Source organism: Toxorhynchites rutilus, chromosome 2 (assembly GCF_029784135.1).
Source record: "Toxorhynchites rutilus septentrionalis strain SRP chromosome 2, ASM2978413v1, whole genome shotgun sequence".
Classification (NCBI taxonomy): domain Eukaryota; kingdom Metazoa; phylum Arthropoda; class Insecta; order Diptera; family Culicidae; genus Toxorhynchites; species Toxorhynchites rutilus.
Genome location: NC_073745.1, coordinates 121998930 through 122117455, shown reverse-complemented (window position 1 = coordinate 122117455; position 118526 = coordinate 121998930). Strand labels below are relative to the sequence as shown.

Here is a 118526-nt window from a genome sequence, read left to right as displayed (position 1 = left end):
TTACTTTTATTCTTAGTAATCAACAGACACTTCTGCCTCTGGTATTTTTAGTGTTCAACTAGCAATAATCACACCTCTGCTAGTCTCGGGGTCATTCACTCGCTTTTTTCGAACTTTTCCAAGAAGAAAATCCACAAGTATATAGAATGAATTCAACAACGAGGGACTTTTAATGTCTCTAGAAGACATTAGTTAATTTGCACTAGAACATTTGAATGATTGTGACATTGTATTTTTTAAATTTGGACCCACATTATACAATAGATTAAGTTAGATCTTCCAAACGACCACTTCACAAAACAAATGTTTTCCGGTTACACACCGTTTCAATAATCAGTTTTATGGATATGGTTTGAGCTACAACCAAAACCTCAAAGCTGAAACAATCAAATTGAGTTATCACAGTTTAATGAAATGCGCTATATAACAATGTCAATTAATATAAATATTGAATAAGCTATCAAACTTTGTCCAAATGTAAGCTATGAATTTTTGTTTTTTCGATAAGACTGTGAAGACATTTGAAGACATTTTTTCGTACCATGTGAAGACATTTGAAGACATTTTTACGTACCATGTGAAAACATTTGAAATAATCACCTGGCATACCTGCTGCCCACCGCTCCATCCGCGCAGGGATATGACTAAAACGTCAAATCCCTCATATTGCCAGTGTACCCAATATTGCTGCGGTTCACTGACATTTTGGTTCTGTCAATTACTGTTGTTTACAACTCGGTCCGGTTATATAGTCGAATAGTGGCTAACTTTAAACTCCATATTAAACTTTAAACTCCATATTGAACACCTCCATGTGAAACCGAAATATGAAAATCGCTCATGCAGTCAGAAATAAAACAGCGCATTTTTCTTTATTTTTATTATCTCCGTGATTTCAACGATCTCAATCCTCGTAAATGATATGTTGGTAAACAAATGACGCCATATTGATTTTGATTTTGGGTAGCGTATATTCAATTGATGTCTAACCCTTGCATCCGCGTTGACGGCATTGAGCTTCGTATCAGGGAATAGTAACTTCAAGCAAAAAATGGGGACCGATTCGAGATTGCTTTTATGTAAACCACGCTTTCTTATTTGAAAAATAGTGTATCTCTTGAGTGGTAACGATTTGGAAGATTTCAGGAAGCTTGAAATAAAGACGACTAGTCTTGAGGAGCGAAACTAGTGAAGTGAACATTTAAACAAAATAACAAACTAGGTTGCTAGGGGTCTAAGGTTGGTAGTCGGTACAAATAAACATAGGGTTACTTATACTGGATGACTACACTTCAACACCCCCTCTCAAACAGTTAATCCTAGGTTTGACCGTAGAGCCTTGAAACGGGTAGACTCCAACGGCTTGGTAAATATATCCGCTATCTGATCTTCGGTCTTGATAGGTTCGATTTTCAGGGATCCAGACGCCACGTGATCACGGAGGAAGTGATGCTTGACGTCGATATGCTTGGTGCGCTTCATCTCCAAATTCTTCGCCATGCAGATGCAGCCCCTGTTATCTACGTAGATGGTAACCGGTGCGCTAGCTTCTTGCAGATCCTCCAGAACTCCGTTCAGCCAAATCGCTTCAGTTGCCGCCAGACTCAGAGCTACATATTCTGCCTCGCTGGATGATGTTGCTACTGTCTGCTGCTTCTTGCTACACCAGGAGACGGGACATCCGAACACCTTGAACAGGTAACCGCTGACAAATTTCCTATCGGTGACATCGGAGGCCCAATCCGCATCCGCGTACCCGACCAATGGTACGCTCGATTCCACTCGCCGGAATAGTAGCGTCATACCTCTGGTTCCTTGAATGTACCGAACCACGTGCTTCAGTGCTTGCCAGTGTTGAGTCGTAGGGTTTTGCTGGAAACGACCCAGATATCCAACCGGAAAACATACGTCAGGTCGAACACACAGCATGAGATACATCAGGGATCCCAAAAGCTCGCGATATGGTTCGTCAGTGCGTTGGCCTGTCGGTTCCAGTGAGAGGCCTTTCTCCATCGGAACTCTGACCGGATTGCAGTCATCCATCCCGAAGAGTTTCATCAGCCGATTGATGCCTGCGTTCTGCGACAGCTTCATTACACCAGCCTCATTGTTGTAGTCGATTTTTATGCCTAAGAATTGGCGCAGGTCACCACAATCGGACATCTCGAACAGCTTGGCCAGATCACGCTTCAATTGCGCAATCGTTGATAGATTCCGGCCCACCATCAGAAGGTCATCCACGTATAGAATCACGATCAGCTCATCATTGGGAACCAGCTTCGTGTAGAGGCAATAGTCGTGCTTGGACCGAATGAAGCCCATCTTCAGCAGCTCTTCGTTGAAACGCTCGTTCCAACATCTCGGGGATTGCTTTAGACCATACAACGACTTGACCAATCGACAAGCTTGACCAGGCTTCGCTTGAACTCCATCCGGAACAGCCACGTAGATGGTTTCCTTCAAACTTCCATGCAGGAAAGCAGTCCGTACATCCATTTGATGAAATTCATACTTATGATGGACTCCGACGGCCAGCACAGCTCGGATTGTGGCCAGCCTTGCCACCGGTGCGTAGGTTTCCTCAAAATCTTGTCCCGGCTTTTGGAGATAGCCCTTCGCCACTAAACGTGCTTTGTAGCGAACGGGCCTACTATTGTCGTCCTCCTTCAGTCTGAAGACCCATTTCGATTTGAGGGGTTTCACGTCAGCCGGGCACGTCGTTAACTGCCACACGTTGTCCCTCTTCAGAGAGCCTAGTTCGCTTTTGACCGCACGTAACCAATCTTTGCTGTCATCTCGTCCAGCTATCTCATCATAGCTTTGTGGAGTACATATGGAAAGTAGACCGCCAGAAGTTGCTCCGTAACCGGTAAAGTAATCAAATAACTTACCAGGGAGCGTGCGCTCCCGTTCGCTGCGCCTCACTTGCATTTGTCCGTCGGACTCGCAGTGTTCTGGTTGCGAAGGGAGCACTGGTGGTGTCGGATCGTCAGGCTCGTCTGGTTGAGCTTCGTCGTCGGATTGCGGATCTTCTTCTTCTTGGGATTCGTCACCTGGTTCTGCCACGTCAGCTTGTACATCTTCAGCTTCCCCCTCTTGTTCAAGCGGGAATACGACGACCAGGGGAGCTTGTGATGATTCATCTGGTTCTGCACCATAAGGAAAACGTGTTTCGTCAAACTTGACATCTCGGGCTACGATGATCTTCCGATGCTTTCTGTCCCAGAGCCTGTAGCCATTAGGGGCATACCCCATCATGACTACCTCCACGCTTTTCGGATCGAGCTTCTTTCTTGTCTGGCTTGGAATCCACGCAAATGCCTTGCATCCGAATATGGGAACCTTCTCTACACTTGGCTTCGTACCGAACCACAGTTCAGCTGGCATCTTTTCACAATGGAGGCTTGCCGTAGGACTTCGGTTCAGCAGGTACACTCCGGTGTAGGCGGCTTCAGACCACAAATTCTTTGGGACCTGTGAATCGAAGAGCATAGCACGTACCTTCTCGATGAGCGTCCTGTTGAAACGTTCTGCTGGGGAGTATAAGCGACCGTTGGCTCCACTTGAATGCCTTTGGATCTGTACCACGCCTTCTGTTCGTTGGGGCAGTACTCCCTTCCTTGATCTACGGTCAGTCTGGAAATCGCCTTGCCTGTCGCCGCTGTAGCGAACTCACGGAATTTATCGAAAACTTGGGACTTCTTCTTCATCAGGTAGATAACCACGAAGTGCGTGTGGTCGTCGATAAAGGAAACAAAATATCGCGACCCGTCCCACGCCGGTGCATCAATAGGATCACAGACATCCGAGTGGATTCGTTCCAACACCCGGGTTGCTCGCTGTCTAGTTCCGCTGAAAGGTTCGCGGCACTGCTTACCTTGTACACAGGGATCACAGAACTCAATGGCCTTTGGTTTCACGTTGATGCCATTCACCATGTTGTGCACCAAGTCGACGATGCCACAATCCGCTCGCCTCTGCATCGCACATGTTTGCTGCCGGTGGATCTACGTTGATCTCCAGCTCGTACAGACTGCCCTTCAAATGGGCCGTGGCAATCACTTGGTTCTCCTTCCGTAACACTGCTTGACGACCATCAAACAGCACCGAAATTCCAGCAATTGCCAGTCGTTTAACGGACATCAGGTTATCCCGTAGGTCGGGGATATACAGCACCTCGTTGATATTTACCCGAACACCTTTGTTGCTGCAGCCATCGATCACGCCCTTCGTTCTCGCCACGTGTTTCGCCGTCCTTGGCAACTTAAATAACGATCGGCTCAGCCAGTCTTGAAGACGACGAAAATTCCCTGGCATCATTAATCAAATGGTCGCTTGATCCAGAGTCCAACTTGAAGGTGACCTTTTCGCTCTGCCGCCGGCCAGATATTTCACGGTTGACCATAAAGCCCACAGAACCGCTTCCTGAAGCTACGGTGGCCTCACCGTTGTTCCTCTGGCGGCAATCTTTCTGCATGTGTCCCTTCCGGCCGCATTTGTGGCACTTGCCTTTGAACGTTTTTGGTTTAACTTTACCTTTTTCGCCGATTAACGCCGTTGACTTCTCCACCACATCATTGTGCCGGTCACGCTGCTTCACCTCCTCTGCCAGGAGCCGCTGCTTGACGGTATCGAATTTCAAATCTTCGTCGCCTAGGTTTTCGAGCGCCGTGATTAACGGATCAAAAACTTCCGGAAGAGTCCCAAACAGCGTCACGATCAAATCCGCTTCAGCTAACTCTCCGCCTGCCTGTTTGAGCTGCCGAATCAGGTCTTCGAAAACCACCAGATGACCACGCATGGAATCGCCTTCCTTCATCCTCAACCGTCCAATCTGCTTCCGAACCAGGTTCTGCGTCACCAGAGACTTCTTAGCAAAGGAATTTTCGAGAGCTTGCCACATTTTTTTCGCAGAAGTTTTATCTCGAACGATTTTCAGGCAGTCATCGCCAAGGAAACCGATCAACAGTGACTTCGCTTTTCTGTCCGTCTCGTCAAATTTCGTCTTCACCGCGGCCTCCGCAGTGTCCGCTTGGGGATCATCTGTCAACGTCTTGACCACTCCTTGCGCGTCCAGGAACATCCGTACCCGGAAACTCCAGTTGTGAAATCTAGGACCTCCGCTGAACTGGGGTATTCCTTGCACCGAATCCTTGCTTAAAGTACCCATAACCTCTTGAGTGGTAACGATTTGTAAGATTTCAGGAAGCTTGAAATAAAGGAGACTAGTCTTGAGGGGTGAAACTAGTGAAGTGAACATTTAAACAAAATAACAAACTAGGTTGCTAGGGGTCTAAGGTTGGTAGTCGGTACAAATAAACATAGGGTTACTTAGACTGGATGACTACACTTCAACAGTATCCCATCAGGCACGCCTTGCGTTTTAAAGCATCTAGGATTTGATGCGTGGCCAAGCACTTGTAATGGTAATTTGTGGCTACCACTTGCATTGCTGCAAGGTGTAATTTTCAGTCGCTCCTTCAACGACTTGCGTCCGGGTGCAGTTTTTTCGCTAGAACTAACCAATGACTTTGTAGGCAAGGCCTTTACAACTAATGCCGTTTCATCAGCGTTATAGATATCATCAGCACTATAGTTGTTTGATGTTATAATCTCCGTCAATTTATTCTTAAACGGTTCAACCGCAGCAATATCCGCGTCAAGTTTCTCTCCCGAGACAGTTAACGTTCTGATCCCGTTTCTAGCTTTGAAGCTACGTAACCAACCAAAACTTGCTCTAAATCGTCAATCGGGCGTCGTGCACGATGCTTCGTGGAAAAGCTTGCATTTTTCGGGTTAGAAATTCTATTGTCATAGATCGTTTTTCTGGCTTACACTGGTAAAGGGGAACTGTCTAGGTGTGGTGGGATGAGCATTGGGCATTGCCAGCTCCCAAGAAAAGCCACAAAAACCCGGAAACAGCTTCTCTAAGCAAATGGACGCCGCTATAAGCGTCTTCGCCCAGTCCTGGTGGTACTCGGGACGATGGTCCTCCTGCGAGATAGTGGGGTTGGTCGCAGGCCTTGCAAGCCGCACCACTAAAACACCAAGCAACGAACGATACACAAGAAAAATTGTGAATCAGGCCATGTTGTAAAGACGTTAAGCCAAAATAAATAAAATAAAGACTATGTTCTTATCTTTGATGGTGAGGACATTATACTTTCGTCTCTTGTATTTCACTGGACGGTCATTTTGATCGGGCTTGCTTTTGGCTTCGCTGACGGTGATTTGTTCTAAAGCAATAAAACAGCTCGAATGAATGTTGGCCGGTAGTAGATCTTCTAAATGTTCATCTAAATATTCTCCTTGCATGCATCCTTCACCAATGTCTACGAAAGTTGAGTCCATTTTGCTGTTTTTTTCTGGTTCTAACTTGTTTTTCACATTCTGTTTTTCGTTTGTGCTGTGTTTGTTGATATTCGCGTTGACGGCACTGAGCTTTGTTTCACGATTTCGGAAGCGTCAAAGATAGTAAATAATTTTCAGGCGGAATGAACACGTATTCAAAATTAAAATTATGAATAAAAGTTAACTTATCCGTATCGAATTAGTATTCTATTTAAATGAAATACACTTTTTTTACAGGTGGTGAAAATATCTCATACGAAAATTGTGTTTGAAGACAATTTCATATTATATTAGGCTGTCAAAAAAGTCCTGCGGTATTTCTGCGAGGTGTCGTTGTAAGCGCGTAGTTCTAGTTGTATTCATTGTATCGAGTCATACTACAGCTTGTTGGAAAGGTATTTTTGCGCGCTACAATATAGTCCTTGACAGTGTTTTGTTTGGTTAAGTCGTTCGTGAGTTATAGTGTCGCAAATATGGAGCAAAATAAAAAGAAAATCCGACATATTTTACAGTACTACTATGACAAAGGCAAAAATGCATCTCAAGCTGCCAATAAAATTTGTGCAGTTTATGGACCCGATACAGTTTCCATTTCCACCGCACAACGATGGTTTCAACGTTTTCGTTCTGGTGTAGAGGTCGTCGAAGATGCGCCACGCTCCGGAAGGCCTGTTGTCGAAAATTGCGACAAAATCGCTGAATTAGGCGAGAAAGACCGGCATAGTAGCAGCCGTAGCATCGGCCAAGAGCTGGGGATAAGTCATCAAACCGTTATTAACCATTTGAAGAAGCTTGGATTCACAAAGAAGCTCGATGTATGGGTGCAACACACGTTGACGCAAAAAAAAACATCTTTGACCGTATCGACGCATGTGAATCGCTGCTGAATCGCAACAAAATCGACCCGTTTCTGAAACGGTGACTGGCGATGAAAAGTGGATCACTTACGACAACGTGAAGCGCAAACGGTCTGCTGTGTGTTTGGTGGGATTGTCAAGGAATAATCTATTATGAGCTGCTTCCCTATGGCCAAACGCTCAATTCGGACCTGTACTACCAACAACTGGACCGCTTGAAGGTAGCACTCATGAAGAAGAGGCCATCTTTGATAAACAGAGGCCGCATTGTCTTCCATCAGGACAACGCCAGGCCACACACTTCTTTGGTGACGCGCCAGAAGCTCCGGGAGCTCGGATGGGAGGTTATTTTGCATCCGCCGTATAGTCCGGACCTTGCACCAAGTGACTACCATCTGTTTTTGTCCATGGCGAACGAGATAGGTAGTCAGAAGTTAGCCACAAAAGAGGCCTGTGAAAATTGACTATCCGAGTTTTTTGCCAATAAGGAAGCGAGCTTCTATAACAGGGGTATTATGAAGTTGGCATCTCGTTGGGAACAAGTCCTGCAAACAAAACGGCGCATATTTGACTTAAAACAGATGATTGTAACTAATTTTATGAACAAATGAAAATTCAAAAAAAATACCGCAGGACTTTTTTGACAGCCTAATATATAATGAAAGGTTTCAGTCAAAATATCAGAAATGTATAGACAAACGGTTAAATAAGAGTCAAAAATACGTGTTTCGAGTAATTAAATAACATGATGTAGAAATTTTCATTCAAATTTTAACATTTTAAAACTGCATTCGTGCCTTCTAATCTAATAGAGATTACACTATCGAGTTGTGTCCCAAATTGAAAGTCGCCACCAGACGCCGACACTAACCACTGTCAGTGCGGATTCATCTGTGTCCAATTAGATGTAAACATGTCCAATTAGACGTGTCGCATTACAGGTATGTCCAATTAAAAAAATGTCGCATTAAATGTAAATTACTGTATCTAGTTCAGAACCCGAATTGAAAGTCGCCCCCAGACGTCGACACTGACCACTGTCAGCTCGAATGTCCAATTACAGGTCACAATCTCCTCTAATGCGACACTGAGTGGAGCTTCGACATGTCACATTAAATGTAAATTACTGTACAACTGTAGCCATGTACAGCGGTATGTCGTATTCAGGTTTTCAATTCAATTTTAAACACGACTACTCGATCCAACAATAATCCAGAGACTGACTCTAATTTCCATGAGCTCATTATTAGAGGGATATTAGCATCTTGCTTTTTGCTTCATTCTCAGCTCTCCATATTCTGTACATAAGGGAATGAGATCGGTTTTTATTTCCGATTTCCTCTCTCTGCAATGTTCTCATGTTAAGAAGCATTATGCAAGTTCCTTTCTCTCATTGCTATCCATAGAGTTCTATATCCATGATTCCTTAAACTCAGGTTCGTCAAGTATCTTATCAAAGCTACAGAACAGACGAATCACTAATTATTTATACTCCTAGAAATTTCTGAACCGATAAACTTAGCTAGTATTTTTTATTCATATCGCATTTCCCACACGGTAAAACAGGGGTGGCATTGCGCATTTCGGAACGAGTAAAGTGCGATTCACATACAACATCCACGTCACGTTCACGTCCCGTCACGTTCCGTTACGTCAGTTATTCTACCATGCAATTCTTATGAAAACATTAACATACACCGGCAACGTAATGACCCGTCAGCATACGTTCAACGAAAACAACCAGCAGGATTTGTAGAAAAGAATAATTGACGGAGACGGACGGCTCGTTGGGCTTTTGTCTGGACTTTGTGTCTCGGTTTTTGTTCTGATTTTGGCAGCAGTTTCATATTTCTCAGTCAAAATCAATTCACGACTAGCTGAGAAAAACAGTCTATATATTATTATTGTTAACGAAAGGGTCGGAGCTACAGGTTTTAGGCATTTAAATAATATAGTTCAATGATTTTCATTGATTTTTTCTCAATTTAGATCTGATTCTAGGCATGCTGATTTGAAAGAGGGAATTGCAATTTGAAATTGTTGTAGATGACGACACCATGAATAGCATTGAATAAATCATTCGTTTGACATTTGACGTGACGGTGCTGGTGCAAGCATTGACTGCATGTGTGAATTGGTGGAGACGTTGACGGAACGTAGACGTTCTTTTCCGTAACGTTCTATGTGAATCACACATAACTCGTTTCGAGAAAATTCGAACTCAAATCGAATTGATTTTAATATTATGTATCTTTTTCAAGTTAATATTTTCAGTGTACTAGATTTAGAGCAAGATTTGTCTCGTAGAGAAATGTAAATTTTTTGGGTTCGTAGATAAAAAATAAAAAGCTAAGTCAAAGTAGTCGAAACGAACAAAAATCACTCGTTTCGAAATGCGCAATGTCAACCCAGGTCGGTACAGGTACAGCGATTGTACTGAGTTTATTGAATGGTTCTAACCAAGATGGTGGAGTTAACAGGTGGCTCGTAATTTACACTATTTAGAAAAGACGTATGAGGAATGGCAAGACGAAAAGTTTGGATTTGTTTATGTTATTACTTACGTTGGTATGGTTACATTTGATTTCGTCGAAGGTATTTGAAGCAGTATAATAAATAAACAGTTGTCGTTGAAAATAGTAACCTAGTAACCTTTATGCATATGCTTCCGCCAGCTGGCTCGGCTAATGTGATTCAGGGAGTGCTTTGATCGTGGTACCGCCACTGGCGCATAATTTGCAGCTTTGTTTTTTGTGCTGGTTCATAACGACAATCAACCGTGCCGGCGAAACTGTAGTCAATGTTTAGTGTTGTTTGGATACCATCTATGTAAATAAGTTCAAACTTACGGGATACGTCCGAACGGCAATTCTGACATTACGTTTTACCTTACACTTCACTTTCCTTGGTTCTAACGCTGTACATGGTGACAGACATACAATTTTCGATGTACAACACTAGTACAGTCATCTGTCATAAGTATTAAAAACAGTCGCATTTCAAACGGCCGTAAAAATAGTCGCGTTTGTCGATGACAGATAAATGTGTCAAGGATGACAAATCTTTGCTTATTATTTTGTGAATATTCGTCTCAAGATATTTTTTGTAAGATGATTTTGATTTTAATGACTTTTTGTCTGTTTGTCTGTTCACGTTTCGAGAACACCTAAATGGTCTGATATGAACCAAGGCGCCTAGAAGTATATCCCAAGACGGGTCTATGGTACTAGGTGGGGCCGTTTCGTCACTAAGTTGGTTAGGGGAGCGGTATATGAAAACAGTACGGAGGAAAGCAGTAGGGGAATTATTTGCTTGAAGCGTGAAAGAGACAGACTGATCACGAGCGAGCTTGGGCACAGGCGTATTGTGTTTTATTTACAAACAAAACACAGTAGACTTCAAAGATGGCTGAAGAGTTGTTTTAGAATGTTGGCCCACCTTAGGATATACTTCTAGGCGCCTTGATCTGAACCTTGGGTCAGTAATAATAATCGCGTAATTGACGAATTTACGTTGGATTTACAACCAGATGGCGCAGTGAGTAAAATGAGGATGTTTTGTTTTTTGGTATGAAATTCGTTCAAATTTTCTAGAAAAATCAGAATTTATCTTCAAATTTCCCGGTTTCATGTATTCTTTCCACGCTGAAAAGGATAGAAAATTATCATTTTACAATGTACATTACGAGGAATGGCTTGTTATAAGTATTGTAACTTTAATTTTTTTCAACTAAGTAAACGATGAATAGGGCGTTTTGCGCTAAAAATACTGCAAATTCTTCTCGTATCGGCCCCTACATAATCAATGATATCAGCCAGTTTGATGTGATATCGATTTCATCGCAGTTATCCATAGTATCAATAACCGGTATGCATCATCAAACATAAAATTTTCGAAGATTATCTATGACTTTGGTCAAATCGCGTGTTGAAACCATCGTAAATATACAAAACTCCAACTTTCTTACCATATACTGACGACATTCAATGGCTGAAATGAATCTAAATTGAAATAAAATGAATAATCACCACCGAATCTTGCTTTTCAGTGCGTAAAATAAATATACACCCTCACTTTTGTGGTTCTAAACTCTAATGTAGATGTCGCATGAGCTGATTCAGCTTTGCGTAAATTCGTCAATTTGCGTAAATTCGTCAATTGGCGATTTTTCATATTATTTCAATTTAGATTCATTTCAACCATTAAATGTCGTCAGTATATGGTAAAAAGGTTAGGGCTTTGTATATTTACGATGGCTTCAACACGCGATTGGACTAAAGTCATTGATAATCTTCGAAAATTTTAAGTTTGATGATGCATACAGGTTATTAATACTGTGGGTAATGGGGATGAAATCGATATCATATTAAGTTGAATGATATCATTGATAATGTGAGGGCCGATTCGAGAAGGATTTGTAGTATTTTTAGCACAACAAATGCTACTCATCATTTACCTAGTTGAAAAAAATTAAAGTTATAATGATTATACCAAGCCATTTTTCAAAATATATATACCACATTGTAAAATGGTGATTTTATAACCTATTTAGAGTAAAACGAATATGTGAAACCGGGAATTTTGAAGATAAATTCTGATTTTTCTAGAAAATTTGAACGAGTTTCATACCAAAAAAACAAAACTTCCTCATTTTACTCGCTGCGCCATCTGGTTGTAAATCCAACGTAAATTCGTCAATTGTTTTTGGTGATTTTGATAAGAGCTTTACTCTATCACCTCCCCGCTCAAAATTTTTCTCCCGAAGCGACATCTGCTTGTCAGCAACGGTACTAAGAATTGCGTGAAACATAAACTTTCACCTCATAACATCATCTACTATACTGGTTGCATATCTGTTGGCGTTCTTGTTCCCGCATTAAGCTTCGTGATGGAATCTATCTGCGTTCAGTGCTCTGAGCCGGTAAAAACATTGAAATTCATGAAATGTCAAGGTTTTTGCGAAAAAGTTGCTCATTTGGACTGCGTTAAATTTTCTCGAGCGAACATGGATTTCATTAACAATCAACCCAATTTGTTTTGGTTTTGTAACTGTGATACTTCGAATAAATAACGCCGTTTTATTATTTAATTAAATGTATTTTTATTCAACACTCCAGAACAACATCCGATCTCTAATGAAATTCCAACTAATAATGACATCTCGGTACAGGCCCGCATCTAGGAACACTGAAGATAGTAGCATATGAATGTCAGGCCCACACTAAGGTACCACATCTCCCCTTTTATATAAATGTATATTACGGTACGTAATCTGCAAATCTAGAAGGCTTCTTCGTAGCACGTTGCTGTCGTTTTTTAGGAAGTGAATTAGACTCATCATTTTGATTCAACCCGATGTTAAACCCATTGAATTCACCATCTGAATTGGAAGATTCTGGCAAAAACTCGGGTGATGGATTATTGTGATTCTCGTTGACTTCCTCAGATGTTGGATTCGTTTCCGTTAATCCTTCCGCATTCTCAGACACCTTTTTCAGATGAGATATATTGCGATCGTACGACTTGCCAGTTGCTGGATCTTCAATGGTAACACGCGGTCCAGAGCGATGCATCACAACGTACTCCTTTGGATTGAACGTCGTTGATAACTTATTACCAGGCAAAAGGTTCTGCATAAGCACAGTATCGCCTGTTGCGAGTGAATATTTTCTAGCATGGCGCCGCATGTCTTCTGATTGTTTTCCTATATCCTTCAAAACCAGATCCCTGTCACGAGCTTCACTGCTGATGGGCATTGTCTCGATGTCATCCAGTGTGGGTATTTTGGATCTAATGGTTCTACCATATAGCAGTTCCGTCGGAGTTTTTCCCGTGATCGAATGCGGCGTGGTGTAATACATCAGCAAATATTCACGGAGATCCCGCCGCCAATCCCTGCTTAGAGCATGGCTGATCTGAAGGCGTTTCAATAGGGAGCGATTTTGACGCTCAACCAATCCATTTTCTTGTGGCCAATATGGAGTTGAGTGTCTGAGGGTAATTCCTTTAATTTTGGTGTACTCATCTAATTCAGTTCCAACAAATTGCTTCGCGTTATCTAAAGTGATTGTTTGTGGATAACCGAGTCGACTAAATATTCGGTCAAGTCTTTCGACGGTTTCTTTCGCAGTTATTTTGGCCATCGTCTCCACCTCCTTGTAACGGCTGTAGTAATCGATAATCACAAGTAAATAGGTTCCACAAGGTAATGGGCCGAGAAAATCTACGGCTACCTCAATCCATGGCTTTGAAGGCATCTCACGACGGCTCATTGGTTCTGGTTTATTAGGCAAACTCACCAGTCTGCATCCGTCACATGCTTTAACCTGTTTCTCTGCATCCCGGTCCATTCCAGGCCACCAAACACGGTCACGCAGGCGTCGTTTCATCACTGATTCACCTGGGTGGCCCTCATGAGCCAAATCTAGCATGCGTTGTCTTAAACAATCTGGTACAACTAATTTATTTCCTCTGACTACTAGATCTCCGATGAATCCTAATTCGTTCTTGAAAGGAGTGAAAGGCTTAACTAGCTGTATATCCCAGTTTCCGGTATGTAGGCATTGCTTAACGGCTCCCAAAGTAGCGTCAGCGCTAGACCTCTCCTCAAGCAACTGAACATCGATCGCCGCTGATTCCAGAACTGCTAGCACCATAAACTTGCTTTCAGCGTCAAACTCTTTTGGCGGTTGTTCCTCAACCAATCTTGAAAATGGATCCGCCACATTATTGATGCCTTTACGATATTTAACTACAAATGAAAACGACTGGAGCCTAAGCACCCATCGTTCAATCCGCGAGCATGGCCTGGACGTCGGTTTGAAAATTGCTTCTAATGGTTTGTGATCGGTTTCCAATTCAAACTTTCGCCCCAAAAGATATACGGAAAAACGCTCCACGGCCCAGACCAGCGCGAGAGCTTCTTTTTCGGTCTGACAATAACGTTTCTCTGTCGATGTGAGACTTTTACTGGCGTAGGCAATTGGTCGTGGATCATCATCGGTGGGTCCTTTGAACTGTAAAAGAACAGCTCCGAGCGCCACCGGTGAAGCATCAGCGATAACCCTGGTCCGCAAAGTGTTGTCGAAGAATCGCAAGTGTTGCACATTGCCTATCAGCTCCTTAAGCTTTTCGAAAGATGTTTGTTGTTTTTCACCCCAAATAAATTTGACTCCAGAATGAGTCAGTTCACGGAGTGGAGCAGTTATTGTCGCCAAATTCGGTAGGAACCGACCAATGTATGTCACCAACCCCAGGAAACTCCGAACTTCTTCCGAGGTGCTGGGAGCACGAAATTTTTGAAGACATTCAACCTTACTGTTCGAAGGGCAGATTCCGTCAGGAGATATAACATGTCCTAAGAATTCTAATTCCGAAACTTTGAACACGCATTTACCCTGATTTAACAGCATTCCATATTTGTTCAGCGTTGACAACACTGCGTCGAGTACTCTATCGTGTTCCTGTTCTGTGCTAGCAAATATCAGAATGTCGTCTATAAAATTAACCACATTTTTGCTAAAAGGACTCAGAATTTGTTCAAGGATTCTTTGAAATAGCTCTGGTGCACAAGCTATACCGTACATCAGACGCTTATATCGAAAAAGTCCCATGTGGGTTATAAAAGTTGTTATGTAACGACTTCCGTTTTCAAGCTCCACTTGATGAAACGCTTCTTTCACATCAAGCCGGCTAAACCACTTTGCAGATGTGAATCTTGGTAGGAAATCTTCGATTGTTGGCATTATGTGTCGTTCCCGCACAATGGCCATATTTGCTCTGCGCATGTCAACGCATAATCGAAGATCCCCGTTATCTTTAACCACTGTTACCAATGGAGATACCCACGGACTGCTACCTTCAACGCGCTCTATGATATCACTAGCCAACAGCGAATTCAATTTATCTTCAATTTTCGTCATGAGGGCGATGGGAGGCCGCCTTGGTGGTTGGCATACTGGTTGTACAAATTCATCGATCGGTACTTTAACCTGGATACCCTTAATTTTGGGAAATGGCTGAACTCCCGTGGTTTTTATTGCGTTAACTCCATGAGTACTCGGTAAACCGATAAAAAGGACGCCTAAGTCAGTGGCAGTGACTCGGCCTAATAAGCACTGTTGACCACCTTTGGCTACATAAAATGTAGCTATGGTTTCATGGATCTTGCCAATGTCATTTATGGATACAGTTGCGTCGAATTTTCCCAAAAGTGTCAACGGCTTCGCATTTTCACCATATGGTAGAAATACCTCGTCACAGTTCTTTGTTTGGTTCCATATCTTTGCCCCATTCGCTTTGATGTAGTTCCAAGATTGTTCATCCACTATGTTTTTCTTGCACCCAGAGTCCACGAGCACCTGCAGTACTACTCCACCCAGCTTGATTCTAATTAGCTCGCCTCCATCGCTGATACTAAACAGAAAGTTTTTACTTTCATTGTCATCTGATGTTCCTATCTCGTTCACTTGGTGTGACTTGAATCGTTTACCTTGCCATTTTGACTCTTGCTTTGGAAACTGTTTATGCTTCAGTGCAGGTAGAGATCGGCATTGCGCGGCAAAATGTCCGATTCGCTTACATTTTATACATTCCTTCAATCTTGCCGGGCAAGCAGAGTCATTTGCGAAGTGGCCGCTTCGACCGCATCGTGTGCATCCTTTATTCGTCATGTGTTTAACCTTATTCACGTTGGATAACGGTATGCAATCGGTATCACTAGAAAAACTTGTTCCTGGAAGACTAAACGATTTCGCTTGCTGTTTCACTGATTCATACGAGCTGACAATTTTGGTAACGTCGTCCAGTTTCAAAACATCTTTTTGCAGCAGCTGTTCCTTGAGATCGCTCGGAGCGTATAGAATCACCTTGTCAACCACGCTGATAGCCCGACTCTCTTCAGCATTACTACCAAAGTTACACTTCGCAGCTTGGTCTTGACATCGAAGCATAAACTTCCCTAGTGTTTCCTCTGTTTCTGGTTTCAGTGTCCAAAACATGTTTCGTTCAAAAGTTTCATGCTGTTTCGGCGAAAAATACTCGTCTAGCTTGTTTATTGCCACTGCGAATGGATCGATTGATTTCTCGGGGTCTTCCTGTACATCTGCTCCAGGAATAGAAGTAAAGATTTCTTGCAATTCTGGTCCAGCTTTGGCCAAAAAGATGTTCTTAATCCGTGTGCGATCAGTTTCTCCTGTCGCCGCGATTATGTAGTCAATATTTCTTTTATACTTGACCCATTCGTTCCGGACTAAATTTTGGGGAAACGATTTCAACTTAAATTGGGGAATATCCCACTTCTCCATCATCAACAGTTTTGTCCTAAAATAAATATAGTCCATGAAATTATACATTCAGATTCTGAGTGTATTTTACATACCAGCACAGTTAAACTTGCTTAAATTTTCCCTTTGGAAGTTACAGATGACCTTTGTCTTTCTTTATAGACTTTCCGTCTATACATGCTCTAAAGTGACGTGTCCGCCTCTGCGGTTTTGTTTTTTTTTTTTTTGTTCGCCTCTGCGGTTTTGTTTTTTTTTTTTGTTCGCCTCTGCGGTTTTGTTTTTTTTTTTTTTTTTTGTTCGCCTCTGCGGTTTTGTTTTTTTTTTTTTGTCCGCCTCTGCGGTTTCTGTTTTTTTTCGTCCGCCTCTGCGGTTTTATTTTTTTTTTTGTCCGCCTCTGCGGTTTCCTCAACCTGCCTTTGCAGATTTCAGCATCCGCCTTTGCGGTTTATTTGTCCGCTTCTGCGGTTTTCTCAATCTGCCTTTGCAGACTTCACCGTCTGCCTCTGCGGGATTTCCTCGCTATTCAAACTATCGCGATGGTAACGATGCGTCAATAGCAAATTTTCTCTTTTTTTTTTTTTATGCTGCTACACAAAGGAAAAAAAAAAAAATCTTTTGTCACATAACCTTACTCATTTCCTTCTTTCTGAGTTATTGTAGAACCCGAAGAAAGTCATAATAGTACGAATATTTATTACCTGTTGTTACTCCTCGTCGCCACTGTGATACTTCGAATAAATAACGCCGTTTTATTATTTAATTAAATGTATTTTTATTCAACACTCCAGAACAACATCCGATCTCTAATGAAATTCCAACTAATAATGACATCTCGGTACAGGCCCGCATCTAGGAACACTGAAGATAGTAGCATATGAATGTCAGGCCCACACTAAGGTACCACAGTAACAATTGCACCACAATCATGAAATCAAAACATGTTCGTGATGCGTTCGCCACTTTGAATGATGCATTTCTCAAATTGAGCGAAACACATCGTACTGCTCTAGAAGGAATCCAATCAGAGTTGGTGAAGAACCGAGAGCAAGTGGAACTATTAACAACAAAAGTTTCCACTGCTCCTACAACTCCCAAGCCGTGGCCGAGCCTGAAAAGACCAGCTATGAACAGATCCGTTGGTACTGCGGAGCTTGAATCTCCACAGCTGCCCAAAATGTCGTGCTGTAGGAGAAAAACAACAACAACCATCCCTGTTGTCCCTCCAGAGCCCGAAAACTGCTGGGTTTACATATCCCGAATAGATCCGAAAACCACTGAAGACGACATACTCTCGCTAGTTACCGAATGTATTCCATGTAACGAGCCCATCATTGTTAGAAAGCTGGTGAAAAAAGACGCTGATCTGAATTCTATGCGTTTCATCTCGTTTAAAATTGGTATCGACGAAAAATATCGGGAAGTGGCTCTATGCGCTGACACGTGGCCTGATGGAGTGTACATTCGCGAGTTTGTTGACCATCAAGATCTGAGCATTTCGGGGTTCTTCAAAACGCCCCGTCTGAGGTAGCAACCCTCGGGTAGACTCCTGCAGTTCAAGTCATTCCGGTCCTGTGGTCGGATGCTGGGGGAGAGTCTCCCAATCTGACAATTCAGGCAAGTATGCGTATTGTCATCACTCGTACCTGCCTCACTCCGTTCGAACTTTCAGTCAACTAACATTGACCGATCAGCTTGATGATGAGCTTCGACCACTGGGACGCATGAATAACAGCATCATGGAATTAGGGGCTTCCCGTCCAACTCAGTTGAGCCCTGCAGCCTGTGTCAGAATAGCCGTCCCGGTCCTGTTGTTGAGTCTGGGGAAGGGGTCTTCCAACGTGCCATCCTAGGCGAGTATACTTCAATTGGGAACCATTCACGACCTGATCTGCTTTTGGTTTCTAGCGGGGGTGACAACATGACTACAAATGGTATATGGCTGTACGTACGCGGTCTGAGGACGTACGCGGTCTGAGGACGAAAATTGACGATCTCTTTGTTGCAGTAAGCGATTGTAATTACGACGTCATCATGTTGACCGAAACTGGACTTGACGACAGTATCAACTCCCTGCAGCTATTTGGTGCTGAGTTCAACGTTTTTCGCTGCGACCGTAGCCCTTCTAACAGTTCTAAGCGCAGATTCGGAGGAGTTCTCATCGCAGTAGCTCGTCGTTTCACTGCTGTAGCGGTTCAAACGAGAAATGGAGGTTGCTTAGAACAGATTTGTGTCTCTACTACCATACGTGGGAAAAGAATGTCACTTTGCGTAATATACATTCCTTCCGACCGCAGTCGTGACGTGGGGGCTTATGATTCCCATTTAGCTTGTGTGCGCGAGTTGTGTGACCGTGCGTCTTCTGATGACACAATCCTAATATGTGGTGACTACAATCATATTGCGTGGGAACTGCATGCCGATTCTGTTGTTGACCTGAACCCCTCGTTGACTACTGCTGCGAGTGCTGCTCTATTAGATGGAGTCACCTTTCTCGATCTCCAGCAACGCAACTTCATTCACAATGTTTGTGGCCGCACATTGGATCTGGTTTTCTGCGCACCCGACATTAACATAGCTATTAGCGAATCCGTATCGCCACTGTTACCGGTGGATCTGCACCATCCACCATTAGAACTGTCGTTATCAGCCACAGGTGGAGTAGTGTCGGCTGCTGAGGATCGTAACGAAGCCGAAAAACCGTTGAATTACTCTAAAATTGATTTCGCTGCATTCAATGAGTTTCTGTGTAGCTACGATTGGAGTGTCCTTGGTCAGGACGTTAACAACATGGCGACGCGCTTTTGCGAAATTGTCTGTAGCTGGCTAGTAACAAATACTCCACGAAAAAAACCTCAGATGTCTCCAACATGGAGTACTCCACTCCTACGCGTTCTAAGGCGCGACAAAAATTCCTGCCAACGCAGGTTGCGTCGTCGACGAACTTTTGAAACAAAACACAACTTTCAACTCGCTAGCAATGCATACCGCAGCCTTAACGCAACTCTCTACAAATCATACGTACTTCGTGTCCAGACGAACTTGCGCAGGAATCCAAGAAGTTTCTGGAAGTTTGTAAACTCCAAGCGGAAAACTGCAGATATCCCGTCTAAGGTGTTCTTGGGAGATCGAGAGTTGTCCTCTGTTCCTGAAACGTGTGATTTGTTCTCAAAACACTTTGCTTCAGTGTTTGTAGCCGATGCAGCCACCCCATCCGAAGCCGAATGTGCTGCAGCTAATGTTCCGGAGGCTTTAATAGACTTGCGGTCATTCACTGTTACTCCACAGATGATTGAGAGAAGCGTAAAAAAGTTGAAACGGTCAACAGTTCCTGGCCCAGATGGCATTCCAGCAATAGTTTTCTGTCGCTGTGCATCAGCTTTGGCTTTGCCACTCTCCCGTATCTACACAGCTTCGCTGGATCGAGGAATCTTCCCAGATGTGTGGAAGCACTCCTATATGTTTCCCGTCTTCAAAAAAGGAGATAAGTGCAACGTGATCAACTATCGCGGGATAACCAGCCTTTCTGCCGCATCTAAGCTATTTGAGATGATCGTGAACGATGTTGTCTTCTTCGAAGTGAAGAGCTATATCTCACCAATACAACATGGTTTTATGCCAGGACGCTCGGTTAGCACAAATCTTTTAGAGTTCTCATCGTTTTGTGTCAACCGCCTTGAAGAACGAGCTCAAGTTGAGGCTATTTATACCGACATAAAAGCCGCTTTCGACCGAATTGACCACCGCATCCTGTTGAGTAAACTATCTCGTCTTGGTGCTTCTGAAGGATTCATCTACTGGCTGAGGTCATACCTTTCTGGAAGGACGCTCCGTGTTAAGCTCCAGTCTCACACTTCATATCCGTTTGCTGTTTGTTCGGGAGTTCCACAAGGCAGCAAGCTAGGGCCACTGCTGTTTGCGATATTTTACAACGACTTGTCGCTTATTCTCGCATCCAGCGGTGTATCGATCTACGCAGACGATTTGAAGATCTATCTGGCTATCAAAACTCTCGAGGATTGCCTTCGGTTGCAGAGCTTGCTTGACCAGTTCGTATGCTGGTGCCGGCTGAACAAACTTACCATCAGCATTACTAAGTGTGTGATCATGAGTTTTTATCGAAAAAGACAGCCAATTATATTTGAGTACATGATTGATGATATCATCTTGGAGAGAGTAAGTCAGGTCAACGACTTGGGTGTAGCGCTCGACTCTAAACTCACCTTCGACGCACACCGCTCTGCGCTGATCACTAAAGCTAATCGTCAGCTTGGGTTCATTTCAAGAATATCTAGGGACTTCACCGATCCTTACTGCCTGAAGTCACTCTACTGTTCTCTTGTAAGGCCAATTCTTGAAACCGCATCGGTAGTTTGGAACCCTTACAAACACATGTGGAGCTTCAGAATTGAACGAATTCAGAAACGCTTCATCCGTAGAGCGCTCAGTCATCCACCTTGGCGTGATCCACGGAGTCTGCCGCCATATATAGCTAGATGTCGATTACTGAATCTGGATACGCTTGAACGTCGTAGGCGTATTCAACAAGCCACTTTCGTTGCCAAACTAATTTGTGGTGAATTAGATGCACCTAACTAGCTAGAGATAGAGCCGAATCCTACGATCCTCGTATTTGCTGCAACTGTTCCCGCATCGTTCAACGTTTGGTCAGCATGAACCGATAACGGGAATGATAAGGACATTTTCATTAGTAGAACTTTTTTTTTGATTTCGGAGAACCATCACAACGCTTCAGAAACAGGATCGAGAATTCTAATGTGCTTAATGTCATGTATTAATGTGTTTTTAACTAGTTATAAGTATTTTATTTCATTAAGACGATGTTGTCAGATGAATTTAAATTCAAACAAATAAACAAATAAACAATGCTACATTGAAAGAATGCGAATGACTTCTGTTTAGGAAAATGTCATCAAAGACTAAAAACGTGTATACAACTTGCCAGAATCTAGAGCCTGGGAAATAAAACATCTCGTTATATATTCATATCTCAGATTTATTTTGAAATTTCAAGGTAGCGTTTTTTGTTTTATTATTTTTAAATAACAATTAAATATTGATTTTTTTGCCTTTAATATCAATTGATTTTTTCCTCTGTTCTCGGGAATAGCTTTCTTTACACTTTTATTTGTTCTTAACGGTATATAAAACAAAGTTTTATTATGGATGTAAATATATATTTTTTTTCCGTACAATTACTTCATTTTCTGCCGAAGGAAATTGCAAATAGTGAAAATTGGATGTACTATAAGCATCGGTTTCCACCAAAAAGGCGTTTGAATAACTAGAATACTAGCCACGTTGCTTTTTAACCAACCCATCAAACAGAAGGCGGTTTGAATAAGTTTTTTTTTGTTAACGCTGGCCGATATTAGTTAAGCCTTTGTACCTGGCTGTTTCCCCACCGGAAAAAAATATCATCAACTGAACTGTCCGTGGTTGTTTTCGCTATGATAATGGCAACGGAAATGCTCTAGCTCATCCTATTTTCCATTCCAAGTGCACTTTCATTATTTTACGATGCTTTGCTCTGCTCTGTGTTCCATTACTAGTAGCTTAAGAGTTTATCCTGATAATCATCATTTACATTAATGTGTATGTCGTGTGTGTATGCGTTCATAATTTTCTTTTGCGCAGAAGTAAAACAAAAATTAATAATAGTTGTAATATATATTTATTTTTGTTGTTTACTCACAAGCTGGCAGTTCAAAAAATATACTTGATTGATATTATATACTTCATATAAAACAAGGTTGCTTCTAGACAGCTTTCTGATATATCAAATCTTCAATTGTTTTCTTTATCTGCTCGATTTTTATTTTAAAAATAATAAAATAAATATTACCGTGAGGTTTAAAATAAACAAAAAAAAAGATTATTTTCATTTTTAGAAATAACAATTGTGATTTTCTTTTGTCGAAACAATGAATTGTTTCTGTTTATATAATATTGCAATTACATTTTCATAGCGTTGTTCTGAATCTTGACATATATACGGCCGATATTTGAACATCAACATGATTCCATGATACCGCGCTCTACAATATCGTCCAGCTGCTGCTCTCTATTTCAAATTGCGACCTTTTTAATCTGTTCGCTAGAAGACGAATAGCTATCATCTATTTTCTTTATTCATAGCCTTAGAACCTAGAAAAAAATAAAAGTTGAAAGCCGATAGGAGTTTCGTAGCTTTTAATTACTTTCGCTTAGATTAAAAATAAAATAAAATAGGATGGTATTAATTTAGTCCTCTGCAAACCCAATTAAACCCCTCAGAGGTGGTCGATTCTGTTCTAATTATGATGGGTTCCCACACTAATCGCCTCGAAGCATCAGTAAATTTCAATCTTTGTGCTGTATTACAACTATTCTGGAAAGCGCACACTAACTTTTACGATGAAGTCGGGCAAGCATCATGAAAGTAAAGGGAAATCATTTAAAAAAGAGTGTGATGCGACATCGTACACAACTGGCTCCATCAAGCCGTCGAGAATTGGTCCAACTTCAGCATAAACCAGTAACTGGGTACAGGATCTTCGCCTTTCACACATCTGTTCATCTATAATCTATGGAGGCGGCGGCCTGCTATTTGATCTGATTTTTTTATTTTCTTAAACTTTGTGTCTCGAAAATAAAGAAATTAAACATTTTGTGTCGCAATTTCATCAGCTTTGTAAGCCTGTCACAGGAGACGACATTGACCATTGTGTTTCGATTCGCATTTCTACTAGCGGCAACCGCACATTTACTCTTACAATTTCTTTTCTCGCGAAACGAAATCGAAGACTGGTTAGTTTGAAGAGTTTTCGCCGGTTGTCTCTCTCGTGTTACAGATAAAATAAATAAATACTTTATTATAGTTACGGTTTTTCTATACACTTATTATTAAAATTATTTTTTTTTTCGTCAGGTTCTTACAATAGTAAAAGTTTTTATTTCGTTCCGAATCAGCTTTCTAGCGGAGCGTTACTTTTTTGTGTGTGTGTAATCTTACTTTGACATCTTTTGTATTATAAGTGATTTTTTTTTACTATTTTTGTTCTCTCTTTTCGATCTCATTGCTGCAAAACTGTTTTCAATGTGACAAATCCCTATCACGAAATGGATGACATTCAATGAAAAATCTCGAAAACGATTCACATTGTCCTACACATTTGAATTTGTCATCCTCATCTGTCTATGTTCATCACGTGCAATTGCTATTTGCCCCGCATCAAGCTGAGAGACGACTTCTTCGTACCGATTTGTTGTGGATTGCGATAAACATTAGTAAACGCTTATATAAACCATAGTATATGGTATGCTTTTTTCCATTTTGCAGCAGCAATTGCATTTTTCTCTAGTTGTAAAGAGTACGTACATAAAAATTACTAACTAATTAAAACAGAAGAAGGTTGTCCAATTGGGTTTAGTACAGATTCTTGTTGATTTTTCTCATTCTTATTTGCTTGGGATGTGTCTCGATATCGGATCATGTATGTTTTTGTAAAGATTTTAACTGTAAATGAAATTGAAAGAAATGAAAAGAGAAAAATAGATAAAACATATAGATTAGACAATTTAGCCATTTCATTATACTGAACTAGTAATACTTTTGAGGTGTTGTTTTTTTACGCGTTGTTTGCTCAACACAAATGTACTATTATTGTTTTGGGGTGAGAAAGGACAAATAGATACTTTTCGAACTGTTATTCACACTTGCTGGCAACATGTAATGAATACAATACAGTACAGAAAGAGTTCGCCTCATGACCCAGCATAAAACCATTTCGAAAAAAATCCAGTTACGCAGGGATTTTTTTTCAAATTATCAATGATTGTTAAGCAACAATCACTCGCCGATTTTCATAGTTATATCTCAGGAAAATCGGACTATCAGCTCCAAGCACATGAAAACTCAAGACACGGTATGGCAAGTCTCGCAAGATTCTTGTGAGTACTCGAAACGCTCACATCCTTCAAACAGGTAGAACCGAACGTGAAAGCGATCGCTACTCAGAACACGATATCAAAACTGCCTTCGATAATCTAAACAATCAGGACGACCAAGAGAAGAAGTTCAGACCGGTAGCTGGAAGGTTCAGAACGCATCCACGAACCAATAGAAATGGCTATAGGGAACACTTTTTCCTAACATAACCTGGAGAACACCACATGAAATGGAAACACAGATCGTCTTTTTATGAGATGGTCGGCACTTCTCAGACATCATCGACGTCAGCGTCTCGTGTTTCGCGTCTCATCAGTTGCGGACCGCTCACGAGATTTCTCGTGTTTCGCGTTCCGTCTGTTACGGATGCATCACGAAATAACCCATGTTTACTACACTTGATAGTTAAATACTTGATCTGCCAAGAATCTAACTCGTCTTATAACACCCTTTCGATATTGGTACACAGCACCGTATTTTATTCAACGTAGCCTTAATTAGTCTGACCAGCTTTACGGGGAAGCCGTTTTTCCCATGATTCTGCATTGGTCTTTTAGTGTTATTAAACCATATGCGGCTTTGAAGTCGATGGATAAATGGTGCGTAAGGACTCTGTTCTCACGTTCTCGTACCATTCAGGATCATGATTACACGTTAGTTCCCTCGATCCAGCTTGTCACTATTTTCATATATGAGGCAGATTACTCCATCCTTCCACTCCTCCGGTAGCTGTTCTTCTGTGTCCCAGATCCTGACTATCAACAGATGTAGTCTTCATCAACGTCGTCTTGATCTCCTGTCTGTGTGCTGTTCAGATTTTCATCGTGGTACTGCCTTCCCCTTTCGATCACCTCGTGTTCGTTCGGCAAGATCACCGATTGTTTTTGTTTCTTGAAGAATTTTCGCGATAGATATTTCACCAATGTTTAGTTCGCTTTACAATGCAACACTGTTCAGCGATTTTGAAATCCGTATCACCTAAATGAAATCAACAGAATTGAAGCCGTGCAGAAGCGGTTCATTCGGTTCGCTTTACGACGTTTACCATCGAATAACCCTCATCAACAGCCAAGTTATGAAAGCCGATGCCAACAAATACAAATCTCATCCGCGCCTTAATGACGTGTTACGACTTGATGACTTGAAAAGAATACTCAGAAATATAATCTGATATGCAGTCGCAACTCTCATAGCCATAAGCCTGTTCGTTCTGTTCATCAGCATATTTTTTAGCGCTGTCGTCCAGGCTGGACCTTAATACCGAAGTATCGAAGTTCATACACTGGTCAAAAGGCGTCTGCAACTGCTGTTTGGTCCTGCACTGTTGGGCATTATTCTAGCGAGGGCTGCGATGGACTTGCCACCCTGCAAGCATAGTTCACGTTTCTCTTCAAGTTGACTCGGTCATCGAATTCAACACCTAGATACTTCAACTCTCATTTGGGGTCTATAACATGAAATCATATTTGTATCTTTGCTGACTACAACCTTCTGTAGTTTTTTCTTTAGCACCATTTCGGTATTGCAGTTTTGTGGTGTGTGCTATGTAAAGCCCTTTATAAGTCCTTTACGGCCATGAAACATGAACGATGCTCGAAGAGCATTCGCAAGTATTTGCTGTTTTGGAAGGTCGAATACCCAAACTAGGCCGAGTCGAGTGTTGACAGCAATCGGTCGATTGGTTCGTGAGTTACAGCATTGAGAGTGAAGCAACTTTTGTTTTTGTGAAAAAAATGGAAAAATCGCAAATCAATGAAAACGATGGCAAAATTGCATGAATTGGACTTCGAACTGCTTCCGCATTTACCGTATTCTCCAGATCTGGCCCCAGCGACTATTTTCTGTTCGCAGACCTGAAAAGAATGCTCCCTGCCAAGAAATTTAAGACCGATAATCCGACAGTATTTAGTATATTTAGTATTACTTTAGATAATCAGAGCTTGAGATGACTGATTGATTAAATAACCTATTACAGAGACTTTAAACTATAAACCGCATTTGCCTCTAAACTTGCAAAGGCCTTTCGGAAAATGGTCTATGAATGATATCATGAGATCGTTCTTTTAGTAAACGAACAATTGTGAGTTCAAAACTGTAGTATTTCAACTGAATTTGAGAACAAACGTAATTTAGGAGCAACGCAACGCAAGCTTTGCATACCTTACTGGCTATGAAGAGGAAGCTCGAGTAGGAATGTTCATATTTTGAAATATATTCCACTTAGGATAGTACATTTGTGCTGCGCCAAATATTATAACCTTAGAAACTAAAACTGATCAAATTACCAATATGTCAATATGTCAGTGCAATCTAACAGAACTGAAACCATGCAATGCCTAACATACTAAGAAATGTTGTGCTGCAACAAATCATTGCGATTGTGTGAAACATAACAAATAAACAAACTCTAGCGCACCTACTATAAAAAGCGAGTGCTCTGAAATAATAACTAAAATACTATAGTAGCAAAACTATAAACAAGCCAACAAAATACAGCAAATTAAAATATTATCATACCGATAATCGGCCCGACGAATGTGAAGATATCGATTCATAACATGATGAAATATTTTAACGGAATGAGATAGAGATAAATTCTGAAAACTTGATTCTAAGTGACAATATAGGATAGAATGTGAAATGCTCTCATAATGTGCACCATCATACCATTCAATACCATAAATAAAATAACAAAACAAATTTATCATTCTTTCACTTAGCAAAAGCTGCAATAAAGCAATAAAACTGAAATGATTGTGTGTATAGGATTCCAACTGAACACAAGTGACGAAATGTTGCTGATCTCTTGCATACAAACTGGTGATAGATAGCAGTGAAATAAACATCGGTAGTATTTCATTCGCAACCGCAATCGTGTAGACATGATCTAATGCGTGAAAAAAATGTGTCGACGTGTGTGTGTATGTGTGAATGAACGTGTGAGGAAGAAGTAGTAAAATCCAATTTACTTTTTCTTCAGTGTAAAGAATGATCGTCTCTTTTGTTCATCTTTCTGTGATGATGCTGGCAGGGTTAGCGAACGGCCTTCACCGCTGGCTTCAAGCTCGCACTGAGCCTTCAAAGCAGTTACCCATTGGTTCATCTCGGCATCATCGTGACACTGCAGCAGAAACTCTCCGCCATTCGATAATCTGAAAGTGAAACGATTCAATCAGTAACAATACCTGGGTAAAAAAGGTCACTCTCTTCGCTCACTTTATTCTGAACACATGCTTCTTCTTGGTATAATCAGTGGCGATTTCGATTTGAGCTCCCTTCAGCTCTAGTGGTGGCTCACCACGGAACGTCTGCTCTGGGACAGCCTTTGTTGATTTTTGATCCTTGTAGAACGTCAACCGTCCGTTACGTGCAACGCTGTACACCTGGAAAACAACAATTGAATTAGGTCTCGACGATTATTTCGTCAGCTTAACGCTATTCTACAGCTTACCTTATCCCACGATCGGTTTGATGCCTTCTTGGTAGTGGATTCCCATTCGTGCTTTCGCGTTAGAATACCTTCTTGTGCACCTTCATCAACTCCTCCCGGGCTTGGACGATCTGTTATTGATAGAATAACAAAGCATTAGAGAAAACAAGAAAAAGTGCGTGTATCCTATGTTATAACTGTTATTGGACCTTCCAACGGACTACACGAGAGGTATGAACAATCTGACCACGTCGTCATGGGGAACAACAATGTAGGTAATACTGATTCTGTTTGATTCAACTTCTGGTGACTACAATTGGATTGTACGTCATGAATGTTATTAATGGTGCTTCTGTAGAATAGACTTCACAGTTTACAGTTTCAAAACATATAAAACACGCAGCTTTTTTAAATGTCTGAGTTAGTGTTGATATCTTGGATTCTCCGGAGTTTGGAGTTTGTCGAGTTGACAAACGGAATGGTAACTCAATGCAAAACAGATGTCACTGAGAGCTGAACGGTTGGTCGTGTATCATTCATTCATTATTTTCACAGTTTGGAAACTCTCCAGCAGTAAATGGTGGTAGATTTCGACATATCGAGGACGCCATTCAAAGAACGCGATTTCGATGCCGTTCGCGGAGATTCGGAGACGCTGCATTACTCGCTAACAGGGTTGCCAATAATGTCTTCCAAAAAACTGGAAGATTGTTCCCAAAAAAAACTGGATCCAACCATTTTATTTTAAGAAGATTGGCCTTGTTTTATATAAAATAAATTTTTACCCATTCCAATGCTTGAGAAATATAATTTCCTTCGAAGCTTCGAATATATGAATACTATGTAGTTCATAGAATGGTGAAATGAACCATTAATTAATTGTATCATTCGAACAGATCAAAATGACGATTCCCACCACTCGAACACTACTGTGAAACAATATCTTTGTTCTAAAACCTTTAGAAAATACGGTTTTATTTGGGTAAAACTTGAAAAATCTCCTATCTATTGCTTCGAAATCGTAAAATCGCTGATAAAAAATCGTTGCAAAACTGCAACAACTGTCCCACAATCTTATTCTCATACTAAAATGAGCATACTCAATACCAAGACAGCATTGCTGAGGTATTACTTTGGTATAGAATTTATTAAATTTTAGTATTTAAATACTATTTATATTCAAATTTTTCCTTTCAAAACCAAGTTTTGTATCAAAATCAAAATGCGGTATCTTTAAATATTACCTTCAGCTCGAGAAAGTATTTTAGGAAAAGAAAATGCAGGGTCTTTCAGATTGAACGCTCACGCTAAAAATAGAATAGACCCTAACAAAAAATGTTTTTCGCTCCGTCGATGGTAACACTCCACTTCGGGACGATAATATTCGGCTACTCGATCAGCCTGATCGAATGATACGAATGAACACTAAAAAGTGTCAAGATGTAGAATTTACAAGAACGTGTATTTTTAGTGAAATCGTATAACTCGAGCAACCAAAGTCTTAATGAAACTATGTCCTCACAAATCAAAAATGTCCTAAAATAAGCTTTATTTTCGTTTTTTGAATATAAAATTCGGTTCACTGTTGTAGAAGAAATTTTATGCATATATTATCTCGTTTTATTAAGAGCTATGCGTCGAATAGAAAAGTTGAGATCATGTTCACAATGCTATTTTTTCTTCTTCTTCTTTGTTTTTAAGAGGCTTTAAACTTTGCAGTTCATTCGCCTCTAACACTGCTATTTAGAACTAAAAATTGTTTGAGTGACAATGAGAACTTAATATCTCATTGATGTAAACGGAAGCAAAGTTACTTGAGTTTTCTATTCGTATCAATTAGGATTAATGGAGCACATTGACTCTATGATCTCCTGAGCTTTAGAATGATCTGGAGGACCTATAATATCTGATGTCTCAAAGCCAACATAACACGCGGGCTCTATGAACCTTTTTGGGTAAGATTTCTTGCTATGAAGATTGCACCTCCGGTGGATGAAATGGTAGATCAATTGGTACGAACATCAGAATGTTTTGGAAGACCTAGAACATCTGACATAAATCTGCTATAAATATTTTTATATTATATTTAAACTGTTCATCTTTTCTTACTAAAGCACATCAATGTGAGCTTCAAAAGTTTTTTTTTGTTTCCAAACTTGAAAAAGTCACTCGCCGGGTAGAAATTTGAGTCGAATGAGGAGGTCATCACCGCCACGGAGGCCTACTTTGCAGACTTCGAGAAAACGTATTTTTCAGATGGATTAAAGAAGTTGGAGCATCGCTGAGTCAAGTGTATCGAACTGAAAGGAGACTATGATAAATCGCCACTTTTCTAATATTTGTTTTTTTTTTTGTAGACTAAGTACTTATCGGACTGGCCTCGGATGTTCAGAAATACACAAACCTAAGGTAGCAGGATCGGACTTTGAAGATTTTGAACAGCATCTGAAGAAGCGAAATATGTGTACATCGGCGTTGAAGTTGTACAAACAGAAGTTACAGAAATGGGCGAGAACAGAAAAATATTTTTTTAGACCATCTGCGGATTCGTCAAACGTTGAAACAACAATATAAACAATAAAAACATATCCGATCATTTTACAATCAACTTTTCCTAACTCGATATCCAAGGGGACCATCGAGTTAGGGAGGTATGGAGATACAGAACATTTTTTTCGTAATTTTTTTATGTCATCAATTGTAAATATATTATGTTAGGGCAAGTGTCTCAATTATGGTATAAATTTGTATTTTTTTTATTCATCCCCTTGAAGTCAGAAAACACCTTTCTCACATGATTTTTTTTTCCAGAATCTCTCAGGAGGTGATAGCCGGTTAAATGTGACGAAAAAATCCTTCTACGCATACGTTCGAATTTCAACGATGAAAGAGTTATAGAACTTTTTTTTTGTTTCGGACTCTGTTGCCTCAAACTGGCTCTATATTCCGATTCTGTTGCTTTCATTTGAAAGATGTGAAAATTTAGTATAGAATATAGTAGTGGAACAACTAAATTAGTGGATTTGAATAACATTTAATTTAAATATTAATTTTACCCCAAAAAATCATACTAAACTTAATTGTTTCTATCAATCAAGTTAAAGTTCTCTATCCACTCTACAATTTGTTCTTTGACATCCAACTTCTATCTCTCTCAATTTTGCTGCAATATCGATATAAACAAATCCCGGTGAAAATTCAAGCAAAATCTTTAAAAATCGCGATTTTTTACCCACTGTACTTACAAAAGTCACTTAAATTTTACTTTAGCGTTGAAAGGTTACATTTTTTCTTGAGATAAGTCATATTTGAATTATAAAAAAAATCTTTTTTTTTCGAACTGTATATAATCGATTCCACAATTGTATATAATCGAATCATACAAAATCGAGTCTGTATATAATCGAGTCCAACCGGTATAAGGAACTAGGTTAACAAAGAAAATATTGATTAAGTATGCTATTCAAACTAAATTGTAACGATCACGTAGGGACTGTTCAATCACAAAGAAATGCTCAAATAGTTTCACAAGTTCATTTTCAGTTAATTTCAATATTTCGGACATATTCTTTAGGTTTGATTTAACGTTCAAATGTGTAATTCCGACACAATCATCTGAACCTTCCTGAATATTCTCCAACTCGATAGGACTTCTATTTTCAGCGTTTTCCTCAGCTTTTTCAACACTTTCCAGTATATCGGTATCTGGTATCAGATCACAGCAAATCACGTTTTGGTCCTTTTCGCACTATTCGTTAAAGGACGTTAAGCAATCGAACGGTACTGTACTGTCGACATCAGCAAGCTCACGACTTATTAATCATTGAAGGAAAATTCGGCTTTTCTGAAGCCGAAGAATAGAACCTGAGAGAGATAAATTATTCTCTCCGGCTTGATAAGTAAAAAAAATCCATTGACCGCTCCAGCTTTTCGACTCCGACCAACCTTATATGGTTTTGGTCTAGATTCAATTTTCCCTTCCAATTCTTTTTTTTTTCCTTTAGTTTGAATAGTGTTGTGCAATACTGAAATCTTTTACAACTTCAGACCCCTACCGTCAATACTTTTCGACTTGCTCGATGATGCTCAAACGTTGCCCAATCGTTCGCTTGATTTATTCCATTAGTACCATTATTCCACATCTCCTAACTTTTTCAATCTATCTTTGGCAACGCATCTTGTTTAGTATTGCCTTAATGAAATGGCACCTCTAGATATCGTTCGTACAACGCAAACCAAACAGCACCAAACAAGCGTCCGAAAGAGCAAGCACAGAGAGCCATACACTGGTGCAGTGACAAAAAATGAAACATCACAAGAATTACCGTTTATGAGAAAACCTTCCTCGAATGGTCGGTCAAAGTCGTCAACAAAGTTAAGAGTTAGAAGTTGAATATGGTCGCGAAACGAAAACAACACGGAGCCGTACACTGATGCCTTGAAGCAACTAAATATACGCGTAAGCAGACGCACAGCCGTTTAGTTCTTAGTTTTAGTTTAGTTCCGGAGACTCCCTGTGTTAGAGGCGAATGAACTGCAAAGTTTTAAGCCTCTCTAATACAAAAAAGGAAGGAAGGAGACTCCCTGACAATTTGCCTCAGCGGAGATCCACTGATTATTCCTTAGCGACAGCGTAACAGTTGCGCAAGGGTGGCGTTTAGGTCGCAAATATTCACTTTTAAATCATAAGGTATTTTTTTCAATAGGGTTTTTGACAGATCACGCGTGAGTTCTGGTAAACTGTCATCTTGGTTTTGTTCAGTATTGTTTGCCATTTCATCATGGAAAGACTTACACCACAACAACGTCTACAAATTGTTCAGTTGTATTATCAAAATCAGCGTTCTGCGAAAAAAGTTTCTCGTGCGCTCAGACCGCATTATGGTCGACGTAATCAACCTACCGAAGCCACTATTCGGCATACCATAAACAAAATTGAATCGGTATATTCATTATTGGATAATACTCGACCGAATAGAAGTATTGAAAACATAGCGGCAGTAGCAGAGAGTGTTCGTGAAAACCGCGATGGATCGATTCGGCACCGCTCTCAGCAACTTGGCATGTCGTATGGAGCAACTTGGTCCATTTTACGGAAGGATCTTCAATTGAAAGCATACAAAATACAGCTCGTACAAGAATTGAAGCGAAATGACCTTCCTGCACGTCACCATTTTGCTGATTTGGGCTCTTAAAAAGATCGAAAAAGATCCGCTGTTTTTGACCAAAATTTTGTTCAGCGATGAGGCGCATTTCTGGCTCAACGATTACGTCAATAAGCAAAATTGTCGCATTTGCGATGAAGAGCAACCAGAACATGTTCAAGAACTATCGTTACACCAAGAGAAAACAATGGTTTTTGGGCTGCTGGAATCATCGGTCCATATTTTTTCAAAAATGACGATGGACGAAACGTAATTGTGAATGGTACCGCACCATGATATCGGATTTTTTGCTACCTGAAATTGAAGCTAATGATCTCGGCGACATTTGATTTCAACAAGACGAGGCCACTTGCCACACAACTCGTGAAACAATGAATTTATTAAGACGTCATTTCGGAGAGCAGCTGATTTCACGTTTAGGACCGGTGAGTTGGCCACCAAGATCGTGTGATATCACACCTCTGGAGTTTTTTCTTTGGGGATTTGTTAAGTCCAAAGTCTACGCTGATAAACCAGCTACGATTGAAGCTCTGGAAACCAACCTTACGCGCTATACCGGTCGAAAACTCGTTCAAGAGTGATTGAAAATGGAACTTTCAGAATGTATCACCTGAAGCGTGGTTGCGGCCAACATTTGAATGGAATTATTTTCAAAAAATAAATGATAAAGAATGTCCTATTAAATCATAAATTAAGATTTCGAACTCCATTTACATTTTTGTGTTTTTTTAACAATTAAACTAAATACCTTATGATTGATCTCGCTTTAGTTATCCCACCTTGTGACATGATCCTTTTCGCTAAACAATTTAAAAAAAACGCATAAAAAAGTTTCCTTAAGTAAATAACCCAAATCCTAATGATTTCATTCGTGATCAACGTTCGATTTTGTTTTGTTTTCCTTCTGTACGTTGAGACATGTTTCCTTTGCCAAAAAAGTTTTACTGTATTTAAAAAATATTCGAAAATTTTAAACTTGAAGCCTGTCAAACACAAACGGTATTCCAATAACGAATAACGAATAATAAATGTCATAAAATTTGGAATAAGAATCTCCGAAAGATGGTTCAAATCGATTCCGATTATTGTTTCTGAAATAGTATACGTTTTTCGGTAATCCTACGAACGTCTTGAACATACCTCTCGTAAGCCCGACGGAAGGATTCTAGAATCTAGCAAATAAAAAGCATTCAAAATAGTTCATTTTTAAGTACACTATTTTTTATCTAAAAATCATGGCTTTTTAGGAATGGGTGTTTATCTACTTTCGCCGCTAGAAGGGAACATCTCCGGAAGGGTGGTCTACGATATCCATCGATGAGAGTTAAATTGATACGACTAACATGATACTTCTAAAACAAACAAAACAACTCATGCAAAATGAATGCTTCTATGCGGTCTAAAGCTGGTCATTTATCGGACACATGTATATAGCGGAGATGAGCGTAGTAATTTGCGGTTCTGATTGAAATGATACACTTGATACCTCCTTCGTCATCCGATACTTCAGCCTTAGAACTTCCCCGCTTCCAGCGGAAACTCCGGAATGGACTCTTGGAGCGAGATCGTCGACTGACTTTCGATGCCGAAGCGCTGGCGGAACTTGCTGAGCGTTCTTTTGGTGTCGCCGAGTGTCTTCGGGGTGTACTACTGATGATGGTGGTGGTATCGATGACTGCTACTTGTCGTTGGTTAAATTATCGTTTTGATGGAGTGATGATTTGAAGGGCACAGGCAAACAATATCAACATAGGTCACATAGGCGCAAACACGTAAAAACAAAAATAATGTAATCTTAGTATTTTGTGATACTCATCCGAACTGTTTTCCAACACCGCTGAATTGATTTCGTAAAGCAGACGCGATTAGCTTTTTTCCTCTCGATGAAATCCCAATTATGTGTGATACAGGAAAGAAATGAAACACAACTACTGATACTTACTAGATGGATAGTATTTAGGCAGTGCACCAGTTCTTAAGCTCGTTGTCTTTGGGGCGTGCTCAAGCGAAGCACTTTTCCCTGCTTGTCCAAATGATTTTGGTCTTACATGCACTGTTTACATTTCAATTTCCAACACAACCAAGTTATTAAAAGAATAAAAAGAAAACAAACGTGAGCATGCACTGATATTGAACAAACCGTAAACTTAAACAAATCCAGTGTTAGTTAAAAGCAATTGAGATGCAAGAGTTGCTAGCTTACCTGGTAAAATACCTTAGGATTACTCAAGAAAATATACCAATGACAGGTCCCCATTTAAAGCCCTGTGAAACCAACAGGCTATTTTATCCCAAACAGAGAGCGGAAAGTAGACAAACACCATTTCATAGGGAAAGTATAGCTATTTGGTTCGAAAATAGGTAAACGATGCACTTTTGATAAGAAAAGACAAACTCGCAAGCTATGGAAATTATAACGAAACAATCATTTGGGAGTGATACATTTCGAAAAAGTAAGGAATAACCAAGCGTTCCTAACATGTCCTAGTATTTGTTGTTAGTAAGGTCGATAAGTACCTGGCTGGGAAATAGGTCTTTCTTTTTCTACAGGTGAAGTTGCTCTCATAGTGACTGATTACAGTTATGATAAGATTTTTGTTATTGTTTGACCAATTGCAATTTTGATTATTGTTGTGATGAATAGGGCAGCGTGTATAAGAAAGGTTAGAGACAAAGTGGTTATATAAAATTATGAAAATATATGGTTACTATTCGATGTAGTTTTGAGGTAAAGCGAGGGTATAGCTCATGAGATTACTGATATACCGAAAATATACAAACAATGATGTTTGTGTCTCTGGATTGAGAAATACTTGTGTACATAGATTTATGAACAAAACATGATATAGCGGCAATGTGATTAGCGTATATTGGGACTCTGACATATAATATATATATATGCTAATGATAGGAGTAGTGATACGAGTTTATGCACAATACAAACAGTTGGTTTCTTTCGAAATTACCTGTTTCCTGTTCCCTGGTGGAATGTGGCGATCCTGGAGCATCAGCTGCATCACGTGCGGCAGCTTCCGCTTGTCTTGCTGCTTCTGCATCGGCTTCCGCTGCTGCCTTCGCTTCGGCTTCGGCCTGTAGGCGTTGACGTTCTGCCTCTTCCGCTGCTTCCTGGCGACGTTTCATTTCTTTGAGCTCAAACTGTAGATAAAATGAAGAAGAGTATCTTTCTCAGTGTTGGGAACATCGCTAACCATCGCTACCAACTCAAACACCGCTGAGCTCACTGGTGTCAGTTAAGCTGTCACCAGTAAATGTGTGAAAAGCAATATAAACAAACCAATAACAAGCGCAATTCCGCCATCGTTTCACGTACAGTATTTTTTATGTTATCCGTTCAATAATATAATTTAAGTTGTTTGTAATTTACGTTTGTGTGTGTTTTGTTTGAAGTTTATGTATACGGCCTAGGATTGGCCGATCTTAAGAAAAAGATCGATCTTGATGGATCGATTCTCCAAACGGCGTAGGGTACCAAATTTTTACCAGATTAATCGAAGAATCGATGTTTGAAAAATCGAATGCCTTTTTTCCAAATTATTTACTTGTTCCATATAATTGTTGTCTGTTCTTTAAAAATGCAATAAACATTTCATATTTCTATTCAAACATCAAATACATTTTATTTGGAATCTCAGAATAAAGGTTACATAAAAACTTGAAAGTTCAGAAAAATTGTATTTTCCAGGGCATTCATCTTGTAGCGTCATGGAATTCTTTGGTTAAATAAATTAATTGAAAATTGTCATCTGAAATTCAACAACTGATTTTGGATAACTCCGCTGACAATAAGTGTCCAACCGTGGCATACGTCTGGCATTTAGTCGAAATCGTGGCAGCAGTCCTAGTTCTAAAGAAGAATGCTTCAGCTGGACCTGATGTCACCATCCAATTTCGTCTCAATTTTCACTGTCAGTCAGTTAGTGTCAGTGAATGTGATGGTGTAAATATAACTTGTAGCCAATTGTTTTGTAATGACCAAACTTACAAAACTGCTCCTCTAAATTTACGATCGCTAACTTGATAACCTTGGAAGGGATCCAATGTTTATGAAATTTGTCAGGCGATTTTTGGTAACATCAAAATCAATTTTCGATGAAAACTAAATTACAAAAAATTTCTGCAATCAAAAAGATCGGAAAGATCGAGAGGAAAAGATCGATTTTTAGGATTTTTTGTAGTACAAAGAATCAATCCAAAAAATCGGAAATCGGAGAGGAAAAGATCGATCTTCTAAATATCGATTCAAGATCGCCCAATCCTAATATGGCCACCCAGAAATCGTACTTCTAGCTATCTAGGGACAACCCGACCTCCATCGCCACTTTCAACAAAACCATCATGGAAGCGATCGAAGCCTCCATCACAAGAATGAAAACCATTCCAGAACAAGAACGAAGCGCTGCATTGGTGATCCGAGGACATCAAAGGGGAGATCAGGAAGCGGCTAAACGACTACCACTCGGAGACCCGATGAAGGGAGCTGCCAAGAGCAGGTATTGAGTAAAACGCATCAGGGTATGGCGGATAATCCGGAAGGCGAAACTAGACACTTGGACTGGTTTCCTGGAGTCTATCAACCAGTCCTTTGTGGATCTTTGGCGCAGAGTTGCTGAATGAAAAGAGGAGACCGCACAACCCCATTCTTCAAGTGGACGGTATAACACTCAGCGATCCGGCAGATACTTTGAACACGCTCGGAGAATAATTTGTGGGACTGTTCTCCATCTCCAAGTATGACCACGAGTTAACCCGTCGATAGGAAGTGGATACAACTTCGATCAGCAACTTCGAGGTTTCGGTCAGCCGTTCCAGTAATCCTCTCCGCCGGAACTTCAGCATCGATGAACTTTCTGTTGCCCTACGTTCCGCGGAGGTAAATCAAACAGCCCTGACGGTATCGACTATGAGATGCTGAAACAAATGTCCTGCTTGGACAATCTGCCCTTCTCAACATCTTTAACGACCTGTGGAGTACGTACGAATTTTCCGAGAGTTGGAGACACAGCCTAGAAATACCCAAAGTAGTAACAACGTTAAAGGCTACCATTCAATTTTCTTAACCTCCTGTTCATCCAAGATCCTGGAAAGAATGGCGAACAGACGCCTGGTCACCTTTCTGTTCGAAAACAGGAAATTGAAACAGAAAACAGAAAACAGGAAACAATCGGCAATTCGACTACCTTCCGGGTATAGGCACCAACATCTACTCCACGACTCTCGGAGACGTGAGAGCCGAAGACAACAAGAACCATCAAAACATGGAGTACATGGCGTACAACAGAACATGGATCGCGTGAGTGCTGAAAACTCTGGCAGTTAGGGATGTTGACGATAAACTACTTCACTTCAACAAGAACTTCATCACACATTGAATCTTTGATGTCAAAATTGGTAACATTTGCTCTCGAATTTTGCCACGAGGATTTTGAGAACAGCAGTGCGAACCCCTCGTTTTACTTGCTGCTATTGACAGCTGCAACCGCAGCTTATCTACACAAGTCTAAATGTGCTACTGCAACAGCCATTTTGACTAGACTTTTGTCAGTTGAATTCAAACTACCGACATATACAAATCATTCAAACTTACTTAGCTTCCTTCGCCATTTCGAGGAAGTAAGGAAGAGCTGTGCCACCTGTAAATCTGTTGAAAACAATTTCCAAACCGCGCCGGAGCAACAACAGGAAGATCCGGTTACGAGTGACCAAAGTTATCATTAGCAGCCGCCTCACCTATGGTCTCGACCTGATGTGTTTGACCGGAGACAAGACAAAAATTCTGGCACCGAATTATAACAAAGCTCTACGGAGTGTCTACGGCCTCCTGCCATCAACACCAGCTGCCTCTGTCTACGCTCAAATTGGGGAACCCCCTTTCGTCCAAATCATCGACTCTGTCATCGTATCTAGGACTGCCAATTATTTGTCGAAAACCAGCGGTTGATAGGATAAGCACCTGACCGCCCTTGGCAACGATCCTGTACCTTGTGGTGCATTCCAACCGTCCCCCGGTGGCAAAACAATCCTTGTTTGGAACCATTGGAGGTTCTCAACAGTTCTCGTGGAGAACGGTATCGAGAACAACTTCCGAGCCGAGATGAGCTCGGCCGGTCTACCTACTTTCTTACAGACTGATTTCCAACTAAAAAGTGGCGGACATCTGGAATGTTTTCTCTGCAGAGGTGGCCGGTATTTCGAGACAACCACAACCCCATCCTCCAAGCTCAAGGGTTGTCTACGATTCGGCGAGTGCTATTGATGCCATCGCTGCGGCTACGACCAAACACCCATGGGCACAGGCCGTCAGAAAGTACGTATTGCCCGACGTTGTACTCATGTGGGTTCCTGGACACAGCCAGCGGCCGAAATCGATCAAATGGAAACCGTTTTCCACTCGGGAGGTGCCGCTTGACGACATGAAGTTTTGAATAACCAACTATTTTCGCACCTCTTGGTCTGAAAAGATTAGGGGTTCGATTGCAGAGTTCGAGGACAAAAATGATGCGAGAGCAATGAGTCCTGTTCAAATTGAGTACCGGTCACTGCTCGGTTCCGCACGGTTTCAACGGAGGACCTTTCCGTCTACTATGTGACCACTACCAAATCCACACAATTTCGTGTGTAGTTACCCAAAATATTATAATCTGTGAAAATTCTATGACTTCAACGGGCGTGTACGAGACATTTTAACCTTTTGAGGCACAGAATTTTAGAAAATAAACATACCCATGCTACACAGAAATTTTATATCATTCAAAATTGAAAAAAATGGTGTGTTGTCATGTGATGATAAACCTTTTCAACGCGAACGATTATATTTCCGACATTAGCTAATGGTGTTGCCAACTACTTTAAATAAGAAGGTCCCGAAAAAAAATATGAGCCCGCAGCTATTCTAATATTTCTAGTGAAATATTTCTAGAAAAATGTTCCACCATGCGTTATTACGCCTCAAAAAGGTAGGACATTTTGATACCAATGTACACCGAAGGGTTGAGCGATGATCCAGCTAGAGAAGCGGCGTTTTTCTGTTACTTAAAAGATGCCAAATTGTTCTTCAGGGTCTAATGCGTCAACAATAGACCAGCCACGGGGTATAAGGGGAATAAGAACATTTCGGTATCTTCAACGGTCCGTATTTCACTCCACTGGCCTGGAGCTATGCTCCGAGGACATCTTTATCATCTGGTCCAACAAATAAGCAGCAATCGGAAACCAGTATTAATAATTTTAAAAATGTTTTAATATGTTCTTACTTCGTTGTTATTTAAAGTTCAAATTTATGCAGTCACTAAGTTATTTTTTCCTCTATACTTCATGTAATTTGTTGAACCTTGGGGCAATGTCTACTGCTGTCGCTACCGAGGCGAATTAGCCCAGAAGGCTGAAAGCCTCTTAAATAAAGAATTGAAAAAAAACTCCGAAACCGCGCAAGTAAAACTCAGCTTTTAAGGAAATATTATACAATTAATATGAATAATGAATAATTACCGTTGTCAATCGCTCCAAAGCACTAAAACGTTCTTCCTGTGCAGCAGCCGATTTTTCAAACGCTTCATGTTTCTTGATTAGATTTTCAACTTCATCTATTGTGTGGCCAAGCTCTGTCGACATCAGATATGGTTCTTGTGCAATCAACCAGGCTTCTGCAACTGCGGCATCACGAGCGAACTGATACACCTCAAGAACTAAAATTCCCAAAAAAAAAACAGATTATAATGTCGTTCCATATTTTGGATGCTGAATGACAAATCACTTACTCAACTGCAAATTCTCCCAACGCTCTTCCCATCGGTGCAGCAAAGCATTCCTGCTGTTCGTAAGCTGCAGCAGACGTTCCTTTATGTCGGCGGAAGCGTAATGATTTCTGGACAGCAGCTCTTTTCCAAGTGCCAAACACACCGAGAAATTGTCCTCGCGGGTATCGATTTCCGCCTTCAAGCTTTGATGATTGTTCATAAGCAGCTCAACGCCGGACACATCGCGAGGTTTTTCTGATGTGTTCATCTGCCGGACAACATCTTCCATCCACAACATCAGCGTGCGAACCATGTTGAAGAATTTGAACAGATCCCCGGTGTCTGCCAGTTTGTTCTTGCGCGCGTCACACATCCCCTGAAGGTTGGCCCAAGCAGCCAAGACCTCATGCTCGCGGTTTGTGATTTCACGTGCCTTCTCGCCTGCGTAAGCTGCCTGAAGTTTGGTGGATTCTTCCTGAATTTGTTGTACTTGCGAATGAAGTGTCATAAGATCTTGAATGAAATTCTGATGTTTTCGCTGTAGCGTCGACACGGATCCGGCATCACGTCCCAACTCATCCGAAACACCATGTTGTTTCTCGATGATACGACCGAGGACATCTTTGCAATCGTGGAAGAATTTGTGCAGTTCGCGTGAAGCCGCCAACATAGCTTTCCTGGTTTCGATAAGTTCCAGCAGATCTTGCCAGGACTCATTCAAACCATCCTTCCATTCGGCTATCGTTGCGCTATCCGAATGGCCGGCATGGATAAGGTCATCCGCGATTCCATTTGCCTTAGCAACCCGCTCACTTCCGACAGCGGCAGTATCTTGGGCGAACTCGTTGAACCGTTCCCAAAGCAATGTGATGTGATCGTAGTCCTGGCCAAGTTCATGCGAGCCTGCAACCAACTCACGTTCTGCGATCCATTGCTCAAGATCATCGACTTCACGGTTCAGCATAAACAGTTGCAGAGCCTCATCCAGCCGTGCGCGACGTTCGCCAGCAAGATCCTTCAAACCAGCGTAGAGTTTGTCCAGCTGAGATTGTTTCACCGACACTTGGTCGCTGTAGGCATGCTGTTCGGATGTCAACTGACGAGCAGTCTCTCCCAACTGTCGAATGGTGTCAGCGTAATCCTCCACCGATTGCTCAAGTGTTTCGTGTTTCTTCATCAAATTTTGCGCCGAAATCTCATCCTTTCCACGATCCTCGACCATCATGTACAGTTCCTGTTCGCTCATCCACGATTCAGCTTCAGCGGCGTCGAAGAAGTATTGCTGTACCTTCTCGGACTGATCCAGTTGCTTGTGACGATTGTCGATCGCGTCCTTGAGTTCCTGCCATTTCTGGGTGAGCTGACTGATGAGATCCGCAAACTGGGAGGCATCCTCGTGTCCTTCATCGATCAGTTTCTGTCCGTTGTTGCAAATAGTCATAATTCTTGGCTCGTGATTATCGATTTCGGTGTTCAGCGACTGATGTTTTTTCTTCAACACGTGCACATTGAACAAAGAATTGCCATATTCCTGGGAGTTGGCCAGTGGTATTTTCTCGTCGATCCACAGCTTTTCATCCTCGACATCTCGGCGGAACTGGAACGCTTCCTTCTTTTTCTCGAGCTGACGCTGGCGTTCGACCAGTGGTGCCTTGATCTTCTCGAATCGTGCATTGACCGCTTGTTTCTTCTCCACGATTGGTTCCAGCACATCTTGGGGAGCCGTCTTGGTGAGAACTTCGGTCTGTTTCTCAAGTTCTTCAACTTGGCGAGCCTTGACGGCCATTTGGGTTTGAATAACTTGTTGCTTCTGCATGAGAATGTTCACCGAAGTCAAATCGTTTCCGGTATCGGTATTGATGATTTGTTTCTCCAGATCATCCATCCAAGAATCGATATCATCGGCGCTCTGTTGGACAATGACTTCGCGTTTGGCATCGAACAGAAGAGCTCCCTTCTCTTTGGTGCTTGTTTCAAGCTCATCGAAGTTCTTAGCTAAATCTTGCAGCTTGGGTTCGATGATTTCCTTGAACTCAGGTTTCTCAACCATAAGTTCTTGGGCTGCTTTTTGGGCTTCATGGAGACGCTCCTTGTTGGCGGCAATCTCAGCCTCGAAAGCTTGATGACGGGTCCATTTGCTGTGGACGGTTTTAGCGCTGCGGTATGTGTCATCTTGGGCGGTAATGTACTTCTCCTGTACCCACTCGGTTAGCTCCTCAATATCCTGCAGGAATTCGTGCAGTTTAACCTGGTTCTTCAACTTCTCGTGCAACTCGACCGCCCGGTTACGGTTATCATCCCGGCGGTGAGCGATGCTCTCGGCACGTTTTCCAATTTTATCCGAATCGAAGTGGTGTTTCTCAGACAGCTGTTCGGCAACGGCGACGATCGTATTGATTTTGTCGTCATTAGCTTCCATAGTGGTGAGGAACGCTTCGTGACGTTTCAGCTGGTTCTCTGCCTGTTCTAGGTTAACTGGAGTGTCATCCTTGCTGAGAACATGCTCCTGCTGGCTAAGCAAAACTTCCGCTTGGCGAGCGTCGCGATTGAATAGCTGTTGATCCAAGCTTTGTGACAATAAGACCTGCCGATTCTCCCACATTTGGTGCAGTTCTTCCCATCCATCCTTCAGAGCCTTCAGACGTTCACGCAAGAACATGTACTGCGGATCCTCGGTTTGGGTTGGTTCAGAAGTAAGACCCTCGCCATATACCATCATCTTCGTGTAATCCTCCGTGTAGTTATCGATTTCTTCGCGTATGCTCTGGTGTTGGTTAAGAAGCTTCTCAGCCTCGGGCAACGATGTGGGTGTATCTTCCGACGCAACGTCCGTTTGAGTCTTGGTCAACCACGCCTGGAAATGATCCAAATCGCGCAAGAACCGATGCAGATCTCCAGCCTCTTCCAACTTCGAATCGCGTTCCTTCAACATGTGTGTCAATTGCTCCCAGATAACCTGAATTTGTGCTACTCTCTCGCGGATCAATGCAGCCTCTTCGGGATGCTCTCCTTCAATGGCATCCGCTTCGCTTTCCAATGCCGTCAATTTGGCCTGGATGGCGGCGAGATCACGCTCCATTCCGCTCAAACGGCGCTGCAGGGTCATCACACCCGTCAAGTCCATCTGCAGGCTGTCAGTTTCAGTGAGAATACGTTTCTTGTCCTCAATCCAGGAGATTGTCTCGCGACACTCAATATAGAAGGTTTGGACACCGTGGGCAGACTTGAGATCATCGCGTTTGCTTTCCGCTTGCTCACGCAACTTGGACCAGCTTAGATTCAAATGGTTCTGCTTTTCGATAATTTCCTCCGAATTTGGATGCTCAACGTGCAGCAGCTGTCGGGCAAGTTGATTGACCACAGCAACTCGCGAAGCGTTCGCATTCATTTCCTTGTCGAATCCATCGTAGCGATGCTTCATAATTTCCACGTCCTCGATATCCTTGCCCGGAACCATGGTTTGCAGCATACGTTCCTTCTCGCTGATCCATTGCTCGACGCCATCGCTTTCCGAAATAAGTTTGTACAAACTGAGTGCGTCCAGAAGTCGCTGTTTGCGCAATTTCGCCAGTTCCATGAGTTCCTTGTAGCGGGCATCAATAGCAGCGAGACGCTCCTGAACCTTCTGCTGCTCTGGCTCGTTCAGAATCAAGTTGTTAGCCTGAGTATGCAGTTGATCGAGCGTTTCGGCGTAGTTCTTAAGCTCATCAGCCACGTCTTTGTGTTTCTTCAACAAACTCTGGACGTTTGCTTCATCTCGACCCACATCCTCGGATGAAACCAGTCGCAAAGCGTCCAACATCCAGTTATCGATATCATCCGCATCGGCAAACAGCTGAAAGTATTCAACGGCATTTTCAAGCCGTTTACGACGTGAGACTGTGAGATCCAAAAGATTATTCCACATTGTCAAAATCTCCTTGAGACGTTCGTCAATGCGATCCGCCCCAAAGTGTCCTTGGCGGACCAGCTCATCTCCAACAGTGCTTACAGCCATCAACTGCTGCTCATGCGAATTGATTTCCTTCTCCAAGGCTTTATGCTTGGACAGCAGCAAATTAACCGTGGTCAAATCATGACCAATTTCATCGGTAGATACGATCTGTTCCTTCTCCTTGATCCAATTCTCCTCATCAGCCATATCCCAGTAGAACTGCCACAGCTTACGGCTCTCCTCCAACCGCGAGCGACGCTCAACAGCCAATTTGCACAGTTCGGCGTAAGCGTCTTCCAAGCGCTGGACACGATCAACAATGATGGAAGGATCACACGGCTTATAACCACCTTCCTCATCACCCAAGAATTTCTGCGAGTTCTGAACGACTTGCTTGACCCGCTCGCCAAGCACATTGATATCGGCCTCGACAAGCGAATGCTTCTGCAGCAAATCTTCCACCCCCATCAGATGTTTGCCGTAATCGTCGGTCAACAGCCGCTGCTTTATTTCTTCCATCGAGTCCAAGATGTAGATCATTTCCTGGAAGTTCTGCTGCAACTGAATTGAGAACTCCAGTCGCATTCTTCTAGCGCGCAGCAGCTCCAGCAGGTAGTTCCAAAGTCGCAACACATTTTCTTTGCGAGCTGCAATTCGTTCCATATCGTGGTAACGTTCCACTTCCAGCTCGTTCCAGACTGCCACCACGGCCTGAACACGTTCTTCGTAGGCAAAAATGTCCGTCTCGATAGCCTCATGCTTCTTGGCGGCTGCTTCCACTGCAGCCAGATCGAATCCGAAATTATCGGTACTGACCAGGCGTTGATTTTCCGAAAGCCAAGTCTCTCTCATGGTTGCCTTCCGGTTGAAACGAGCAGCCAGCTGTTCGAGCTTCTCCTGTCGGATCAGCTCCTCCCGGAGCGCCAACTCCCGCTCGTGTTCAGATTTCTCCAAACGCTCCCAGGCTTTGTTGATGTCGGAAATCATTTTTCCCTCCTTGGGTGTGTACGGCTTTTGATTGTTTGCCCTCATTTTAGATTGCAGCGTGAAAAGCAACACCTCCAGATTGCCTTTTTCCACAAATTTGGGTGGTTTTTCCACCGTACGATAGTTGGAAAACTGTGCCAACTGCTGCTGCACACCGACGAGCGAGTTGGCAAACTGCCGATCTCCGAGTTGAACGATCGTAACTTCGATCCATTTCAGGAGTTCGCTCGTCAACGATTCGTACTCGCTGATCATGCGGTCATTATCCATAGCGATACCGACGACCTTTCCGATACGTTTACCTTGCACAGTTTCTTGCTTCAACTTACTGAAGTAGTGATAGTATGTGACAACGTATGTGATTATGGACTTCTCATCCGGGTGTTCGACGAAGACATCCTCCGCGTCCAGAAGCTTGGTCAGACCAAGCTTCTCCTCGGCCACGTTGAATGCATTGTTCAGGTTCTGAATTGGGTTGTTCTTCGTTAGCTTATCGAACTGAACCAGATCCGGTCGATGTTTGTGTATGATTGCATTAAATGCAAGACCATCTCGCCAGGAGGTGGTGAAATTGCGAACGTTCACATTGTGGTAACCGGCAGTTTTCATCTGACACCAAAGTAGCAGCGCATCCTTAGCGGATTTTGTCTCTTTATTGTCGGTTTCCTCAATGGTGATGTCTTGAATCTGAAACGAAATTGGTAGAAGTCAAGCCACTTGTAGAAGATTGATCGTGTCACACAAATCGAATTACCTGGAATCGTAGAATAATGGTCCAGATTAATCCAAGATTTAAACTGGCATTACCGTCCACGATGTCGTGTGAGCCAATGTTCTCGAGGTGGACACGCTGATCCCGTAGAAACTGCAGCGCCTTGTCTACGTTTTCGAGGCAGTGAATACGCATTTTGCCCTTGGTCGGCCGTGGCAGACGCTCCCCGGATAATACTTCCAACAGCTTAATTAGATTTTTGCCATCCCGCATATCAACGTACAGGTCTCCGATTCGACTGTTCACTCGCACCAAGTGCGAGTTGACCCATTTTGTAAACGTCTTTTTCTGAACACTCTCACGCTCCTCTGAGAAAGGTAATGTGTTATATGTTTATAGGAACAAAACCAATTTTGATGTCGATATTTACCCGCTAAAGCTTTGATTCGTGACCGCTCGAAAAGCCGTGAACTGGAGTTGCCCCCATCGTATTCGTATTCGTCGATATATTCCTGGCCAGGGCCCTGGCTGGGATCCCATCGTACTACCGAGATGTCAGTCGTCATGGCTAGAAGCTTACTGTGCTCGAGGGCGAGCTCCTAGCGCGGCTTGAAGAAATATCTGTAAGCACAAAACAAAAAAAGGCGATTGTTAGTCGGGGTAGCCAGTCTGTCATAGTGCATATTCTGCGGCAATAACGAAGCGAGGACTGCGATTGCAGCAACTAGGGACCTGGCTGGCTGCAAATAATTTTGTCGCCACAATGTCTGCCGCGACGACTATGGATTCCCGACGAGCGATAAAGGAGAAGTGAGAGTAGTAGCAACGGCACAATGCCAGTATTTGGTATGAACCGGTGCAGTGGTAGTGGCACTACGAGCCGACCGGTTGTTATAGATTGCGTGAAAAAATTAAATGTAATAACACAGGATACGAAAAAAACGTACCAGTAGAAAATAGCAATGGATCACGTCAGATTATGAGGGAGGGATGTGCTTTGTATGCGCTGCTGCATTCTAGGGTAGCGACTTTTTGTCGCATAACTATTCCGATCGATATGGGCTGCTATATAAAATATACCTATTGTTTTATTTCAAATAATTATCATCATTTGGCACTTTTTAGAAATCCGAATAAGCTACCAAATATAAGCTACAGTGCTGTTTTTGACTAGTTAATATAGATAATTTAAGTTCGCTTTTTGACATAAATCATACCAGAAAAAACTTGTTTATTTTTCAAATTAAAAACATAATCTGTAATACGAACCGAGAATCAATCATTTAGAGGGAAGGGATTGTTTTTTTTTGAATCGCTATGTTCGCAAAAATGTCCTCTGCACTGACGCAAAGTTCGAGCGCTTTTTGTGATGCAGTGCATTTGAAAGCGGTGCAAGGTTTGCTTTACTCTGGTCGGCTAACAACGGCTCGACTGAAGTTAACATCGATAGAGTAAATTATAGGGAATCGTGTCAATAGGGACGTAGGGACTACGGGATTATTTTATTTAATTCACTAGTTCATCACATCGTATAATAATGTAGGACTTCGTTTACCAAGAGGGTATGGGATGCAAAATAAAAATCTAAAAACTGAACATGTAGGAAATAATGAAATATTTCGGACGAACACAACTCGAGCATTTGATACATCGCGAAGATGTTCACACCAATTGATTGGAAATATTTTTACTTATCTATTACAACAAAGAAAATAATTTTTTTTAAACAAGCAATTCAATAATTGTGAAATATCAAGAAGCATCCAAGCGCGCTAAATCCTACATTTTGATTGGTCCAATTTGAGCTCCTTAAATTTCATCGTCTGAAAGGAGCAACTGAAGTAGCAGCGAAGTACAATTTGAATACATCAAATTATTTTATCATTCAAAGTTTAGAGCCTCTTAAAAAACAAAGAAACAAAGGAGGTAAGTCAAACTTAGTCTCAATTTTGCTACTGTATCGAAAGAATGTGCATTTTTTTGCTTCGGAATGCATTCTTATGGCGGGTTTACATTAGGGAGATCTATAGCTATAGATGGATTTATTCACGTGAAAATATGTGTAAACGGGTGAGAATAAATATGATACACTTATTCGAGGTATATATAACTTGAATAAATTCAGCATATGTAAACGCTTGTGAATTTCTCACTGGTGAGAAATCACTAAAGTTGGATGCAGTCCTACTTTAAGTGAATAAATTCACCGAAAATATGAATATATTCATTATAGAAGTTCACGCTAGTGTAAACGGTTGATGCGATTTCTATAAATCTCATCATATTTCTTCACATGAATATATCACTAGTCTAAACCCACCCTTAGGATATGTACAAAGCAAGCGTAGTGTAGAGCTAGACATGACGCACAGAAGCAAAGCAGGAGAGAATAGCTTGAAATATTCATTCTTCAGCCTGCGAGAAGAGATTCTGGAAGATGCCAAAAACCTCATTACAATTCTGACATTTTTTAAACCTTTTTTTTTGTTCTCAAATCCAAGGTTGAGACTCGATGAAAAGATACTTCGCGGCGTTTTCTCATACCGATAGGTGGAGAGAGCTTTTGTATGATTGAATCGCGCTCAAGTATTTTAAATTCTATGCATAGTTAATGGTCAATGGAACAGGGCTGTGGAGTCGGAGAAAAATTTCCCAATTCAGACTCTGATCTTGACTCCGCAAAATTATTACTACCGACTCCGACCCCGACTCAAAGATCTGACTACATAATTTTCAAACAGAGAACAGCCTTCATATGCAGACAACAATTGGTAGCATGGCAAAGATCGTTCGTGCAACATCCAATATGAGTTCAGAAAATGATGGAATCACTTCGTGTACTGTCATCTTGCACGATCGGTAATATCGTGCGAACCGCGAACAAGCATGGATTTCATTTCGAAAGATGTTCAGCGGTAGGTTTTCCTTATAATTCTCTTTTCCGAGATGACGTCGTTTTGCTTCTTCGTTTTTCAGGTAAACATCGAAATGTGTATTCTCTGATGGAAATGTGATAAACAAAATTAGCATCAAAGATTTCAAATTTTTATTTTTCAAAGATTTAATGAAATAAAATTTTGGTTTAAGTGCTAAATATTTTGGTACTATTGGGCCATTCAACTGGAAGTCGGAATCGGAGTCGGAGTCGGTAAAATTTTTCCTAATCCTAATTTCCTGATCTCCTAATACTATGGAATTATTTCCGACTACATAGCCCTGCAATGGAAATAGATTCTATAGATTCTTTGGCAGAAAAAAACGCCTTTGCTTGTGGTGAAGGGTGAAATGCACAAATAAAAACACCTTTTTCAAATGTGTTCAAATGTTTGTATGTATGGAGCAGACCTTTCATTCTCTCAAACTGAACATCAGCTTGGAATTATACAAAAAAAAAAGTCCAAACTGACCGGCTGGGATGTAAGGTTCTTTACAAGACCACGCTACCCACATAACCACTGGTGCTGTTGCACAAATGCATGAGAATATTACACCACATTATAAAAGGAAGTTGGCTCTTTAAAGTACACTTGGGAAGTGTTTTCTAAGAGTAAAAAGAAGAGCATAAACGTTAACTTTTAACCTAGGCGGAGGCGATCTGGCGTAGGGGTAACAACCATACCATTTTTTGGAATTTTTCAGATCTTTTAATGTTATAAATGAGGCTGTCAAAAGATGTGCTAAAAATTAATTTTGAGTGTAGGAACAAGAGATACATTACGTGTATTTGCAATAAGGACACAAATTTCGACATTTGGTCAGCTTGTGTATTGTTCTCGCGAGAACATGAATGAAGACTACGATTGCGAGTTTTGATGAAGTACAGTAGAACCCCGATTAGCCGCGGAATAGTCTGGAAAGATCAGCTATAAGGATAATCAGGATAAGATAAGCTATCAGTATAATTTTTGGAACTGTTTGGTTTTGAGTGTCGCATTCCTGATATTTCGCTTTGGGAAACATTTCTAAATATGCGATTCGCAACGCATGACGTTCGAAAAAGAACTCGATTCGATAAGATTCTATCGATTTACAAAATACGAAAATTTGCTCGGTATGATAATTATTGGTATCCAATTGGCCGTTTGATTCAATTTACATCATAGCCAATATTTCCGATAGATAGTTCTTATACCTCTAGGAAATTGAAAATAAATGTTTTATATGTTTTATATGAACAAATGTTTCATACATGAAATATAAATGAAAAAAAAAATAAATAAAACTGAATGAAGTTGGAAAAAAAAATTCTGGAGTTTTTCATTCAATTATATCTGTTGTTACTTTAAATAAATGCCAATAACGCCTAAACATACACAATAGCAAAACAGCCTGTGACACCGTGCGCGAGTATACGAGTTATGATTTTGCGCGGGAGTACAGGAGGGTCAAAACTTTGTTTTATCGTACTACATTCATTTTGACGTGGGACTACGTCTAACCGGAATATATGGAGGGTAAAAGGGTAAAAATGAAAGATTTCGAATGCTTATAGCTCGAACATTTCGTACTGGATAGGAGAGATGTTTGCATCACTTGATAGGGAATATTTCTACGCATCTATCGCAACTAACAAAATGTTGTTTTTCATTAGATAAACAATTGAATAACTGTAAAATATTAGGCGTTATCTAAACGCCCTAACTGCATCGTTTTGATTGGCCCGATTTACGGTTTCCCTAACACAGCCATCAAAACCAAGCAGCCTTGGGGAAATCGGCATTGCAAATACATGAAAGTAGGGGGACTTTTGTTCACAATTTCAAAAATGTTCCCTTACACAGACTTTAAAACCAAGCAGCGAAATCGGCATTGCAAACACACGAAAGAGCCTAGAGGCGAGTGAACTGAAAAGTTTAAACCCTCTTAAAGCCAAAAAGAAGAAAAAGAACACACGAAAGTAGGGGGAGCTTTTGTTCCCACCGAAATGTGTTCCCTAATAGAGATTTCTAAACCAAGGTGCCTGGAGAAATCGGTATTTCAAATTCATGCAAGTCGGGGGTATTTTTGTTCCGACTGGAATGTGTTTCCCTAACACAGACTTCAAATCCATGAAGCGTGGGGAAATCGGCATTGCGAATTCATACAAATCGGGGGTATTTTTGTTCCGATTGAAATGTGTTTCCCTAACACAGACTTCAAAACCGAGGTTTCTGGGGAAATCGGCTCTGCAAATAAATGCAAACTGCGAGTACTTTTGTCCTCGCTTGCCTTTGTGCAGAGTGGAATATGTCTGTCCTAACATGATCTTCTAAACTTAGGAACCTGGGAAAATCGTGCAGCCACTAGAAGCGAATGAACTTCCCAGTTTCAAGCAAATTCGAGATTCGAGAAGTATGTACACTTTTGGGATGTAAACTTCAGAGGGAAATGTAAAATAAAATAATCGTTTGATAATTTTTTTTTTGTCTTTATTGGAAAGATTTTCAGCCTTAGGCTGGTTCATCAAACGTTTGATAATTCTTCCGTACATATATTTTGTTCTAGTCATCATACCAAACGTAAAAGGTCCGTCATTAAATTTACTTGTAACGAAGAACAATCAATCACAATAAATGAATTGACTTTACACGGCATTTGTTCATTTTTTTCACTCACAGAGCAAATATATTGAACTCAATTGAATTTGGAAACTGTTTCATTCAATCAAGAATTTAATCAATACAAACGAATGATTGCTAAGCTAAGGTAGTTCCACGTGAACCTTGCGGTTATATCATAGATATAACCCACTCATTTTTTTTAAAGACTTTTTAATACATTCAACGTTGGTGGACCGTAGTCCAACATTTGACCAATTAGTCGCCCGTAATGCTGATCATGACGCCTGATCATTGTAAACACATTTCTGACCAAAATCTCAACTTATTGCATCAAACAACCACCGATTTGGCTCACTTCACGATCACTTGATTTGGCTCAGCTTCTAGCCACCCTCTTCGATCGAAACAGAGTCCTATTTCAAAAGCATGTTTGATAATAATTCAACATTCTACTGCACTAATTCGTTATGGAGTATACAAGGTCTGCTCGAAAAGTATCGCGACTTTCGAATTTACGCGGGTTACGTATATTCGATTCTAGATTTTTTGTGGCATTATGTTGGTACTCATGTCTCTCACTTATGCTGACAAGCACGGCTATTTTGAAAGTTCAGCTAATTTTTGACAATTTCATGGGAATGCTTCATGGAATGGAATAGAGTGGACCGCTCTATCTATAAGAGTTGTTCTAAAAGTATCACGATTTTTGTATACCCACGGATTACTTATATTCGATTTCAGTTGTTGACGTGCTCGAGCTTCCGACACGCTTTGCGTCGTTTACATCTTCTCGACCCTTCGAGAGCATTTTTTCGAACCCCGATAAACGTTGTTTCGCTCCTTTGATCCATTTTTGCGATAGGCAATAATCGAAGATAAACCAAAACACGTGTAAGAAAAGCAGTTGTCAAAAATTAACTGAACATTCAAAATACAAAATACATACGTACTTGTCAGCATAATAAGTGAGAGACATGAGTACCAACATAATGCCACAAAAAAAAATCTAGAATCAAATATACGTAACCCGCTTAAATTCGGAAGTCGCGATACTTTTTGAACAGGCCTCGTACGCGCATTATTTTTGAATGAACATGTATGTTGAATGTTAAATAAAAAAAACAAAGCCAACGGCCAAATTTTATTTATTCTGCACGATCAAGATAAATACATTGACCTGATGTGCATTAAAGTTGAGTGGAGCACTCCATCCTTTAACGTCGTATTCCTCTGTTGACGTAATAAATGCTGAGTTCAGCCATTCGGCGAATGAAATTGAGCGCTATATGTATATGACATGTATCAAGATATGTACACATCATCCGCGCATAGGTTGTAAACACTTACCCATACAACTATGTGATTGAGAAGATCTCACATAATGCACGACCAAAAAAAGAGGAAATGACGGCCATCAGTCTCGGTCCAAGGAATTGGTGGGGGGAAACGGTGATGATGGACGATGGCGTGAATTAAGTAAACAAATAAAATGATGGAAAACAGAATAAAAAAAAGACTACGTATAGATGGCTGTGTTAAAACATAGATAGGGAACCATACAACCCCTAACGCAAGAACGAACGATGGAAGACAAATTATTTGGAGTGTATATCAAGTCATGTCCTAAAAATAGATTCAAGATTGACACCTTTTAATGGAGGTCGACTGAAATGAACAAATAAACTCAATAATGTACCACTATTTTATTTTATAAAAAAACACAATTCAGAAAACAGTAAACTGAGTGTCATAGCGAGCGATGTTACTCGTACTCGAAATCATCAAGCTCAAAAAATCAATATCCGTTTCGTTTTAATTTGCTTATTTCAGGGTGAATTTTGGATCACATCAAGTGCATATCTCAATCTATATCCACACCACATGCAGTTTTTCGGAGCAAAACAATTTGAAGTAGACTTTACGACAAGAACACAACATACCCCTTTCGTTATATTTTTATGCAGACTGGCCGCAGCAAAGCAACGGAATGACATCAGATTCACTTATATGGTTTCAATTTGGCAGCAGTTATCACCGACTATCCGGCGTGAAAATATTCCTCAATTTGATACGCATACACAAAAACACTGTGTGTCAGTTTTTGAAATAACAGAAGTATGGTGGTGCATTCTGAACATGGCTTGCCCGGTGTGCGCGACGTTAGTGGGTACGACGACAACTATCGAGAGAGCGCCGCGTTCGGGGTATGGCTGGAGAAGAATAAGAAGATTTCAAAACAACACGCGACTTACGTAATCACACCGCTTGGCGGTCATTTAAAAGCAGACTGGCCACATCATGACATCATCACCCGTGCATGAATAGGTCAAGTCATCAAACTAAGAATTATTGCATAATGCACTATTCTAGGAGCGGAGATCTCGAAGCTCGAATCTACTCAGATGAGTTGTGGAACTATGTTCTTCTACATATTTTGCTTCGGCTGTTTGAAATCATTTTCCATCAGACTGCGATAGGTGAAGTTGAATCAACCAAAAAGCATGACATCATACCCAAAGCAAAGCATATATCAAGTGGAAACGAATGAAAAAAAATTTGATTAACTCAATCTGAATAATGTTGTATGGCGAACTTGTACTCCATCATACTTTTGGAATGATGAACCAGAGTATTCCTTGCTTCTGTATGGCTCCAGTCACGCATTTTCCTATCCGTCTTTCATAGAGTGCTCAGCGATTTCTCTTGATATACCATTAACGAACCTTTGCCAAGTGCGGAAGTGCAGGCAAAATCGTCACACAGTCGGGATAAAACCGTACCTTGAGAAAAACGAATGAAAACTTGTTTCAACAATCTCAAAAAACTAAATTACTATCCATATACTATGTAGACACTTTAAGAGAGTGGAGAGGTAAGATAAGTAATTGAATTACGCATATTTTGGACGTAATAAAGGGTGTGTCACATCAAATTGCATCACGGAAAAAACGCTGTAGAAATTCGCCCAGTAGACCGATCCTTTTGAAAATTTTAGACAGTAAAATAAAAACTATTAAACAACTTTTGGCATTTTCTTTTTATTCATACTTCGAGCCCAAGCCCGTATACTCGCACCTTCCTCTTTACCCCGTCCATAAGGTTCTGTACAACGTCAGGTTGTAGTTTTTTTTTAACAGAAATCCATTTTCTCTTGAAGTCCGCCTCCGATTTGACAACTTTTGAGTTCTTCCGGAAGGCCTGCTTCATAATCGCCCAATATTTCTCTATTGGGCAAAGCTCCGGCGCGTTGGGCGGGTTCATTTCCTTTGGCACGAAGGTGACCCCGTTGGCTTCGTACCACTCCAACACGTCCTTTGAATAGTGGCACGAAGCGAGATCTGGCCAGAAGATGGTCGGGCCCTCGTGCTGCTTCAATAGTGGAAGTAAGCGCTTCTGTAGGCACTCCTTAAGGTAAACCTGCCCGTTTACCGTGCCGGTCATCACGAAGGGGGCGCTCCGCTTTCCGCAAGAGCAGATCGCTTGCCACACCATGTACTTTTTGGCAAACTTGGATAGTTTCTGCTTGCGAATCTCTTCCGGAACGCTGAATTTGTCCTCTGCGGAGAAGAACAACAGGCCCGGCAGCTGACGAAAGTCCGCTTTGACGTAGGTTTCGTCGTCCATTACCAGGCAATGCGGCTTCGTCAGCATTTCGGTGTACAGCTTCCGGGCTCGCGTCTTCCCCACCATGTTTTGCCTTTTGTCGCGGTTAGGAGCCCTCTGAACCTTGTATGTACGCAGGCCCTCCCGCTGCTTGGTCCGCTGGACGAATGAACTTGACAAATTCAGCTTATTCGCGACATCCCGGACCGAACTTCTCGGATCACGTCTAAACTGCTTAACTACGCGCTTGTGATCTTTTTCACTGACGGAGCATCCATTTTTGCAGTTCTTCACCTTCCGGTCGATGGTTAGGTTCTCGAAGTATCGTTTTAGTACTCTGCTGACCGTGGATTGGACGATTCCCAGCATCTTACCGATGTCCCGATGTGACAACTCCGGATTCTCGAAATGAGTGCACAGGATTAGTTCACGACGCTCTTTTTCGTTCGACATTTTTTCCAAATTTACGAAAAATTTACAGTGAAGCATGGCCAACGTGATCTATACACTCTTATCTGATTATAAGCGAAAGCTGAAGATATAATTCCTAAAAATTAAATTTCTACAGCGTTTTTTCCGTGATGTAATTTGATGTGACACACCCTTTATATGCTCTCGTTACTAATGTAGCCTCTGATTTGCGGTTCGGATACCGGCCCACGAATATCAACCAGAAATTCAATTTTTCGTATTGAAAGGATGTTCCACGTTGTTTTTTTTTCTCAATTCAAAAGCCAGACGTTTCTCCAGATCAAGCAGGTGACGGACAAATTTCTGCTCCTGGTCAGAACTAAACATGAGAGTTTTGATCCCAGCGTCGGTAAACTTCCACAGGATTTGTGACCGATGAGCTTTTCGAGTTATCAAATTCTTGACCTGTTGCATCATCCCATCTAAGAAATCTCAAAGACGCCAGATGGGATTCGACCCAGATCTTACAGGGATGTGAGGCTGTTACGTTAACCACAGAGCCAATGACCTCGTCATTTACTTTTTCCTCAGAGTGTCCGTGCGGTCGTTATTCATAACTTCTCCCGGATCACCTTTCAAGCGTTTTTACAAGTAGAATCATGACATTTTCATTTGGTGAAGCCCGAAAAAATTGCGAGAGCGTATATAGAGCGAACTGTGATACACGACTGACCTTCTTTTATTTGTTTTTTATTTATTTGAAAGAAAAAGGCTCACATGGAACGGAGCAGCTCCATACGGAAACAAGACCTTTTTTTCGTATTAACAGATCACTTGCAATCCAACCGAAACAAATTTTTCTAAACTAACTAATCATAACATCAACATACTCAGAGTATACAGTCCAATAGTTAGGATGATAAAACAATATAGAACAGATGCTTAAGGAAATGATTGTAATGAACTATGTCGTAGCATATGTTCAAAATTTTACACATTCTGATCATAAGTTCATTCGCACCATTGTTTGGGACGTTAAATTTCATCTGATATTCAAGTTATCTGTTGTAGAACTGCACCCCGTCGATATATGATCGTAAGCGATTACCGATGAATATTGTTTTCAATAGACCACTCAACTCAAAAAATTACATCGACTTTCATAGTTTGGGAGAGTCACGGGATCTCTCGAGGGTAACCATAGAAGAACAAAACGAACAAATCTCTTCTCTGAATAGACTTAATTTGATTTACTGCACTATTGTAAAACGGCGCCCAAAGTACTGAACAGTATTTCAATGTTGGACGGACTACTTCCAGATCCTTGAAGAAAGTCTCCCGACTCGTTGTTTGACCATGAAGAGCTTGTAAAGCAGGTGAATGATTACAAAAAGTGATAACAGAAAATTTAGAAAGAACAAATACTACATAGGCTGAAAAGTCTCGGGATTTTACAACAGATGGCGCCACTAAAAATGAACAAGATTCATCTGTCATCTGTCACTGTGTGAAGTTTCATGACATTTCGTTAATTTGTTCACAAACTACAGTTGTTTGAGTATCACTACCTGAGAAAATGGAAAAATCGGAATTTCGTATTTTGATCAAACATTGTTTTTTGATGGGAAGAACTCCTGAACAATCAATGCAGTGGTTGACGAAATGTTATTCCACTTCTGCTCCTTCGAAAACAACAGTTTATCGGTGGTTTGGTGAATTTAAAATGGGCCGTACAAGCACCACAGATGCACCTCTCTCTGGAAGGCCAAAAGAACGAGAAATCGTTAAACAAGTGCATCGACTCGTTTCGAACGATCCTAAAATGAAGTTACGCGAGTTAGCTGATGCCGTAGGCATTTCAAAAGAACGAGAGGGATACATTTTGCACGATATTTTGAACATGAAAAAGCTATCCGCGCGATGGGTGCCGCGTTTGCTGACCGTCGACCAAAAACAGCGGCACGTTGATAATTCAACAGCCAGTTTTGCGTTGTTGAAGCGTAATCGAGTTGACTTCTTTCGACATATTGTAACAATGGATGAAACGTAGATCCATCACAACACTCCTGAATCCAATAGGCAGTTAGCAGAATGGTACTGAGGCATATCTCGAAAACTTAGGCGTTTCGTACTACAGAAAGGGAATCGAAATGTTGGAAACTCGCTATACCAAGTTGGAAATAAATACAGTTTTGTCCAAAAAACGATTGTTTTCAACAAAAATCTCTGGGCTTTTCAGTCCATATGGTACAATCATATGTTTTTGGAGGAAAACAGCGTCAGTACGATCGTTGATAACAAAACAGTCCGCATAACACAGCTTCTGACATTAGATTAAAAAGAGATTGGGCCTTATTCCCGTATACACTTCACCATGAACACGAAATGAAATGTATCTGCGATGACAACGGTATGGTGTCGACACCTGGATACGAAATTAATTTTCCACTAAAACTTACCAGTATAATAAAAAATAGTATCTTCAGATACTATTTTTGTAAGAGATTTTTGTAAGAGAACACTTAAACATATCTTGTGTTGTACTTATCGCATCGGGTCGTACTATATGGCTATTTAAAGACGACAATCTTTGCTACAAGTTTCGTTTTGACAGTGTTGTGATTGTCCCTATCAGTCTCAAGTTATAGCGCACAATTTCTACCAAGTAAGAAATTCACCATATTTGACGTTTTTACTACCTGCGAGGTAAAACTGTAACGAAGTCGGCCGAAAAAAATCGTGTAGTTTATGAACCCGATACTGTAACGATTCGCACAGCACAGCGTTGGTTTGATCGATTTCGTTCTGGTGTAGTGGCTGTCGAAGATACACCCCGTACTGGTAGGCCGATCGTCGTGGAAACCGATAAAATCGTTGAAATCATCCAAGCAGACCGGCATGTGAGCACTCGTTCGATTGGCCAGGAACTGGGTATAGGCCATAAAACCGTTTGGAACCATTTGCAGAAGATTGGATTCCAAAAAAAGCTGGATGTATGGATACCACACGAGTTGACGCAAAAAAATCTTTTAGACCGAATCAACGCCTGCGATGCACTGCTGAAACGGAACGAACTCGACCCATTTTTGAAGAAGATGGTGACTGGTGATGAAAAGTGGATCACGTACGACAACCTAAAGCGAAAAAAGTCGTGGTCGAGGCCGGCCCAAACCATCGCCAAGCCCGGATTGACGGCCAGGAAGGCTTTGCTGTGTGTTTGGTGGGATTGGAAGGGAATCATCCACTATGAGCTGCTCAACTATGGCCAGGCTCTCACTTGGTTCTCTACTGTGAAGTTGCCTTCTAAATGGCAACAAGTTTGCGAACAAAACGGCAATTATTCGACTTAAATTTGATAATTCTAAGTATGTTAAATAAAGCGTCAAATTTCGATCAGAAATACGACATTTCTTTTTCCCCAACCCAATATTTGTAAGGGTAAAAAAGAGATAAAAAAGTAGAAGGGTCTGTGCATAGAGACACGAACGGAAGTTAGACTTTGAGCTTTATTCATTTTGGACACCTGCTTTTGAATTGTGTTTTCATAACTTTTCAGAAATCCGTGAATTTGAATAATTCAATACTCCAACTGGAGGCTGTTTGTTTCATCAACCGAACTTTAAACGGGTTGTAAGAACTGTAGTGGCAGAGAAAATCTGAAACCATTAATTTTAAAAATAAAGTTTATTTTCAAAAAAATTATAGGAGGTTGAGTCCAAGATACGACCGCATTGTTGACGTAGAACTACGATGTTATTTTATATAAGTCGCTTGTTTACACATTCGGATATTATTCTATAATGCTTTGGCGCACCTTAACGTCTGCTTCGCCATAACGTTAGTTTAATGCATTGATGAATTCTCTATGGCACCAACAAAGCACTTATGATGACGGAAAACAATGTTATCTGCTTGGAAAGATACTGAATTGTGCCACACAACTTGTACTCTGCTAAAACACCCATCGATGCGAATTCGCTGATGAGTTTGTCAAGAGCGACCGCCTTCACCACCAGCGGGAGGAGCTTGATTTTGGTTGCTGCCTGGGCGTTTACATTTTCGACCGACGCGCCGAAATCGCCTACTTCGCTGTTGTTCGGTGCGGTGTTACATACGCGAAGGCTCGGTGCAGTGCGAGCGCTTTTCACTGCACCAACACCGCGTGCATCATTAGATGACGCTTACCTCGAAATTTTATTGCCCCTGGCAATGCGTTCGTTTTTTGCAGGGCTCGAGCCTGCCTTCCCCTTCTTCTTGCTCATCGCACACTACGCGAAGCGTCCAATTTATGACGCGGAAAGAAGAACACACGATACGAATAACGCGAAAAACGAACAGAAAAATCAAACGACGATTTCCATGTTGGATTACCACTGGTTGGGTCCAATCGAAGCGCAACGAAAGCAAAGTGAACTGGATTGCTCAACAGTCCGATGCCGAATGAAAGTTTGCCTCAGCGAGATCCACTGTTTATACTCTAGACAAGTATTCCCCTTCATTCTTCTACTTATCCTTTGTTCACGGAGACTTTAAATCCTACGATTTCCCCTTCGTTGGTCGTCGATAAGTTGCTCGTTATTGACAGTTCTGTTCGGGAAAGCACACAAATGGACAGAACAAATGTATGGGAAAATGGGAACGCTTATAGTTTTCATGAATTTCAACCCTTTACACACCAGGGAATTGTGATGTATAGAATATCAATCAAATCTTAGGGAACTTCCGATTCGTTTGGTATGTAAATCGCCAAAATCCGTTCGCGGCAGAAATAGTTATTAACGTTAACTTTATTTCATAAAAACGTGACCTGTTTTCTGATTTGGCACCCTTAATGAAAGACGTCAAAATGTTGACTAAATTTCTACTAAAGTCTACGTCACTACGTTGACTAAAGTCTACGTCAAAAATGTTGACTAAATTTCCCGTCTAATGATCTATAGTGATATGCATTTGAAATCTCCTAATAATCGTTATATGCCTCATATACTATTTTGTAGAGTGAACCCTATAAGAGGAGCCGCGGATAAGACGGACAGTGGGGGTATAATGGACAGATGGTTGATTTGTATAGTTGCATTATGAATTTCAAATTTCTGTTGATGGGAAACCCTTCTACATGCTAGTCTATAATAATTAAACCATCTTATGACAATGAATACTGATCAAAAGTGGAATAGAGAAACAAAAACCGAAAATCGAATATGATTCCGCGCGTGTGGATGTAACTTTTGCGGCTTCGATATTAAGCATTTTGAGTGGTTTAATTGCAAAATTGAATTCACTGATGATTATATTTCGGTTTGTGAGTTGACAGAGAAGCGATATTAGGTATGTACGGAAAAGGTAAATTCATTCGTAAGTGGTAAATTTAAATTATTGAAATAATTGCCCTGGGGGGAGGTTGAAATGGACAGTCACATCCATAATCACATCCAATGCATGATGAAAAGTGAATGGGAGAATATTGAACTCTTTTTAATATTGCTTTCTCTTTCTGTTCTATTTCAGTTACTGGACGCACAAACACTGAGAGAGAGTGAAATTATTCCTCTCGCGAGCGATAAACCTCTACACTTCGTATATTATGTACCCGTTCATATTAGAGATGGGCAAAACGGTTCATTTCAGTGAGAGGCTCAGAGCCGTGCGCTCAATGAAAAGAACCGGCTCATTTGAGCGGCTCGACGGCTCTTTTCAAGAACTGGTTTATTCGGATATGTGAAGAATGGAAGGCGTAAAAAATAAGGTTTAAAGCAATAATCAGTGCAGAGAAAAGCAAAAATATTACTTTACTGAAGGTTTTCTCTGATATATTTGTATCACAATGATTTGCTTTATTTTTTTTATTTTTTATAAACATTATCTTTTCAATGTTATCTGATGAAAGTCTACTACATCTTTCACTGCAAACTTGTCTTGCTTTCGGAAAAACTCGCCCACATGGTACTGAAGTCGCCGGAATACATAATATTTTTTAAAAAAAAGATAGAGCCGCGGAGAGATAGATTTCCTTTCATTCCACCAAAACGAAGGGTCGCTTAGTCTCAGCAAATGTGGTTCCGGTGAATGTTTATCTACAATAGATGTTGCAGCAGCTTTTGGATCATGTGAGGATCGAAGATTGCCAACCAATGCATCAAACTCCTCCCATACAGATGACAGCGCTTCATCACCAATGATTTATGGTAGTTTTGTAGGTATGTATTCTATGGATGTCATTTTTAGCATCCTTATCAACGACTGGTGTGCATAGTTGTACTTTCTGTTATCCCCAAAACCTTGCTGCTTGCTTGAAGCGAGGATGTGATGTAGCAGTATTTGTTAGGCTACTAATTCGTCTGACTCAAGATTTGTAGATCGCTTTACCAGCTCCGAAATCAACTCATACAGAGCTTTTTTATAATCACTAGAACTGATTTCACTTGATCCATATAATGTTGATCATGTCGAATTATCCCATATTGAGGGGGTTTTGGAAAAAAATACATATTTCACCATTTTGGGGTGGCGGCCGTTTTGGATTTACATTTTTCATAAATAATTGTGATCTACTAGTCAAGCCCTTTCATTTGACACCCATATTGATGGGGTTTTGACGGAATTAGTTGTCTGCCATTTTGTAACGGCCACCATCTTGGATTTCCATTTTACATAAATAATTGTGTTCTACTAGTTAAGTCCTTTCATTAGATGCCAATATTGAGAGGGGTTTCAAAAAAAATACATGTTGGCGGTCATTTTGGATTTACATTTTTCATAAATAACTGTGATCTACTAGGCAAGCCCATTCAATTGATACCCATATTGATGGGGTTTTGACGAAATTAGTAGTCTGTCATTTTATAACGGCCGCCATCTTGGATTTCCATTTTACATAAATAACTATGTCCTACTAGTCAAGCCCTTTCATTAGATACCCATATTTATGGGGGTTCGAGAAAATATGTAATCCGCCAAAATTTACAAACATACGAACAGTTTAACCCATTTTAGGCCAAGCGTTCGAAAAATCGAACAGCAACTTTGATAATTTTTCATGTCTTTGGACAGGAACCTTATGGTAATGTTTTTGCACCAAAAGATAGCTTAATTTATTAGCTATCACTTATATCGATTTCATACAATTTTGAGTAACTTTTTTGGATAATAAATTCGATTTAAAGCAAGTATGTTTGGAAGGTGTTTTCAATTTCCATTAAAAACCCCAATAAAATACAAAAATATGTGAAGTTTTCTACAGTACTGCTCTGATAAAAGAACATACATTGTGATATAGAGCGAAAATCATTTGATTGAGCCGCATACAGGAAAATAACAGCCGGGGAAATTTAGTGTTCGAAAAATCGAACGTTGGCCATAACGAACATTTTTTTTTCTGCTGAATCAACACCAACACATCTAACATCCGCTGCGCATTTTGATTTGTTTACTTTAGAAGACGGAAGGTTTTTCATTTCTTTTTGCATTTTCAGTTGTGAATGTTTGCAAATATCGATTAATTTAGCAAATATTATCGAAAATCTGTATGATTTTTTGTCCGTAACAACATTAGGTGATGGCGGCCCGTAGAATTTCTTTTGTGGAGGAGCTGGAGTAAATGATCAATACGTGCAACGAGGATCCTTATGAGATTGTTTGGGTGAATATTCTTCCGCCGGACCGAATAATAACCTCCCAACCCTCTATGCCATTGTTTTTTAGCAGTACTCTGGTACTTTGCAGGTTTTGGAAAATGTTCGATTTTTTCGGGAAATGGATAATTGGAGAGACTAGTTTTTAAGCATTGACATTTCTCCACAGTTAACAATAAAAATAACACAGCATATGCTTTCGTTTGAAAGAAAAAGCCTGTCAGTAATAAGTTAAAATTACATTAAATAAGAAATGCCACATCTCACCTTAGGTGGATTAATTTGGATTTATACTTAGAGACCTCCATTCTCCTGTTCTTGTTCTTCCGGGAATCCAAAATTGATGCATTTATGAATAACGTATATTTGCTAATTGAAGTGACTTTTAGTTTGCAGTATGTTTGTACTTGCAAAAAAAAATGCGGGTTTCGGCCAATGTTCGATTTTTCGAACAGTCATTTCCCGGAAAATGGAAGAAGGGAAAAACATAATTCTTGAACATTGGAGTTCCTTTAGCGTTAATAATCGAAAATACAACAATGGCTTTCGTCAAAAAAATAATTTTTACAGCTTGGTCGTTAATGGGTTAATGAAAGCGCTTAGAAAGCAGCATGGGAAACAAATATTTCTTCCGCACTGCCGCAAGCCACGGATCGTCAGAACGAGCGCACAATTCACGGTTCTATATCAATAAGCCGGCTCTTAAAAGAAACACGGTTCTTTTATGAACCGCAATTCTTTTTTGAACCGTGGTTCTCAAATGAACGGCTCTTAAATGAAACGCGGTTCAAATAGAGCCACGGCTCATAAAAGAACCGTGGTTCATTCAAGAGCCGTTCATTTGAGAGCTGCGGCTCATTTTTAAAGAACCGTGGATCGTACGCTCTTTCTGACGTACCGGCTCAAATGAGCGCTCGCCCATCTCTAGTCCATATTCCCCCCACTACATGTCCATTATACCCGCACCGATAAAAATGCTCTACTACACATTAAGGACCGCACGTTTTGTGGCAAACTTGAACGCCTCATTTGTTCGGATTCCACGAATGAGATCGTTTCCTTCGATGTGGATGAGACGAAGGCGAGCCATCGGTAGGCCTTGTTATATTCTTGGCAAACCAAGGATTTATCCTTCAAGTTTAGAAAACACGGGTTATTTCATGATCCATCCGCAACAGACGGCACGCGAAACGCGAGAAATCTCGTGAGCGGTCCGCAATATGTTAATTTCAGTAAAAAAAACATGAAAACACACATTTTTATAAAACATTTGGCCAATTATTTCGAAAACCAGTATATTGAACTGTAAGAAACTGCTTTTAAATTTTTGAAAACATGAGTTTCCAAACATACAATTGATGTTTTCCTTAACATGTCCGTCTTACCCCCATCTCTCCTACATAGAAATAAAAAAAGTAGTCCTACGTCAGAATCCATAAGCTATTATTTAGGTTATGTCGGAATTTGATCCAAACGAACTTTTACTAAATTTCGACGAAACGCGATTCGATAGGAGATTGTTTAAGGCAAAAACGATCCAGAAATTCTCAAATATTTGCTAACAGGTGTGACATCGAAACCAAAACACAACGTTAACTGAACGAGCTGGAAAGAACCTGCCATAACCCGATAGATATGGCGAAACACGGTTGTAAAGCCAAATCCAACGAAATAAGTAAAGTATTCAAGTTGGTTCAATGGATGATATTCGCTGCATAAGACATCATGAGGAGCAGATCGACGATAGATCCATTGCACCGATATAGACAGAAAACGTGGAATCATCCGATTATATCGATATGGTAAATATTGTCATACGCGTAACGGAAGCCTATTCCGGGCATGGATCGAAATATAGAACTGTCTGAGTATATCGATAACAGTAGATAATATTTATATTCCCCTTCCAATACAAATACCAGATATTGGAAACGAGATAAATAAGACTTGAGCGTTCATCGTACATACAATTAAACCCCAATCACACGAAACTTTTAAATTACGTTATTTCCGAACAAATATTGGGAAAATAACCGCTTTACATAACGAACCCTCTTATCTACCCGTATTCGATAGCAGTAAAATAATAGTCGACTTATCAGTTAAAAATAAACACACAACAAGAAAGCCACCGGCGCATAAGAAATGTGTGTATGAATATGTCACACAATACACCGCCATGCTGAGTAAGCGGCGTGCGGCTCAATGTGTTAACAGGTCGAACAAAAAAAAAGACAATGCATAATACTACCGAGTGTCGATATCAGTAAAGACAAATGAAATGACGGCAAAAAGCCGGCGGTGGCCTTATTTGTTTTTCCTCCGCGCTTGCTTGCTCTTTTTTTTTATTTCTAACAGTATTAGTTTCAAACAACGCCCAAAACGACGATGCATTTGTCGTTAATTATTACAACGGAATGGTGGTGTTGGTTTGGCATACTTCTATAAATTTTAATCTTGGTGGTATTATGACAGACGATGAACGCACAGTTATAATCTGGAAATATTAATATAGCTTGGTGTATTAGCTAAGTAAATTCATTGATTTGGGGACAAGGCGAAAGACGATATGGTTAATTAACGCGAAGCTCTGGTCACCTAGCATACGGAATCGCTGTTGATTTTTCAGCAGCGTTCCTAGTGGTCAGATCTTTAATATTAGTTTGATGAAAAAGTGATTTTCAACAATTTTGGCTGGTTCGTCATTTTTACTTCCATTTTTGGAATGAATGTCGGGAATGAGAATTGAACTCGTTATTGAGCGTGAGAGGTACGGATGTTACCACAACGCCAGAAAATTGCCTCAGCTGTTTCGAAATATTTTTCCCTTCTTGCTATAATATTCAAGTGCTTGAATCCCAAATTTCAATGATAGCTTGGATATTTTTGACGTCCAAGGAAAAGTTCTTCGAAAAACTATATAAAACAAATCTTTTTCGTTAGATATTGTAAAATTTTATCATATTAGGCCCGACAAAATAAGCATCAATAAAAAAGAATTTTTTCGTAGAAAACCAGCTTAAAAGTTTTGCTATCGCAGTTTGCCATGGTTGTGACTACAAGCAAAATTTTGGATAAAATATAAGCTTTCAAATGAACACTGTCCGCATTAGCGCAAAATTACGCAAATTGTCGTTTGAATGAGAAAAGCGATAGCCATTTTTTACTCTATTTTTTAATATTGTAATCTTATTTAGGATATTTAATTGAATCGAAACCATATTAGTCCATTGATGAACATTTTCGTATAACAATAATCTGTAGAGGATAAAATATGAATTTGGGCTAAACATCACAAAAAAAAGATGATTAAAAGTTATAAAATGGAAAATGAAATTAAAAAGTCAAAGCCCTTAGAGATAATGATGATAGGCAGTAAAGGTATTGTTTCATTCTCATTATTCCTCACAATGAAAATGCGTCAATTTCTTAACAAACACAACTTCTGCGCAACGCTGCTATGCTTGTAAAGTTGAAATATCGAAGTTTAACATACGTTCGTTGGATACGCTGCTTTGAATGCATGATTCATATTTAATATCGGCTAAGATTCAAGCGCTGGTAAAAATCTGGATTCGAAACAAATGCCATGCCACAAAAAATCAGGTAAGAACAAAACGGTATTTCAACCCAGCAATTCCAATCAATGGAATTTTCACATTCAGGAAAGCTTCAAAACTAGAAAAGATCTCACCATTTACAAACCAAAGCCTAGAGATACTGGCAACAGCAATGATGGCAAAACCGCCCGTAGGTTTTTTGCGGATCCCGAAACAGGTTCCGGAATAACTGGCGTGGATTTAGAATTGATTCAGCGACTTCGACATATCCTTATACAAATGTCATGCTCCGAGCAGATAGATCCAGAAAAAATTAACGATTACTGTATCGACACAGCGAAACGTTAAGTTGATCTGTACGCTTGATACTATATGACTACTGCTGTGCACAGAATTTTACTACAGAATTATTCGAACCGCAATATTACCTGTAGAAAAAATTACCGAAGAGGCTCAAGAAAAGAGTAATAAAATAATAAAGACTGCCCAAGAACATATCACTCGTAAAAATAGTCGAGAAAATACTAATCATAATTAAGTCAATCAACTGCTTATCTCCACGTATCCAACAGTAAACACTTATTTTAAAAAGGAGAAAAGTAATTGTAAAAATCTTCCAAATGAAGTAATTTTTCTATTGAAGAAAACAATTGTCGAATCAGGAAAAGATGATAATGAATCTGATGGCAGTTATGAAGAAGAAGAAAAAGAAGAAGAAGCAGAAGAAGATGATGATTATTTTAAGTTGTAATTTAAAGAAAATCCTTTATATTTATAGCAAAATTTTTTTGATTTGAGCGGTCGTCCGTAAACTACGTTGTCGTTTTTTTCCAATAGGGAGGACGCCAAGTGGGGTTGCTTGTGATCAAAGATCATAAAATTATATTGGGTTGGGGAAAAAGAAATATATTCATATATAATATATTCGTATATTGTCAATATATGGCAACACTTAAACATATCTTGTATTGTACTTATCGCATCGGGTCATACTATACGGCAATTTAAAGACGACAACCTGTGCTAGAAGTGTCGTTTTTACAGTGTTATGATTGTCCTTTTCATTCTCAAGTTATAGCGCGTCAAAGATGGAGGCCACCAAGCAAGAAATTCGCCATATTTACGTATTTACTACCTGCGAGGTAAAACTGCAACGAAGGCGGCCGAAAAAAATCGTGTAGTTTATGAACCCGATACTGTAACGATTCGCACAGCACAGCGTTGGTTTGATCGATTTCGTTCTGGTGTAGTGGCTGCCGAAGATACACCCCGTACTGGTAGGCCAATCGTCGTGGAAACCGATAAAATCGTTGAAATCATCCAAGTAGACCGGCATGTGAGCACTTGTCGATTGGCCAGGAACTGGGTATAGACCATAGAATCATTTGGAACCATTTGGAACCATTTGCAGAAGATTGGATTCCAAAAAAAGCTGGATGTATGGGTGCCACACGAGTTGACGCAAAAAATCTTTTAGACCGAATCAACGCCAGCGATGCACTGCTGAAACGGAACGAACTCGACCCATTTTTGAAGAAGATGGTGACTGGTGATGAAAAGTGGATCACGTACGACAACCTAAAGCGAAAAAAGTCGTGTTCGAAGCCGGCCCAAACCATCGCCTAGCCCGGATTGACGACCAGGAAGGTTTTGCTGTGTATTTGGTAGGATTGGAAGGGAATCATCCACTATGAGCTGCTCAACTATGGCCAGACCCTCAACTCGGTTCTCTACTTTGAGCAGCTTGACCGTTTGAAGCAGGCGATTGACCAGAAGCGGCCTCAATTCTACAATTTGACTCAAATTTTAACGTCTGCGACACTAATAAATGAAGTTTGAATGAACTAATATTTTGCATAGGGTGTAATCGTGTAAATCAATATTTCGCAACAAGTTCCGAGAGAAAAATCGAGATGACTATATATTGGTACCCAAAACCATACGTTTCGTCTCGTATTCCAAAAAAAAATTAAGTCCCTGAGTGTCGATTTTTGACAAAAAAAAATTTCCGAGATGACACTAATTCTCGTCGTTTCATGCAATTTTAAGACATTTGGCATCAACAATTTTTTTCGAAAACCTCGATCGACCGTGTACGGCGTTATCAAATGTTTCCGTAAACGGAAAACTGCCGTTAGAATACATGAAAATATTTGGGATTCACAGTAAAATCGGACGCCGAAGCAGAATCTATTGGTCTGAACACGCGCTCGGTAGTTTTCTAAGTTACAATGAGTAAGTTAGGTTCTAACGAAGTACCAGGAATGAATGCTCATGGACGGTGAAGCTCTTTAACTTTTTTAATGTCAAACCCTAAGCTATAAAGCCATTGACATACGGAGTGTAACTGCTTTCATTGAGGCCTACGACGAACTAACGGATTCAGTGAGAGACATTGATCGAGAATATACAAAACGGAATTTGAACAAAATACAATCGAAACAACACAGCAACGTAATGAATAACAGCAACAGATATCAATAAACCTGCGCGTAATTGTTGCCATCATTGGGGATGTTCGTCACGTCGTTGCGTCACTGCATAGGAAATAAGTGTATAAAGCTTCTCTCATGCTGAACAAAATAGTGAAATAAAATGCGAAGAGTAATCAAGAAACGCCGCGACGGCGAAACCCCGTAAATATTTGAAACGTGTCTGCTGGAAACTGTTGTTTGATTTTAATTCTACGATTAGCTGGTGGTGGTTCGGTAAACTCAAAAATACACTACTGACCGATTTCAAACGTGCGATGATCTTTCCATTGACTGGAAAGCGAACCATGTACAAACATAATGGGTTAATTTACATTCCAATAATGCGGTCTGGCGAACAAACGGGAACGTTTATTGTGGGTGACAGTGAATCGTTTCCGTCTAATAAATAAAATATTCAACAGTAGTGCAAGAACATTGATTGATAACATACACAATGTGTACTGTGTGTTTATACAGGTCTGATCTTTTCCCGAATCACAAATTCCATACTTCTGAATACTGTTGGACATCATTTTGTGTACCAGTCTTATTTTAGGTCATCGAGTAAGAAAAAAAACGCGTTCCGCTTTGCTTCTAACCAATCTCCGCAACATGCTGTCTGTCTGCAGTCCGAAATGTATTCCGGGAAAAGCAAATGGATAGCTATTTTACAATGCGCATGTCTGATACCTTCGTCGCTAATAGAACAATGAACTTGTTAAAAGGTTGTCCCCTTTTTTTGCTCACGCATTTCTGGAATCTTTTTTTTTCATTCCCTTGATAATAAAGCTAAATCATTGCGGAACAGAGAATTTTTGCAATGGTCGTGACTAATTTACCGGTTCGTTACTTTCTGTCTCACTAACCTGCTGTCATGATTTAGTGATAGTGATACCTGTTATACGGCTGAGAAGGGACAAAAAATTCTATCACAAATGGAATTGGTTTCCATATTGTCCACCAATATTCTCGATTCTTAGTGCAAAACGAACCGAGTACGAATCTTGTCTCTATTGAAATGTGAAATGTTGATCATTATTTGGAAAAAAAAAATGTCACCGGGTAACGCTATATAAGGGACCCCTCTGACCGCAACTATCAAACTAACAGAACTACACTGCAGGGTTGCCACATTTGATTCTGTAAAATTTTCTGAAAAATCTGTACATCTGTATTTTTAGCCAAAACATATGTATTAAAAATCTGTATCGGAAAGTTAGAGGAAACAAATGAAAGTAAAGGTTTATTTTCAAGTTGAACTTATTTTTCTTATTTATAGGTTGTTGAAGTCGTTTCAATACAACAAAATAAATCATAGGAATGTTTTTCGCTTCTGAATTGTACGATGGTTTTACATGGTTTTGTTGTACTTTGCCTTCAAATTTTCCTTCAACTTCATCTTTGACGCTCCTCCCTGAGTCGGTATATAGTTCTTCGCTCTCAAAAGTCCATAATTGTGGGAACCAACCGATTTCCGGACTTTGTTATGTTGGCACTGTAGAGCAAAAATATTCGCTCAACACATGTTGATGAATGTCATCAAATGTCTTTCTTTCAGTTCATTTATTTGTAAGGATCAATCGCATAAGCTTTGCGGAGCCGCAAAAAATATCTTACAAACGACCTTAGCAATGGATACAAAAAATTCCCATCACGCGTTTTGACAACCAACAGCTGGGACCAAGTTATATCCGAGTCACTCAATTTTGCCCCATAATATTTGACTTCAGTAGTCTAAATTCGTTATCCGAAACACATAAGGGTTTGGTAGCTTGTCAAAATTTTGAGGGTTTATTAAGGCTGCAACTATGTTTCACCAGTTCAATATAGAAGTCACGACAAATCGATTTGAAGATAAACTTCCTAGCTGCATCCAATCCTTTCTCAGCTTCTTCTGTATCGATACCACCGCAAACATCCTCAGGTTTCTACAGAAAGTCTTCAAAATCTTTCACATCAAGGTCAGCATCAACGAATCGTTGCACGTAGCTCTCCAAACATAAGTTATCCAACATGATCAACAATCTTCAATCTTCTCTCATTATAAAGTTCGTAAAATCGAGAACTTTCTGATTAAAAGGAGCGATTGACATTATTGATGAGCGGCAGAACAAAGTTTAGGAACAGTATAACCGGTTTAGTCGTAGGGTCGTTTAAATGAGTCAATATATGATTGACGAATAGATTACGATCATACATAACTTGAAACGAAAAGAAATAGTTTAAGCTCTTCAAATCACTCAAGATTTCACTTAATAACTGCCTCCAACTAAAGCCATCTCGTTGCGTTGCGTCCAACTTTTTTATAATTCAAGGTATCTATGTATGCACTGTAATAAATTTAATATTTAAAATTGTATTCTGTATTTTTGTTGAAAATCTGTAATTCTGTATATACAGATTCTGTATCTGAAATTTGGCAAAAAATCTGTAAAATACAGAATATTCTGTATATGTGGCAACCCTGGTTCTACGCATAGTTGTCCCATGTTACTTTTTGACAATTTTTACTTTTCTTCATAAAACGATGTTTTATGCCTAGTCTTACGGAAAAACACAAAAAAGTTATAGTTTGTTCCCAGCTTTTGAAAAAACAACATAAAGCTCAATTCTTCCATGTTAATATTCTATTCATAACTATCCCACCATATATTTTTTGTAGATCCATATCAAATAAATCGGTCAAGCATAAGAATTTTATGTCACGCGTTCAGCAGGCCTAATGTACTCATTTCTGGTTTGGAAAAACCCAGTGTATTGCTAAACTGAAATGCTTAAAGCTTCAGGTAGACAAATATGCTAGAAAACTTTGAATGCGTTTTTCTCTGTTGCTGATTCTGGAACAAGGAACAACAATGCGTAGAATGGCAGTACACTCTGTCCAAATTCTAGAAGACCACCCTGATTCTATTTCGTTGCAATACAAATAGTTAGAATTTCAAGAAGATACATTCATACATTGTTGAATGCTTAGTACAAAGTATAATCAACGTCAATTTCGTTCAAAAGAGTTGGTTGTTTATTTATTGTGCCTAAATATGATAATTTCAGCTGTCCAGTTTCTATAAGATGTTAATAATTGGCAACCTTGCCATTTCGGCTAATAATCTGGAAAATTCAGAATTTCTCGATATTTTTTCATGTTTCCGAAATTGTGACCTTGAGCTCTTCAATCGTGGTGTACCATTTTCCTGCGTACAAGGATCCCCCTAAGATTTTCAACAGGATTCAAATCTGGATAGTGAGCCGACCAGTTCAAAACATTAGGTTTTTGGTCCTTAATCCATTGCTTGATTTCCTTGCTGATATAAATAGTAGCATTGTTTTGCTGGAACGTGAATTTTTTGTGACGATATCCACGCAAAAAGGGTAGGAGAGAGGATTCCAGAACAAGTATGTAATCCTTGAATGTTATGAAAGCTGTCTTGAATTTTCCCGTTGCACAGAATCCCGTCCAAACCATGCACGAACCTCCACCAAAATTCCTGGTTGAAAAATACTGTTGCTTCTTCCGTAAATCACGCCAGTACCCGTTGAAACCATTAAGACCATCACAATTGAACTTTTTTTCGTCAGTGAAAATAACCTATGCGTTGAAGAATTTTTTGTTAAGTTATAGTAAAATATATATATATATATATATATATATATATATATATATATATATATATATAAATGGATTTCTGTCTGTCTGATTCTTATGGACTCGGAAACTACTGAACCAATCGACATGAAAATTGGTATGTAGGGGTTTTTGGGACCGGGGAAGGTTTTCGTGATAGTTTGAGAACCTTCCCCCCTCTCAGAGGGGGGCTGCCATACAAATGAAACATAAATTTCTGCATTACTCGAGAATTAATCAAGCAAATGAAACCAAATTAGGCATATGGAAGTTTTGGGTTGCAATAAATTTTCCTATAGTGGTTAGACACTCCACACCCCTTTCTAAAGGGGGGCTGCCATACAAATAAACCCAAATTTCTACATCACTCGAGAATTAATTGAAACGAAATTAATGAAACGAAAAAACTAAATTTATGAAACGAAATTTGGCATGTGGAGGTTTTAGGATGCAATAAATGATTCTATGGTGGTTAGATACTCCTCCCCCTCTCTTAGAGGGATCTGCAATACAAATGAAACACAAATTTCTGCATTACTCGAGAATTGATCATGCAAATGAAACCAAATTAGGCATATGGAGGTTTTGGGGTGCAATAAACGTTTCTATAGTGGTTAGACACTCCACACCACTCTCTAAAGGAGGGGCTGCCATACAAATGAAACACAAATTTCTACGAGGTATGGCTATTAAATAACGAGACTGCGCGCCTGGAGGGCGCCCAAGAGGGGTGGGGGAAAATTTTTTATAGTAAACGGTAAATTCAACGGGTCGATTAGAAGATCAATCAATGATCAGTTCTGCAATTGGACCCATGGACTTGCGCTTAGTAAAAAACGTGAATGTTTGAAGGTATTGATAACAAAAATCGAATTTTGGGCGGGACGAAGTTTGCCGGGTCAGCTAGTTTTAAATAAAACAAAAATATTAATGGCTTCTTCACAGTAAACTATCACAGCAAAACCACATTGAAAATGGTGTCGTTTTTGCATCGCAACGGAAGAGTTACTTGTTCCTTCACATTCACGGATCTTGAAATGAGCTCATGCGACATTTTATGCAATTATGTATAATACGAAAAATGATATTATTGCATTCCTTTTTTATGCAGCAAGTAGTTCATCTCCATTATAATTTGTTTGTTGAGAATGAAAGCTGCAAAAATATACATTATAATCGTAACAAGATTATTTCAATTCAACGTATACTTTTTGAAACATATCATTGTCTCGTATCTAACTCGGGTTCGGAAGTAACATCGTGTCGTATGGTGCAAGCACACAGCATTGATTTTCACTTATGTGTGAAACGCTCCAATCCTACCCGAGGTTCGCTGCTGATGGTAGGAGCAACGCGCAGACACGGAGCCAAGTTTGTTTTATTGCAAAATCAATACGCCGATCCTAGCTTGTATGCTGTACTTGGCAACAGCAGAAAAGTTCCGTCTGTTCCGTCTTACCTAAATTTATATTTTTGTTCCCACTACAAACTTATACGCGAATGGTAGATACTGGTAGCTGCTGTAGGCTCCCCTCGGTAAGAGATGATGGTGATCGCCTATTTTCTCACGTTTGTCGTTACTTCCTGTTCGGAATGGTGTGTTCCATACAGGGCAGACAGAACCATGTCTCTGAAAGGTCAAAGCTCGAATTGTCGATACACATCATCTACATCCACTCTCTTCTTCTACGTCGCACTGACCTACATAGGCGTCTTCATAATGTTTTCTTCGCAAGTATTCACCACTCTGCTGTGTCTTGTGATTGGAGTGTCTTTATCTCTCGGTTTGGAGCCGGAAAATTTCAGTTGGATTTGAAAACATAACGATCGCCATAGCGCAGTCCGAGAAAGCATACTCTCTCGCTCTCCCGTATTTTGCTGCCAAAACTATTTTGGCGTTGGTGTTTGTACCGGCGGAATTCTTCGGGCATCAGTGGAGTATTGATACCTCAATGCCAATGAAAAATGTTTCGAGCGAGCGGATTCAAAACATGAAGAGAAATGAAAAACTGACGTTTTTGGTGTGCGAAAAAAAATAGTACTGGACCCTTTGAAAAAAGTGGTTTCAATTCGAAACACTGTAAAATCGTATGTTTTTGTAAAGATATTTCAAACTGCACTTGATCTTCCGAATCTTTAACCGATATCACATCCTACACTTCAAGCCATCACATCGATTACTGGGCTTTTTTCTTTTTTTTATATATACAGACCATCTATCTTGGCCCCAGGCATTGTCTGCTATCAGACTAACATACCCACCAAACGCACTGGTTTAGTCTTGATAACCTCGGGACTTGATTCATTAGCCTTTATACTCAAATATCACCTGTACTCCACCGTCAACCGTTCTTAATAATCAGGATTTAAAAAACAATCAAAATTGGACTTTGACTTTGTACAGACCTCGTTCGATTTTGGCACGTTGTGTCAACTGTGTCCATCTGGGAATTGAACAATATACGAAGAGGAACGTCGTCTTTGTGCAGTAGTTTCGTTCCAACTATCCAGCCTATATTACCACGTCTTTACACTTTGACCTCCGCACGGTTCTTAAAAAAATATGCGCTTGGCGCCGGCAGCGCTAATTCGGATTACTTGGCTTGTTGCCGCCCGTTCTTGACATTATCGGGAAATTAGAAATTGTTAAGTTTTACTAATCTTATCGTTAGTTTTCATATGTTCTCAACCCTATTCCTCTACTTTCATGAATTTGCGAAGATATACATACGTAAATATTACAAACCTGTCCATACTCCCTCCACTATATGTCCATGCGGATAATCATCGAAAAAATGTTCTACTTTTCGTTCTGTTTTAATTTTAGTAAAAACATTGAAAAGCAGTCGGCCTATTAATTCGAAAAACAGTATATTGAAATGCAAGAAACGGCATTTAAGTTTGGAAAAACATGAGTTTCGAAAGATATAATTAAAGCTCTTCTCAATATGTCCGTTTTCCCCACCTACCTATAAAAACATAAAACTCACACACGCCAAGTGAGTTATTGATACCTGAACAAAACCCCAACAACTGTCGCCGGTTACTGAAAATACTATGCACACGAACCACTGTGGTGTCACCGGCAGTCAGGCGCTAGTTTTCGTGCGTAACCACTGTGGTGTCGCCGGGCGCCAAATTGTTAAGATTGATTTTTTTAATCCGTTGCCTCAAATCAGACTAATAGTTTGTCTCGGTACCTTGTTTTGGTAATTTGAATGATCTGTTGGTCCATGGGCTGTTGTAAAGGGATCACATTTGGCAGTAGAAACTTTACTTTAGAAGAATTTTATTTATGATTCATCTTCTTAAAGTCAGAAAACACCTTTCTCACATGAAAAAATAAACTTATCCATAATCTTTCAGGAAATATATATTTGACTATCATATTTGACGAAAAAACTCCTTCTACGCATATGTTCGAATGTCAACAATGACAGAGTTATAGAACTTTTTTGTTTGTTTCGGACTCTGTTGCCTCAAACTGGCTCTTCATTCAAAAATACACTACGTAAGACGATTCTGTTTCTATTTTAAAGATGAGAAAAATTAGTACAAAATTTAATGGAACATCTAAATTAGTGGATTGAAATAACATTTTGGAAGTAAAAATGAAAACGTAAATTTTTAATGTGTTATTACTAGTTTTCTCCCAAAAATCAATAAAATCACGGCTCTCTAACCGCCCTACAATTTGTTCTCTGACACCCAAGTTCCATCTTTCTTAATTTCGCTGCAATATCGACATAAACAATTCCTAGTGAAAATTTAAGCCAAATCTTCAAAAATCACGATTTTTACCCCACTGTATTTATAATCAGGGCTCTGCATAGTCATAGTCAACTGAGGATAGTCAGCTGACTATCTGACTGACTATATCCGTATTCAGTTAGTAATGACTTTTGGCTTCTTCACGCAGTTTCTCCGCCAAAACGACTAAACAGTCAGTAAGGCATTTAGTCGCTAGCTCCCTCTACCGACTCGATTATATCATTTCATTCTTCCCAGTCAAAATGTCCTCATTGCATTTTACTTCCCCCAAAACGAATTCGTTCCTCTTTTTCTCTCTCTCATGTGTACGTGTGCATGCATCGATGTTTGTGTTCAACGTGGTTTGACATACGCTACAGGTCAGCTAGATTCTTTAGTATCGTACACGAAACTACTTACACGTATAAAATAGCGTGCAGTGTATGTGCGCTATTTTGCACGCTATTTACTAATACTAACGCGAGGACCTTTATATCATACTTGATAAATGTCTAACTTCGTTGGTTTGAGTTCACGATAAACCATCCATTGATGGGGTAACTTCTTTTTTGCATCAAAAATCATGTTTCGTTTCTCTTTATATGAACGTAAAAATAAGATTGCGTACGCGGGTATAACTTTCGTTCCTAGGGGAGTAGAAATGTGAATTGAAGTCAGTTGAATGAAGAGGCAGATTTGTATTCATTGGTCGAGTCAGTTAAAATAACCACTGACTGGACTAGTTCACCAGTCATCCTCGCTAGTCAATTCATTTTCTAGTCAAGTCAATTTTTCTTTGTGGGTGACTGCCGAAGCAGTTCTAGTCGAAGCGAAGCTACTGAGAGTAGAGTCGGTCTTCATTTTTCACCTTCGAATATTTCAGGCCCTGCTTATAATAGCCACCTCAATTTCAGCTTAAGGTTGAAAGGTTACATTTTTCCTTGAAATGTGACATACTGTTTTCAGATATAAAATTTTTAATATTAAATCCAATTTTTTAGTAAGATTTTTTAACAGTGTATTTTAAATGTTATTTTTCTTAAATAATTCAATGATATTCCAACCAATTTGTCAAAAATCATATTACAACCAGACATCTGGATTTTGAGTTACGATTTTTTTGAAGAACGATCAATGATTTTGAACACGTCCTTCTCAAAGATCAGCCGTAATTATAATAAGTCATATGACAACGAAAATTGCGATTTTAGGTATTTTTTATCATAAGTACTAAGATTCAAAAAAATTGGAGGAAGGCGAGTAAAATGTTGCTGTTTTTTGGTCGATATATATAAAAAAAATTAATTGTATATAATCGAATCACATACACTGCGTTTCACAACTATAGAACCACTCATTTTTTTCGGAGTTTCCAGAGATATGTAAGAAGTCGGTTGAATTGAAGTATACACTCTGTCCAACTTCTATAAGACCAGGGTATGATCTTGCTGCTTTGTGTCATTGTAGTCAAACAATGCTTCAATTTATATTCTAGTGTGTAGGTATTGGTGTCTACCATACACTGCATGATTTTCATGTGTGTGTGCAAGCGCTGAGCGTAAACGAATGTTTTCGTATTTTCAACTGTCCAGTTTAAATTAATATAAAATATGTCGAAACTTATATGAAAAGTGAGTGAAATATTATGATTACAAAATTGGAAAAAAATGTACGCTAATAAAAAATGATTATCTCTCAAATTTATTTTTCTACACCTATTTCCAATGCCACGACACTTTCAAAGTTTCGTCATTCAAACCTCTCACTTTATCAGACGAGCCGATTCGAAACATACCGTTCAGCTGCGGATTACGATCTTAAATTCCACCACAATCTCTCATCTCAACCGGCAACGACGATTACGCGTTCGAATGTTGTTATCGAAACGAAACGTTTACCTAGCACTTATTATAACATGTGCACCGAGCGGCGCGTCTTCGTTGATTATAGTAGATGATGATATAGCAGCGTGTGTGCAAGCAGGTGAACATAGCGAGCAGCAATTGAGTAACGCTATTTCACATTAGTGTATTATGCCGGCAGGTTCACTCGACCCCGACTAGGGCGTGGAGAAAATCGGGCTCTAAACATTTGAGACCAGGGGAAATATGTGTAGATACGAAGATGTGTGATTTAGTTGAAATGCTATGAACAATATTAATCACAATTGAATCCTACTCTTCTTTTATTAGAGGCGAATGAACTGAAAAGTTTAAAGCCTCTTTAATCCAACATCATCATCATCACTCTTCTTGGTTGCGGATATTTGCGAACGCTCGTTGCCATTTAATGAGTCTACGAAAAAAGTTAATTTCAGGATAAGGGTTACAGTTACAGACAACAAATAATCCTCTCTTTCAAAAGCCTCTCAAAACAGGTTCCAAAAAGCATCAGACGTGTCTAAAGAAACTTTCAAGCACATTAAAACCCAGCAATGCACAAAAATACCTCATAACATTAATGGAAATCGTGATTCAGTCACACCTTCCTCACTGCATAAACAAACAAACAAACAAACAAAACAGTCGTTTTGTGCTCACACAGAAAGCGCTCCCCATTCTGTCCTCTGGCATTTTTCTCAGACCGACTGCAGTAGCGGTGAAAATAGGGAAACAAAAGTCGAATGCTCTGATTCGGAAAAGGATTTTCCTCACAGTTTCCACCACTGCACTGCTGATTCTCCCTGACTTTGATGATGGCGGTGATGTGTTGGTTGGTTTATTGCCACGAGTAAAAACTTCACGTTAGACATCGGATGCAAAAAAAAAAGAAACACATCGCCCCTCTTGATGGGGTGCCACAACACCGGCAGCATTCGATGCCGTACTGCAGTACCGTCGTCACGCGCGAACACTCACATTTGTATATACCGAGAGACAGAGAGAGAGAAAGGAAGAAAAATTTACAGTAATTATTTTCCGATTCGCCGTGACCGATTTGAGTAGGAGTATCAGCGAATCACTACTAGAGCTCGCTATGCGACTTGTCGGCGAAATCTATCTAATTATAAACGGTAATAACGCAAATCTTATTATAAGCATCATAATCATCATTTTGGAAGCGATGAAAGTGATAAAAATGTTATTTGAACACTCAACACGTGTGCAGATGAAGCCACATATGTAATTGTTGAAATATTATTATCAAATTGCGATTATGAATTTGCTCTCATATCGAGAGGTTAATAATAGCGGAGATGCAAAAAACTTGAGAGTCTCAGGCACAAATGATTGAACCGGCTTTACTTTTTCCGGAAAACCCAAAATATCGATGAAGTGTGATTATCGTAATGACAAATAATTTATTAAGTCCAGCTCAACTTCCCAATCGGGATTTATAAAGTTGTCTGACCTTTTGGATCAAATCTTCAAGTGTTTTAATGTTTCCGACTCCATCAGAACCATTGTCATCTCAATGCTTCCAGTATTAAAGACAATTTTGCAACAATTGATGCAAACATGGCCCCTCCTTGCAATGATTATCTCTCTTGATGTCTAATTTAAATAGAGAGGTCGGAGATATCACTGTTTTACAGTGGAATTGTCGTAGTCTTACCCCTAAATTGGATACATTCAAATTTCTAATTCATAAAGTCAATTGTGATGTTTTTGCACTGTCCGAAACCTGGCTCTCTTCTCAAAATGATCTCTCTTTCCACGATTTTAATATAATACGCTTGGACCGCGATGACAGATACGGAGGGGTACTATTGGGGATCAATAAGTGTCACTCTTTTTTTAGAATTGACCTTCCACCTATTGGAGGGATCGAAGCTGTTGCCTGTCATGCAAACATCAGAGGCAAAGACCTTTGTATAGTCAGCTTGTATTGGCCTCCGAGATCTGCGGTTAGCCGCAAGCAACTTTTTGACATGTGCTCACTCCTTTCTGAGCCACGATTGATCTTGGGAGACTTCAACTCTCACGGAACTGCCTGGGGGGAACAGTACGACGACAATCGTTCATCGTTGATATATGACCTTTATAACAGCTTCAATATGACCGTTTTGAACACTGGGGAAACAACACGTGTACCTAAACCTCCTGCTAACCCAAGTGCTCTTGACCTCTCGCTTTGCTCGAATTCACTATCGTTAGATTGCAAGTGGAATGTAATCCAGGATCCCAACGGTAGTGATCACTTGCCAATCGAAATTTCCATCACCATTGGGTCGAATTCTTCTGAATCTATAAACATGGCATATGACCTCACAAGACACATTGACTGGAAAAAATATGCGGACGCGATTGCTCTAGCCATCAATTCCAAAGATGGTTTACCTCCATTGGAGGAGTATAACTTCCTTTCTCGTTTGATCTATGACAGCGCGGTTCGCGCTCAAACGAAACCCATCCCAGGTTCCACTATTCGTCGAAGGCCTCCCAATCCATGGTGGGATAGCCAATGTTCCAAGCTTTATCAGGATAAATCGAATGCATTTAAAGCTTTTCGGAAAAGTGGAACCATTGAGAATTTTCAAACGTATTTATCCCTTGAAAATCAATTTAAAAACTTGATCAAAGGGAAAAAACTCGTGGGAGGTCTGTCACGAGAAACGTCAATAAAAAAATTATGGAAAGTGGCTCGAAACATGAGAAATCGCTCTTCAACGAATGAAAGCGAGGAATATTCACATCGATGGATTTTAAATTTTGCACGGAAGGTTTGTCCCGATTCCGTTCCTGTACAAAAAATTGTTCGAGATATTTCACAAGATAGGTGCGATCTTGATTCCGAGTTTTCGATGGTAGAATTCTCTCTTGCTCTCCTTTCATGTAACAATTCTGCGCCGGGATCGGATAGAATTAAGTTCAACTTGCTGAAAAACCTCCCTGATGTGGCGAAACATCGCTTGTTGAATTTATTCAATCGGTTTATGGAGCATAATATTGTTCCAGATGATTGGAGACAAGTACGAGTTATAGCTATTAAAAAACCCGGAAAGCCCGCGTCCGACTTCAATTCGTACCGCCCAATAGCAATGCTGTCTTGTATACGGAAATTGTTGGAGAAAATGATCTTGTTTCGCCTTGATCGTTGGGTTGAAACGAATGACTTACTCTCAGATACACAATATGGGTTCCGCAGGGGCAAGGGGACGAATGATTGTCTTGCGTTGCTTTCTTCAGAAATTCAAATGGCTTACGCCGGAAAAAAACAAATGGCTTCAGTATTCTTGGACATAAAGGGGGCCTTTGATTCTGTTTCAATAGAGGTTTTGTCAGACAAATTACACTTTCGGGGTCTGCCGCCTCTATTGAATAATATGTTATATAACTTGCTTTGTGAGAAACATTTGAACTTTTCTCACGGAGATTCGGCAGTAAGTCGGTTCTCTTACATGGGCCTCCCCCAGGGCTCATGTTTAAGCCCCCTTTTGTACAACTTCTATGTAAGCGACATCGACAATTGCCTTACACAAAATTGCAGCCTAAGACAACTTGCAGATGATGGAGTGGTGTCTGTCGTAGGATCAAACGAATCCGACCTGCAAGGACCCTTACAAGATACTTTGAACAATTTTTCAACCTGGGCCATTGGGCTAGGGATCGAATTCTCCACGGAGAAAACAGAGATGGTGGTTTTTTCTAGGAAGCATAGACCAGCAAAACCAAAGCTTCAACTTTTGGGTAAACCGATCACTCATGCTATGTCATTCAAGTATCTTGGGGTATGGTTCGACTCCAAATGTACTTGGGGGGCCCATATTAGGTATCTGAGTAAAAAATGTCAACAAAGAATAAACTTTCTCCGTACAATTACCGGCACCTGGTGGGGAGCCCATCCCGAAGATCTTATAATGTTGTATCGAACAACTATTCTCTCAGTGATGGAGTATGGCAGTTTCTGTTTTCAATCAGCTGCCAAAACACACCTCATTAAACTCGAGCGAATTCAGTATCTTTGTCTCCGTATTGCGTTGGGATGTATGCCCTCAACGCATACCATGAGTCTCGAGGTTTTGGCAGGCCTACTCCCACTAAAAGATCGCTTCAATTTAATATCTCTTCGGTTCCTCATCCGGTGTAAGGTCATGAACCCATTGGTGATCGGAAATTTTGAGCAGCTGATCGAGCTAAATTTTCATTCTGGATTCATGAGCTCATATCATGAATTCGTCTCCATGCAGGTTGATCCTTCTTCGTATATTCCCAACCGTGTTTGTTTTCCTGACTACATCAATTCCTCTGTACATTTTGATCTGTCCATGAAGCAGGATATCCATGGAATTCCAGATTATCATCGATCGGGGATCGTTCCTACGATTTTCGAAGCAAAGTATGGGCGTGTCAATTGTGATAATATGTACTTTACTGATGGGTCCTCTATGAATGAGTCCACAGGATTTGGAGTGTTCAACAATTTTTTTAGCACCTCACACAGTCTTCAGTATCCTTGCTCAGTGTATATTGCTGAATTGGCAGCAATACACTGGGCGCTGGACAGCGTCGCCTCACGACCTGTTGAACACTATTACATTGTAACAGATAGTCTTAGCTCTGTTGAAGCTATCCGTTCAGTGAGGCCGGAAAAGCACTCGCCGTACTTCCTTGAGAGAATACGAGAAATTTTGAGTGCTTTATCCAGACGCTGTTATGTCATTACCTTTGTCTGGGTCCCTTCACATTGCTCAATTCCGGGTAATGAGAGGGCTGACTCATTAGCAAAGGTAGGTGCAATTGAAGGCGAAATTTATCAGCGTCAAATCGCCTTCAATGAATTTTATTCTTTAGTTCGTAAAAATACCATCGTTAACTGGCAACGCAAATGGAACGAAGATGAATTGGGCCGGTGGCTCCACTCAATTATCCCTAAGGTTAGCCTCAAACCATGGTTCAAAAGTCTGGACTTGAGTCGGGACTTTATTCGCACCTTCTCCCGACTCATGTCCAATCACTGTTCGTTAAACGCGCTACTCTTTCGTTTTGATCTTGCCGACAGCAATATCTGTGCCTGCGGCCAAGGTTACCACGACGTCGAACACGTTGTTTGGTCGTGCGAGGAGTATCTTGTTGCCAGATCGAATTTAGAAAACTCTCTTCGGGCTAGAGGAAGGCAGCCCAATGTGCCGATGAGAGATGTGTTGGCTGGTTTAGACCTTGATTACATGTCCCAAATATATGTCTTCCTAAAAGTTATCGATCTTCGTGTCTGATTATCCTTATATCCTTATATTCTCCTTTTCCTTTTTCTTCGCGAGAAATCAAATCCCTTCTTATTAACAATAGAATAAGGTGAACTGTAAAAACATTTTAGATATAAGATAGGCTTAAGAATTGAGTGTAATGAATGTGAGTGTGAATGTGAGAGTGAACATTGTCAACATATCCTTTTATCCCTTCCTTTTCCTGAAGAAAATATGTCACCCTTCTAAACTCGAGTAGACCGCGAGTAATCGGTTTTCTACACCATTAACATTAGAATTAAGGAAAAATGTTTATATATACTTGTAACAATACAGTCAGGAGTTTGGCTCCTTTAAACTTATGTAACTGAGCCTGTAAAAATAAACGATTTAATTAAAAAAAAAAAAATAATAATTTATTTGAGTGGACAAACCGTAGTTACCGACATAAAATATCGGAATTGTACAAATTGCAAAATAATACTAGAGGAATTGATTCCTATTGCAAAGTATCGAATTCTTGAACAACTTTGAAATTTCGTTACCGTCCCGAACACCGTCGAACGAATTGAAACAACTGAGCCAGAGTTTTGGTAGAAAAATACGACGACCGATGAAACTCAAATGTCTGGTATCGTCAACAAACAAAATTGTTGCTTCAGGGGTATCGGGAATCCCCACATCATTTACGATGCACTATTTCTCGATTAGTGATTGCTTGGAACGGTTCACCCAAAAACCATTATTTGACCATATTTCTTCAGATTTGGCGATACAGTAAACGGCGCAATCGATATCAGTGAATGTTAGCAAACTTGTATCACCGCAAATGCATGAAGAAGTCTGCCCCCAAAGGATTCTTTGCTACTAAAACTACTAAGACTACGGATAATTCAAAATTAGATTCTCTGTAGTCTCAGTTTATGACTATTTGCACAGCTCTTCCAGATTGGCACGCCATATACAATTACTGGAAGAATGATTTTTGCTATCCCATTTGTTTATTTTAGGCTCATTAGCATTTTAGCTGTAACAGAGCCAAATTTTAATCGTGTGCATGTCACATGTTTATCATATCTCTAATTAGCACATTACACAGTTGCCATTTTTCGGCGTAAGAGTATTCTTTCTGTTCTTCCATTATCCTGTTAGACCACCGAACAGCGGAGACAGTTGATATGATCATTATTGAGTTGTTAATAGAACAGCAGTCCGATGTGTCTTGCGGAGCAGTGCAGTTGTATTGATCGATCTCCATCGCTGATGATTGTTGCGTGGACGTAGTTATTCTGTGACAACACAAAGATGGTCAATGAGGGCCCTGAGTTTTGAACTCATGATCGATCACTTACTAAGCGAACGCGCAATCAATGTGGCTACGAAGACCCCCAGAAGGATGATTTGTTTGTAAACAGCATGCTTATTTTTCAGTGACAGAATCGAGTTGCGATTGATTGAAGGGTACAATTACCTTATCAATGTAGGGCAACACGGGATGAGTTGGACATACGGGGTGATTTGGACCACCCTTTTGTCTCAAAAATTACGACTCAACTTGGATTTTTGATAGTGTCATCTCCTTTTATTGTTGAACCGTATGTACCTAACGTAATACAACATTGGTAAAATTCGACAGGTGGAAGGAAACGGTAGCATGAGCACGGCAAGCACATTGATTGCCAAAAAATGTGAGTTTTCCGATCGTAGTTTTAAGGTTTTTCCCGCCGATTAAACAAACTTTTCGTGTATTGTGCAGTAAAGTTCTGTTCGTCTACAGAAGAGGAACATTTTGATGCAGCGAAACTGTAAGTTTGATAACAATAAATGAAATAAATTGCATTTTAATTTTTGCATATTGTGTGGGGTGACATGGACACGTTTCTGTGGGATGAATTGGTCCTACAGGTTTGAGGCTTTTCTTTGGTCTAATTGATTCCATATGCCGCTGAATTACATGATGGAAAGACAACGTTGGAAGGAGGAGCTTGAAAGAGCAACGCAGGCCATCAAGAGCGAATTTTCTTTGACCAAGCATCGAAGGGTTTGAAAAGATCCATACAGAATTCGAGATGGTCCCAATCCAATTTTTCTGGTCTGGAATCTGGCCAAGACACCTGGTATGGAACCCAGAACACTGTTACTGATTGTAGCATTATCCAAAAATATTTTACATAAACATAAGTATGTTTTTTTCGATGAAACACACAGTGGTTCAAATCACCCCGCATCAAGTTTTAATGTCCAAAAATCATCTCTTTTATTTTATGATATATTTGGTAGTTTGAAGCTTCTTATAATGATTGAACATTGTTGAATGAGAGAAAACAAGGGTAACTCAAAATTCAATGTGACATTTTCTATTTAGGCGATTTGCTTAGGTGGTCCAAAATCCCCCCTTTTCTCCTATTATACATGGTGTTGATTTTGTCAACATGCGTTCAAAAGAGCAGCTTGCTATCCGTGGTGAGGCCAAGGTAAGTGATCTCTTTGTATCACTGCACCGCAGTGGTACTGACTATGACTTAAATTTTATCGGTCAGACTCTAACATATAACAGAATATGAAAGAATATGATTCTTCGTTGCATCGCGGTGTCATCTGCGAACAGCGAGAGGAAGCCATCATCCGAAAGCGGAAAAAGATCTGGTGTGAAGATGTTAAAGAGTATTGGCCCAAGAATACGTCGTTGGGGTACTCTAGCATTCATGTTAAATGATTATGAGTTCTTGCCATTCACAAAGACCCGGGACGTTCTGACTATATGATACCATAATTGACTACAGCGCCAAAGTTTGTTGTGCAAGTAGCAAAGTCAAATTATCGGTTGCTCTCAAATTTTTGATCCAACATTTGAATTTACCCACCAATTTTGAAATTACAAACCTAATATGAATTCACCATCGGAACCGAATCTATGTTTGCTTTTCAATTAATTTACATGTAAACATCAATTGTATAAGACCCATTCCAGCGTGACGTGACATCGTTTTGACTCACTAACAACAGTTTTTTCTCGTTTTCATGTATAAATCACACGATTTCCAAATAGTAAACGATATCAAAGGAAAATTGAGAAAATTTCCTACTTCTTCAGTTGGAGAATATTTTACAGTTGAATTCGCTTGTTGCCAGTCCAATACTTTTGTGACGTGACAACGCCTGTCTTTTTGTGGTTTCCGACTTTTGAACATTAATGTTGCATTTTCAGTTCTGTTACAAAATATACAAATAAACTTTGTTCAATGATTTGTCACCAAAAGATAAACGGTGATTCCTGTATATTCCGTTTTTTTTTATAAAAAAAAACTCGCAAAAACATTGTAAAAATCGGCATTCATTTTGTGACGTGACAAGGCGCTCTGTACGAAAAAACAGTCTCCACGAAGCGTTGTCATGTCACACAATCAATAAGTTGTATTAAATAACAATTTCTCCGTATTGTAGCAAGATATATACTCGATGTTTTTCATTACTCTAAATACTTCTCACTTTCATCTGAGATCTCCCCTTCCACTTCCAAAGGTCCATCCTATAGGGGAATGCGGTGACTTTTTTCTGGCTTTCTTCATTCTAGCGTTTAAGCGCCATTTTGCGTTTTCATTGCTTCAAAAACAGAGAAGAAATATGTTTGACCTGTATGCAAAATGAGTTCAATGTTCTTTCAGATTGTGAAACATTGCGAAACAAGGCAATTGTAATTGCTTATGGTATGTTCATCAAAATAAACAATATAAATTGAATCTACATGTTACCCGCAATACACGGTATGCCGTTATTTGGAATAAAAAAATCGGAGTGATTCTAAACCGACCTCCAATTTTTACATCGTGATTGTTTAACACGTTCACTCTGGCGCTTGCCATCAATGGCTAGCACAACCCTGGTTCATCGAGTGGCGCTCACTACAGGGGGAACGCATTAGATTTTGCTATCAGACGTTTTTGATATACTCTTTGTATGCATCTGTGTGCATGCGCGCGTACCGGGGCGTTTATGTTTGCGTGTTGAAGATGTGTTAAAAAAACTGTTTCGTAGTTCGGGTTTTCCGTGAACTCGACTGGAAAATAGTATTTATTTAGCATTTATCAAATACACAATTTTGGAGCACTTACAAATTAGTTTCTTTACTATTTGATCCAATTAGCTTTTCAGAAATATTGCAGTTATTAGGTTAAATAGCTGTGAACAAAGCTACCAAATAATTCATATTGAATTCATGAATATTCAATCAGCTGTACTTACAAATCAATATATATAATGAAATATAAACTCTAAGAACATAATATTTAATGTTAAATTCACTTTTTATAATTCAAAGAACAATGGAGCTTTTCATTAGCTATTGATTCAGCGTTAGCACATCGTTTCTTTTCATCGGATTATCTCATTTAGGTATATGTCACATGTCAGTTATCGTTAACAATCCACACAGCGCGTCGATTATTTTCGGCGCCGACTTGATGTGGACCCGATTCAAAGGGCCTATCGTTCGCAATCCTTAACAAGATGACTTTAACTTTGACTTGGACGTTGACTTTGATCGTTAACCGTTGACGTTTCCGTGTGCATTTGGATGTGAACTTTCTTTGTCTAACTCCACACGCGTCGCTCTAAGGATAAGTTCTTAACATTCAAATATTATCGACTTCTCGCTTGAATCCTTTCTGCACACTATCAAACTTTATTCTTTTTTTTCTATTCTTTTTCGCGTATATATGCCAACGCTACCATTCGCGATCGATTTCATGCCATTTCCGGTCTTTTAGATCCGTTTTTAACGAACCGGAACTCACCATCCTCGATTTTGAAATGACATCGGAATACGATATTCTACTTCCGCTGGCAATACACCTACAACCAATACCCAAATCGTATGGGGTTTCCATATTTCTTGTCATTCAATACTATTACCAGCAAACCGGAAGTCGAAACAAGAATCAATTTTATATTGTGGAATCTACGTTCATCTATTGTTGACAAAACATAGAAGAAAGTTCGTTTGTATGTTTTCAAAAATTAATGTTCAACAGTCCGAAACAGTAAAAAGTCAGGTGTTGTTTCGCCACAAAAGTATTTGACAGACAACAAGCCAATCTATCTATAATTAATCGTGTGTTTCATACATGAAAACGCCAGAAAAAATTTTTGTATTGAGTCAAAATACTACCACGTCACGCTGGAATGGATCGTATACTTTGCGTGACGTGACAACGACTTCTTGAGACAGTTGATACTGCTTTATTTATGGACCGATCTTCACCAAATTTTGTAGGCTGTTGACCCTCATTGTTTGCTCAGAGAAACCCAAGTATAAAAAGGTTTGAACTTAGGTTCAGCTGATAAACTAAAAAAAAGCTCTATTTTTGTGACGTTACAACGCTTCAAAAACACCTGTTTTTCAAATGCTTGTTTCTTATAAATTACAAAATGAAACTTAGATCTACCCACGGCTCTTCAAACAAGTATTAAATTGCCTATTCAATAGTATATAGACATTGACTTTTGGTTAACCAAGTGCGGAGATATCTCAAAAAACATAAAAATAGTGAAAACCTAAAATATTTTAAATATAACTATGTAGTTGTTTAAACTCGATTCTCTCAAAGGTTGACCCATAAAAATCAATGTCGTTTCAAGGAATTCATGATATAACTAGTGCTTATTCAAATTACGTTTTCAATTTTCTCCTAAAACTAAATTTGAAATTTGATTCTTTGGTGCATAACCTTATGGAATGGGTCATAAGCTTCGCGGAGCCGATGATTCAAAATATGTTTACACCAAATTTCACCTTAATTCAATGTTTAGTAGGATTCCACCGAATAATCGCGGTTCACTCGAGGTTAGACGGTGGTCGCTCGTGTTCTAGAGCTTGCTACTCAAAATACAGTCAAGACTTGTTATTTGGCATACACTCTGTCAAATATATACCAGGAATTTGTGTTTCTAAAGAAAATGCTTTATTTATAATCTAAATTAATATTATTGCCTTCAAAATAGGCCCCTTCAGAAGTAATACACTTTTTTCAATGAACAATCCAGTCATCGAAAGACATTTTATAGCTGTATTCAGGAATTGCCCCCAGTTTACGCAATGAATTCATTTTTATATCTTTATGAGTTTCGAAAATATGAAAAAGTCACACCCATGTCTCGTCGCTAGTAGTTATGAGATGGATGAACGTGGAATCAGAAGATACAGACTAATTGTCATTACATTTTAGGGGCCGTTCACATACCACGTGGACAGAAAAAGCATGATTTTAGACACCCCCTCCCCCTCCGTGGACAAGCGTGGACATTCCTTATACCCCTCCCTCTGTTGTCCACGTGGACATTTCTCCAGTTTTTGGAAGCAACCTATATCCTATACAACCTATATCCTATATTTTTCGCTCAAATCTAATTTTAAGTTTGTTTAAATTTTCTATTACATGTTTTGTTATTAGAAATGATAGCCTTGTTATTAGTAACGATTTGTTTTAAATTCACCGATTTCGATATCAACGCGCTGTTCAAATCGTCTAAATGTTGTAATGGACATATTCCTAGTTTTGGATTGTTCAACACACCCGAAATGTCACTCAACCGAATAAACGTTATTTGTATTAACTGCATTAAACTTTGTGCTTCGTTATTGGGAAGGGATAATGACAATGGATTGTTGGATTGAACACACTTTGAAAATAAGAATTATCAATTAAAATTTACTTCTCCGTATCAAATATCTATTCTATGTAATTTAAAATTATATTAATTCTCAAGTGGTGAAATTTTTTTATGGAAGGTTATGTCTAATCATGATTTTATATTATAATGATCAATTTTAGCGGTAATATAGTAGTTAAGACGGGGTCAGGAGTACGTGTAATTAACCAGGCAATCAAATAACACCAAGTCAAAATTTCCAATCATTTTTTTCAAATTCTAAAATGAACGTAATATGTCTCAGAATCCATTCATATACATTCATGATCGCGGATTGCGAAATATGTTCTCGTTTTACAGAAATCTTAACAGTTGATAATCTGAAGATACATTATCTGATGAGTAAGGCGGGTGGAGTCTTAGAAGTGCCCTTGAAGTGTTCTAGATCGTTGATTTTAATACGTTCAGCTGCGAGCAGTACTTGTTGGAATTAAACGAGACTAGTTGCTTGGTAGAAGCTCATAATGCAGATTTCCTTCCAGTCCTACCAGATCCAAAGAACCTGCTTCGGGGTTTTATTAACTTGTCCAATATTTTTTAACTCAACATTATTGTGAATGATTTGCTCGTCACAATTAGCTACAAATATGTATTTTTGTGCTCCCGTGGCCAAGGCGTCACACATTATTATGCTGGGGGTTCGAGTTCGACTTGCACCGAGGTCACGCGTATTCTAGAGCTTCACACTCCTGAATACATGCAAGGCGTGTTCTTCGGCATAGAAACCTCAACTAAGTACTTTGTACTAATAAAAATGACGCAAGTTATACCTACGTTGAGAAGACTAATGTTCCGCTGGGTGCCATCCAAGTCAAGTCATGCATTTTCGTTGCGTTTATGAAACAAATCGTAGATTGAGATGCGTTCTTTCAAATGTTTTTCGATAAAATAAACCCTTATTCCGGAATCCGGTCGGATTTAAAATAAGCGCAATATTGCGTTCATTCATCTGATCGAGTCAAATCCAAACGGGTTGTACAAATGTTGCAACCTTGTAACCCACTAGAAGCGTATTACAAAAATTACCAGATATCAACAAAGAAAAACATCATTGCAAGCAACAGATCTCCACAGATACGGCCCGGGCACTCATGGAAGAATTTGTTGTTCGTTTCAATTTTCGGAAAACCTTGGTAGCTCTCGGAAAATATATACGAAGCCGTTTTGTCGTCAAGAGCAGAAGCTGAATCGAAACCTGCACATAAGTCGTGATTTTTCATACTACAAAAATTCCAACATTTTTTGTGTCTTTATCCTGACGGAATACATGATCCTCCATTACAGATTGGAATAAATTGATCGATGCCAGTTCATGTGTTTTTTTTTTCAAAATATACATCTCCGGGAGGAAGTCCAGTCATATGAAAAAAATATGGATGTCTGACCGGGCAGGCAACTCAGTCTTTTTATTGTTGAATACAGAGTATTCAGGGTGGGCATATATTTAAAAATATCTCGTAAATATAGAAAAGATCTCATTAAATTTTGACTATAAATGAGGGACTCAGAATGAATAAGGTGTAAGTGATTTGATCGATTTCTCTTCAACAACTTTCTCTTTAGTAAATAACTCAACTGCAAAAATGTTCCAATCTGAGCTTTAGAATTCGAAAGTTGAGGCTCTGACAAATTGTCAAATACAGCTGGGAATGTGCTTGCTGCTAAGTTATGACCATAAGAAAGAGTCGATGTAGAGAAATCGATGATGTCACTTACACCCCTTTCAATATACTTTACGTGTCCACGTGGACATTATCTGAACCCCCCCCCCCCCTCACCATGGACATTTTCGTACCACCCCCCCCCCCCCAAAGTTGTCCACATGGGACATGGACAGCCCCTTAGTGCTATGAAATAGCTGTACAAAATACTCTGTATAGCATATCATTATATCAGATCTATCTAAAGATACAGTATAAACAATGTTACATTATATGGCGTTCAAACTTTGAACCGATTGATGCTACTGCCATTAATAGACTAAAAAACTACCAACACCAGCCAGTGCACTTTGCATCATGAGTTCAGAGCTTAAAATACAGAATTACTCTTTCATTCAATTCGCCGAAACACACATACACAAACGCACACGTTGTGCCGTTTGTGAAGCCAATCGCCGCACGATGATCATCATAACATCTGAGAGAGCGAGTGTGTATTCAAATGTCGCGTTCTTGCATACTGTGTTTATTCATTATTCTTCACCAACAGAGTACATAAATGTCTGGAACCTGATTAGAACTTCCTGCAATTTTGTCTTCTAACAATCGGTGATATTGTCAGTGCTATATGTCAACCGGTCTTGGAGAAAGAAATGCCCCAGATTTGGAGGAAAGACAACCAAAGCTCATTACGCAAGGATTCTTGCGATCAATCAATATCGATCTATGCATTCCCTGCTCCGGGCATATGCTTCGAGCAAACCGCATGTGCCACGAATGTTTGAAAGAGAATTTGAAATGATCCAATTATGTGGAAGTGTGCTCGAGTAACATAAAGAAATTTTGCAAGTTTCTTTTGCTATGCTCCACTTCGAAAACCTAATCTGGTAGCCGACGAACATGACCTAAATCATGCCTTGGTTGCGGCGATCATCGATGGAAAGTTAATTTGGATTCCTTGTAGATTCGATTCTGAAAGTTTTGAAGTCACTGTAAATTATCGTCCGAAAAAGAGTCAAATTAGAATGATAAATTTGAAAATTCAACCGAACTGAAAGAATTACGGAATCTGAAAAGTGCCGGTTGACCGAACGTCTGTTATGGAACGTCATTATGGGGGCAATAAAAGCTCCTGACTTACGCAAACCCGGAATCATTATTAAAAAAAAAAATTCCCAATCGCGATAACGAGATCCACACATAAAAAAAATAGATAGCGCCGAACGTCTCCTCTGCACAGAAACCAAAAAAAAAACTCACGATTCGCTTCCTTGCTCTTGCTGCAGACGACGAGGGACACGGAAAACAAAATCAATGTCAGGAGTTCTCCCCGATAGAGGTGAAAAGCTGCAGTGCCAAAACCACACTTTAACCATGATTCTCCGATACATTTTTCACCACATACACGCTGGGGAAAAATCGCTCACTGCTCAACTAGTGACTGTCCTTGATCAGAAATGTTTGCCAATCGCTGGGATTTAAAAATTGCTAAACAAAACGGAAAAAAAATGCAAACGTGCAAATCAGGAAGTGGCCAAATTTCAAAACGATACCACGATCAATGGCATTTTTCACATTTTCCAGCAATCGAGATGCTAGAATCACTACAAATCATGTACACCACAATATCGAAGAGTATGTGCAAAATCATTCATACTCACTTCAAACCGAATTTCTGCACAGTAAACTCACAAATGTCTGGAAACAGGACTAACAGGACACAATCTATCACCACAAATAAGCGAGAAAAACTTCCGATATCCGAATAATCGGAGGATGAAAAATCTCTTTCCGTTTTCAGCACACTCGACTGGTTCGATAATATAGCGGAGTGACTCGTCGTATCGTCCCGTTCGAAATTCGCCACTTTTCTCGTGCTCCTGTGACCGTGTGACATGGAGGCATACAGTGCTCTACAAACACACACACCGACCTGCGGAGCCGCAAGTGACCGCGAGTTGCGATTGCGCAATCGACGCGTCTCGTGCTCACGGCGGTGATCATGATGCTGCTTTCGATGTTTTTTCTTTGCTGTATTTTTATTTTCCGGCCTCGGCGGTTCTGGTTTGTGTTGTTGTGAACAGCACACACCACGGAGCGTTCTGACGGATGACGGTTTTATGGTGGCAGTATTCTCTCGGTATTTCTCTTTCGTAAACCCGACAAAACACGCGCACGCACACACATATATACACATGTACAAAAGTGGCGGTGATCCAACTCTGGCTCCAGCAGTCTCTTGGCTCGCGAGTTTAGTGTCGGCGAGTAGGATTGTGCTTTGTAGAGATAACGGGTTGATAAGACTATCAATATTCGAATGGTTTGGTAATTTGACGACCGTAGGAAATAACATTTTGTGTTTCAAAGGAAAGAGAATAACACGGTTTAGTTGTTATCAATTTTCTTCGAAAAGCAATAATTATATGAAAAAGGATATACGAAAAAGTAGCTGCAATTTTGCTCGAACCTCAAACCTCTAAGCACCTATAATCTCGTAATTTCTTGATGATTTTACGAGATTTTAGCACCAATCGATTTGAAGACTCCCTAACAAATTGATCGTAATACAGATAATTACGACAAACATCAATAGTTAATGTGTTAATTTCCTGAACATTCGTGTAGTCAACGATAGGTTTCCCCAACACGTCGTTAACTGCGACTGCGACATGTCATGTTCAAAGATATTCAAGAATCAATATGCAAGAAATATCGTTACGCAAATCCTACCTCAATTATACGCTCTTGAACACAACTCTCCATTTTTTTCTTTCCCACTCTCATGGTGCATCATCCTGAATGAGGGTGGCCTGAAAAATCGGCTTTTGCCGATTGGGTCGAAATACCCATTTAAAAAAAAGATCCGTAACTCTTGAACAGCTGAACCGATTTCCGATCTCTCACCGACTTCTAAACTTACTAGACTTCAACTTAAATGTCTATTTTTAGGCAAAAAAATAAATATTTCAGTGTTTGTGATTTCTGAGGTGTTGAGAACTAAAAAGTTCCAGCTGGTTTATATGATTTTTCAAAAGCTAATACTTTTTTACATAACATATTGAACTCCCTAATCGTTTTTTGAGGCAAACAAACAACAGTTTGTTCTGATTTTTTAGCCGATCATGCCGAAATGATCCCAAGGATTTCCACATTTTTAGAGATCTCCAATGTTTCATTGGCTTCAAATCGTTTCAAAACCTCTCTTAAAATTATGAGCAAGAACCAACATTTTCTGGCTTGAGTAGAACTCGAATTTTGATGGAATACAAAATTATGTGTTCTAAAGTGAAATGAATGGAAGTGCGGGTAAGATAGACACACTGTCGCACAGTGGGGCGACTCCATACAAAGACTGACCAAGCAAAAAAGTGCTGGGATGCTGAACAAATATCTGGCATCCATTTTTTTCAGGCTGTTCATAAAGCACGTGATCTCTTTTTTTGATTTTCTGGCACCCTCCCTGTAGTATATTTTACATATTTTTTATTTAATTTTATCATCTTTGAGCACAAGCCACCCCATGAAGCGTCCTCTCTCAGATTCATCATCTTTTCCTGAATCAACAAATGTTTTACAAACAACTCACTCCACTTTGAATTGTGTGGTACCGCTGAAGTTGAAGGTCTTAACGGTATAACGATATTATGAATATGATTTTCTAAATATGGTTTATATCTATTTGAAAAGAGCTGAATGTTTTCAATATATATTGTTTTTAATATGCGCTGAGTGGTAAACTGGTTTGATATTATTTAGAATTCATAAATACCTTAGAATTCATTACTCTGCCCTATCATGCGCTTTTGAATGAGAAATTTTGTGATGTTCAGCAGAAAAATATATATTTATTTTATCCTTTACAGATTACTATGATACGATTATTAAATAAAATCCTAGCTTATTTAATTAAATCCTAGCTAAAATTTCAGCATTAAAGAAAAACATAGTAAAAAATTGATATCACCTTTCTCACTAAAAAGACAATTTGCGCAGTTTTGCGCTACGGCGGACATTGTTCATATGAGAGCTAATGTTTTTACCTAAATTTTGTATGTAGTATGTAATCTGCGGTAACAAAACTTTGAAGCTGGTTTTCTACAAAAAAATCTTTTTTTTCATTATTTTTTATGATCAAATATCTAATGAAAAAGAGTTTTGTATAGTTTTTTGAACAACCTTTCCTTTGACGCCAAAAAAAAACCAAGCTGTTATTGAAGCTGCAGAGCGTTTCAAAGCAATGTACTTCCCCTCGAAAAATTGTCAAAAACGTCAATATGGCAAGCTTTAAAGTCATAAAAAATCAGAATTGATGATATTGCGCTCAAATTCGGGATTTGAGCACTTGAATATTCTAGCAAGAAAGGAAAAATATTACCAAATAGCTGGCGCCATTTTTGTTTTTTTTTTATCTGGTGGCCCGGAATTGCCCAATGTGTGTCGGGGTAAAACCGAAACTTTGAGAAAAACTAATGAAAATTTGTTACAATAGATTCAAACTACTAAGAGGCTATCAATATACAGTGTGGACACTTTAAGAGGAACGAGTTCTGGATACGTAATTGGATTGCAAAAATTTTGAATGCAAAAAAAAAACAAACAAATTCATGTACTTCGACTGCAAAAAAAACTGTTCACTGATGACTTATTGAATCCTATAGCCCTTGCTGCTAATGTAGCATCAGGTTCGCGGAACGAATGGTCCGGACTCCGATTTAGAATCTCAGCCAGCAATTACCTTTTTCCCTTACAGTTTTTTGTATATTCGAGTGGCTTTCACCCTTCTGACTGGTTCGTCTCTTGGACTAACTGCTCTATTTACATTCTGAAGGAAGAACGTCGGGAGTGAGCATTGAACTCGATGTTGGTACCAATGAGATTCTGAACCTGAAGAACTGAACCTATGCGCAACACTGATTATTATTTTTCTTTGTAACTTTGATGAAACAGTCTTACATTTGATGAAACAGACGAATCTTAGAAGATTCGTCGCAAAATATTTTTATATACTCTAATAAGATTTTTCTGCCGGACTCTGTTTCAAGAATTCCTAAATTTTCCTAAGTAGTTGAAATGATTTCCCAATTTATCGTTCAAAGAATTACCTCGGATATACAGGAAAGGCCAGAACTTGTAATTTTTGTTATCTCTTCACATGGTTTCAAAAGCCTAACGCACTAATCCATAAAGCTCATCATTATAATAGAAAATTCTTGTTAGAAAAAAATTGTTGAGGATTCATTGCAGCAAGCTTGATAACCCTATTAAATGGGATATTCATTTTCAATGTGCTCCCGTGGCCGAGTGTTAAACGTCTCACATCATAATGCCGGGAGTTCGGGTTTAATTCCTGTTCTGGCCGGGGGATTTTTCTCTCGACTTGCACTGTGGTCACGCGTATTCTAGAGCTTGCCACTTCAGAATACATTCAATGCGCATTATTCGGTATAGAAATCTGAACTAAGTACTACTAATAAAATTGACGCAAGTAATACCTACGTTGAGAAGGCAAAAGTTCCACTGGAACGTTAGTGCCATCCAAGAAGATTCATTTTCAGATTAAATATTTTCATGAAAAATGTGTTTGTTTCTTCCTGAAATTTAAAACTTTATTTGATTCGTGCTCACATGAGGTTTCGCCCAGCTTCGTGTTTGCATATAAAGCCAAATGTCCGGTCATCCGGCCTCGAGGCTCGCCGAATATTCGGTATATTCGGTAATTACCACCCGTTTCATCACTAGTCCAAACGGACTGTCAAATACGTGAATTTAGATGCCGGCCAGAAATTTCAACGAAGAGAAAGAAATTTCTTCATTATTTCAGCATATAGAAACTCAAGCTTGTTCAAGCTTTAGTCAATTATATATTCCGTTGCCTAAATGATTTGCTAACCCTCACACGTTATCATTATTATATTCATTATTGAATAAACATTCGTTAATGAAAATGATTTTGCAGGGCCCTGATTCCGCCGTCAAGTTGACAACCGATACCCGCACATCAAGCAATCGACCAGATTTTCTTTATCAAACGAAAGGGTTTTAGCCGAAACAAAAGCAGCAATCGGTTGAAATAGAGAAATAGATCTGCAATCACGTGTCTTGCTACAATAAATGTTCCTACCAGATGCAATGATGGTCAAGCGGAAGGTGTTGCTTAGGAATATGACAACCGTCTTCCGTTTGAGTCCATCTGCCGATGGAGAATCCGGAAGTAAACCATTAGGCATTACTACAATCGAGAGAGGTTACCGTGAAAATCCTGCCTCTTCTCAGATTCATACTACGCCATACGGCATCCGGCTACGGATATCCAGCAGCCGGATATTAATGTTTTTACGAATATGAAAATGGAAGAAACTGCATGTGTGCATGGACCGAAAAAATTATTACATTTGAGGGAGAAGGATCAACATATTTTTGCATTGATATAATGAATGATGATAAAATTATCCTTTTATAATGAATATACTTTGATAGAGTATATTTTTCTGATAAGGATTTCATATCACAATAATGATATTTTTGTAAAGTGTGTCCTCAGGGATGATAATCTGAGAGACCGCACTGAAAATATGCTTTATGGCTTGATGGAGCAATACGTTTGACTTCTGATCAGTGTTACCACACGTACAGATTTATCTGGAATGGTACAGATTTTTTCGTTATTTTTGGTACAGATCCTGTCAAAAAGTACCGATTGGTACAGATTGAAATTTATTACATTTGAACAAAACAACATTGAGGTACATGACGACTTTGACGCCGCAGTATAGCTTGGTGCTACTGATCATCCAAGTATTTACAATGCAATGATTGACCAGTTTCATAAGGACGAAATTCCTCACAAGGATCGTCTAGCTTCGCGTCGGACGGTGTGACGTATGTTTTGCCCCAGATCAACAGTTTCAATCGTTTGATCAGGCTGTAAAACCTGAATTCACGAAGCTGAAATAATTTTATTTGATCATTCTCACTAATATCTGCGAGGAATCTTACGTTGTTCCAATTTCCAATGTTTTTAAATATGAAGATCATTTGAAAAGCGACAAGAATTTTGGGTTGGAATAGCAGCAGGAGAAATTATCAGAACAATAGACAGCGAAAGAGATCATTTTAAAGGATATTTGTCGCTGTTTTTTCGCGGAGCTGATCAAACAAATGAGAGAAAGATACGATATTGATTATTCGACACTCAAATCTGCGGCAATGTTAAATCCCAGAAGCTTTTCCAATTTGACCAGCATTAACTTTGTGTTTGAAGTGTTTCCAGGATTCTACCATGGAAATGTACAAAATGTGGAAAATTAATACCGTACCCTAAAGATAAAATTACAGGAAATCACAATTTCAGAAAACGAGCATGTGCAGGGTTGGTGGACAAAAATTGGATGCGTAAAATAAATTGACGGTTCGCTCGCATTTTCGGCGCTTCGATGCCTTGTTTGTAACGTTCTCACTATGCCTCACTCCTCGGCAACTGTAGAGCGATTTTTTTCTGAATATAGTCAGAACAAAAATAAGCTTCGAAATCGGCTCAGTCACCATACGACGAACGCTATTTTGAGATCAAAAGATTTGGTCAAACATCGTGGCGGCAGCTCGAAAATTTTAATAATTGTGATAGTATGCAATCTATATATGGAAAAACTATGTATAAGCATCATCAAACACACGAATGACTTGCAAATGTGAATGTAGTATTTTTAATAAATAAATGAGTATTTTTTCATGCCAATATTTTTTTTTCTCTACAACGAATATTTTTTCGATGGCACAAAAAAAAGTACAGATGACCGGATACCGGATATCCGTGGATGATGGATGAATCAAAATTTCAATTCTTCTTTTATATTTAAAAAACGAAAAATCCGAGACTGTATATAATCGAGTCCGGCCTGTAGTTTTTTTTTAAATTTGTCAAATCTCGTTTTGATGTTTATAAAGCAAACACATTCAGAATTAGAATCAATATTAATTATCGAACGGTGAATTGTTGCAAAATGTTTACAGGCAATTGAAATGGTTTCGACCCACACGATAAGTCTCAATGTTCTGACGGGATTACTTCGCCTATCTCATCGGTAACAAAACCTAATAAATGAAAAACCGATGATGAAATACTAAAATATATAGTTATCTACAGTATTACAATAATAACAGAATACGCACTGTGATGTAGGACAAAAACAGTTCGATTGAACCACCTACAGGAAAAAAAAATCAGTGCCTTCCATAGATTGAGGGAGATCACCTATTTTGTGCTAATTGAAAATATATCACGTTTGGAAAAAATGAACCCTTGTTGATCGACCACAATTTTCACGTAGGATTACGTCTTTCGGGAAACTAAAATATCGATGGCGTCACGAAAGTTGTCCAATTTCGAACGCTTATTGCTCAGTCATTTCTTGATGGGTTGGGTGATTTTGACATCAATCGATTTGGGCACCCCTAACAATCTATCGCAATATAGATGATCATAAAATTATCTACAGGCAATATGATAAAACAGGGTTGGAACAAGAGCTTCTGATTTCCCAAACATTTATGCTAGGCGATAGGCGTTTCCCAAACACGTAATCGACTGCAATTGCGACGACCCGTCGTCGGAAGCGGCGGCCTTTCGCAAACAAACCTGTGTTCCATCGATTGCCCGGTTAGTTTGAAACATAGGAGACGATCCTTTAATTAGGTCTGACCGAGCGTTGGACGGCATACGTTTGCCCGGCTAAGTAATTGCTATCCGTTGTATTTCGGTTCCGGTGACGCTAATACGAAAATACCGAAAAATCTTACAGGATTACATTAGCATCGACCCCAGTCAATTGTTTCATGAATAAGTCTAATGAATAAACACTGTGAAGTAAAAAATGGGAATTATTCAAAATCTAGTAACAGAGAAATTGAACGATAAAAACCATTGTGAATTGTTATTACAAAGACCAAAAAAAGTAATACTCTGCGTCGAGTAAATTCATTAGATCAGATATATTACATATTATGAAAAACCTTTCCTAATTTTCTGAAAAAAGAAAACTGAGTCATTCACACATCTAACACATCATTGTTCAATTACGCCAATTACGCAAATAACTCGTGAAACGGACACAAGAAGCTGCTGCATGGAAGCTTTTTCTCTTACACTTGGTTCAGACAGTGGAGAAAACATTTCGTGAAACAGACGGCCCGAACAAATTATTAAATATTGCCCGTTATACGAAATTCTGTAACTCCTCAATTTTCCGACAATTACTGGTACAGAAATTAAACAACAGAAAATGTATATATGATCACGAACACTAATATGACAGAGAGAGCTAATCAATAAATGATACTCGATGAGTAAATGCATTGCAAAAACGGAGAACGTCTTATTGATCTCATTCATTCCGTAAAAAAATAAATAAAATCATCTTTTCGTTGTGATCTTATGTGAGTAACACATAGCAACAGTGAGAGGTTTTAAACCATATCTAGCAGAAAATGTTAACATAAATAAACAATATTAAACAAATCCATATAAGCCTAAGTATCTTAATATTACATCGAGAATGAATCTATAAATCAAAATATTTATTTTCGTCAATTGCAATATGAAAACATGCAGTTTTTCGCCACATGAAATGCTGAGTCGAACGTTTTGCATTTCTCCTGGTCCATAGTGAAAATAGCATTGAAACAAAAAAAAACAGTTTTGTGTTTGTACTTACGAATTTCCGGACACCACCGTTCTCTCTTATTCGATCGTCTGTTTTTATTTCCCCTTCATTTCGTTCAAAACAAAGTGAGAGATGGAAACCGAAAAAAAGCAGCAGTGCCTCTGTGCCGTAGAAAGTGGTTAATGTTTTATGCTTCTGTATGGGTGAATGTGCGAAGCATAAAACAACATGCATCATACAGCCGAACCGAACTTTCTGGTTGTGTGATGTGTGACTAAGAGCTTTTTCTCTCTTTTGCTCGTATAGTTAAAAATTTTTGGTACTCTCACACCGTCTCGTTTTCTCTCATATGACAAGCGGCGGTGAGGTCAAATTAATAAAAATAAATTCTCTCGTCTATCACAAAAAATATGATTCAAGACACTTCTCAGCGAAAATAATGATTTGAACTTAATTTGAAAATGCAGATAACTGTTATTGCGAGACTTGCTGAAATAACATTTAAAATGTGGGACAAGAAATAAAAATGACGATGGTCGATGATGTCATCGATTCAATTTAAAAAATGCTCCCTATCCTGCTCATTCCCATTATACGGTCCTGCTCTTGCTCCCTTGATGAAATATGCGCAATGGGCGTTGTCGTCGTTTCTGCACCACATATACCTTTTCGACCAAAATCTAATATGCCGATTCTGTTACACCACAGTAGAGGCCAGTGATCAAATTTTCCCTTTTGCCTCTTCACAATATATCCAACAGAAAATTCAAGTCCGAATGAAGGGAAGCGAAAAAAAAGACTACTTTTTCATTGGCTAGGCGCTTAGTGTAGAAAATTACTCACATCCAATCAATTTCTTGTAATAAACTGTATTTTTTGATCGTCTGCGCGATCGCTAACTGTATTTCCGCTTTTGTTGCACCGTCCACTTCAACTTTCGTGACACAAATCTGGCCTGAAAATGCACTTTCTTCAACGATTTTTGCACAATTTTTCACTTGCTAGTTTGAACTTTTTTCTGCTACTCACACTCACACGGCACTATTTCTCCTTTTTTACAGCGCGACGGCGACGACCATCTTCACTCGACTACACTCGCTTTCGGACAGAACTCGCTCGAGCTTCAGCACTGCTCGCGAGGCCAAAATATATCAGCGTTCGATGCGTTCGCTGGTTGAAAAAGAGAGAGTAGGATAGCATATTGTAAACATGACGCAAAATGAATGCGTGCTTCAAAAAAAGCTTCTCATGTATCCATTCACGCTACAAACCCGGCAGCGGCGTTTTCTCACTTTAAACCAGAGTTGAACTAGGTTTATTCCATCCATCAGAATTGGTATAAAGGGATAATTTTGGGAAGTAGTTTTGTTCTTTTTTTCTTTACCTCTCTACCAGCATTTGTGTATTACTTTTGACGTAGGACTACGTCTTATATGAAGGGTGCCAAATCAGAAAACGTTTTTATGAAATAAAGTTAACGTTAACAACTATTTCCGCTGCGAACGGATTCTCACGATTTCCATACCAATCGAATCGGAAATTTTCTAATGGCGGGTTTACATTAGAGAGATCTATAGCTATAGATGGATTTATTCACGTGAAAATAGGTGTAAACGGGTGAGAATAAATATGATACACTTATTCGAGGTATATATAACTTGAATAAATTCAGCATATGTAAACGCTTGTGAATTTCTCACTGGTGAGAAATCACTAAAGTTGGATGCGTAGAACTGCAGTAGGTGAATAAATTCACCGAAAATATGAATATATTCATTATAGAAGTTCACGCTAGTGTAAACGGTTGATGCGATTTCTATAAATCTCATCATATTTCTTCACATGAATATATCACTAGTCTAAACCCACCCTAAGATTTGTTTGATATGCTGCACATTACAATCCCATAGTCTGTATATGGTTTAAATTGGCGAAAATTGGAAGCATCCCCATTTCCCCATACATTTGTTCTGTCCATTTGTGTGCTTTCCCGAACAGAGCTGTCAATAATGGGCAACTTATGCAGCCGCTGCTAGGATAGAAACAACGAAGGGGGATAGCCAAAAGAGAATGTTTGCAAAATAAACTCCACCCTTGCATATTAAGTAAGCTGACGCTAGCGTATAAGTATTGCATCTCCTCTAAGAAAATTCTCAGAATTATTTTGTGTCCGAAACAACAAAAGTGGCTTATTCTGCTCGGTTTGGGTGTTATGTTTCCCCTCGAGCTGTGAACTCTAGCGAATATTTCACATGAAGTGCACCAGGCATTGCAAGTAATCCGAGCCATGGCCAAGCAGACGAAAAAAGAGAAGAATGCAAATGATTAATGAATGTTCTTAATTCAGTATATCTAGTCATTCATGACACAGTAGAACCCCGATCATCCACGGAACGAGATGCCAAGGTCATTGGTCATCAATCGAACCGGAATTTAGCCCAAGAAATTTTATCCTTCTGCAGAATTTTTTTTATTAATTTGTGACGTTAGGTTTCCGCAGCTGGGAGACGAAGGTATCGAAAACGTTTATTCGAAACATATCATTTTTTGCCGGTTGCATTATTAATACTTAATGGCCATGAGCCTCTATCTCAAGAATTCTGTCTCCATTGGTCCAGACGGAATACCTTCGCTCGTCATTAAGAACTGCATTGAAGTTTTGCTCTCACCATTAGCATCGATCTTCAATCTATTGTTGAATTCTGGAATTTTCCCCGAGATCTGGAAGTTCTCGTTCGTTTTTCCTATATTCAAAAAGAGTGATAAGCAATCGTTTATGAACTATCGCGGTATCGCTGCTTTATGTGCAGTCTCTAAACTATTTGAACTGTTGGTGCTGGATTATTTGAAGTACAATTGTCCCAGCTACAATGCCTCTGAGCAACACGGGTTTATGCCGAACAGATCTACTGCTACAAATCTCATACAAAACACCTCTTTAATCATACGCGAAATGGTAAAGGGACATCAAGTCGACCCTATTTACACCGATCTCTCGGCTGCATTTGATAAAATTAATCATGTCATTGCAATTGCCAAATCAGAGTTACTCGGCTTCCACAGTTCTCTTCCTAATTGGCTTCGCTCATACCTTACCGGTCGACATATGGCAGTAAAAATAGGTCATATTTCCAAATCGTTTCCAGTATCTACTGGCGTGCCTCAGGGTAGTCAGGGCAGTCTGTTTACTCTATTTGAACGACGTTTATTTTTCTATTCTTTGCATGAAGCTGTCTTACGCCGACGATTTCAAATTGTATTCTGTTATAAAGGACCGAGGTGACGCTTTATTTCTGCAGCAACAGTTATACGTTTTCGCTGATTGGTGTCAAAAAAACATAATGGTGCTAAACGCCTCAAAATGTACGCCTCACATATTGCCTGACGGATCATATTATCAATCGTGAGTCAAACATTAAAGACATGGATGTCATACTTGCTTCGAAACTAACCTTTAAGGATCAGGTTGATTACGTTTCCGCCAAGACGTCAAGTCAACTCGGTTTCATATTTCGGTTCGCCAAAGAATTCAGGAATGTTGATACCTAAAAGATGAGGTTTTGCGCCCACTTTGTGGGCTTTTCCCTCCAATAAATAATAAAAAGTATAATGATTTGTTGCGGTGTTTCATAGAATCATCGATACAGCACAAATTGATTACGGAACAACTTTGGAAAATGAGCAAAACAAAGGGCATTCTGAATTTGCGTGTATCGTGCAGTAATACATTTGACAATATGAAGCGAGGGCGCCGGATGCATGTTTAAACAAAACCAAATGTAATTTTTTTCTTACACACATCAACAATTTTCATAAAACATGTCGAAGACACACCGCTGGCACGGTGCAATGTGAGTGAATTAAAATAATAAGTAAATACGCCCTGCTCAAACCACGTTGACGCCCCGCTGTAGTAGAAACAATGCTTTAATCTAATGAATACCTTTTTATAACTGAAAATAATTTGGATTTATTAGTAGTAGCAGTTCCTCTATCAAAACTTCGCACAAATATTTTCAAACAACCACTCCTTTGGCTTGATCAATGTTTCGATACAATTTAATCGTTGATGATAAGTTTAATGTTGGTAGATCAATCATGAAAATCTTGGTCATTGTCCTATCACTCGCAGTTTCACTAAAGACACACGTAAATCACGAGAACACTGACTCAGCCGAATGTGTGCTATTGATTTCATTTGAGGTATCTCCAATTAATTCGTATAAAATAATGGAATAGTAACAATACAAGTGATTTTTATCTCACCTTCTCGATCAAAATTACGTTATCTATATTGAGCCAAAAAACGCTAATTAACAATGGATCCTATTATGCAATTGCAAGAATTTTGCTCGTTTGCTCTTATTGCTATGGATATTGAGCCAAACAGTCGTATCGTCCAAGCAAAAGCTATCGGTGCATTTGTCATAATTTAGCGAGCTAATTGGTTTACTAGTTGCATCCTAGATTGGTTAGGCATGTGTCTCCTATATTTAGCTTCGAACAAAAAAATCAGAATCGTTTCTAAATATGCAATTCGCAACACATGAAGTCCACTCAATGTTTGGCTGATATTTAAGCAGCATTTTCTTATCATCGTTCAATATCCGAATTGTCGCTAGAACTAAAAGACGAATGCGTATTCGAAAAAAAGTCACAAATCAGTGAAGGAGAGCTTCGCTGCTTTGTTCAGATATACGAAACTTTGATAAGATACTTTGTTCAGATATATATCTGCTTTCACCAGATATACGAAAGAATTTGTACGTCTCCATTTCGCAAAATACATCTCACCTTAGAATACATATTTCAGTGAAAAAATGTTTTCGATGCTTTCGACAAGGTTTCGGACGTGCTGTGATTGCCAATCCGTCCCAAGCTTTCTGTAGAGCTAAAAATAGTCTTATTTGTTTATCACACGTGTTTTGTCCACCTTGTTGTCGAAAATACCCCATGGACTTGAAACTAGGTTTAACCCTTTGCGGTCGTTTGTCTGCTCTCAGCCACCACAGCCAGGGATCATACTAAATACTTTATCCAACCCTATACGTTTACACTTTTCATAAACGAATTTTAACGACTATTGAACTTGTTAATACGCAGTTTCTATGAATAATAAATAACGGTACTCAGTGTAAACAAAAGAGTATTAGCGAGGAAATATAAGGGGATCTTTTTCAAGGGAAATTAGTTCCGACTGCAAAGGATTCAACCAGTACCATGGGATGGATTTAATGCGAGTCGATCGGAAGAATACTTGTTTTTTTATCGTATGTTTTGATGTTTGTATCGTGATTTGCAGAAAGTATAATTATTTTCCAGTCTCTTTTTTAGCATCAGCATCGATTCATCCAGGTTATCACACAGGATGTCGTCATATTTCCATTGATAAATTCACTCCGTAAAGCCGCACTAGCTCATACGACACCTACATTAGAGTTCAGAAACACAAAAGTGATGATATTGGTATTTCTACACGCTTAAAAACGAGATTTGGTCTTGATTAATTTTATTATTTCCTGCCTAAATTCGTTTTAGCCATGAATATCGTCAGTGAATGGTAAGAAAGTTAGATTTTTGTATTTCAACACGCGATTCGACCAACGTCATAGATAATCTAGGAATTTTTTAAGTTTGATAATGCATATAGGTTATGAGTATTAACTTCCGGACATGTTTTAGAAGCTCATGCTGTAGATAATGGCAATGCAATCGATATTATATAAAGTTGGTTGATATCATTATTCAGGGGATTCCGTTCGGCCGTTACGAGAAGGATCTGTAGTATTTGAAGTGCAGTAAAAGCCACAGTTAGCCTAGCAAAAAATGTAGATTAGAACACTTATACCAAGCCATTTTTCATATGTTATAAATGAAACAATGTGAAATGATGATTTTCTAACCTTTTCAGTGTAGAAAGAATATTTGAAACAGGGAAATTATGATTTTTTCTAAAAAATTCAAACGAATTTCAACAAAAATCATCATTTTACTCGTCGCGCTATCTAAGGGTGGGTTTAGACTAGTGATATATTCATGTGAAGAAATATGATGAGATTTATAGAAATCGCATCAGCCGTTTACACTAGCGTGAACTTCTATAATGAATATATTCATATTTTCGGTGAATTTATTCACCTGAAGTAGAACTGCATCCAACTTTAGTGATTTCTCACCAGTGAGAAATTCACAAGCGTTTACAGGTGCTGAATGTATTCAAGTTATATATACCTCGAATAAGTGTATCATATTTATTCTCACCCGTTTACACCTATTTTCAGGTGAATAAATCCATCTATAGCTATAGATCTTCCTAGTGTAAACCCGCCATAACGTAGATTCGTCACTTGATTTCGGCAAAATTTATCACGTCAAACTATGAGAAACAGTCCAAACCATAGTACTTCCACCTCCGTGTCACATGCCTGGTCAGAGATGTCCCGGAGTCCCTCATCGCCTGAATAGCTCGAACTTTGACTCGTCCGACCCGATGAGACGCTTCCAAAACTCTGGTAACTTGTTTATATTATTCCTTGCGAAAAGAAGTAGTTTTTCATGGATCATCAATCGATTCCTAAATAAATAGCTCTTCAGATCACGTCCCCAAAAGTCGCGATCAGAAATCGGCAGTTGCCGCCTTTATTTTATTCCACGAATATCTCTTGCAGGAAAAATCACGCTTATTGTGAATGATTATAAATCCGGCATTAGTGAAGAAAATAACCCACCACCAAAAGAGCCACCTTGGCTGAAACAACCATCATTCGAGTACTAGAAATCTGTATAATTGATAGTCCCCTCGTGTGAACATTGTGGTACGCAGCCGTTTCCCGAAATTGACTTTTATCATGCTACGTGTTTACGTTGGTTGTGCTGAGTTGTCAGAGTTTGCTGCGAAGAAAAACGCATATCTTGCTTCAGCTATTCGAGAATTGGTCAGGTTTTGTTTCGATACCAGCAAGTAAAATATAAGTATCGCATTTAGAAAGTTAATCTAGCTAAGAAGTTCGTGCAGAAAGGTGGTCCAAGATGTTGGATTTATTCACAATTTTCACCAAGGGTGGAATAGTGCTGTGGTGTTTTCGAGGCACCAATCAAATATTTGCGCCCTCCGTCAATGCACTGATCCGTAGTGTTATCCTGCAGGTACTGAGAGAACCAGATTTATTGGCCATGATTCCAAGATATTAACACAAGATTTATTGCGCAGGAACGTTCTGGAGTATACGATCATGATGGACTCTCTCTACAGTATAAACTGGACAATGAATTCGAGTTGGTTTTTGTGGTCGCGTTTCAAAAAATTCTTCAATTGTCCTATATAGACAAATTTCTGAGCGACGTTCATTTGGAATTCCGAGATAAATATAAGAATGATCTCCGAGCGGAAAATCGTAACTATACAAACTTTGGATTTCAAGAGGAGTTCACAAGAATTCTGGAACAAGCTGAAAAGTGGGGTCAATTACAGGCAAAGCTTCCGAAGCAAATGCGTAGCTTCGAGGATTCCCATAAGTCTAAGAAGACAGTCGAGTCAATGATAGTGCGTAAGGGAGGGGACAAACCAGTGTCCGGCGGAAAGAAGTCCGTGAAAATAGTTGATAACAAAAAAGAGCTGGCGGAGAACATTCCTCCGGTCCAAACTAACGGAGCAAATGAGGATCTGATTATGGAAAATCGGAAGAAGATGATGGAGAAATTGAACAAGAAGAACAAAGGGGATAAACCGAAGTCTCCAAAGTCTCCTCCACAGAAATCTGGAAAGCAGATGCGCGTTTGGGATTTGGGCGGTAATTCGAAGGATGTACCCAATCTGGATCGTTCGAAGGATAAGCCTGAAGATGTAAGAAGTGACTTTTCTCCAAATAACGAAATGATTGGAAGAATGAAAGGTGGTATACAGGATCTGGAAGTTGAGAGTGACAGCGAATATGACGAGGAAGACGAGGAGGAGATTCAGCAGTATGCGAATCGGCCAAATATTCAGCCGACCAAGAAGTCGGGAGGAGTGTTTTCACTTTTCAAAGGTTTGGTTGGTTCGAAGAACCTGACCCAGCAGGATATGCAACCTGCGTTGGAGAAGTTGCGTGATCATTTGATCTCCAAAAATGTTGCAGCAGATATCGCTCAAAAGCTGTGCGAATCTGTTGCAGTCAAATTGGAAGGAAAAGTTCTGGGAACATTCGATACCGTTGCAGCAACGGTTAAAAACACGTTGATTGAAGCATTAGTTCAAATTCTCTCGCCCAAACGTCGTGTCGATATTCTTCGCGATTGTTTGGAGGCAAAAAAGAATAAGCGGCCATATGTGATGAGTTTCTGTGGAGTAAATGGTGTCGGTAAATCGACCAATCTGGCTAAGATCTGTTTCTGGCTAATTGAGAACAACTTGAATGTGTTGATAGCTGCTTGCGATACATTCCGTGCTGGAGCTGTGGAACAGTTACGTACACATATGAGACATTTGAATGCCCTACATCCAGCGGAAAAACACGCTGGTCGTGAAATGGTACAGTTGTATGAGAAGGGCTATGGAAAAGACGCAGCTGGAATTGCTATGGAGGCAATCAAGTTCGCTAATGATTCTGCAATAGATGTTGTGTTGATCGATACCGCAGGACGTATGCAGGACAATGAGCCGTTGATGAGAGCTCTGGCTAAATTAATTAAGGTAATCTTGAAATATGATAATTCGTAAACAATTACCAACTATCAAATTGAATTGTGCAATCTTCCAGGTTAATGAACCAGATTTAGTTCTGTTCGTTGGCGAAGCCCTGGTAGGAAATGAAGCAGTCGATCAGTTGGTGAAATTCAACCAAGCTTTGGCCGATTACTCATCCAATGAGAATCCGCATATAATCGATGGCATAGTTTTAACAAAGTTCGACACAATTGACGACAAGGTATTTCAGTACTGCACCAGTTTTAGAATCCAAGAGCCGCTAACTAAAACGCATTTCATGTTTTAGGTGGGTGCTGCCATATCAATGACATACATCACAGGACAACCGATTGTGTTCGTTGGAACGGGGCAAACCTACACAGATCTTAAGAAACTTAACGCAAAAGCCGTCGTTCATGCATTGATGAAATAAACTGCACATCCGCTAGTGTAAACCGCTGGTACTTCACCTAGTTTCGGGCCCGTTTCACTTCAACTCACATCCACCTTCTGATATTTCTTCATTCCTCTCCGAGACTAATCGTTGAGACGTTGTCGACGGGCAATGGCGTGTACTGATTTGCAAAACACATTTATGTTGACTGTTCATCTATGTACCTTTGATTCGTGGTTGTTTGAAAATGTGTTTTTCTACCATTATATTTTGTTTTGTTGTGGCTGCCTTTTATTTTATAAACTTTTTATATAGAAAATTATGACCGTTATCCAATTAAGAATATATTATAAATGGGGCATTTATATGTTGATGATATTACGATATGACAGCCTTTCTCGAGTACGGAGTTCCAAAGGTTTATCATAACAATGATTTACATCGTGGAGGCGATCTGGCGTAGTGGTAACATCCATGCCTCTCACGCTAAAGGTCACGAGTTCAACTCTCACTCCCGACATTCTTCCAAAAAATGGAAGTAAAAAGTGACGAACCAGCAAATGAGTTGAAAGTCACTATAATACAGATAAAAAAAAAATGATTTACATCCTCGAAATCGAGCGCCACATCGACTTAAATGTTCGTAGCGATATTACCCGGTTACTGGTGATGAACTTGTACATACAGTTTTGAATCTTACAGCTGGACTGAGAATGCCACACATGAATTTGTCGATCTCAATTTAGTGCTCGCATCTCCGCATTGGGCATTGCCAGTCCCCAAGAAAAGCCACAAAAACCCGGAAACAGTTCCTCTAAGCGAATTGACGCCGCTATAAACGTCTTTGCCCAGTCCTGGTGGTACTCGGGACGGGACGTAAAGCAGCAGTATCACGATGGTCCTCCTGCGAGATAGTAGGGTTGGTCGCAGGCCTTGCAAGCCGCACCACTAAAACACCAAGCAACGAACGATACACAAGAAAATTTGAACCGGAATAATCAACACATACCCGGCGACGAAAACGGACTAGCGATTGGAAACTCGGGACGTGGAATTGTCGATCTCTCAATTTCATCGGAAGTACTCGTGTGCTTTCTGAACTACGGAAAAACCGCAAGTTTGACATCGTAGCGCTGCAGGAAGTGTGTTGGAAAGAATCTACAGTACGAACATTTCGCGATGGTCATACCATCTACCAGAGCTGCGGCAAAACTAACGAGCTAGGTACAGCTTTCATCGTGTTGGGCAATATGCAGAAGCGAGTGATTGGTTGGTGGCCAATCAACCCAAGAATGTGCAGATTGAGGATTGAGGGCCGATTCTTCAACATCAGCATCATTAACGTGCACAGCCCTTACCTTGCAAGTCCCGATGATGACAAAGACGAATTCTACGCGCAACTGGAACGCGAATACGAACGGTGCCCAAAACATGACATCAAGATCATCATCGGAGATTTCAATGCCCAAATCGGTAAAGAGTAGGAGTTCAAACCTGTAATTGGTATGTACAGTGCACACCAGTCAACAAATGAAAACGGCCTAAGACTCATTGATTTCGCCACATCGAAAAATATGGCCGTACGCAATACCTTCTTCCAACACAAATTCCTCCACCAATACACCTGGAAGCCACCCAATCAAACAGAATCTCAGATCGACCATGTTCTGATAGACGGCCGACATTTCTCGGACATAACTGACGTCAGAATCTATCGAGGCGCTAACATCGACTCGGACCACTACCTAATGATGGTTACGATGCGTCCAAAACTCTCCGTTGGGAACAACATTCGGTACCGATGCCCGCGACGGTACAATCTTACGCGACTGAAACAAGCAGATGTCGCCGAAAACTACGCACATTCGCTTGGAGCTGCGCTGCCGGAAGAGGAACAAATTAACGAAGCTCCTCTGTTGGAGCATGATTAAAACAGCCATAAACAGCGTAGCGGAGAACATCCTAGGACAAGTGGAACGAAGACGACGGTACGAGTGGTTCGATGATGAGTGTCAGCAAGTGTTACAGGAGAAGAACGCTGCGCGGGAGCTCATGCTGTGTCAAGCTACCCGTCAGAACATGGAACGATATAGACAGAAGCGGAGACAACAAACCCAACTCTTCCGGGAAAAGAAGGGCCGCCAGGAAGAGGAGTGTGAAGAACTCGAACAGCTGCACTATTCTCATGAGATGCGAAAGTTCTACCAGAAACTCAATACATCCCGAAGAGGCTTCGTGCCACGAGCAGAAATGTGTCGGAATAAGGATGGGAGTATACTGACGAACGAACGTGATGTGACCGAAAGGTGGAGGCAGCACTTCGATGAACACCTGAATGGCGTACAGGCAGAGGACCAAAATGACGAAGGAAGCGATTACGTTGGTGCAGTAAATAATGAAGATGTACCACCCCCAACGATAGGTGAAGTAAGGAATGCTATTAAACAGTTGAAGAACAAGTCAACTGGAAAAGATGGCATCGGAGCGGAACTAATCAAGATGGGCCCGGAAAATTGGTTAGTTATCTGCATCGGCTGATTGTCAAAATTTGGGAAACAGAACAACTACCGCAGGAGTGGAAAGATGGGGTTATTTGCCTTATCTTCAAGAAAAGGGACAAACTAGACTGTGAAAACTTTCGTGCAATCACCGTCCTGAATGCCGCCTACAAATTGCTTTCCCAAATCATCTTCAGTCGTCTATCGCCACTGACAAACAGATTCGTGGGAGGTTATCAGGCCAGCTTCATCTACAACTACTGACAAAATCTTCACCTTGCTGCAGATCCTCCAGAAATGCCGTAAGTACAGAGTCCCCACGCATTATCTATTTATCGACTTTAAAGCCGCTTACGATTCAATAACACTAAAAGAGCTATGGAGAATCATGGACGAAAACGGCTTCCCCGTGAAGCTGACAAGACTTATTAAGGCTACGATGGATGGAATACAGTGCTGTGTGCGAATTTCGGGTGGATTATCTGATCCATTCCAGTCCCGCAGGGGGCTTCGACAAGATGATGGTCTCTCCTGCCTACTGTTCAACATCGCGCTAGAGGGTGTTATGAGACGAGCGGCGTTTAACTTGCGTGGTACGATTTTCAATAGATCCAGTCAATTCATCTGCTTCGCTGATGACGTAGACATTGTCGGCAGAACATTTGAGATGGTAGCTGAACATTACACCAGACTTAAGCACGAAGCAGAGAGAATTGGACTGAAAATCAATGCATCTAAAACCAAATACATTCTGGCTTTCGGATCCGAGCACGACAGGACCCGATTAGGTAGTAGTGCAATGATCGACGGCGATGAGTTCGAGGTAGTGGACGAATTTGTCTACCTTGGCTCAATGGTAACGTTCGACAATGATACCAGCCGCGAGATCCGGAGACGCATCATCAATGGGAGTCGTACCTACTATGGTCTCCACAAAAACTTAAGGTCAAACAGACTTAGCAGTCGTGAGAAATGTTCCCTGTACAAAACGCTCATAAGACCGGCTCTACGGGCACGAGACGTGGGCAATACTCGAAGAGGATCTGCGAGCACTCGGAGTCTTTGAACGGCGGGTGTTAAGAACTATCTTCGGCGGTATACAGGAGGACGGCGTATGGAGGCGAATGATGAACCACGAGCTCACGCGACTCACCGGCGAACCCAGTATCCAGAATGTGATCAAAGCTGGAAGCACACGCTGGGCAGGACATGTTGCAAGAATGTCGGACAACTATCCTGCAAAAATGGTGTTCATCAGGAATTCGGCTGGTACGAGACGACGAGGAGCACAACGAGCAAGGTGGTTAGACCAAGTGGAGCATGACATGGTGAGCACGGGGTGCCCGCGGAATTGGAGAGAGATAGCCACGAACCGAGTTAATTGGAGAAAAAATGTGAATCAGGCCTTGTTGTAAAGACGTTAAGCCAAAATAAATAAATAAAATCTCCGCATTTTACGTAAACCAACATGAACCATTGTCTTGCAGTGAATGGTTCTCATTATTTCCCTCTTTTTTACTCTATAATTCAGAACATTATCATCATTATACAAACAAACCCGCTCACGCTCACGCTCCCAAATTCACAGAAGCTCTATTTTAGCAAAAAAATATAAAAATGAATCGTTTCCGATTACTTCGGATATTCACCCCTATTCTGTATTTCGATCGATTCGAAATATTTCGAACGACTTGATTAAATTCCATTCTGCATTCCGTTCGAGCTGTCTTTGCGTTTTGTTCGATCTGCTTCTCTCCGAACATTAAATGGGCAAAACGTTCGAAATAGGGAAAGCGAAATTATAACTAACTACAAAACTCGCGTTTGCGTGGTTCTGTAGAAGCAGTTGACTGTCCTCGCGAGAACAATACACGAGATTTGTGTCGTTATTGTTAATATACGTAGCGCACTCAGTATGAATTTTGAAAATTCTTCTCGTAATGCGGCCCGAGTATGTTACATATTTATTCCCCCACCACCGTTATCCACGATGGTCGTTCAAAAAATTAGTTTCAGTGCCTCAGAAATCGCGGAAAAATAAAGTTAAGACAAAAAACAAGGTGATTTTCGTAATCTACGTTTTATTTTATATTTTTCTACATAATCGCCGTAACTTTCGAGACATTTTTCATAGCGGGGCACGAGTTTTTCTACTCCGAGCGCGAAGTGCGTAGCGTCCAACTTTTTGAAGTACGATGTAACTGCGTCACGAATTTCTTTAGTGTTATCGGATCGTTGACCGCCGAACGCCTGTTTCACCATCGTACTATTGTGAAGTTTTGGACCGACTAAGAGCCACGATTAAGAACAAAAGGCCAGGTTTATTGACGAAAGGAGTGTTCTTCATCCACGATAATGCGCGACCCATTCTGCTCGCGTAACTCAAGAGCAATTGAAAAAATTAAAGTGGACTGTGTTCGAGCATTCTCCTCACTCTCCAGACCTCGCCCCTAGCGACTATCACTTATTCCCGGTGATGAAACAGGCGTTCGGCGGTCAACGATTCGATAACACTGAAGAAATTCGTGACACAGTTACATCGTACTTCAAAAAGTTTAACGCTACGCACTTCGCGCTAGGAATAGAAAAACTCGTGCCACGCTATGAAAAATGTCTCGAACGTTACGGCGATTATGTAGAAAAATGGAAAATAAAACGTAGATTACGAAAATCACCTCGTTTTTTGTCCTAACTTTATTTTTCCGCGATTTCTGAAGCACTGAAACTTATTTTTTGAACGACCCTCGTATTTAATCTATACAAAATAATCCATACAAATGAAACACAAATTTCTGCATACTCGAGAATTAATCAAGCAAATGGAACCAAATTTGGCACGTCGAGGCTTCAGGGCACAGGAAATGTTTTTGTGGTGATTCGACACTCCATTAGTTTGACTCACTGTAGGGTTTTCAGTATATGTTGTTTGGCTGTAGGTGAACATTCGCGCTGTTTTTACTGGTATTTGGCATCAATATCTGCAGTTCAGCTGCAATTCCTTTCCTTTTTTCTTCTTCGAAAACTATCCATAAACTCATGCTTGAAAATCATACTACCAAAGCTGATCTTGTGGTGCTTGGAAACAGTTGTGTCACAAATCACTTCGTACTTCTGAAAAAGACAGTTTTATTGAATGTTGCATGATAGCCAAAAAGCTGAGAAGGTATAACTAGGGCGTGATAAGATGTGCTTTATGATGTTGTTTGGCTGGATAAAACTTTGTTAGAAATACATTGTCGTTGGTTTCGACGAGTCTTTGAACAAGACTACAAAGAGGCTGCAAATGAATCTGAATATCAGATTTTGGGATGAAGAAGAGAAGGAGTTGGTAAATCGTTACATAACGTCAATGCTCTTGGGATGTTCTTGCAGCTTTTAAAGAAGGAATGAGAGTGATATATTTGAACAAACTTCTTTTGACGTAGGACTACGTCTTTCATTTCTATACCGGGGTGTAAAATCAAAGTTTCGAAAACGAAAGCGTTACGCCGGAGACCGAGATTTTGAGCGTTAATAGCACCTAAACAACTGAACGAAATGGTATGATAAACACTTCATTCGAAAGATAAAATGTTCTACTTGTTACTTTCTGATCCAAAAACTTGTTTCAATAGTCTTTTTTTTTTATCTGTATTATAGTGATTTTCAACTCATTTGGCTGGTTCGTCACTTTTACTTCCATTTTTGGAAGAATGTCGGGAGTGAGAATTGAACTCGTGACCTTGAGCGTGAGAGGCATGGATGTTACCACTACGCCAGATCGCCTCCACTTTCAATAGTCTTAAAACTGCTTTCAAAACAGGCTATTGAAATCACCAATCGGTATATAAGCGAGCGCCGCTCGGAAATCCACTCAGTTCAAATTGAACAGCGATTGGAGCATTTTGTCGCTGTTGTGGTGAAGCTCTTCGTTTATCATGAAAGCGCGGATGAACGGTGTCACCAAGAGCCTGTTTGTGCACCTTAGGCCGGAAGGGAATCCATCAGGAGGAGAGTGATGCCACAAACGGTTCCCCGGGAAGATCTCGAAGCAGCCGCTACACACACACACATACACGCGCGGAATTCTTTCTGTTTGAATGCCATTCAGCATCGAGAAAGATCCGGAAAATAATCTGCCAGTTCCTCTGGAAATTTAAAATTACATTCATGTGAAAGAGTTTATTTGAATGTTTTCTATCCATTTAACACTGTGACCTAATATGTTTCAATCAATTGCTATTAACAGATGGTTATCGAGTTAGCATTAACCACTGGTGGGCTTCCAGTATCGAGGAAAATGTGGAAATATCTAATCGTTACTGAAAATAATCTGCCAGTTCCTCTGGGAATTTAAAATTACATTCATGTGAAAGAGTTTATTTTAATGTTTTCTATCCATGTAACACTGTGACCAAATACATTTGGTTTTGTGATTTTTCAATCAATCGCAATTAACAGGATAGCTTCTGAAGATTATTCTTCCCCATCAGTAGGATATTTCCGTATCCAATATTGGATGCATAAAACCTTGTGCCTCCAACGTAACGCTCTCGTTTTCGAAGTCCCCCAAATATTCATTCATTCAGAATGAATTCAGATTCAACTTCAAACAAATGATCTCTAAATCAACGATAGTCCTACGTCACCCTTGCGGTTATACCATAGATATAACCCACTTCCTGTTTTTTTGTGTCGATATACGGAATTGGTTATTACGCGAGCTACCAGTTGCAGCTTACAAAATGGAGAAGAAAACTTTTGAATTTGGCTTCGGATTGCATATTTTATACGGTTCGTGAAAGGCTTGATTGATTCAAAAT

The 118526-nt window shown here is 39.9% G+C and overlaps 3 protein-coding genes across 10 annotated transcripts; 1 reads left to right on the top strand and 2 right to left on the bottom strand.

Annotated features, from left to right (window-relative positions):
• Positions 1-12299: 12299 nt before the first annotated feature.
• On the bottom strand, positions 12300-16761 carry LOC129765036 (uncharacterized protein K02A2.6-like). Its single transcript, XM_055764849.1, has 2 exons — positions 16588-16761; positions 12300-16529 (listed from the first exon to the last, which is right to left on the bottom strand). The coding sequence occupies exon 2, from the start codon at positions 16514-16516 to the stop codon at positions 12467-12469; it is 4050 nt and encodes a 1349-aa protein (XP_055620824.1). The 5' UTR covers positions 16517-16529; positions 16588-16761; the 3' UTR covers positions 12300-12466.
• A 4724-nt stretch (positions 16762-21485) lies between these two features.
• Positions 21486-103300, bottom strand: LOC129765033 (spectrin beta chain). 8 transcript variants are annotated; one of them, XM_055764841.1, is made up of 14 exons: positions 103197-103300; positions 103011-103122; positions 46853-47043; positions 46465-46790; positions 40811-46397; positions 40542-40738; positions 36002-36191; positions 35553-35606; positions 34978-35088; positions 34522-34713; positions 27892-28001; positions 27657-27823; positions 27410-27592; positions 21486-24008 (listed from the first exon to the last, which is right to left on the bottom strand). In XM_055764841.1, exons 3-14 carry the CDS (start codon positions 46986-46988, stop codon positions 24005-24007), a joined length of 7257 nt encoding a protein of 2418 aa, XP_055620816.1. In that variant the 5' UTR covers positions 46989-47043; positions 103011-103122; positions 103197-103300; the 3' UTR covers positions 21486-24004. The 8 variants fall into 8 exon arrangements, with proteins under 8 accessions (XP_055620816.1, XP_055620815.1, XP_055620819.1 ...); XM_055764840.1 differs by having other exon boundaries at positions 103011-103286; XM_055764844.1 differs by having other exon boundaries at positions 27532-27592; positions 103011-103286.
• Positions 103301-109019: 5719 nt separating this feature from the next.
• LOC129765044 (signal recognition particle receptor subunit alpha homolog) lies at positions 109020-111587 on the top strand. Its single transcript, XM_055764871.1, has 4 exons — positions 109020-109313; positions 109378-110838; positions 110906-111073; positions 111140-111587. Exons 1-4 carry the CDS (start codon positions 109197-109199, stop codon positions 111263-111265), a joined length of 1872 nt encoding a protein of 623 aa, XP_055620846.1. The 5' UTR covers positions 109020-109196; the 3' UTR covers positions 111266-111587.
• The last annotated feature ends 6939 nt before the right edge of the window (positions 111588-118526 follow it).

What these genes read in the sequence shown, in the direction of transcription:
- LOC129765036 (XM_055764849.1), bottom strand. Translation starts at nt 16,516, where the DNA reads ATGATGGAGAAGTGGGATATTCCCCAATTTAAGTTGAAATCGTTTCCC.
- LOC129765033 (XM_055764841.1), bottom strand. Translation starts at nt 46,988, where the DNA reads ATGACGACTGACATCTCGGTAGTACGATGGGATCCCAGCCAGGGCCCT. An exon ending in ACGAATCAAAGCTTTAGCGG is followed by an intron (nt 46,791 to 46,852) that starts GTAAATATCGAC and finishes TACCTTTCTCAG; the next exon opens with AGGAGCGTGAGAGTGTTCAG. An exon ending in AGTATCGGATGACGAAGGAG is followed by an intron (nt 28,002 to 34,521) that starts GTATCAAGTGTA and finishes TATCAATAACAG; the next exon opens with ATCGTCCAAGCCCGGGAGGA.
- LOC129765044 (XM_055764871.1), top strand. Translation starts at nt 109,197, where the DNA reads ATGTTGGATTTATTCACAATTTTCACCAAGGGTGGAATAGTGCTGTGG. An exon ending in CTCTGGCTAAATTAATTAAG is followed by an intron (nt 110,839 to 110,905) that starts GTAATCTTGAAA and finishes GCAATCTTCCAG; the next exon opens with GTTAATGAACCAGATTTAGT. An exon ending in TCGACACAATTGACGACAAG is followed by an intron (nt 111,074 to 111,139) that starts GTATTTCAGTAC and finishes TTCATGTTTTAG; the next exon opens with GTGGGTGCTGCCATATCAAT.